Source organism: Passer domesticus, chromosome 3 (assembly GCF_036417665.1).
Source record: "Passer domesticus isolate bPasDom1 chromosome 3, bPasDom1.hap1, whole genome shotgun sequence".
NCBI classification, from domain to species: domain Eukaryota; kingdom Metazoa; phylum Chordata; class Aves; order Passeriformes; family Passeridae; genus Passer; species Passer domesticus.
The window spans coordinates 20,214,673-20,358,851 of record NC_087476.1 but is presented as its reverse complement, the minus strand read 5'-3'; the positions used below and the strand labels follow the sequence as shown (position 1 = coordinate 20,358,851).

Below are 144,179 nucleotides of genomic sequence, written 5' to 3'. Positions count from 1 at the left end.
TAGTAAAAAAATAACCAGTGGACTGGTTAGAGAAAGTGAAGGTCTTCCTTTTCCTACACAGCAAACAGGAACAGCTGCTTGGCTTGAAATGTTTCCCTAAATATGAATAATGGCTCTGCATGAAGGGGTCAAAGTATGAAATAATCATCAGCATAGCACAGCCAAACTTTTGGCAGTGAATTATCCAAATCCCATTTAAACACATTTTCAGATCTGATCTTCCTTTTGTAGCAATAGTGAGCAGGGTGAAGCCAAGGGGAAAGAGAGCAGGATTTAATAGAAAAATCATGGAACTGTGGTTACAAGAACTCAGCTCAAAACATAATTTACTATAATATACTTTTCTTTGATGCTGAAGAAGTATCTTGTGAAAAACAATGGAAATAGCTGAAGGTGCTTCATGCACATAAATAACAATTTGTAACAATCAAAATAGTGAAAAAAAGAATTTTTGTATTGAAATTTGATCTACTTTTTGCAAGGTTTCTAAAGTGAGCAGAATTTCACTGGTATAAGAACTTCACCTGCAGTAACTCTTATCTTCATGTATTGCTGTTACGTGGTTTGGAGTTTTAACATAGTAGGAAGTTGAGGCCAACCCTGAACTTACTTGTTACCAGATTTATGTGTTAAAACCACAGGCTTTTAGATGTATGAGAGTTGAAGCACTTCCTCAAATTAGGTCATTGGGCCACAAATTTTGTGGAATTCACTAATCTTTGCTATGTCCATTTTGCAGTGCCCATCCAAAAGAATTCAAGGTTTCATTTATTTTACTTATATGTATATATACACACACACACAAACCCAGTGTTTTTATTTGGGCATTCACAATTAGCACACACTTGAAGGCACAGGACTTAGTCTTTAATTGGACCAGTTTGAAAATTATGCAAAATTAAATGTCAGCATTGGCTTTGATTCTCCAAGACTGGATTCTGAAAGTTTCCATTCTTCTTCTCTCAGAGTTTCTTTGACATTGGTAATAGATAATGATCAATTAGGAAGTATTTACTAGGAAAAAGGAGAGATTTTTCTTTAAATTTTATTCTCTTTGGGAACATGAAAATTACACTGAGGTCAATTCAGAAAAGAAATCCTAAGGCTTCTAATCTCTCTCAGGAAATGCAACCCTGCTGAATTACTACCTCTCATATAACTTCTGCATTTGCCTAGCGTGCACAGATTTACAGGTATTGTCCTCTGCCCAATTTCAATGCTCAGTAAAGCAGAGAAGGGATCTGGTTTTAATCCAGCATAAATCCCTGGTTATTTTTATGGGGCTATCTCAGGCAGGACACAGGGGGCAAATATAACTACAGCACGTGTCAGGACTGTGGAATGAAGAGACCCTCAGAGGGGCTCAGAGCTATTTTGAACACTTTGGGATTGCTTTTTCTGTCATTGTAGCATTGGCAAACTCTCGGTTTTGCTTTGACTCCTGGACTAAAATGTTTGATTTGTACTTGGCTTCAAGTTAATAAATATTTGGGATCTGACTCTTGAAGTAAAAGAAAAGTTAAAACTGTCTACCCTATAGGGACAAAAAGGATGGATGTTTCTCAGGAAAACACATGGGGGTTGTTCCAGCTGAATTCCCTCTATCAGAGTTTACCTCTCTTTGCTTTGCTAATGCACCAGGGCTTTGCCTTTCTGCAGGGAGGCCAGTGGGTGCAAGAGGACCCTGCTTTAGTGCCAGGGTCTTCCAAAGCACAGGAAGTGATTTGAGAGGAATGGGGGAGAAGGAAGGATTATGAGGATTACCATGATTTCAGCATCCTGGTTTTCTCTTATGGAAAAGCTGGAGGCAGAAAGGACAGAGGGAGTAGCTGGTTTGTTTTTGTTCTTGTATTTTTATTTTTTTTTTAAGCTTTTTCTACAATGTCAAATATGTCTCCTATTTGGCCTCAGGGTGTGAGGAATGAGCCGCTACTCTTTGACAGTAGAGGGTGTCAAACTGCTATAGTCAGAGTTGTGTTTGCACACAAGGGGAATACTCTGTGGAGAGACAAAAAATTGTGCTGAATCCAAAATTTTAATGTTGAAGATATGTCCCATCTTCCTGCAGGGATAGGGAATTAATGTGTATAAGGTGACACAGCCTTTTAGCCTTTGTTTTCATGTAGCTTAAACCCAGAACAGACTATTCAATGGGAGAGTATATTATGACTCATTGAATATATAAATATACACAAATATATATATAGAGAGAGAGAAAAATGGAGAGAGCTCTATGAATAAGAAAGCATATTTCCATTCTCATAGCCTCTGAGGAACCAAAAATGAAATAAGAAAAAAAATAAGAAAAGGAAATGTAGCCCCCACAGATATATGCAGTCCCTGCACTGTCAAGGAGCTGATCACAATGCTCAGATGTTGAAAGGCTTTATTGTGGGTGAGATAAGATTGTATCTTGCCTTGATCATCTCATGTCTGAGATGACAATATGAACATTCTCTGAAATAATGCCTTCTAAACTAGTCTTCCAAACTGTAGGTATTCTTGTATTACCTTGCACCTAACTGAATTAAAATGCATTTTGTGGAGCTTGAAATACTTGACTCTATAGTTTCAATTCCTATACACCAGAAATTTATTCATAGTATTTACTACCTTGCCACTTTGTTTTAATTTGCAAACACACCAGCAGTGATTTTATGTCATCTCAGTCATGTGAACAACTTTAAATAAAGAACTGATAACCTGTTAGCAACTGTCTGACTATTGGACACCTCTTCATCAACAGTTAATTTTCTGGGATCTGCCACTGCAGACAAAACTGTCTTTTTTTTTACATGATGTGTGTTCTGTAATGCAAACATTTTGGTTAAAGAAGTATGTTGCAGTACAAAATGTGTAAAAATAGTGTTCTGTAGAAGAAAATGATATTGCCAAAATTAATTGTTTTCTGCATAACAACCTGCTGTACCAAAAAAAATAGATGAGACTCTTTCACTGGATTTGTCTTCTGTGAATCCATGTTGGCTGTCCTGAGTTATATTTTCAGGTTTAATTGTTTACTGATAGAATGCAAAGAGATTAATTTCATTATATTGCCTGCAGTGGCAATACTCCATTCTTTGAATATCTTCATTTTTTCAGATTTTCTCAAATTGGGCTTCAAAGTCTCAGAGATTTTCCTGAAGATGCTGGGAGAAGCAAAGGGAATGATTTCCATAAGCTTCCAAAACTCAACTGCACAAGACCCTGAGCAACCTGATTTAACTTTGGAGTTGACTTGCTTGAGCAGAGGGTGGGTCCAGGTGACCTCCAGAGGTCCACTCTAACCTAGATTTTCCTATAAATCTGTTTTCTATTTTATATCCCAAATGTGGGTAAATTAATATCCCCCCAAGAGAGGGGATCAAGGAAATAATCATATAGCTGTGTCATATTGCAAGAATTTACTCAGATTATCTTAAATCTATAATCCATTAATTTTTGAGTGATTAACCTGGCATATTGAGAATTTTCATGTATTTTTTTGTACAAGGTGTTTCTTGACTGTTCTGAGTAATGAGTATTATGATGCTGGTGTGGAAGATGTCAGAGGGAGAAGAAAAGCGCACAATGCTGACATCAATAAGAACTTTCATTGTTTGATCAGTTGGTGGAGCGAAAAAGGTTTCTAAGAACCTTTTGCTCAAAATTAGTATGTAATTTTATGTCATGACACTTGACAGGGAGGCAGTGCACTTAACACCTCTCCTTTGTTAGAAAGGGAAAGTGTAATAAACTGAGGGCAGCTTGAATAGCTAAGTTCCTCTCAGCTGGAGGAATACATAAGTACACAAAATCCATCAACAAAACACAGCACAGCTTGTTGCAGAACATCAGTGCTACAGGAATGCCATCACCTTGGAGTACTGAAGTAGAGAGGTGGTGATCTTGCCTTATCTCCTCTACATTTTCCCTCAGGATTTAATTCAGAATTTCAATTTTATATTAACTGCAATGAATCAGTTTCTCTGCAGCTGTATCTGAAAAAGTACAGTGCCTTTTATTTTTAGATGCATTAAAATCAATTTCTTGTGATTAGTGCTTCTCATTTTCTGAACTTCCTGCTTTCTGAGCAAATGGCAATTAGTTTGCTAAGAATACCCAAGTGTTAGAGAGTAAAGTTCAGAAAGCTCTGATGTAAAGTTCTGCTTCCATTCATCTATAGCCTTTTTTTTTTAAATCCTTATTTCAAGATTGACTCCAGTCATGCACCTGTTTGACTCAGGCTGGAGAATCTGACACAGCATTAACCTTTGAAACACTGTTTTTTAAACAAAAAGGGAATGAGTAGGATTTTGCATGCTCTGTAGGAACCTTCCAGCCACAAGTGACTCCTACAGCAGAAACCTCCTGTATCCCACTGAAATCTTCCCCATGAAGCTATAAGGGGGAGCAGTTTCATTTGGTGCACATTGAAATGCCTGGTTTACTTTTCTAAGCTAACCTATGTATGAATTTTAGCACAACTCTATTTAAAGGAATCACAGAATCCTATGTACCGAGTTGGAAGAAACCTAAGGAATCACCAAAGGCCTACTCTTAGTTATTGACTGATCAGTTTAATCTTTCCTGCACTTGTTTACATGTGACCCATAAAACGGTGTGCCAGAGGCACTTCAAGTCACTGTTGATGGCACTGGATGCACCCCTTGGGCTCCAGAAGCTGATGATGCGCTGGTGGGTGTGTGGATACCAGCCCAATCAATGGGCTCTAAGATGCAAGTCAACCCTTTGCAAGGTTGGTAATCATGCAGTGAGTTGTCAAAATAGGGTTTCTGTGCTTAAAAATATGTTGAGGGCAGAAGGTTATCCTGATAGGTCTGAGATTTATCCTAATCACAGAGTCCCTCACTGCTCCCTTGACCACTTTGTCTCCTTAGCCAGGGAATTTTCTGAGTCATCCTGTTTTCAAGGCAAGATCAGCTTGCAAGGCAGAACCTTTCCCTTTCACCCAGGAAGATGTCTGCATGCATATTCATTTTAATGTTAGTCATCACCTTACTTTTTTAATGTAATCAAATTCATTTTTCATTGTTTTACCTGACTAGGTTTTTAATAGCTCTTGCAAAATGATGTCTAGATTTGCTATCTATGTTCTCTCCAAATATCTGTGTTAACAATGGACAGATTGTACCAGGTAACAATAATGTTACTACAGTTACAAGCCATTTCTATCTCCTCTTCCCTACCAGAGCAAAAACTTTACAAAATATGGTTCCTGTTTCCCCAATTGAAAACACTGAAAAAGTGTGTTTCTTCCTAGTTATCTTTGCTGCCAAAATGAATTCTCAGCTTGAAAACTGCAGCCTCAACAGTGCTGCCTCTCCCATAGTCTTTGTGCCTGCTCATCTGAGTACCATCAAATCCTTCATCACTGTACCCCTGACACTGTTCTGCCCTGAAATGCTGGTCTGGCTTCCAGACTCCACAGACCTCATTTGTGTCATCCCAGGACTTGCTCTACAGTGTTAAGCTTTCAGATGTGATTGATATTCAGAACAGAGCTTGGGTTGGGAGCCAAACTAGCACTTAGGCAGCTTTCAGATACCTAAATTGCAAGATGTAAATCACAAATCTCCCTTCCTTTCTCATCCTTCCCCTCTACTCAAAACCCCCTGTTCCTGAAGACACCCAAGATGACCCTGCAGCCTCCAGAGGACTCATTACTCTTCTTCAGTTCTGCAAATGCTCTGAACTGTCCCATCTCTGCAGCTCTGTGTCTATCTTTGGACCATTCTCCCATCTCCCATGAGAGAATATCCCAGGCAGATATTCTCCTATATAATTTCTTTGGCAGGCTTCACACCAAGAGAGTTAGGCATCTAGGCAGATACTTGGATGAAGAGGAGAGGTGATGTGTCCTCTTATTATTATAATTTGGTGGCTCAGAAATTTTTCAGTCATAACCTCACTTTCTGTTGCATTTTATTACCTGGGTGCTTCCCTCAAAGAGGGGACTATTAATGTTTTCCAGCACCTGAAATGGCTCACATCAGCACCCACAACTTCCCAAGGGCTATGTCCTAACCACAGCCCTAGGTTAGGAAGACTTCTGCTAGCTCTCTCCTGTGGAATTTGTGCCCCTCACTGGAAAGAGAAAAAAAACATCTTCAGCTCTGTTTTTCACTCCATAACCAGACACTTAGGGAACTCCCTCTGGAGGTCAGAGATGTGGGTTTGACCCTGATTATTTGCCCTCCACTCCAAGCAAAAAAGGGAGGCCAGAGGTTGAAACTTTTATTCATTGGCCATGGTTAAAACCATTAAACTACTAAATAAATATGGAGACCAATACTTTCCAGACTGCTGGACAGTCCCCAGACTCTGTATCAGTGAGAGAACCAATCCATGTTCCCTTCAGGGATAAGATATCACACCACCCAACTTGCTGTCACCTACCTACTTCCCCAAATCTACGCCTTCACCCCAATTTCAGCATTGACAATTTCTGCTTTGTTTCAACTGATGTGATTTAGGGAGTAGAAAGGATGAATGGCTTTTATTTCACATTAAACTGCCATTTCACAAAGGGATATGGCTGGATTCCATTTCCATTATCTAGTTTGACCATTATCTGACATTTCAGATGGAACTGATTCATTGAAATTGTATTACCTCAGCACTCAGTGGTTACTCACTGCCTTCAATAGGAAATTGTTCAGATAATCCATTCGGGCATCATTTAAAAGGGATATGTAGAGTACTCCTGCAAGTAAGGCAAGCAGCACTGGATCAGCATGGCTAATGGCACAAAATGGGAGGCAATGTCTGGTTACAAAGGGTTGAAAAAGTGACAATTTATTTGAGAGGATTATCAGAAACATGCTGCAGTGTTCTTGAAACTAATCCTATTGATTCCCCTTTCTTTTGATCTGTAGTGTTTTTTCTATGTCAGGCAAGCTGGAGTGTGCTTCAGGTTCAGTTCCTTCTTATTACTTTATTTATCTGTATTCTACAGAGTCCCACACAGAGCAGTTAATCTTTTATTTATCTGGAGCATATTTTATATGTATTATCCCATAACAGCCTTTTCTACCACTGCAATAGTGAAAGTTCTATCAGCAGTACCATTATGAACAGACGAGTCTCATTTTTAAAAATGTAGTTGCAAAATTATGGTTTCAGTTCAGACTTTATACTGAACATAGCCATCAGAGGGCAATTGTTTTTTCTTAACAGTATTTTTATGAAGATATTTGAGAAAGGACAAAACTAAAATCTGAGGAATTACAGAAGTAGTGTTGCAAAAGAGGCTTTTCTACAGTAAGATAAAAACTGAAAAGAAGGATCTATGAATACCAAAATTGGGAACCAGCAGAAATGGGTCAGAGCATCTTCATGCCTAGTCAGTGAAGAATGCTATTGAGCTAACTGAGAGCATCTAAATGCAACCTTGCACTTAGGAGATCCTTAAAATCACATTTTAGTCCTTTTCTATTTTCAGACTCTGTAATGAAGGTGTAATCTGCACATCCTAAAAGCTTAATATTAATGGACATACTTGCACAGGGAGTGTGTAAGTTGGGAAAGCCTTGCTAAAACACATAAGCTCACATTCATCTTTTCAGATTAAGCTTTAGAGTGTTTGTGTAAGTTTTATTGTTTGGCTATTCAAATTTAAAACAGACCTAATCTTCTTATGTTCATTGTAGAAATTAAAAATTTGGTCACTGATGCTAATCACAAGTCTGTAAAATCAACATGTAGTTTGTGTGAGATTTTTGTCAATATCCTCTCTTTGGTATTAGTAATATTAGGTTTTTCAAACACCATTTGAAATCCTTTATGCAACCACTCACCATCTTTGGGCCATTTTGAATCAGATCTTACCAAGCGAGAAATATTGCCATGGGCTGACCAAAACTATTAACACTGGAAAAAATGGTCCATGGTATGCAGGAGCATCATAACGGTTCCTTTTTGGCCTTAAAATTTAAAGAAAAGTACAGTCAAAGAGTGTCTAGGGAAATATAAGTAGTAAAACTCTGTATTGATCTGCAGTAAGAAAAGAGAAGACAAAACCTTTACTTTTCAAAATTGCAAATTGGTGAATTTTGCCAATTACTGTTAATTTACCAATTCCTTCATCTGAAAGTGTCTCTCAGAAGAAAAATCACGGTTTTACAAGGAATAATTACAGAGGTTTATGATTATAAATATTAAACCTGAATATTTATGAAACAGAATCATTTATTTTTTATCAGTTAGTAAAATTAAAGTACTAAAAGTATTGAAATTTAGGCTCTTATTGTAAATAGAAAAGTTGCTCCTGGTTTCGTTGGTTTTCCCAACTTCTCATTGAAATTGCTGTGATAACATGTCTCAAGATGTGTGCATTGCAAATGCTGCAACTACAACAGCACTGAAGAGTAAATGTTCTCCAGAGCAATGTTCAGCTACTGGGGGAGGCACTGAAAAGAATTCAGACTCACTGAAGGTCAGCTGCACTGAAGTGGAGGGTGCAGTGAGGAGGACTGCAGCTCGCTGGTGCTGGCTGCCCCCAGAGGGGCTGCCAGTGGCCAAGGGCTGCAGGGCTTTCCTTTTCAGCACAAAGTGACCTTAACTATCTTTCCAGCACTTGCCCTGTCTCACTTGAAGTGAGAGCAAAAAGTTCTGCAGTGGGAGAGTCTTTGGGGAGCAAAAGGTGGAGAAACTCTGCCAGGCAGGACATCTGGGGCAGGTGGCAGGCAGGGCCTGGGAAGGACAGATGTGAGCAGTACCTGGGAAGCTGTGGTCTGAGGGAATTCAGGTATTGGGTGTTGTTGGGCTAGGAGCTTGGGATTTGGCATGAAGTTAGAGGTTTCTGGCACAGTAGTGGAGGGAGCAAGGATAAAAGATTTTAAGAGATCACTATGAGAAAAGGTACTCCTAACAAGGAATACTGGTGGTAACCAAAGGTATAAACCACTGAAGCATTTCTTTCCCTTGCCCCTAGCTCCCATCCTCTTTTTTCTGTTCTCTGGCATATAGAAATCACATTTTTGAAAATTTAAATACATTTGGAATAGGGGATGAACTGATCCTTATCTTTGGAAATATTTTGATGATATTTGTCTTAATTGACTCTTTGACATAATAGGTTCTTACTGGCCTACAGTAAGAAAGATCAGGTTTTGGAGTAAGGATAAGAAGAAATGCTTTTTGCAACTGTCAGGAGAAGTCTGAAAACCAGTGGATTTTGTACTGTTCAATATGTTCAGAATCATCCTAGAATAACAGCATTGTTAGAAAGGTGAAGTTTTGCAGTGGATAAGAAATTATCTAGTGGGTTCAAAATTAAAATTGAATGCAGAATGCTGCTGAAGGAGTTCAGAATACTGAATGGCAAAATCACAGATTAACTTCAGTGTCATTAAATGCAAAGGAATTCACATGGGAAGAAGTATTCACAACAGTACATGCATAGTGATAGATGCTAAATGAGCTGCTGCTCAGAAAATGAATTGGAGCTGTTGTGGCTTGTTCTCCTGAGACATCAGCCCAGTCCTTAGCTTTGGTTGCAAAGACACAAGTGCTTACTTGGCTCTATTAGAAAAGAATGAAACAAAGAATTTCATAATGTCACTCCTCAGCTTGGAATTCTTTATGCATTTCTTGTCATGCCTTCTCAGGAAGCGTATTGCAGAGCTGGGCTCATCCACCTCCTAGATGACCTTCACCATTCATTTGTTCTGGACATAATAAATGTTCAAATACTTGGGAAGCCATTGCTTCCCTTGTGCAAAAGAAATTATCTCCTCCATCACTGTCTATTGGAGAAGAGGAAGCCACCCCACTTTGCCTCTTCCCTGCAAAGCTCAGGAATGTTTGTGTTAAGTCAAACTCACAGAGTGAAGCAGGTAAATCTAGAGGTGAAAAGTACAGTTTGTTTAGATGTGCTGGTTAGGTGAAGCAGCAATGACCTTGAAATTAGTTCTTCTACAACTTGTTTTTTGCTCTGGTTAAAGGTGGTATTTTTTTACCCTTTGGGGTCATCAAATTTTTAGCAATGAGAGAGTTTTATTATCATGAAAGCATGAATCTCTTGTGCTGAGCCTGGCAGATGACTTGAAGCTGGCTACCATGATAACAGCATCTGAATTCCTTTTAAGTGATTACAAGACAATGCAGGTCTGAGGTCTTGGTAGCCCAGTACTATCAGGGAAGAGGGATCTCTTCTCTTCACACCACCCCAGACCCAGCACATTCCTCCCTCCTCTGAATGTAAGATAGGCACCCCCTCCCCACAAAACTCATCAAAACCAAGGTGAGAGGGACAGTTTCTGATGGATCCAGGAGTTTCTTAAAGAAAATAATTGACATAGGAACATCTGCATTGGAAGCAATCCACATGAAAGTGACAATATATTTTTCTATCTTTCAGCCTTAATTTTAAGTTTAGTAGTCACCTATAAAATGTGATTGTGAGCAAGTTGTAAATTCTTTGTCATCTAATTATTTGCTGCATTCAGTCTTCCATCACATGAATTCAGGGGATTGCACGTGATCAGTGTGAATGTTCTACCTATAAGGTTATAAAGACTTGAGCTGTTTTCCTCTGGAGATTTTTATGGGAACTGAGCAAGTCTTAGGATGCCTCACCCCATGAAATGTGCTAATGGGAAACTAAAAGGTGCTAGCAGCTTCCCAAAGCCAAAAAATAAAAAGTCAATCATTCTTGGCAATGCTCCAAGGCAATTCCTTTTGAATTAATCTGTGCCATCTTCAATCTCATTAGGAATTAGGGACTCACAGATTCTTGTCAACATTAATATCACAAAGGGAAAAGTAGCCTCTCCGCAAAAAGCTGAAGAAATTACTGCAAAAGAAATATTTGAGACCAAATTCTGCACCTAGTTACTCTTTGGTAAGTTTATTACAGATGCATGCTGATGAATGATATGTGGAAAATGGCTCATCTTGGTTAAATATCAGTGGCCTGATTTTCAAGGCTGTGCAGTGGTTTTCAGCTACAGGCATTTAATACTTCTGCAAAGGAATGCCCCAGTTCTCCATAGTATCTTTTCATTTGGAGTTGTATATCTTATGTCATACATTTTCCCTCCAAATTCTCTTTTCCTTTGAAGTTTGTTATATAGAAAAATAAAGCCGCTTAATTAAATTTTTATTATGATGTAGACCTTTGCATGATGAATTTGGGACTGAAAGACAAATCTAATCTGTCAGTGTAGCAATCAGGTGTAAAAGCACTACATTGCTGTGTCTTTGATCCCAGATCATCTGCAGTCTCACAGTGGCATGGCTGACTTTGCCTATAAAAAGGCACTTTAGATTTGAGGATTTGCAGTCCAGCCTTAGGTTCAGTGCCTCATATGCTGTGAAGCTGCAGCACTGGCAGGGCCAGGTGGTGAAAAAGAGGAAAGGTAACAGTTGTAAGGCATAAGGTGTGGGGGCTTGGTTGGGTTTTGATAATTTTTTTAAATTATGAGCTATATATAACACTCTAATTTTTGCACAGTGTTTTAAAGTGATGATTTAGTAAGGCCTTAGTAATGTGGATGTCAAATTGAAAAGAAAAGCAGCCACTATAGATAGAAGCAAACTGCAGTTAAGATCAATTTCCTTTGGATTTAAATATTTTTCTATTTAAATATAGAGATGGTTTCAAGTTATTATGAGATTTGTAGTGAAATGTGAAAACATTTTAAATTTACATTTATTTGACATCATTAAATTGCAGAATCATAATTACTAGACTTGCAAGGGACTGGAGGAGATCATTTAGTCTATCCACCTCTCCCCATGGATATTTCTGTCAAGCCATCTCTAATCATGCAGGCTTCACAAACCTCCACACAATCAGTCCTTCACTACTGTGATGATTAAGAAAAGAAATCCTAATGGTAAATGTAATTTTTTTCTTGCTACTTCTCCAGCACATTATATAGTCATAAACTCACATAATGGTTTGTGTTGGAAGGACTTTAAAGACCATCCAGCTCTAACCCCTCTGCCATGGTTGCTCAAAGCCCCGTCCAACCTGGCCTGGCGCACATCAAGGGATGGGGCATGCATAACTACTCTGGGCAACCTAACTCAAGTGCCTCACCACCCTCACAGTAAAAAAAATTCTCTCCAATATTTAGTCTAAACCCGCCCTCATTCATTTTGAAGCCATTCATTACATGCCCTTGTGAAATGTCCCTCTCCAGCTCTCTTGTACCCCTTCTCCAGTACCCTTTGATACTGGAAGGTGCTCTAAGGCCTTCCCAGAGTCTTTTCTTTTCCAGGCTGAACAACCCCAAGTATCTCAGCCTCTCTGCACAGGAGAGGTGCTCCAGCCCTGTGATCAACTTTGAGAACCTCCTCTGGTCTTTCTCTAACAGGTCTGCATTGTTCTTACATCTTCTGTGTTGGGGACCCCAGAGCTGGATGCAGTGCTCCAGGTGGGGTCTCACAAGAGCAGAGCAGAGGGACAGAATCACCTCCTTTGACATAATGATGACACTTCTTTACAAAAATTTTTTGCATCTTCTTATCTCACGTAGTCTTTTTTTGTTCCCCACAGGGCAGAGGTTTCCATAATTTTCATTATTCTCATTGCTTTTCTCACAACCATCTCCATGGAAGGCATATCTTCAAGTGCAACAGTCAAAATTCTAGATGGGGCCTTAATGTACATTGGATTCTTTGGAGGTGAATCTTTTGTTCAAACGGGAGTTTGCTTCTCCTGCTAAAGCAAGGCACCACTGTTTCAGCCTGTGAGCTGCTGAAGACCCTGTTCTGCTTTTTCTGGACTGCCGCTCATTGCCCCATTTGTAGAGCTGGTTATTTCTGCCTCAGTTGAGGACCTGAAATTTGTCTTCAGGATTTAAGCAAACACTTTTCAGATGGTACAGGTCCCCAGGGTTGGATGCTTAGTTCACAGGTAGCATTATTCCCAAAGCCAAAGAAATTTGGAAATTACTTTTTGAAAAATGCTCATTGAATCTGTTGGTGAAGGGCAGAAGGGAAGCAATGCCAAAATGTGTAACAAGACAGAGTTGTGCTTCTTTCTTTATCCAGCTGAAGTGTCAAAATTCCTCCCTGAAATACTACTCATGTCCAACAGTACCTTCTTGTCCTTGGTGGGTTTTCACACACACCACAGCACAAGGTATGTGGTATTTCACCTCACTCTGAGCATGCTTTATGTGAAGTGTTTACTTTGAGGCAAGGTAGGAAACAATGTCTGTGCTGAAATAAGGCAACATGAGCAGTACTTTGGCTTGTATGGGCAACCACTGTAAGCACCCTCTGCCATGGCTGCTTTTGTTAGCATGATGGGAAATGAGATACCACAGGAACTCCAAAAGTCAGAGGCAGAAATGACACAGGGTTTTCTGTGAGCAAACAGCCAGAAAACCAGTCTGTTGGCTGTATATGTAAGAGCTGTAATTTCCCTCATTTTGTGCTCATTTACCTTATCATTTTCACTTACCTTACATAGACTATGATAATTTTATATTGGTGTTCAAGATAATGAAAAGTAGCTGACTTCATAGCTGTGCTCATGTGATTATTCTTTTTTGTAGGTACTAAAAAACATAAAGTTGCCTATGTGAGACAAGGTTTTCTGTTCTAATTACACCCTATTAAAATAGCCCTTAATTTTGTAGATTATTTTTTTCAATTTATGCTTCCTTTCATTAAATAACTATACAATAACTGACTGCATACATTTTTAATCAGGATATTATGTATGTTTTTAAATGCCACAACTCTTCTGCATTGCTCTCTATTTTTTCATTGTACTGACTATTTAAAATATGAAACACAATATTTTTAATGTATGACCAGGAAAATTTCTGGGACAAAATACTTGAATCATTTCATCCTGAATTATGTGCAGGTGATCAACAGGACAGAATGGAAGAGCAAGGTGTGAACTTGTTCAGTGTTTCAAAATAAACACAGGTTTTTTTAGTAAGTAGAAGACTGAGGAGCTCTGGAGAGGAGAAGAAACCCTCCAGCTGCCTTCAGGTGTCTCTGACTACCTGTTGCCAGAGAACTGGATGTAACCATGCCAGAGTGACAACTGCAAATACCTGGTAATCTTCTCAAACCACTCTCCAGGAGCTGGCAACAATCAAGTTGGCGAGTGCATCTCAGGCTTCTCACATAATCCCATTTTTAAACTGTGTACACACAAATAATTCCCAGTTATCTCCCTCATTAACATAAATGTGTGTGTTGTTTGTTGGACACATGTAAGAGAATTTCACTTCTCTGCTCTGGAGCCTTTCATGCCTGTCCAAACTCAGAACTCAGGTCTTTTCATGTCTCCTGGGAATATATAGATGTTGAAATCAGTGCAGCCCAACCCACACACTCCCCTGCATGTGCATTCCACCATCTTCTCCCTTAGTGAACAGGAGCTCAGCTTCCCTATTGATCAGACCTATAACACCAGTTTTCTTCCACTGCTTTGGATCCATATATTCATGCCAAGCTTGTCCCTGAATTCTTTTGACTCTGCATCTGTTAGTGTAGATCTTTTCTGTCCATCCAGCCAGACAAGTTTTTCATTCAGGTTCCCAGTGTCTCTCAGTAACTGCAACGTTGTCATCTCTGATGCATTAGTGACATGTTTCCATAGCCTTCCTCACTCAGACAAAAATTATAGTCTTAATCATCTGTTCTTTGTATTTTAAATACTTTCATTCTCCTGTTATGCCAGAAGAGCCCACCATACCAGGACTCTCTAGAAATACCCTCAGACTTTCCCAGATGCTCATTAGACACCTCCTGAGTGTTGCCCCAGGGACAAGCCAGTGTTACCAGCAGCAGAACCTGCAGCTGTGGGGCTAATACCTTGAAGGCTTCAAAGCTGATTGGGTGAAACTGGCATTTTGTTCTCTCTTTATAGAGCACTTAGAGCAGCTGGGTCCACTTTTGTGGTTGAGTTCTTAGTTCTATTACAGCACAAAAAAATCACTACTTTTATTAATTGCAGTGTCTAAAGGTAATGATGGCACAAGAGCTGTAGACCAGAGCCATGCTTTGTGTATACTCTTGCACTAGTGATGTTTACAGTAAATCCACACCTTTGGAAGTGACTAGCTTTGACTTCCTATGGTTCACCTCATGCCTGCTTCTTCCCAGACATCTACTGTATTGTTTTATTTCCATTTGATGCACAAATAATACAAGAACTATATTAAATTGCTCTGATTTTTGCCTACCTAGACTTAAACTTGTCAGAGAATAAGTAAAAGTGTTGCTTCAGGAGTGCTAAATAAGCACAAGCAATAATAAATAAATAAGCAATAGCTGAACTACCAGTGAAGGAATAAGGAAGGCAATTTAAAAGGGAGCCAGACTTGTGCCATTCCAGTAGACTGAACAGGTCACTGACAGTCAAGGCAGTAACAGTTCAGGTATGATTTAATGTATTCTGCAGAAAGTTCCCAGATTTCCTAACCTTGAAAACAAATCTTGAGACACAGATGTTTTTCTGGCAGAGAAGGCAGTGCTGGTGTAGCAGCAACAGCAACACCTACCTGGATTTACTGGTGGAGCATGTTTCTGGTTTACAGCCTCTCTTCTGTAAGCACAAATCCTATGAGACCTTTTTGTTGTTGCTTTTTTTTCTTACTTTAAACGTAGTTTGTTCTCACTTTCATTTTTATATTGAACTTTTTTTCAATTTGGGAGGGTTTTAAAAGTTTGCAAGTATTTTTCATTTTTATAAGGAAAAAGCTAGTTGACAAACACAGTCCATGCCAAAAAAAGATCACTGCTTTTAGGGCTGTTTAGGGAGTCCAAGGAAATACTAGACATCAATGTGTAGATGATACCAGTTCTTTATATAGAACAGTTTATAGTATTGCACTCTAAAGACAGATGATCAAAAATATGACTTGTCACATCTACCTTTGAAAATCTTCCCCACAGGCCTTCTGTTTGGCAAAAGCAGCATCTTAGCTGAAGCTCTTGCTATGAGGGGCAGTGCTCTGCTTTCTTGTAGGCCCTCTTTAGGTACTGGTAGATGCTCCAAGGTGTCCCTGGAGCCTTTCCTTCTCCAGGCTGAACAAGCCCAACTCCCCCAGCCAGTCTTACAGGGAATGCTGTATGATAGTGGTGGTATCATCAGGCAGCCATGGCACTGGAGAGGCTGTGTTGATCTCACCTGGACTGCTTTCAGAAGGTAAGAACAGACCAGCTCCCACAGTCACCACCCAAAGAAACAGACCAAGCTCAGACTAGATTTAAAACTGAGCGCAGCTGCTGGGCTGGTGGTCTTGGCTGCTGCTGCACCCTGTGCCCAGCCCCAGGGACTCTTACAGGACCAAGTGCCTTGGAGAAAGTAAAGAAGGGCATGAAGTATAGGCAAATTTCTGTGGAAAAGTAATTTCATACAAGAAAGAGAAACAGAGGATTTTTCAGAAGAACTAAAGGAGCATGAGTTTTTCCTGTTAGTGGAGAAGCTGCTGGATGGGCCCTAAGTCACCTCCAAAGGGGACACCAGCCACCTGGAAGGTCTGATGGAGCTCGGGAGCACACCTAGCACTAGTGCCTGAGCAGTTCATTATGCTCCAAGTTTCATAATTTTCAGTATGGAATAATTTCACCACTGAAATTGAAAGACTGAATGCATAAAGATATTTTTGAAAGCCATAATTTTCTAGCTAGCAGAAATGCACCATGTCTCTAGCATGAGGACATGCCTGCTGTAAAATGTCTTGGTTTATATTTAAACCAGCCCTGGTGTTCAGTGACATCTAGGGACTGCCTTCGAGAATTGCATTGCCTGGGAACGATATCATGTGTCTCCTTCACACTGCAGCCAGGAGTTTGAACCCTGAACCACCACTTCCAGCTGCGGTGGCCATTGCTGAAGTCTGCAGACAGACATTTCCATCTTCACAATGACTGAGCCACAATCATGCCATAATCATGACCTGTGGAAACAGATCAGTATGTCTGCTCTAGCCATGCTGTTCAATGTTTCACTGAACATATCAACAACTTGATATGTTCAGTGAAACATTCTGAGCTACTTAAATATTGCAGGTTTTCATCTGAATATAAAGTTTGTGCTCACCCCTCCACAAGGCACCATGACCAGGGGGAGATTTGTTTATTTAATACAAAGTAAATATAGGGGGTGCAGGTAGTGTGTTCTTGGTCACACTTTAAAGTATCTAAGTTATGAACTGTTACAGTATTATTGGTTAAGAAACAAGATTCCTGTTGATTTTTTTTTCCTATTTAACAACTGTAAGTAAATAAACATCAGTTACTTCATAAGCAGCATTCCTCTTCTTTCAATACCACTTTTTAGAGTCAGGAAAGCAGCATTCAATTCAATTTACTTTTCCAGCTCCTGCTTTTGGTATTTCTAGGCATTAGCCATGTGGGAAGCAACTGCTGACTTGGAGGAACAGGGTGCCATCTGTGCTTGGCATGGGAGTGCAGGAGCATTGGGGCATGGGCACCACAGTTCTGGGGCTGTCAGTGCCTTCCTGAACCCGGCTGCTGAGGGGGACAACAGGAACAGGGCACAGGATGTTCCAAACTAAAGCAACTCCACTGAAAATTCCTCTATTTCTTCCACCAAACCTGTTTCAGATTACAGAAATGAATACAAAAACAGGCAGATACCAAACGAGTCACACTATTCTGCACAAAAAATACTCTGGAGGTTTAGTTCTCATGACAGGATTCATTCAAACTCAGGATCACTTTGTACAGCTGGGCTGTAAAGGCAAACAAGTCCCTGCTTTTTGGACTGGACAGCATCATGAGCCATAGTGGAATCATGGGGCTTCACACTGCTCTGCAATTGTGTTGCCAGCACCTGCAAGCCCTGGTAGCTGTACCCAAGGCTGTTCCAGCTAGGAAGTTTGCTAGATAAATAAAGAGAAGGGCACAATAGGACCTGATAGTCTAAGGTCCCAGATCAGGCTCTGTGTAAAGCACTGGACCTGTTGTGGCTATTCCCCTTCTCGATTTATTGAGGAATGTCAGAGTATTCCAGTGGTATTCCAGAGTATTCCATCTCAGCTATCTCAGCTGTGGAAGAGCCTCCTCCAGAACGTGGCTTGGATGTGTTGTGCATGGCCTTTCCTCTGGTTGTCAAAGGAGCTCAGCTGAGATGAAGTGTAAGCTGGTACTTTTGTCTCCAAAAACACGGTGGTGATCTTTGACCTACATTTGTGGTAGTGGTGAGCTCTGACCTGCATTTCAACCTCAGCTCTGCTGACACTTCATGTCTCAGTGAGACATTATGCACTGAGGAGTAGTGGAGTGTGACATGCTTACTTGTTGATTTGCTTTATTTTTAAACCCAGATGCGTTTTTTTGAATATTGTCTGTAACATTACGCTGCTGGGAGAGATTCCAGTGCCTTTCATTCCTTGAGGTTTTTGGATCTGTGATTACTCTGCTGATTGCTGGAAAGCATTTACTGCACATGCTTATGACAAGGGAGCCATTTGTGCTATTACAAACATATTGCTAATGAAATAACCCTGTTGTGGTTTGAATTTCATGTTACACATCTTCACAGGGATAGCCCTGGTCTGAGTGCACGGCAGGCACAAATGGCATTGCTGCCCACCCCTGAGCAGTGCTTACACCACAGGTCCACGTGTTGTCACCCCTTTTGTTGTCCTCCTGCTCCACTGAGAGAGTGGCTCTCACAGCAGCCCACGTTCCACACAGTCCTGGCTCCTGCACCTCCTGAGTGAAGCAGTGTTTTCCTGATCGACCTTGGATGGGAGGGAAGGGCGTGAGGCTGCAGACACCAGTCCATGTGCCCTTGTCCTGCTGTTTGGTGGTCACTCAAGGTTCCAGCTCTTCACCTTTCTGCCATTTGTTTCATATAGGCTTTTCTCATGTTAATTACTAGACTACTTATTTGCTTATGAATAGGACAAATTATGTTTCTCCCTGGAGAAATCAAGTGCTCTCAATCTGTGGTTCCTTCAGAGAGAAACCTGTGCCCAGGCTCGACAGAAATAATTGCCTTTGCCCCAGCGTAATGACAAAGAGAGAGGAAATCTCTGTGGCCCAGCAGTTGAGTGAATCCATCTTCCCTTCCTAACAGCTGGATTAGAGGATTTGTGCTCTCAGGCTCTGCAATAGTTTCCATCTCTCAGAGAATACAAATAATTGCTAAGAACAAACCATGCTATCACAGTTGTCATATATTTCTTGGTTGAGTTATCAGCAATAACTTATCTGTTATCCAGGGTTTATTGTTTTGGCACCTTTGGGAGTCATACATGAAGCACAATGAATATAAATCACATTGCATTTTGACAGTATCTTAAGATTTATGGAGAAACTAAAGAGAAAACAGAATCATTTTGTATGTGGAAAAGATGGGAAAATTGTTGATTCAAAATGCGGTTAGAATGGTCTCAGTCTGGTAAGACAATGAGAGATAAGTTTACCTTCAGATCCATGGAATAATGACAGTCAGCTGAAAGTAGTAAAGAATTTTTAAGCAGCTTCACTGAGGTCAGTGGGGGGCAGGGATGGAAGCATTTTTTTACCTCCAAAGTCATGGGTAGACTCACAAAGAATGCTTTTGAAAATCCTGCCCATAATTTGTACTCTTCATAACAAGTTAACAGTCACAAGGATGTCTTTTCTGTTTGATTTTTGAGGCAAAATGTTTGGCAACATAATAGCAGGAACAGATAAAATACTGGGAAGACTTATTAGAAGCACAAACCTCTGTTCGACCCAGGGAACCTGAAGTTGTAACACCACTGACAGTTTCCATGAAAAATACTTGATCTCTAGTCTCTCTTGTACAGATTCTTTATTCCCTCCTAGGTTCTGTAATATGCCACTAACCATTAAGGTGATTCTCAGAGCATGGAAGTGAGTGACCTAAGCTTCTAACTTTATTCAGCCCATCTGAGTTCTAGGCAAGTCTTTCACCTTCAAGTCAGATGGGAAATGCGTTGTGGCAGAAGGTTCTACTTCTGTCCCAACAGAAAAAGAACAAGTTGGCTGTCAGTCATGCCCCTGGCTGCTCTCTCAGCTCCAGATGCTGGTCTCAGGAAAACCCTCTCTGATGGCAGCACAAATCTGCACCCTCAGGAAGACACATCTTGTTCTTACCTTGTTCTCCAGTAAGATGTCACCTAGAATACCAGGTTGATGCATTCTGATGAATTAAAATTTGATTCCCACTGAAAAAATGCCATTGTGATAAAGCCTAGTTTGAAACAAATTGAATTGCCATGAGTTGGATTAATGCCTGGTTTGATCAAAAGTGCTCTTTAAAAAATGAAAATATTTCAGTCTCAAAATTCGTAATTTTATTAGGCCAGCCATAAACTTTCATTAACCTAAATTTTAGAGGTCAGCCACTAAACCAAGTTATTAATTATGCATGTAGACGTAATTCCTAATTTCTAAAATAGTGGCAAAACAATTAGAGTTTAACGTGAAAAGCAAAATGAAAGGAGATTGACTAGGAAATTACTAGAAAAACAAAATCAGTAGAAACAAATGTGTTAAAGAGGTGATTATCACAGAAAAACACAGTGAAGAATGACAGGTCTCAAAAAGTTTTAAACATATACACTTTTATTTTCTGTCCTCTTCAAGAATGTTGATGATCAGCAATAGAAAAAGTAGCATGAGGGATTTCTGACTGAGCACACAGGAAACACAGGCAGTACCAAGTAGAGGACATGAAGCCTCAGTACAACAACTTGCTCAGAGGTTTTTGTGCTGTGTGAAACAAGTCGTGCAGAAACACAAGGTAAATGTTCCTTCAAGAAGAGATGGTGGCTGATGGTTCATTTAGTGCACTATGCAACCAGCCCTTTGATCATCATTAACAGAAGGCCTGCAAGGACAGATCTGAACATCAAATATCACTTTGCCTACTCAGTGGTAGTTCTGTGTACTAGATTATTCCCATTATTTTCAGTATTTTATAATCTTAAGGTGTTATAGGAACTAAGATCTAGGCTTCCTTTTTCATGAAGGATGGGACCAGATGAACTTTCAAGGTCTTTTCCATCCTGGGCTGTTCTGTGATTCTACTCTTCTGTGAAAATATTTTTTTTTCCTTATATTTTAAGAGGTTCAGTTTATAGGTACTATAATGAAATATGAAATAATAAATAATGACATTCTTCCAAAAAGATGTAAAGATACTGGCTGTGTGTCTGCACAGGTGAAACAAATGTAGCATATGGGATCAATAACCTTTCTTTGTGTCTGAGGTAGAAAAAGAAAATGTGAAGCTAAGAAAGGTCAAGAACTGACTCAGAAAGGCTGAGAACAGAACAACAGCTCTAAACAGAGTTTAATTTAATTTTTTTTAATGAATGAGACAATTTGAAAAAAAAAGGAGTAGAGTGGTAAAGGATTTAGAAGATGACAGAAATCATTAGTCCTAGTGGAATAAAAAAAAAAGACATTTGTGGAAGAGAAAGCTTAAAATGAAGTTTTTCTATCATCTATAAAGCAAGTGGAATGCTGAATTTTAAAGTTCAGTTTTTAAAGGGGAACAGGGTTCAAAGCTCAAACTTTATGAAAAGTGTTCTCCCAGTGCTAACCTAATCTTTATGTATTGCAGTGAGGATGTGTTCACCTTAGTGAATGCAGCTTGGTTAGTTGTGTCCTGAGAGCACCACTCTCTACTTGATGCCTGGGTGCAGCACAGTACATTTGGAAGAGGACCAGTGAACTCTCTATCTTCTCCTTAGCTCTGTTGGCAGGGGACACTTACTGTGATGGCTGCAGAGTGGTGTTGACTGATTTCAGCACTTAACAGGCATCATTTTGCATCTCAAAATACAGCATATTTTCCTACAGGTTTTGTCCTCATGTCTCCAGTCTGCTAGGGCTCTAACAATACACAAAAAAACACTGGAAACAAACAAGAAAACAAAAAAATCTCCGATCAACCAACCAAAAAAACAAATTATAATAAGATATTTAGTGTTTTGTCTTAAAGACAATAAATGCAAATATATTCAGATAGAGTCACCAAGTTCTGGTCCTTCTCAGGCACAATGAAATGGGATTTCTATGTATGAGACTTTAGCTTCTGGCACAGTTACATGAACACTGTGAGAGTTTTCTGGCTTGCTTTACAGCTTGAAATGTGGGTACATGACCTTCTCCTCATAAATAACTTACATTTTTAGCAGCAGCAGAAGCCTGAGTGAGAAACTTGCTCTCAGAGGCTGCCACCCTGATCTGGTGGTCACTAAAGCTCTGCAAGGTGTTTCACCTGTGGTACAGTGGGGTAAAAACTGCTCCTTGCCTTGTGCTGACCTTCTGAAAAACATTTTTTCTGTTTGGATCCATCTGTTAGTCTTGTCTGGTGGAATCCATTGTGCACCATCTCTACCAAAGCCAAAGGCATCAATGTCTGAAGAGTGTCTGTGTTAAATACCTCTCACAGTCAGCCCTTACATCTTAAACTAAGGTCACTACATATTTCACCCCACACATGGAGATGTAGCTCCAGCTCTGTGTGCTCCCTTTTCCTCTGCCCCTCACTGCACAAATTGCTCAGGCACACGTGGGAAAGCTGCCCTGGCTGGCAGCCACCACTGTTACCCTGCATTGTCTCTGCAGCCCCAGTGCTGGAGGGTTGGCTGCAGGTGAGCATCTCCAGCCATTCAATCCCTCCTGAGCTTCACCCAAGTCACTGCAGCCTCAGGCACCTGGGAGAAAAAGAAATGGATGTCAGCCTTTGGCAGGTGTGGTCAGGACCATCAGCATCTCACTGCACCATTGAGGCATTTCAAAGAGGACACAGAAGGAACTTGGTTCTATCCTGGCACATTTGGCTTGTTGTTAGAGAATAAAATAATTTGTCATTAAAAACAAACTTTAATCTATTTTTTTTTTCTTTTTAAGAGGAAAAGTGTATTTGTAACCCTTTTTATCAACAGTGTTAGCTACAATGACTTCATGGTCATTTGTTAAACTCAGTGTAACCTGTGCATCCCATAGAGGCTGGACCCTGTTTAAATGACCAAATCTTTCTTCTTTTCCACTACACAGCCCTAAAAAGGATCTATGCAAAATTTGAGAGAAATAGAAACCAAGATATATTAGAAAATGAAAAACTTTTCTTGTATTTTAAAAATAAGTTTCTCAGAGGGCAAAAAACTCAACCAAACTTAAGCAGCATGTTTTCAGGGTGAGCTCTGCACTTCTGACACAAACCTATGCCTGCACTAAAGAGACTTTTCAGTCTTTTTCACACATTTACTTACATCAAACTGTGGTCTCAAATAATTCTTCTTAATTTTAAGGTATCAACTGAGTTAAGAACCTAATGACTTGAGGTGCTGTGAGACCACTAAAACTGTTCTCTAGATATGTTAATTTCCTTGTGAGGCCATGGAGGGGTCTTGGATGCCTCAGACACAAGCACAGGCAAAGCTGGAGAACTTTGGTTCAGTGTTGAAGCTTCCTTGGAGGAAGGGACAGGGGTTGAATGTTTTTGCTCTTCTTCAGTAAAGTTTTCCTTTGAGACTCCTGATTAACTCAGTCATTGATAGAGAGTGTTTTCCTTCTTTTGCTGATTGGTGCAATCAATTTCATGTGGCCCTGGAGGAACACCCAATACATAAATATTTGTTTTCCTTCATTACCTCTCTAAAAACCGGACTTCTTATATCTGCTGGAAAGGGGAGAAGGTGGGGGAAATTCAAGTGTATGCAGTATTCTAAAGATTTGTTATGTTCCTGGTTACTTGACTCTCTTCCGATTAAAAAAAAGGCTACAATTTTATGTTGAATGTGGTGCATACCAGCCTGAAAACTTGTAACCTTTATTCAGGCTATGAATCAGATTGTGAAAGCTGACGTTCACATAACTAAACATTTCCAAGACAAATGCCATCCATGGCTGCTGCCTGCCTCAGCTTGCTGTGCTGGAGGTGATATTCATAGCACTCAGCTCAGGAGGGGCTTGGAGAAAAGATACTCCCCAGCAGCTGAGGAATAGCAATAAGAGTATTTCATGGCATGAAATGTAGTGTTGGAGCCTCAGCCCTCTAAAGGATGGAATTGTGGGGAAGTTTTGTAATATTGGGTTCACTACCTTCTTTCCCTGTGGCCTGCATTTCCTTTCCAGTTATAGAAATTACCCAAGAATGGAATAGCAGTGGAGCATTACCATAGCTTTCCTTCTGCTATGGGGAGGTTGGGGTCTCCTTGCCCATAGTCTCATGTTCTGGGGGCAGTGTAAGCTGTGCCCCAGGAGCTGTCAGCAAAGCCTCACCAGAAATATCTGGAATTCAGGCATGTGATCCAAGATTGCAAATGCAGTCCTGATGCTTTGGTGCTTGTTTGTGTCCATTGTTCCTGCGCACTCCCAGATGCTGGGACACTCGTTGGTCACATTCCTTATTCTTGTTGAGGGGGCAGGATGCAAGTACTTGGGGTGCGGTTGGCTGCCTGAACTATGCTTTAAACAGAGGTCTTTTGAGTTAGAGCTAGGTAAATAAACTGGCTGAGGCTGCTAAAATGTCCTTTAAATATTTGTTTACTTACTGCATTCCAGTGGTGTGGTTTACACACTATCACATCTACTTTTGTCAGTACAGGAAGAAAAGAAAACCATTCTTCGCTGCACTTAGAGTCTGGAAGCCAAGTATCTGTCTGGAACCATCTTGAGTGGCCGATTTATAGACATCCAGAAATACACATTTATAAAGAAGAGGCAGAAAGCCCCAACACCACACATTAAAGTGGGGATTCCTGCAGTACCTCAAAAAGCATAAACACAACACAAACCAAATCATCTAGAAGATGTTAATAGTAAGTTTTTTATCTCTTCTCTTAGAAGTAAGAGAAGAGATAAAAGTTTTCCTTGACTAAAAATGAGTAAGGAAGATCCCTTATCTTACTGGGTATCAAGTTTACCTGTTTGGACACTATTTTCATGATATTTATATTAGGGTTTGCATATCCTTCCAAGTACAACTATTTTTCTCCCCAAAGTGCATTCTTTTGGCAGCCAGCTCACACAACTTCATGAGATAGTGTATGTGAACATAAATTCACCTCTTAAAATGAAGTGGCTCATCATCTTTCAATGGGAACTTATGGTAGAAAGCAGTAAGAACTGACCTATGGATATGAACATTATTGACTACAAGATGGCAGACAGTCTTAAATAATTCACCACAGTTCAGCCAGAGGCATCAGATGATCCGAGAACACTGAGAGAACTGGCATACGGAGCTAGAAGTCTGGTAGGAATCATTATAAATACACCCATCACATTGACTGTGGTAGCTTTTGACTAGAGAATAATAAACTTCCGAGCTATATTTAATGAAAGAAAAACATAAGTCAGGCATCTACTGATCCATTTGTTAGTGTTCATGATTTATGAACAATTTTGAAGAAAAACATAAGTAGAGATGTGGAAGAAATGCAACCATACTTACCAAATATGGATTCTGCAAGGCTTATCTGGCAACTTTTGTGCTAAGCTATTCCTGGGTAAGGGGGATGAACCAGAGCCAAACCAGTCAGACTTGTCTAAAGCACACTTTGGTCGTGTCCTACATGAGAACTGAACTGGGAGGTAGAAGATGGTGAAAATGGAAAGCAATCATCAGGAAATACTTCATCAGGAAAAAATGAGGTGTTGATTCTAGCGGGTGTCCATGGAGCGGAAAAGCATTTTTTTCTTTTACAAAGGTTGTTATGAGATGGGGCTGATTTAATGTTTTAGTTGATAAGACTTCCCACACAAAATTGGTACTCACAAAAGTTGCTAAAAACAGCAGGGAGTAGAGGTAGAATTGTTTTCAGAAGTAACATGCTATAAGGATTAGGCACTGGGAGGTCCCCAGGGTTCTGATGGTAAAGTATATGACTTTGAAAAGTCCAAATGCATGTTTTCTTTCTTGACAAACTGTGCTTAAAAATGTAGTTTTGCTGAATGAGCTTGAGTTCTGTTATACATTTATCTGCTGTTCTGCTTTCCTTCTTCAGCACTGAATTTTTCTCATTCTCAGTTTCTGAGTGTTTTGAAGTGATTCTCATGACAATCACTGGACAGGAAGACAAATCCCCCCCCAAAAAATGTCAAGAAATAAGAGGACAAGCTCTTGTATTTCAAGATGGCAGCAAAACAAGGTAACTGGCTCACTGACTCTTCCTTTGCTTTTTGGCAGGATTTTGCAAACTGTTTTTAATATTTAAGGAAGATTCATTCTGGAAAAGGTAGCTCCTACACAGTGTTTCAGACAGCTTGACAGGATAATGCATTTCCACTGATGCATTGCAAAAAAACCCCTCAGCATGTATCCCTAGCAGAGTTTTTGCAGGGTAAGGGCGCCAGTGAGCTCTGCTGCACACTTTCAGCTTGCACATAGGCTTAGCAGCAGCTTGTGCTTCATGGGAGCTTGGGGGGAGTGTTGCCACATCGTCCAGCTCTCATGTAACACAATTCCTGGACCACACTTGTGGGAAAACCAGTTTTTGGGGGTACCCACAGGCAGTCAGGAGGATTACACTAATCAGTGCCAGTGCAGGGGACAAGATCTGAGTCTGTTATTGAGGAACGTGCCCAGGAAGAATCGAGGGGGTGTGTTTCCTGATGGGGATTTTTTTAAGGGCAACTCGCCAAGCATTTCAGCAGCTAATTATATTGGGAGTTTATTTTTTGAAGTGTTTATAAGTGATCCAAAAAGAGGGAGGTTTGATTCTTCCACTTGACATGTGCCAAATATAATTGGAATGATCACACACTGGTCAGTCTGTGAACAAATTGGATTTGCAATTTTGGCAATCACCCGGCTTTTGAAAAGCACTCTGGAAATCAAGATGGTTTGTTTCATGTAATGCTGACAGTTTGTGGACAAAAAAAAAAGGGATAGAAAAATAAGCACTTTCTTGCTAAACAAATAAGATAGATCTAGGATGAAATTTGAATCTTTTGAAGTTGATGGCAAAATTCCCATTGGCCACAATTTCACCCCAAATCTTTCAGCAGTGAACCTAGTAGTTCCTAGATCTGCAAAAAGAAAAAAAAAAAAAAGAAAAGCAAGAAAAGCTATGGAAAGTAATCTGGTAAGTTACCTTGTCTTATTGCAATGATTACCTACTGTGCATGCTCAAACTGACATTGTTCTTCTATAAAACCCCCCAGTACAGAAATCAGGAATTGAGGGAAGTCAATATTTTCTTTAGGTCAATAGCATAATGGCAAGGGAAATGTCTAAAAGTGCTTAAAACAAGGGCTGAGGACTTTTTCTGTTCTATCTTCAATATTCTTAGCCATCTGATCCCTTAAATTTATCAGACTGTCATTCTGAAAATCTGGTTTAAGGTCATTTTTTTCTAGCAATTTCCTTACTTTGACTCCTTGTACACTCTCCTAAATCATCTTTGTCATTCCTATTTAAAGTGGAGATTGCTATTTAAAAAACTAAGAGGAGAAATGAGGAAATAAGAAATAATTTCTTGTTTTGATATTACATCATTACATACATTGCACTTAGTTATAATTGTAATTAATATATTAAAAAAGTTTATTATTTTAAATTTGATGATTCTTAAACTATATTAATTAGCAATTAAAAACTACAAGACTAAAAACTGGGGGGGGGGGATTAAACTATTTACTTTGTCCCCTAATTCAGCAGACACCTAATTCCCCATTAAGTGTAAACTTTTATTGAAGCCCAATGTGACTTCAACATCTTATATGTATTTCTCAATAAAAAATTGAATATATCTATAAATCTTCCACCTATAGAGCATCAGACTGTGAATTTTAGATTGCCACTGCCCCTATCAAGTAATAATTACTCTAGTTTTTTCTACTATCAGCGCAGCTCTTTTGGCTTTAGTGGCATAAAAATAAATTGCTTTTGTTACTTCTCTCTGTGTTGGATTATTTTCTAATTCAGACTTTCAGTTTCAGTGATTATAAGGGGTTTTTTCAATGTGAAAGTGGATTAAAATTGTTTTCAAAACAGTTTATTAGCCCAACTGGCTAAGCAGGACCTCCATCTATCAAAAGCCAAGTTAGCTGTTGCTCGGTTGCTGCCACTGACAAAGTTTAGCTTATCTGAGAGCAAGAATCCCACTGAAATGGACTGAGCCACCAGAGCTCTGCATTTTTGAATGTCAGCCAAACTATGCTCAAAATGTACTTCTTTCATGAATACTCTCCCTACTGTATATTATTTCCTCAGTAAATTTTATTCCATAATATGAAGTACAGATGCTCACTCAATGACCAGATAAACATAAAAATGTAGAAGCAGATTAAAATCTGTGGAACTCATACTAATGTTAGCATTTGAACATTACATGAACTTGCAGAAAGGACCACCAGGTCATGTAAATAAATTACTTATATTGAATTTCTGTAGTTATAGAATCACCTGAGATGTCAAGATTCCCTGTGCTTCTTTGCAAAAAACCTGGGTAGCTCGGTGCAGCCCCTCTATCACAGTAGTGATGTGCACACAAATATCTAAGAACAAAAGTATCAATGAGCATCTTTGTCCCTTTCTTGCCTGTGTGCTGGATTTTGTATTGAGCTAAAAAGTGTATTTTTCTTTGATTCTGCTGAGCTGATGCCCAAAATCAAGGGGGAAAACAAACATTCCAGGACAGTGAATGTGAAGAAATAGGTGTTTTTACTTGCTTCTGGTGGATTTCAGAAATCACATGCACTGGGGATAGGTGTGCAGAAGCCAAAAGAAGAACTGCTCCACTGAGTTTGGCATGGTCCATTGCTGCTCACTGCTGAATGCTTCTGACTGCTGCTGCTGCCCTTCCTGCTGCAGACTCACCCTGCTCTGCACTGGGGGTGGCTCTTAACAATCCACAGGAGGAGAAGCTCTGCTATCAAAAATTACAAACAGCTTTGTCTGTGACAGCATTTTTCTTGAGAGGCCTTTCAAGTTTTAACCATATTTCTGGCTTCACAGAACACCACAGGTTTCTATGTAACCCTTGTGTGGGGGGCCATTGCCACTGCCAATATTTGTGCTGTGCCAATTCTAGGCTTTTGGCTTTATGGGAAGAGCATAAGGAGAAATAAAAGGATGTTTCATATAATTTGGAACTCAAAAGAACAACAGTCATCTATTCCATTAATCCTTAGTTTATGGGAGCAAATGGATTATTCAGTTCTTCTGCCATCTTCCTCCAAAGTTGCTAAAGCTGACTCCAAAAATAAAATGAGGCTGACGCATGAACCACAAGACTTTTCAATTAAATAATTGGTGGTACCAGTCTTCTGATACAAACATTTTTTCACCCTCTATTCTACAGCTTCTTCCCAAGGTCATGCCTTCCCTTAATTTGTCTAACCTCTCATTTTCTCACATGATCCAGTGTTGTCTGGCAGTGCTACTGAAGCAAACTGATGGGACCATGTTAAGTTGTTAGATATTATCAACCCTCTTTTTTTTTTATCTGGAATCACAAGATCTTCTTCCAAGAGTGATCTTTCCCTTACTCCTTTCTGCGTGTCTGACTTGGATTTTGACTCTTCCTGCTCTATGTGCATGAGAAACTATCTGGGCAGTAATGTCTTTCATGTCTCACAAACACTTGCAAAGAAGCCTTGCTCAGCTTCTCATACTGCCCCAAGGACATTCATTTCATTTGAGACATACAAAGTTTTAGGGAAAAAAACCCCAAACATAAGAGGATGGTAAACACAGATACTCTTGAGCTAGTACAGAGCCTATTGATATTCTTGCTGATATCAATGGTTTCTTTTAATCTGTGATTTTCTTGGGGCTGTGGCTGCTGTAACCCTGTGGCTGTTGACACATTAGCCAGTAGCTCTGTAATTCAAATGCCCTTTACTTTATCCTAAACTCTTCAAATATATTCAATGAGGCAGCTAATTTCTTAAAAGAGGAATGTCCCTAGGCTTATAGGCTCAGTATAAAGCTCTGTAAAGTTAATTCCTATTGATTTCAAGAGCAATTGGATCAAACCTTTTTAGCATATAAGGTATTTTAATATAGGTTCCTTTTTGAGTTGTTTTCATTTTAGTGTTTACTAAAGGACAGCAATAGAAAAGCAGCAAAAATGAGATCTTTTTTTATTGCCTTTTCTTTTTCTTGCCTTTTTTTTTTCCTGTTGGCAATGGGAACCTTCGATTCTGTATTTATCATTCATGTGATACTTTTTTCCACAGATGTTTCAAATTAGATAGGCTAGGATATCTGTGTGTTCTCATCAGCAAACAGGCAGCACCCAAACTTGCCAAACGAGAAAGTGCATTTGCTTGGCCTGGTCTCCTGTTGGCTGTGGACCTAGCAAGCACAAACTGTGTCCATTTTTAATGCCTCTAAGAGAGACCTATTTGCTGTCTGTTTGCTTTAGTGTAAGTCAGGCAGGTGCTTAGGCAACAGTGCCTTTCTGAAAAAAAATGGCATGAGGGCAACAGAACCTTGCACAGAGTTCTGCTGATGTGAGGGAGAGCTGCTGCTTTTACCACTCTTCCCCCCACCATGTTCCCACAGTAAGGATGCTTATTTTAACCTTTTTTTCCCCCCTTTCCCACGTTCCTACTGTTTTTTTGATAACATACGTATAATTGTGAAAATATAAAGGGGTCAAAGGTTTGCTTTTGGAGTGGTAGTGCCCAGGACAGCTGGGGTTCATCCAAGACAGCAAGTCTTTAGGATACAGCTTCAATTATTGTGTGGGCACATACCCATATTACAAATAATTTGCTTTGACTTTCTTTAACACCATGGAGACCACAGGGAGCTCATCTTGTCACCGTGCTGTCCTCTAAGTAGGGCTCCAGCCCAATCCCACTGTTCATAAGCAGTGAGCTGAGCAGGCTGCCAGGATATCAACACAGAGAATCTAACACGAGTGGTTTAGAAATAGGCTTCCTTCTCTCAAACGTGCCCATGTGCAATTCCTTCCATGTACTAGTCCTTGCAGTGTTTTGAACACAGGGTGTTCCTCACCTTGCACGTGGGGAAAAGTAAGTGGCAAGGCTGGCTCAGCCAGAAAATTGCATCCAGCAAGTGGCAGACTGGGGAGCTGGATGGACACAAATGCCCAGCTTCTTTTCTCTGTTGCTTTGCCATTTTCCCAGCCTGGCAGCCTGGTCCTTGATAGCTTATGTTTGCAAAAATGTGAGATCAAAACTTCATCTTCCTTTTTAATGAGATGGTGATTGATTCCATGTCATAGCTCTCATGTGAAAGATGCATAAAACATCTGAACTTGGGAGCATAAAAGACAAGGTTTTCAGACTTTGAGACCAAACTTACCTCTGCCTAGAGAAGGCATCATTTTAGTTTGGGTTACTTACATTTCTGCATTGACCTTAGAAAATCACTTTATTCTTATTAATAGGGAGAATTTTTCGCTGCCGGTTCACTCCTTGGCCTCCTGAGTACACAAATCTGGAAGTTTGTTATGGGAACACAATATACTTTTACAATAGAAAGCAACATTGTTTGGTTTTGTTTGGTTTTGTTTGGTTTTGGTGTTTTGGGGTAACACTGGTTATACCAGTGTTATACAGAATTATACCCAGGCACCCAAATTAAATCAGGCCTACATCATATCTGTACCCTGAGTTATATTTGGCAATGTACAAATATGTTAAAAGTCATGGGAAGTGAACAGACCTTGAAAAATATGGACCCTCCAAATGTTGATATCATTGCTGTAAACTTTTTCATTGCTCTGGTATTTGGAGTACTCTCCACTGTTTAATTTGAGCTATTAACATTCCAAATGAAAGTAGCAAGAACTCCACCATAAGTTTATCTTTCTTTGACTAATCTTAACATGCACCCAAGTCTCTGTCTGGCTTTCCAAGAACCACATGGTACGGTTATATTTCAGAAGTGTTATCTGTGCTGTCTGCTGTGGCCATTTTACTGACACTGCCTAAGTGGCTCCCCTGGAAGCACTTACCTCTCTCCAGTGACTATGTAGGGAGTTTGCTCTTCTAATTTTTCTCTTCTGAATCAGAGCAAAATTAGATCTTACAGTAGACTAAACCAAACTATGCCTATAAGTCCACCAGTGTCAAGTTATAGTTTTGATCCCTTAAATTTTATTCATGCAAGTAAATCAGCAATGCTATTTGTGGAGTGGAAGAGTAGCAAAGCTGTTATTTAAGGTCACAAGACCAGGGCTTCAGAACTTCTATGGTTTTTGCTCCACTCAGCCTTAAAATTCCCATGCTCGGCCCCCTCCCTCCATTGCTGTATTTAGCCAATTTGTAAGTAATATTCCCAGCACAATATAATCCTGAACTTCAAAGAAGGCTTTTTTCTTTCTTTTCCTTTTTTTTTTTTTTTTTTTACAGCTGTAGTAAAACCACAGTTATGAAAATAAATGTCAGCTAATAATATAATGATGATGGAAAGGGCAAGACACAATATAATCCAATGAAAGAGGTTCACTCTGGCATCACTTCTTCACCAAAGACCACATATGGATACACACACGTGCAGAGGCACTCACTGAACCTCTACACAGAATCCACCCCTAGCTTACCCAGTCCCTCCACTTTATTACAGACTGATACAGTAAAGCCTTTTGGCATTAATCTAAAAAACTGCAACAAGTATTTATAAAAAGGTACTGAAGAACAGGATTTGAAGGAATCTTCTTTCTCTGCAACCACAGTTCCAGGTGGCTTCCATGTGTTTTCCTTTAACATTCAAATCTGACATGTCAGTGCATTTTCTTTACTACAGACGATTACTAGGCTGATATATTGTTAGTGTCAGAAAAAATAATGCCAGGTGAAGAAAAAAGGGAAGTACTGTGATTATAGAGCACCCATTTACAGCTTACAGTATCTCTGATGCACAATTATTGTTCAGGGATTTCTATCCCTTTTTATTTCAATAGCTAAGTTTGTTTTCTGTAAATGTCCATGAAATGAACAAACACAAACCTAAGGGAAATATGTATGAAAATTACAGATACACTGCAGGGTGAAAAACTATGGGGAAGAGGAGATGAAAAGTCTCAGGGGGCTGGAACACCTGAAAAATACCTGAGGAAAAAAAAAATTGTCAATCTAAACAGTTCCTATTTCAAAGGCTCTTAAAAATGGGCAATTCTTGTGCAAGAGAGTGTTTTGTGGAAAATTCCATTCTGTTGAAAAAATTACTTTTGGCAAAAACAAAATCCACAGCTGTGATTTAAAGAAGCAGAGGATACCACATATCAAGAAGAACAACATTCCCCTTTCAGCACCCAGAAACTGGGACATTGGTCTCCATACACTTCTCAATATTATGCAAGGACAGTCCCTTGCTGTCATCTTTTCATTATGTAGGCCTGCACAGGGTATGTGAGAGCTGTTTGTCTGGGGTGTTGCTCAATAAAATGTCATATGTGGAAAGTTTTGCACCTCCTGAAGCATGTGTGGGATGAAGACATCTCTAGCTCAGGTACTCAGTGTCTGCTGGCCTCACCTGCTGAACTAAAAAACTGTTTAAAATATACCATAATTTCAAATTAACTTAATTCTGACCCAAAAGAAAAATATGTAATATTCCCATAATATTTTCTGTTTATATAATTTATTGATCTCAGAGGGAGTTGGTCATTAAATTCTTCTTAGCAGTAGAAAGTAGAAGGATGCTCACAGTATTTTACACAGCAAATTGAAAGGTTCTGTAGTGAGAAAAAGATAAAGACAACTACAGACAACTTTACAGAGTTAGGTATAAGTACTAGCTTTTAAAGGGAAGATGCCTTTTTTCAGCAGGCCAGCCATGTTACACAGGTGGTTCCCCAAAATACGAACACAAGGCTCAAGAGGACTGCACAAAAGGCCCTGGGGAAGGCTGAAGTGAATACTTGGAGGCTGCTTGAGAGGACATGGGGAGTGCACTGAGAGAAAGGAGAAAGAAAAAAGAAAAACTGGAGCCAGGCAATCTGACAAGCACACAGACAACACTACAGACAGACTTTGCAGGACATACAAACAGAGAATAAAGCTTTAGGTAGGAGAGGGGAATAAATATTTATTGATTTTTTAACCATTCACTGCATGTGTGTCTGATAAGGGACTTGAAGAAAGTCAATTTTGCATGACTGCTCATAGGTTCTTAGATGAATGGATATTTTTTCTGTGTAAATACATCTGAATTTATCTTGCCAAGTCATCTGGAAGCAACAAAGTGCAACCATGGGATTCAGTTCATTAATTCATATTAAAATGTGATTATATTCTTTGCTAGAAAAGGGTGAGGATTCAGATTCACCATGGAACCCTGGTTGCTTTCAAAAGCTTTCATTTATCACACATTATTTCCTTAGATTTTTAGGTTTCAAGTAACACTCCAGAGGAAGAATTCCCTTTTCTTTCCTTCTTCCAAAAATGTAATGTATATTGAGAAGTCAAGGCACCAGGAGGGATTAACCACGTTGTTCATGCTTTCTGTTGATTCTACTTATTGCACCGTGTAAACAAGTAAAAATAAGGGTCTCAAAGAATGATTCTGTCATGGAAGGTAGGATCCATATTCAGTTTCCCATGCACAAAGAAAATACTTTATTTTTTTAAACTTTAAAAATAAGAAAAGATCTTGGTTGTTCAGTAAAGATTGAAGTTCTCTAGTTTTTGAGCAGTGCACAGCACCATTACAGAAGGCAGGCAGGGACCCCTGATTAACTGTTTCCAGGAGGAAGTGGAAAAATGGTCTTGAGAAGAACAAGGACATATTCCTGTCTTCCAGGAAATCAGTTGGAAAAATCTTCAACAATTTTGGAAATAAATTCTGCTGTGTTGCACAGTCCAAAATCACTTTCCATTGAAGGCAGTGGCAATGCTCCTGTGGATGCCAGTGGCTATTGGATAAAGGTGTGACTGTTGATACAGAAGATAGTACTACATGATTAATTTTGTGCTAAGATGTCAGACCAGACTTGTTAAGATGTTTTAATTGCTCAGCTGCCATTGGACTAGGGGCAGACAATGCAGTAACACTCTTCTGAAATATCTGCATCAGATTAGTTGGCTTAAAGCTATTCTATAAATCTTGGTGATCAACTAATACTTTCAATCATTTAAACTGATCACATTTCTATGTTTAATTGAAGCAGTAGCCTCTAACATACAATGATTTTTTCCTCCAAGGTTACATGTTTGTCATCTATTAACATCTGTGATTTTTGGTTTAGCTTTTGCTACCTGCAGAAAACTTTGAAAAAAACCCATGCAGAATCTATGGAAATTATGCATTTATTTAGACATTTCAGAAATTCAAGGCTTATTACTCTGCTGACTCCATTAACCTTTACTTACCTCACAGACTACACAGTTCAGACACCTATTCTGGTTTTCAAGGCTTATAAGATACTTTCACTAAAATCCAGAAAGGAACTCTCCATCTATCTTGGAGGTGCATGACTTGCTTTAAAAGCAGCCTGGGATTTGCAAGGGAAGAATGACTTTTTTATCTCTGTGACAGAAATCCCAGCTGACAGCCCTGTTTACGCTACAGAAAATAATGACTGCTGACAGTCTCAAGGACCACCCGGTGGGTTATTTACATTTGAAACATTTGAAATCAACTCTGTTTAGATAATGTTTCAGTTTTGAATCTGGCTTGCCTGCACATGTTGCTTGTAGGCTTTATTAAAGCTAGTACATCTCACTGGAACTGTAATCAATAATCTTACAGTTTCATACTGCCAGCCAGGATCTATTAATGTAGAACTGCTGAGTTACATGTTAAACAATTTGTTCATTTGGATTTTGGAGGCCAGTTAAGAGCAAACTCTTCACGTTTAAGAAAACTGGCATTTTTAAAATGTAAAAGAATTAGTCCTTTTAGTCTCACATCATCCTCAGGAGAAGCATATAAATATAATTTTTTAAATATTATAACATGTAAAAATAAAAATATTCCAGCTTACCTGGGTTTCTTAGGCTTGGACTGTACACTGTTTTTAGATATCATCAACAAATTATATTAAATTAAGATAATCCATTTAACAATATATGATTTAAACAGGTTTAATAAATAACAACTTTTCATGAGATGTGTATTTTCTTCAGTTCAGGAAGTTCTCTTTCCAGATCTTTGTTTTGCCAAGAATATTTCAAAACTGATCAAAGAAGAATAACTTGAAGGGTGTTAAATTAATCCAGTTCTCTGAATACAAAGTTAGATAGATACATGTTTTTAACCAGCATTTGTCTTAGTACCTAAAAAGGCAATGATGAAATAAGCAGATAGCTTCAGTGTGCCAAGTTATCAGATAAGATTAATATCCCATATTAATTCATATTAACAAAATAGATATGAACTTATATTGCTGTTAATTATATCTTTCCCTTAGATTTTTCATTCCTCATTCCCAATAGCAGTGATCCATAGCTTCAGTTCACATTCCAGTTTGCAAACATTGGCTAATAGGATATGAAATTGTGTGTCCTTCCTTAATTTAGCAGGTCATGGAGAAAAAAATCATACTTATTTTTAAAATGCAAGTATAAAGGATTGATAAACAGAGTTCATCCTGAGGGATTCATTACAAAATGACATTAGGATGGCAGTCTCACGAAACAAGTTAATCTTGTGTGCTGCAGCCTGCAGAAAGCACTCTAGAAGGCACTTCATGCAACCTACCTCTTTTAACTGACTGCTTTGGAAAAACAGACATCCATCCTGGGAGGACTCCTAAATATTTATGAACAGGTACCTGGAAATCAATGGCACAAACCTAGGTGTATGTTAAAAAAAAAAAAAATTGCTCTTTGAATGATGTATTGGTTGGTGCTGAATATGCTTTCCTTCTACTTCAAGGTCAAGGTCAAGATCCTGCGCCTGGATCAGGGGAATTCCAAGAACAAGAACAGGTTGGGCAAAGAATGGCTTGAGAGAAGCCACAGGGAAGAGGGCTGGGTATTGGATAAAAAGCTCAATGTGACCAAGCAACGTCACTTGCAGCCCAGGGAGACAAAGGCATCCTGGGTTGCATCAAAAGCAGCATGGCAGCAATTTTTGAGAGGTGGTTCTACCCCTTTACTCAGCTCTTGTGAGACCCCAGCTGGAGTCTGTGCCCAGCTCTGGGGCCGCAATATATGAAAGACATGGACCTGCTGGAGTAGTCCAAAGGAGGGCCAATAGAATGATCAGGGCTGGAGAATCTCTTCTAGAAAGACAGGCTTTGACAGAGCTGGGGTTGTTCAGCCTGGAGAAGAGCTTTTTACAGGACATGCGGTGATAGAATGAAGGAGAATGGCCTTAAGCTGAAGGAGAGTAGGTTTAAATTAGGTATTTGCAATAAATTCTTCACTGTAAGGGTGGTGAGGCACTGGAACAGGTTGCCCAGAGGAGTTTGGCTGCCCCATCCCTGGAAGTGTTCAAAGACAGATTGGGTGGAACTTTGAGCAACCTGGTCTAGTGGACAGTGTCCCTGCCTATGGCAGGGCTTTGGAACAAGATGATCTTCAAGGTCCCTTCCAACCCAAGCCATTCTACGATTCCACTTTTGTTTTTTAGCATTTATCATTCCACTTTTGTTTTATAGCATTTATAGTGTGCAATGAATGCTGTGCTATAGAAGGGTACCTCTGCCTATCAGAAGGCAAAGCCCTGCTAAGAGAGGAAATTCTTTGTGTCATGACATACTCTAATTTAAGCTAAGGTAATGTTCCAAACCTTAAGAAGGTAAAACGAGGGGGTAGCTGTAGAATTTTACTTTTTATATAGTGGAATTTTTTTTTTTTTTTTTTTTATTCAATCAAAAGAGCAATTGTGACTAAAAATCTTGAAAAAGAAACTCTGTTTCCTTTGGCTGCCATAATCATGACCAGACTCTAAGGGATGTATAGGAAAAGATGAAAAGATGCTGCTACTCTGAACAGGAAACTGCTTGCTCAGGGCTGCTTCAGAGCTTAGGTTGTAACAGGCTTTAAATATGTGAGATGACTTTTTTAAGGACAGAAGTAACTGATCAGATGAACACATAGATGGTACATAGCAAAAAACCCTTAGCATGGACTGATGCAAAGCAAATATCTTTTCTGGTAAGAATGTGAGCTACTGAAAACCTACTTAAAGAGAGTACTGCTTGGGAGAGTGGTGGCCACAGAGAAAACACTGATTGGATTGTTTTCAGAGGCTTAGAAATACATCAATGATCTCTTTTTTACACTGTAATTTGATCAGCAGTATGGCTCCTAGTAAAGCCAGGAGAGTAATGTCGAATTTCAGTAAATATAGCACCATTTCACATTTAGTATACCTCAAGCTACCAAAAGAATCCCACTGATTTAAAATCAGCTGGAACAGGCACAAGTATTTTCAGCATTCCCAGAAGGAAATAAGGGGTTAGTCTGAAAAGCATGAAATCAGATATGCAGAAGGAGTGATCCAAAACACATCAAATACAATCTTCAGCTGCAAAATCATAAAACAGCTTGTCCTTGTTCACATTTGTAAGAATCTGATGGCTGACATGAAACCAATTACAATAAGAGATTGATGTTTTGAATTTCTGGCTTAACTGTGGCCTTAATTTTGACATCAGACATGACAGAAGGAAATTGGGAGAATTAAAATACAAGACACACTGAAGGGAATACAAGGCTGAGAGCAAGTAATAGCCTGAGACAGGTTTTAGAAGGTAACAGGCAGATCCAGTTTCTGCAAAAAATGAGAGCCACAGAATGTTTGAGACAAATTAGACCCAGTATTTTAACAGACATCACCTCTGCTTCAAAATAGTTCATTTTGACCCAAATTTCTTCGGTTGATAAAATCTTACAGAATGGCACTTATTTAAGTGACTTGATACTTTAGTAATCAAAAATGTCTCCCAACCAGCTGGAACTGTCAATGTGTGACAATACTTTTGCATCCAGGTGCTTTATTTGTTTCCGTCAGGAGCATCTTCTAAATTTATTGTGAGGCATAAACTCACATTTAGTTGGCATGAAATGAGAATCTAAAAATATTTAAAACTCTTGGAGAAAATTATTTGATTAGCATTTGCATTTGGAAAATCAAATTAAAATGTCTAAAAGCAGAAAATGCACTGCAATATTGTGAAAACAGAATGTTGAGAAACTCAGAAGTCTCATAATGTTTGTTGTGAGACCATATATCTGGTTTGACAGAACAACAATTTTCATTTACAGGAATGATGTGAGAATTCAGGTTGCTAAAACCAGATAACTAGCCCTTTTTTTGTCCTCCCAAACTATCTGTGTGGTACTGTGGTTAGCACTACTCAGATGCTTAGAGGGAGGCCACAGTAAGGTTAGGTTTAATTGCCTTGGACAATGTCAAACACAGTCCTCAGGCATTCAGCAGGTCAGATAGTAATTGCTCACACAAAGCACCGGAATAGCACAAGACTGGAGAAGGATACACAGGTGGAAAAGAAGGAAGGAGAAGGAACTCTTTGCTTCAGAACATCTTAAACCATAAAATTACTTTACCTATGATTAATGCTTTTATGAATGGAATAAATTGTTTTCGGGTAGTCCATGGAAACACTTCATATAGGCAGAATACCCTTCATGCTCATGTTACCACTGCAGACAGACAAAGCAGCTCCTCAGGCTCCAGCGAGGCAGAGCTTCCCTGTGACATTCGGCTCCCCAGGCCCTGCCCAGGCAGCCTTCTGTGCTTGTAAGAGACCCTCCTGTGTAAAAGAAATTCTGGAGCCCAAGGCTAGAAATGGGCATATGAGCATGTTAGGAGTATTTGCCTCTTTCAGCATATCAAAAGGAATGTGAACCTTCTCAGGTAAAAGGCTCAAGAACCACTGGAGAGAACTCCAAAGTGGTGCTACCCATAAGCTTTATAAAGGCAGTTGCAAAGGCTCATCTACAGACAGCAGAATTCCTCTGCAGTCTGCAATTATCAGAATTTTTATTTTTACTGTCAAAAACCAGATACAGGTAAAGAATTACTGAATGGAAAGCAGATATAGAATATGTGGATATCCATCTAGCACAAGGATCACCATGCATTAGTTTATACACTCCTGACATTTAAGAAACTATTTGCACTTAGTATTAGATGAAATTAACTAAAAATCTTTTCCAAAGAATGAAGCTTACAATTTCTTTTTATTTATTTTTCTTACATTAGTTATGGCATGGGAAAAGCCCAAGAGGTTTTCTTTGTAGTATTTCTAATTCAATTAAGAGCAAGAACCAATTAAAAAGTCAAATGGTTTCCCATGAACCTTTAGACTGAAGTGTTGGATAAATTTAGATTCCCAATGAAAACTAATTTGATTTCAAAAATGTTCTGGCCAAGTATTTCAGAAATGGAAGCTTATAGGTAGGATGCTGTGTCTGTTTTAAGGTAATACAGAAGAAAGATGTAACTTTCAAAAGTTCTCTGCATCTAAGTACCCTCAATAAATCAACATGAAAAGGTGATGTTTGCTCCCTTCATATCAGACAATTCTTTTAAAGATAAATTGTAAACATGAACAACTTTTTTGTCTTTCTTATGAGCCTAGGCATGGGCTATGTATAGAATTGACAGAAATGTATGCAGAATGGATTTAAGTCTCTAAAACTCGATTTGATCTGTAAAAATCTGGCTTCAAAATTTAACACAGCTCCAAAATAACCACCCTGTGAGAGTGTGTGTGTGGGTGTGGGTATGGGTGGGTGTGCATACAGAAGGAGTGAAACAGAACACTTAATCAAGAAAGACCAGCCTGAGAAGTTTTTGTGAAAGGTTCAGTAAACAGGAGTGTTTGGCCTGATATGAGAAGGGAGATTGGGATTACATGTTTACTTGTTACAGAAGACCTGGAGATATTAGCCATGATGGAACTTTACACCTGCACATAACAGAAATATTTTTTGGTCTGCAATGGACTCCAAGAAAAAACCCACAACAAATGGAGGTGAAAATTTTTCCAATTATACCTATTACCAAAGAAACTTTTAAAATAATGAGTTAAAGATAAAATATTACTAAAGGAACAGATTTATTTTTTTTAATGTATCATAAGACTGAACACTGTCTATGGTTTTGGCAACATATTTCAAGTACCACAAACAAACATACAGGGATAAAATTATGTAAGCTGCCAAAGATACGTTAGGGATCACAGAATCACAGACTGGGTCAGGTTGGAAGGAATCACAGTGAGTGCTCTGTTCAGCCTGGTAAACAGCAGACTGAGGGGAGACCCCATTGCAGTCTATGACTTCCTCATGAGGGGAAGAGAAGGGGCACACCCTGATCTCTTCTCTGTGATCACCAGTGACAGGACCCAAGGGAATAACCTGAAGTTGTGTCACAGGAGGTTTAGGTTGGATATCAAGAAAAGTTTCTTCACCCAAAGGGTGTTTGGACACTGGAACAGGCTCCCCAGAGAAGTGTTCACAGAACCAAGCCTGACAGAGCTCAAGAAGCTTGAACAGAGTTTGAACAGTGCTCTTGGGCACTCTTGGGGATGGTGTTGTGCAGGGAAAGCAGTTGTACACAACGATCTTTGTGGGTCCCTTCCAGCTAAACTGATTCTGTGATCTGGCCCAAGTTCCCTACTCCAGCAGGGTCATCCTAGAGCATGCTACACAGAATTCCACAGCCTCTCTGGGCAGTCTGATCCAGTGTGCAGTCACCCCCACAGTAAAGAAGTTCTTCCTGGTGTTCAGGTGGAACTTCCTCTGCATCAGTTTCTGCCTCTTGTCCTATTGCAGGAACCACTGACCAGAGCCTGGAAACATCCTCTGACACCCTCCTCAGGTACTGACAGACATTGATGAGGTCCCCTCTCACTCTCCTCTTCTGGAGGCTGAACACGCCCAGCTCCCTCAGCCTTTCCTCACAAGAGAGTTGTTCCAGTCCCTAAATCATCTCTGTAGCCCTCCATTGGACCCATTCCAGGTGCTCCATGTCTCTCTTGTCCTGAGGAGCCCAGAACTGGACACAGCACTCCAGATGTGCCTCACCAGGGCTGAGCAGAAGGACAGGATCACCTCCTGTGACCTGCTGGCAAAGCTCTTCCCAAGGCACCCCAGGATACCTTTGGCCTTCTTGGCCACAGAGACACACTGCTGGTTTGTGAGCAGCTTGTTGTCCTCCAGGTCCTTCTCCATGGAGCAGCTTCCCAGCAGATCAGACCCCAGCCTGTGCTGGTGCATGGGGTTGTTCCTCCCCAGGTACAGGACCCTGCGCTTGCATTTGTTGAATTTCAGTTCTCTCCAACCCATCAAGGTCCTTCTGAAGGGCTGCACAGCCCTCTGGGGTTCCAGCCACTCCTCACAAGTTTGTGTTGTCAGTGATTTTGCTGAGGATGCATCTGCCCCTTCATCCAAGTCAGTAACAAATAAGTTTTGGTAAATAAAAAATTCTGAGCTCAGTATTGAAGCTTGGGGGACACCACTAGTGACAGACCTCCAACTATACCCCATGCCACTCTTTACAACCCTTTGGAATCTGCTGTTTAGCCAGTTCTCAATAAACTGAAAAAGATTTTCAAAACAATTTTTTAAATTTCTGAAACCATAAATACTATTTTAGATTTTTACTATTTAATTAAAGTGGATACATTCATTAAAATGGATGTGGAAGAAAGATCTTTTGACAATAGTTGCACACAGTTCTTGTGCTGAACACAAAGCACATAGATCTAACTATGACCCTTCAGGAATCACCTTGCTCAAAATAAAGCCCATGAGCACTGACAGGAGACTGAGCTGCCATATATAAATAAAATCACAAAACAAATATGGAAATACCTGTATTGTATGTATAGAAATTACTGTTGTCTGATTAACTGTTTCAACAATAAAAATAGTTGTTTTAATCCTGAAGGTAACTGCTTATAAAACTATTTATTGAACCTGCTCCACACACAGCAGAAGTCCTTCCCCTGTAATCTGTACCTTTTACAAAGTATCCCCTTGAGGGAATCCCGTGGCTCCAAAACTCATTTTTTCTCTTCCAATACAGATTCCCATGGATTTGGTGCTGCAGACATCTCTCTTCCCAACCCCACTAACAGCTGGATACCAGGCACCTCGTAACTCATTAAATACATTGTGCCAGAGGCATCATCTTCTTAATTGTCTTTCTTCTGGATCTGGTCAGGCATCTTGTAGCAAAGGAACACAGACATGGATTTTTATTGTTGGAAAACCCCTCTTACTAGAGCATGTGTCTCCTGGGTGACTCTGTGTATCTCTAGGTTTTTGTTCCCAGCCTACTGCAGAGAGCCTGAGATACAACCACTGTTCCTTACAGAGCTCAGTTTGCAGAAATGTGCAGACTACCTTTGCTGTAGAGTGTTTTTACTGCAAAAGCACTTTTGGAATTAGCCTAAGCCCACTGATGTGAACTGATCCAGCCTGTGTCAATGACATTTGGAATCAGGCAGTAGAGTTCTGTAGTGCTTCAAGGTCTGTTTTTGACAACCAGTGACTTTCTTTGCATTGGGGTAATTTGCTGAATCTTTTCTTTCCTATTTTACATTTAAATGAAGTAAGACACATTCCAGTCATAAGATATCCTTTCTATTTAATATTTCCCCTTCAAAATGCAGCTTGGATTTAATAATTAATCAGTGATATCCTGCAGAGTCTACAGACTATCATGAACACTGAGATTAGACAATCCTCATTTTTCCCCAAACTCAGCTAGGACAATCCAAGAAACTGAATTTACATAAACAATAGAGAGATTTTGCTGTGCAAGTTCATAAATTCTGACAGTTTCATGAAAGAAGACACTTGAGATGAGTTAAGAAGCTTTAACAACTCTACATAAAGGCAAGTACACTGGCTGAAAAAGCAGCCAGCATTCTGGAAATGACTAATGAAGTATTACAGCAAAATTCTGCTAGTGGATGCTTCAGCTTATACTGTATAACTAAAGTGCAGCAACAGGATATCATAAATGCAGGAATTATTCTTTGTGAATATGTGACACTATCTGGCTTCTGGGACTATCACACTATTATAAATCCTGTTCACTGAGTCCTGATGGTGGCTTATTTGGTATTTTCTGGCTTAAGAAGCAATAGATACAGTCTGTCAAAGATAGGTAAGCACAGAATCTGCTTTCTCAGCTGAAATTGGCAGATTCTACAACAGTCCTTCTAAAGGCATATATTGGCAGCATGTATTTCCACTGCAGCTACATGAGGTTGTACAACTCTTTCCCACTAGCTGGAAAATATTTACTAAAAAAACACATGCAAGTAGTATGGATCTATTTGGTGGTGGTATCTATTTGAGGACAGATTTCTGTCTAAATTATGAAGCAAAGCATATAAAGGATTTTCATGGGAAGGTTGTAAACGCATTTGATTATGGTTTCAGTCTCTTCTGTGTAATTTTACATTTGTTTATCAAAATGTATTTCGGCTCAGTCTGAAAGAAATCCACACACTTTTGCCAATGAGTAGAAATAAATAATGCAAAGTCTTCATCTGCACTAGGCTTAGCCTTACCATTCTGATGGGATACCTTAAAGCTAAAGATTGCCTGACAGATCAGTGGATCATAACAGAGCAACTATAACTTGGTTGCTGGAAAGATCACACATACTGAATTTCCGGTTCTCATAGAAGAAACAAGGACATTTTCAAGTGGGGAAAAGCTGATGGAGCATAATTATCATCTTGGCATTAACTCCAAATAAGAGGCAAATCCAGCAGATCCAGCACTGAGAAGGGAACTAGACTGGTTCTAAAAAATGCAAAGCCTCATTCTCACCTCTGCTCTGATTTGTCACATCAACTTTAAAGGCAGCATCTGTATCTTAAGAATTTACAAATTTACAAGTTGATTTACAAATATACACAAAGTTGCAATCTGATAATCATACTATGTCATATTATTATGACATAATAAATAATTATACATTACTATCACATCTATCCTACAGAAATATTTTCCCTATCTTATTATTATAAATATACTCTATTTACTCTGTACTTTATGTTGTTCTTTTCTTAAAGATTAAACATTCAAAACGTTTTAAATTGGAAGAAGCAGGAAGAACTGAAGCTCACTTGTGAACCAGAAATTTCTCTATCTTGTGGAGAGAGAGAGATCTGTGGAACAAGTTCCTACAGGAATCAAGGATAAGCCTATTTGTTTTCTGAGGGACTATTCATGCATTTTTCTAAACAAACTTTCAGAAGTGCTTAAATTCTTCAAAGGTGAGGGCAATACAAGGCAAGCTATCAGAGAAGCTGAACTGCTTAACTGTCACAGAGTTGTTTTCAAAAAGGTCTTTGTGTGCCTAACAATAAGAAAAGTTACAGACCAGACATAAAGTAGTTACTAAAAAAATGCAATATTTAGAGTGATTTTTAAAACCAAGTAGGAAGGTGCTTTTAACTGCCATACCTGTGGAAAAACATCTGTATTTACTAAGCAAAGAACTCAGACATGGTTTGAAGCAAATTTAAGAGCATTTATTAAGGGAAGAGACCATAAATTACAATTTAATATAAATCAACTTTTTTTCAGCATATCTAATTTTAAACTGTTTCCAATATTTCCCTCATGTAAAAAATTAATCCATATAGCAAGACATAATTGAAATTATACACAAATTGGATTACTTTTTTGGGGCAACTTGCTTAAACATAAAACTCTCATAAATTGACTATCACCTACTGTTTACCTAAAAAATAAATGTAGGGGAAAGTTATGGTCATACAAAGCATTTAATCTTTTTTTTGTTAGAATAGTATTGATCTAAAATCTCATTTTAATAAAATCTGAAAAGTTAAAATATATTTTTCAGTGTAAATATATTACTGCCTCAACATTTTATTCTGTACAAATTCAGTTGTTACTTATGGCAACATAATTGGCTGGAAAGATGCCAGTTTTTCCTCCTATTCTTCCTTCCCACCAATCAAACTGGGAATTTGTTTTAGTTGTCACTGTGATTCTGTCTCCAGCTTTGAAAGTCAAGTCACCTGGCTGTTGTCCTTCAAATGAATAAAGTGCTGTCACTTCAACTGGATCACTCTGAGAGTTATCTGAAATTAAAGAAATTAAATAAAAAGGAAATTACTAAAAGGAAATTACTACTGTCAGCACACACACTAAGTTCTTAAATAGAATATTCTTAAAGGACAGTAGAAAAAGGTGACAACAACACTAAAATAATCTATATGGGCATATAAACCACTGATGAAAAATCCCCTCCGATTCCACTATAACCTTAGGGAAGTGAAATTTGAATTCCAGCCTATCAGTGCAGCCTATTTAATAAAATAATACTCTATACAAAGTAAAGATCAGCCATTTTTCTGTATGCCTCATATGGTCAGAGGCAGTGGGAACAAAGGTGATGTGCTGAGGAAAGCACAAATGTTTCCTGAATGACTGCTATCAGAGCCACTGCTCAGGTTTGAGTTTTGGTTTGTGTTCTCTGTGAAAGCTTCTTCATAGAAACTGCAAAACTCAAAGGAGAGAATTTGACTTTTTAATCAACACTCAGGATATAGGATGGCAAAATACAAAATATCCATAGCACTTCCCTTCTTGCTAAATAGGTTTTGCAGTGCCTGGGATTTTGGTGGATTTCTAACGTTAAACAGAACACACAAAATGTGCCAGTGGAAAGAACTGATTATAGTGTGATGTAGTGGATGTGACTTGGTTTGTATAGGGGTATTTGTGACCACCTATACAAATGGCTTTTATTCTCTTTGCACCAGTCTCTTACATAACTCTCTCAGTCCTCAGCTGGGGTTGGAATCATGCCATGAGGCTTCTAAACTAATTTTAAAACTATCAAAATCTTGGATATTGTTATCCACCCTCCATTTCTGTAGAAAATTTTTAGCCAATCTTTATTATTTAGCCAATGTTTATTGCCACTGATTTTTAAATCTTAGTATCCTCAATTTAACAATAATTATGTCTTTTCTCATTTCCTTTAACTGTCTGAGCTATAGGAGGTAGTTGCTTTAGATTAATGTTGATTTAGAAAACACTTAAATCTTTCACATGAGTGAATCTAAAAGTGAAAAATGGAAGGTGTAATGGAAGATTAGTTAAGAGGAAGTAATGTTTACACAGTCAGGTAGAGAGATTTCAGGATGTATTGCTCATATGGACATGATGGCTGAAAAAATGCTCAAGCACACTAGATTAAAGGCTTTTAGAATTAGCTGCACCTTCTTGCTGTCAAAACTGTTTCAAAAAGGGAAACCCAACCTCTCACTAGTTTACACATTGCAAGCAGAGAGCTAGAAGTTGTGGTGAGAGAAGCACTGATACAACTTTTTGTTGTTGGTTTTTTTGCACTCTGTCTTCAGCAACTGATACCCACAGATTTTTCTTCTTCTGGTTGGTTTTATCATTTCAAAAGGAAGAGGAAAAATTTTTTCCCCTAAGGCTCACAAACACAAACTGTAGCCAGAGGACAGAGAAGAACAATGGACCACAAATGCATGCATAAAGAGCACAGGGTTTTTCCCCCCATATCTGTCCATATATACGTTCATTCTACAGGTGAGTGCTTTCTCTTCTTGAGCTGCACTTTTAGCAGTCACCAAAGACTAATAGAAAATTATTTGGCCATGAGCTGGGAGAGATTTGATTGCAGAGAAGTCAAATGCCATCTTTCTTGATCACAAAGTATCTCTCTTCTGATATCTATAGTCATGATCTAAAGTCATACCACACCATTTCTTTTACTGTGAAAATAAAACCAAATTTATCGAGTCCATATCTTCACCAGTTACTCCTACCAAAAAGGCAGATTACAGCTTTTATATAGATCTTTTATTGTCACATCTGAAACCCTGACAGACTGAATATTCAGCAATTACACAATTTTCCTCTAGGAATTCAAGCATTTGATGCAGTTGGCATGATATGATGTGCTCTCATGTACAGTGCAGTTTGAAGCTAGATGTTTTGATTGAGGAAATCATAGAAAAAGTATGAAATAAAACGTCAACTTTTTATTCCTAGCACTAACTGAAGAATATCAGAAAATACTGTGGCCCAGGACACTTTAGGTGCTATGGCATGGAAACAGTTATGACTCAGTTCTATATGAAAAGGAAGAAAGGGTGTATTTTACCCCTGTGCCACCTTCAAGCAGCACATATGTGTTAAGTGCATTTATATGCTACAGTGAAGGCAAAAAATTCCTATGCTTTGAGTTCTTAAACCTATGTGTTTCTATCATGTAAATGAATAATAACTCAAAGAGAATTGGAGCTACTATATATTTAAAACTGCCCAAAATATATATGGAAAAAGTAGATATTTGACAGAAAAGAAGAAAAGACTGAAAGTGCTAAGAGTGAGGTGAGAGCTTATTTTCATTACATTCAGAAAAGAGCCGTCAAGACCACTATGATATGCTAGACTCACAGCAATGGTAAGTAACTAATAGTTACCACCTCCATTGCTGAACCTGCATTAAGACTATAATTCCTCTTAAATAAACTGTTGAGTAGTCTGAAATTGGCTCTGTAAAAGTAGGAGGAAAAATGAAAGGAAACACGACACAAATTAGAGCTTGAAAAGGTGGAAAAACATCCATATGTGAGATATCAAAGGGTAGGAGTGTATTCAATGCACCACAAACATGCCTCCAAGTATTGTTTGCTCTGTCATATGAACAAAATTGTTTTATGTGTTTCTCTTCTCATTTTTTGTGCATCTTTCCAAACACAGAGAAAACTCAAAGCGCTACAGCTGAATATGAACACTCAGTTCCATGTCCTTGCCTATTAGCCACCTGCACTAATTTAAAAGCATTTTTCAGCTTTATTCCTGTCAGCTCTTTCATAGTCATTTCTACTTAGTTTTCCCTAGCAGCCTTTTCCTATACTATAGTTTTGTTTCACTTTATTTCTCATAAAGATTCCAATTCTGTAGTTTTGTAGCACAATGCAGACAGAATGCATATTTCTTGCCTGCAGAGTTCAGCATCCCATGCTTCATATTTATATGGATCATCCAAATATGATGATTTAAGGTACATATATATGATTTAAGGTACATATAATAAGGTATCTTAAATGAATGCACTGTTACAAAATCCACCACACAGTAAGGAGGATCTATTCTGTGTTCTCATTTCCCAATTTCAGTTTTACATAGAAGGGTTTTAAAAAAAATTGTTATATTCCACATGAAGTTCACTGAATGCATAGACAGAAACCACATTTGCAGCTCACACAAGATGGTGCTGCAGTGCTACATACAGCATATGATACTAAGATCATTGAGATTCATAAGTATGCATGCTGCAAGAAAAACAAACTACATTGTGGAAAATCCTTATTTGTTATTGCTATTTGAATACACACTTCCACAATTACAGTGGTCAAAACAGAAATATAAAAATTTTGGTTGAAGGCAAATTAGTACAGTAGCCAGCATATATATTCAATACTCCAGCATACACAGGTATGGCATGTGTTTGATGACAAACTTCTCTGACCACATATCCTTCCATTTTATTTATCTTTACATACCATAATGATTTGAAGATTTTGTGAAGGACCACTGCTACAGATAAAAGACTTGGTGGGGTACAAACTAGAGTGAATTTATGGCCCCTTGGGTGTGCTACATTACAGCCCCAGAGTGAATGAAAGAGCAATAACAGTATTTTTGATTATGGCACATTTATCGCATAATAAAAGCATTTGCTATGAAGTTGCTGTAGAACAGATACGTTGTCTCCTCTTCTGTGACTCAGTTAAGAGTGCCAGTTTTTGACTCTGAGGCCAGCTGGCACAGACTGGCCACAAACCCAGCAGTAAACACTGACCAGAGAGACGAGCAAACTGCCTACTGGTTCCTATACTGGAGTAACAACTAAAACACATCTTGGAATTATTTGGGAAAGTGCAAGGTGAGAATGATGCCAAGGCATTTTCTAACAACACAACCACGTAAGTAAATGAGTTGCAGTGCTTTGGCCCATGCCTTCACACTGTTGAATTTACTAATAGATATAGTAGCCACTAGTTTCACATTCCAATGTGAGCTTATAAAATATTAGTAAAGCCATAGGCTGTTTATAAGTCTGGTTTTTAGAGAAGAACAGGCATCTGTAATAATTTTGGCTTGAGCTTATGATACTTTCAAAACCCAGCTCTAAGTTGGAACACAGAATAGCTGGAACACAGTTCAGCTGTGGGCCCCAAATTTAATTTTACTGCCATAGATGCATATATCCCCCAGCCATCAGCCTGATGCTGAATAACTCGCAGAAGATGTGCTGCTTTTGGCCACGGACACAGCAATAAAACTGAAATAAGTTTCAAGTACTTGAGGTTAGTTGTGAGATTGCTAAACATCCATGTTGCAAATTTTGCTAATTGTCAGTAATTTGAGAGTAATTTGTCAGTAATTTCACTCTCTGCCCCCACAGTGGGATGTGAAAGAGAACTGGAGGGCTAAAAGTAAGAAAACTCATGAACTCATGGGTTGAGATAAGAACATCAAAATAATTTAAATAAAATAATATTTTTTATTAAAATGTAAGGAAATAGAAATTAACAAGAAGAAAGAGAAATAAAACCCAAGAAAAGCAGGCAATGCAAATGAACAGCAATTGCTCACCACTAACCAAATTATGCTCAGCCTGTTCTCAAGCATGGCCCCCTAGGCAGCTTTCCCCCAGGTTTATATACTGAGTATGACTCTGTGGCATATCCCTTTACCCAGTTGGGGTCAGCTGTCCAAGCTTTAATAGAATTCTTATTGCTTAAATGGAGATCTAGAAAACTAAGCAACCACATGGACCCCGTTTATGCAGAAGATAAAACCAACAAACAGACCAAATGATGGAAAACAACTAAGATTAGGCAGATGTAAAAATCCGTGCTTTTTATAAACAAACATATCAAGTATCAGGAAGGTTTGGTATACTAGTACACTGTTCAGAGGCATTGGAAGGATCAGGTATTGCTCATAGGTTTAGTATCAGAGATGTAACTACAAACAGTGAACTGACAAATATTTGTTCTTTACCCATTATGGGCTTTTGCTTGGAAAGGGTTAGTACTGAGTTTATAATCAGAGTTAAGGAAAGAATCCAAAGTAGGATAAAGAAAACTACATCAATCACTGGGCCCATGGAAAATCTGAGTAAAAAACGATAGTTGGTGCCATTAATAATGAGGACTTAACAGGAAATTTTAATGCCATCCTTGGAAAATAGTCTGGACAATGCCACCTGCTAAGATACCACTGTGAGTGTAAACACTGTGCGTATAGATTTATTGGTTACATTAAAATGCCTGAAGGATGTTTGCTCCAAATTATCATGTTAAAAAGGATGACTATTATCAGGCCCCAACCAAACACGTTAAAGTGAAAGACAACCATTAGCTTAATTTAACAGCTATAGATGAGCCTATGCAAAGAAGGCAAACTTATCCTAAGCTGCATTAGGCAAAGTATTGACAACAGATCAAGGGAGGTGATCTGCTTTACTCAGCACTGGTGTGGCCACACCTGGAGTTTAGCCCAGTTCTGAGCTTCTCAGTACAAAAGAAACATGGACATGCAGGAAATAATCCAGCAAAGGCCATATGGAAGCTGCCATTGGAGCATCTCTCCTCTGCAGAAAGGCTGAGAGAGCCTGGGGAAGAAAAGGCTTATCAGTGTCTGCAGAAATCTGAAGGGACAGTAAAAACAGGGTGGAGCCAGGCTCTTGCCAGTGCTGCCCAGAGACATGGGCAATGGGCACCTACTGAAAAACAGGAAGTGCTGACTGAACAGCAGGAAACACTTTTTTACCCTAAGGGTAACTGAATAGGTTTCCCAGAGAGGTGATGGAGTTTTCATTCAAAAGATATGGGCCTGATCCTGCTTGAGCAAAGGGGTTGGACCAGATGATATCTAGAGGCCTTTTTCAACCTTATCCATTCTGCAATTTGGTGAAAAAAACTTCAAAAAGACTTTTGAAATAAAGTTACCTGAAAGAATAAAAGCAGCATGAAAATTTGTAATTGTAGGGAGTTTGGACTGGAACAGCTGTAATCAAAACCCAATTTGATACTAATGGAACTCACACTGTCAGCATCATCTGATGATCAGGCCAGACAGAGCAGACTTCTTAACAGACACTGACTAGCCTGTATCCAGCTAGGCGAGTGCCAGCATGGAGCACACCTAGCAAGGACCCCCATCTCTCTGAGAATGTGACCTCCTGGCAGGGCCTTCTTGTCAACATATGAATCAGTGTTTGTAAAGAGTTGCACTGGCACAAACAAATCAGTTTAGCCTAGGACTGACAGAGCAACTCTTAGATCAGAGTTGAGTAAAATAAAGGGCTGAAGAGAAAGATTTATTGGTGGATGAGCAATATGAGAAATGAGATGAGGTAGTAAATGACAAGAGTATTATCTTACAGGTATGTCAGCATTTGCTGTGTTCCTCAACTGACAGAGCTCAATGTAAAAAACTAAACTGTAACACTGGCTCCATGCAGGACAAGTGAAGGACAGAAAAGAGAAAGAATTATCTTATGGCTTATTCCGAGTCATGTGAGTTACTGTATTACAATCAAAGCCAGCTTTAAGGGAAGAACTAAACTCATAGTAGGGAATCCAGAAAGTAATAGTTATTCAGCTTCTGCACTCACTGATTCCAGAGGTCTTCCAGTCCCTTCCTCCTTTACAATGCCTTCAATAAACCTTGAAATGAAGGGTGGATCTGACAGGGAGTGCTTTTGAGTCTGTTTGAGCTCGACAAGCCTCAAGGTTTATTGAATTTTATTTCAGGTAGGATTTGGGTAGGGTCTACAAAACCCAGAGAGATACATTTTATGCTGGATGCAGCATACCGTGCATTCGAATATGAAATGTAAGGGGTTGACAAAATAAATGACATGCAATAAATTTTGAAGGCATCAGGGTAACTAATGACAAGGATAGCTTTCTGAAGGAGTGTTAGGATTCATGATGGGAGAAACTAAAGCTCTAAATTTCTGACTTGAGAAATGCAGTATTGGGCCCTGATGATGACTAAAGGCAGGCAGAGAAATGGTTAAAGTTCAACTTTGAAGTAGGTAGGTGAACCACTAAGTTAAATCTGTGATACTAACAAGACTGAGATGAAAGCTAGATCCATCAGGGGGTGCTTTAGGTTCTGTCTGAGCTCAAAGACATACTTAACATGAGAGTCAGTGGGGGGATGTAAAAGATGGACAAAATGATAGGGCAGGAAATTAACTTTGAAGCAAGAACTGAATCTAGATGAGAGTAAAGAAATATTGAATTTGCAAAGGTCACAGAGAAGGATGTTGCAACAATTGAATCATAACAGGACAAAAGCATGGACAAAAGGAGAGACAGAAAGAAAAGGCTGCATCTTTAAAGTGGTACCCAGAGAACATCTATAAGTCTCTTTGCTCCTATAATGAAAGTGAGAACTTCTAAAGAAATTCAAGTTGAAGATCACATGAGATCTGCAGTGATCGCCAAGACGAAGTTCAAGATTCTATTTGACAATTTTTATCTTGAATTTTTAATTAATTAACAAAATAATATCTGAGTAAAGGAGAAATAGAAATAGTTCTTTGCAGAAAATATTATCTAGCAAATTAAAAGCAACAAAGAACAGCTGGCTGGGAAAACTTAGAAGAAAAATAGAGGGCTGAATAAGGAAGACTTCTCAGTAAGACACCCAAAATATAAATGTAAAGGTGATTACAGACATAGCCCAGCAATAGAATTCAGGGATCTCAAGTATTACCAAAGAAAACAGAAAATTAATATTAATCTAACAGGTTACACACAGAAGGATGGAATGCAATTTCTAATATGTGGTTGTACACAAGTCAGCAGAGACTTGGAAGTAACAGTTACATTTGTGTCAGTGAATGGCTCCTTTCCATGTTATTGAACTTGACATCTCCAAATCAGAGTCCAAGTTCCAGTGCCCAATCACATTGGTATTATTGATGCTGATAAATTTACCAAAGACTAATTTTTCAGCATAGATAGAGCCAATGGCTTGAACAGGGAGCAAGAGAAACTCTTTTAAAGAAGGTGAAGCACAGTACTGAAGAAGTCCAAAACAAGAAAAAAGATTAGATAACAGCAATATGATCAGACTTGGACTTCATAAGATGAAGGATAAGAAGATAATACTGCAAAGAGATACTGTGAGCTGGAGGGTTAAAAGGAAGCAACTAGATCAGATAGATACCTGGGACAGAGAGAGAGAGAGAGAGAGAGAGGAGATAGGACAATGAGAATCTTCTGCATCTGTGAGAGCTCTCAAGTTTAGAGAAAATATGAACTGAGAATGAGTGAAACCATCATATCTGCATCAGTATCGTCCTGAAGGATAAACAGCATGAACTGGTAAATGGGACAGACACTGGCTAGGACCTGAAGCATGGTCTAGTAATGCAAGGCCTCCATACAGGAGAGACCAGCAGCTCGTAACTAAATGAAGCACATTCTCTGAGACCTAGCTCAGAGTCTGGTATGTTGCCAGACAACAAACCACCTTTTTTGCCACTTCTCTTTTTACCCCATTAGTCATCTGGGAAGGTTATTTCACAGCTGTATTCCCCTTATTCTCCTGGTTGCTACGATAACTTTCTTAATGTCTAGCTCCAAGTAATTCAGTACTGGGATACTTTTTTTTTTCTTTTTGTTCAACATTAACCTTTGGTTGAAACCTTTCTTGACAATTATATACTTGACTTATGCTTTTATAGTCAAAACCCATTTTTTCACACCTTCAGACTGTTACACTAAAAATAAGATAGCTACCACATCTCAGGGACTCCTTACTCCACTCATTCACTCATTGAACATCTTCTCCACATCTGTTCAGATTAACCTATTTTTTCTTGCAACTGAATAAACAGAATATTATCATTAGGTAAAAGGCCTGTAGCAACTGACCTTTCACATTACCATTAAACAAAGAATTGTTTAAAAGGAAGGGTGAAGGAACGGAATGAACTGAGAACTTACTTTGTGGAGATCATGGGTTTATATATGAATGTGAAAATTGTAATTAAAAAAAAGTGTGATGAATCTGCACATGAGACTGTCAGAACAGTTTTTTTCTAATGAGGAGATAACCATGAATGAAGAAATCAGCAAATGAAAAATGGAAGGGAAAGGAGAGCAGAGAACACTGTAGGAAGACACAGAAAGGTGAAATACCAGAACAGGAGAAGTATTAGTAATGTAGCAGAGCCACTCTTGTAGCTGAAGGCTGACCTAAGAGTAAAATATGTGATAAAGCTAGACAACACAGAGTTAAGGGGTCAAATCCATCGAGAAGAATCTTAATGAAGTTACAGAAACTAACAACAAAGATGAAGAAATTAAGGGAATGTGTACATAATTTAAAGAAACTTAAATATATATATAGAGATATTTTAAAAATTAATGGATGTATTCCATATCCCGGAACTCTAAACCCAGAGTCAAATTAGAATTCAACACAATACAATACTGAATACAGATAATACTCACTAGTTTGACAATCATCAATCCAAAAAAAAGTCATTGGTTCCATAAACTGCTTTAATATTATTGTGTTTTCATAGGAGAGAAGTGTATTTGTACAACAATGGAACCTATTTTAAGGTTAAGAAAGGGAAAAAAAAAAAAAAAACCAAGCCAAAAAAAGCAGCTAGCAAACAGAAGACTAGAGGGATGAAAAGTTAAGAGGGAAGATAAAGATGTCTTTGTGATCAGTGCCTTCATCTGTTCCCTGACCATAAGAAATACTAGAACATGAAGTAAATGGTGCAGCTGTTTTAAAGAGACTAAGGAAACCACCGTAAAGCTGACCTGTCAATATTAATTTAGAAAATACTTAAAAATAGCATTAATCAGGTTGAAGTCAAAGCATTAATTATGAACCAGACCAGGGACACAGAGAGAGAAACTGGACAGCACGTTGTCTGGTCTGATGCTAATTCTGTGTTGCTCTTTTCGCCAAAGAATCAAGAAGCTGCAACTACAAAGCCTCAGTGATACAGTACCTTTTCCAAGAATGAGATAAACCCAACATCTTGGCTGCATATGATCAGTCATACTGGGGAGTATCTACCTTCATCTCAACTTGCCTCCTTGATTTTATGTTTGAAGTCTATTTCTGAACTATTATGTAGAAGACCAGCTAAGAAAGAGATTTGATTTCTTAGGTGAACTGCATCAGGGACAGTCAAAGAAACTGAAAAGGAACTGGGAAGGAGGACTGTCAGAAAAATGTAAGGCTTAGCGCTGGGTTTTTGAGAAAACCACTAATTATTCTAACATACCTGTTTTGTGAAAACCGTTCAGTCCTTTAATGCTAAGGATCTCACACCTTATCTCACTATTACATTTTGTAATTGCTTTAAAAAAATTTAAAACAGGAAAGAATACTAGTTTTAAATTCAAAATATGTGAATTATAGTAGTCTTGATCATAATAAATCTGGTAAGTCGCACTCTGAGTTGTAACAAAGAAAAAACTGAAGATACTTTTTTGATATTCTAAAACCAATCTACATCTGTAGGTAATCTGAAAGCAAAGTTGTGTCAGTATCTGAAAGAATACATGTATGCAACTAAACTTGTCTCCTTAGAAACAAAGCAATGGAAACAATTTCATTAATGTTATAACAGTCAAAATTTTCACAGAATAACTCTGAAAACACTGAAAAAGATACTCTCATATGTAAAGAAATAAAGGTCAAAAAGTATAGAATTGTACATTTATTACTACACGTACATATAAAAAATTAATCTCTTTTACAACTACTTTTTCCACTCCTTACTTCAGAAAGCAATCAAAATGATGAAAACTGCAACTGCAAATAGTATTCTGTTATTGAAATAGAAAATACATAGGTTGAAATGGGTGTGACTACCATTTTGAATATCTTCTCAAATTTAAAAACCTCTTGCATATATTTTGGAATACTTTTATGAAAAAGGACTGTCTCATTTACTTCCTGGAATGTAAACAAAGAAAGAAAAATTCTGAAGTCATGAAATATTTAAACAACACTACCTCAAAATGTCCCCTTTATGACCACATACAATGATGAGAACATGACAAAGGTAGTATCTCATTCCATATGACTTTTTGAAAACTGGCATTTTGGAGATTAAAAAATCACTAAGTATAGTTCACTGAATACCTATACTTTTTAATATTTTATGGTGGAAGAAGTTTAATGCAAATAATAATCCATTTTGATGATATCTGATTTTCAAGACTTTACCATGTGTAAGTGGTTTCTCACAAATTTAGGTAATGTCAGCTTTGGCTCAAAGTTGCAGCTCAGAGCCACAAAGGTGATGTTGAATTCACATTCACAGCTAGGATGCAGAAAAGTTAAAGTCAAATCACTGCATTATCTAAGTTACAATATCATGATAAGGAGAAATAAAACACATTACAATGTTAAGATTCTCAGGCTTTACCATTCACTATGTCTAAAGGCCTGAATAGGCCTAAAAGAGCAGCATCTTGGGAAAGTGGCAAATGATCTGTTTAAAAACTTGTGAAGGAAATGAAGTAAGGAAAGTCAGAGAAAGAATGAAAGAAAGTGCCATATGAATTACTACACAGAGAATAAGAGGTCAGTAAATTAAAAGATTTTATGGCTTTCTTCTATCATGACAAGACAAAACATAAGCCAGTGAGGAGTGGGGAAAATGGACTAAAGAAGAACCATATTGTAGTGTATTATACACTGCGACTCTGCAGAAATTAACTTTTCAACTCCTATATGGCAACAAAATATTATGCATTCTAATGGCTACTTAGAAAAAGTCTTCAAGCAACTGCCATTTAGAAAGAAAAATAGTAGCCTAACTGTATCCTAAATGCTAAAAGTCATGAAAATAATTTCAGTTCTGAATCACAGCAGTATACAGATGAGCTCTTTTCTCTACCCAATGTGCTCATTTTCCATATTCTTAGCTCTCACCTTTCAGCTTTTAGCTTAAGAAAAAAGGGTTTCAGCTTCCAGAGCAGAACAGATGTATACTTACTGACAAATTTAATTTTAGTTGTTTCCGGACAAATAATAAATCAAGTGTTTGTTCAACCCAGCCTTAAAAGTGAAATCTCAAATGTCCTATTCACATTAAACTACTAATTTCCTTAATAGCCTTTTAAATTTTGTTTTTTTAAATGTAGACTCACCTTAAAAAACCCTCTGCATACACAAAACAACAACCTCAGATCTCACTGAACAGATGTTTGGGAAGGCCTAAATATGCACAGTAGATTTGACATTTTACATCTACAGGTACTAATCTGTTATAATCAGATATATTCTGTACAGATACTTGAAGTATGTCATATGCCACCATTGATCCAAATAATCTCCAATAATGCTCATCTGATCAAAAGTCAGGAGACATGATATTCAGCAAATTACTCTCAGAACAAATAATATCTTGCTTAGCTGTTTCTTTGCCAATAATTCTGGCTTGTTTTGGGCAAGTAAACAAAATCACCTGTCTTTCTCTACTTTCTGAATAAAAGTGTCTTAAGACACTCAAGTATTTAAATTCAATATTAAAGCCTGCAAATAATCAGTTCTTCATGACTAAGAAAATGAGGGTGGACTTTTTGCATTAAGTGACCTTCACTGTCACTGGGGTAAAACTACTCTTTAAATGCCCCACAAATGCCTACTTGTGCTCAGTTAAACAAACTGGTCTGAGGAGGGGGAGAAGGCATAGGTTGCATTACTCTATTCTACATTCACTTATGGACAAAAAATTTTCCTGTACCTAGAACACCTGAAGGCTGTTTTGGTACAGCAGCTATAGATTTAAGGCAATTTCAAAATCAAAGAATGGCTTGGCTTGGAAGGGACCTGTAATCCAGATAAATGGCATCTGTAGCGCTTCCCTTGTCCACTCCATCATGGAAGTTGACTGTGTTGGTCAGGCAGGACTTGCCTCTGGTGAAGCCGTGCTGGCTGTCTCAAATCACCCCCATGACTCCCTGTACTTTAGTAGAGCTTGTAGGAGGATCTGTTCCATAACTTCCCCAGGCGCAGAGGTGAAGCTTGACATGTGTGTAGTTGGGGCCTTCCTTTCCACCCTTTCTAAAGAGGTATACAATGTTTTCCTATTTCCAGTAACCTAGAAAATGTATTCAAAGTACGTTGACAATATCACGGAAGGCCTGTATCATTCCAGGAACTACTCTCTTTAATATGTTTCAGTAATAAATGTACACCCAAGTTCTTGAAAGGAAAGAAAAACCAGATGTTAAGCCCTCTTGAACTTCCATGAGAACTGCCTCAGCAAACCCTATTTTGTGATTTAGTTGTAGTACTTGATGTTATGTATTACATTAACTGGGTACTTTGTCCAGGTTTCCAGTGTTACAAAGCCCTCCAGTTGATTTTCAGAATAATTTAATAACTACATTCTCCATTAACAAAGAAATGATGGCTGAAAAAACCTATTCAAGGCAAAGTTAGCAACAGAAGTTCAATATAAGGTACAAGACCCTCAATTTTTCAGCAAAGCCTCAACAGATAAAAAGCTCATCATCAGCTGCAAATCTGTATGCACAGAATGAAGATATTATACACACACTTTTCGAAGAGACTCACAAAACCCAGGAGAAGGCTTATGTATTTTTGACCTCCTCTATATAACCTAGAAATATGGATCATTTCAAAGCAGATTCCATATTACCAACTTCAGTTGTTACTGAACAGTGTCATGTCTAGCAAACAACACTGGTGATTGAAACAGACCTGACTATATTTAAAGTTTAAGTCACTGTGCAAATTTAGCTCATTCAGTCTGAAACGTATTTCGCTGGTTTTGAGTTTCTGGCCTACTGGGGAACATGCTGGCTCATCATCTTCATCTGCTGATGGAATGCTTTCTATCTTTGTTTCAGCACACTCAGCTTTTGCATTAAAGAAGTGCCTTTTTTGTTAAGCATCTGTGGATGTATTTGATATTTAGGATATAAAAAAACCCTACCTCCTGCTTGCAAGAGCCAATTTCATAGCAGGACTTTCGCTGATTACTTTTTGGATTTTTCTGACATTTCAAAAAACAATTAGATTTTCATTCAAAGTGAAAAGGTCAAATAAACCATATCAATGTCAAGGGCTTTATTGTGCTCAACACAACATTAATGCAAATAATGCCTGTGCTGAAATCATACTGCAAAAGCTGAGATGCAATCTTAAGCATAGTCTTCATATTCTGAAAATCAAAGTACAGTGACAAGAACTGAGCTCTGTTTTATTCAGATCAAACTGATGATTTAGCAATGACCTGGGACTCTTTTATGTTGACAAGCTTCTCCATGTTTCCTCTACACATACCGAGTTAGCATCTCAATACAGTCTCTGCATTTTTATTCTCAAATCTCTGTACAGTCAGCTTCAAAATTTCTGCCAAGGGTATTAGTGGCACATAACCTGGTTCACTTGATAGAAGTCTTAGCTTTTACAAAGGTCTGGGGAACAATTTACAGCCTCTGGAAAAAACCTAAAAAGTAGTAAATGCAACAATTCTATACAGTTTCTGCCAATTTCTTAGGGTAATGCTTTGTGAAATACTGACTGAATTTTTTTTCTTTGCATGGAGAAATACTTCTCTGCACTGGCTAAAAAAATGGTTAAAATAAAAAAATTATATGAGACAGAGTATCTCATATGGAAACATACTATATAATAATACCGTACAAGGCCTCATTTGAAGGTCTGTTCACAATCCTTATCATCAATGTTTAAAACTGGTTGAGAAAATGGACCAAGAACAAAAAGCCTGTTTTCAAGGCAAAATGAAAATGGGCTTTACAGACTAAAACAAATGAAAGATGTTACTACTACTATGCAAAGGAATCAGACAGAAAAGTAATTTTACTAGAGAACTAGAAAGCATGAGAAAAGAATAATTAATCTTGATAAGAAAAATATATAGATGAAAACGAGAAGGAGTTTCAAGTCATTGTGAAAGATTCAGAAACTGCTTTCTGTAAAGGGAAATGAGTATCTCCTGTTTTAATACAAAGTTTAGCACTTTCATGATAACATTTATATGAACACCTGCAATATATAGAAAACTCTTGTTAACTTTAGCTGCACTAAGGGACCTAGGGGCTGATGAAATTGATGCTAGGATTTCTTCTTTACTTCTTACTAATTCTCATTGTTTTTATGATCCTTCAGCAGCAGTACAGATATGATTAATTCTACCTACACCACAGGCTTCATCAACTTATAATTTCAAAAGGTATTCAATCAATGCTCCCTTCCTGTGCCAAATGGTGACTCAAGCAATTGTACTTCCACTTACAGTATCCCATGGAACAATCCTGTAAACCACAATCCTATAAACTACAGTTTAAACTGGCAGGAAAAAGGTAGATTGCCCCATTCATTACAGAACAGCTACAGCAACAGCTAGAAATGGCACAGAACCATAAACTAGAGTCTAATCTGATCAGTGCAAACTTTGCAGCCTGCAACATCCATCATCACATGGATGAAGCATCTTCGACAGCCATTATCACCCATGGTGTGCTGATATTACACTTCCCAGCTAAGCACAATCAAATTTTGCAGAATACTCATTACATCAGCCTAGTCAGTTATGAAAAATTTCTTGAAATGAAAAAGCAAACAGTACCACAATTATCAGTTGAAATTTAAGAGTGGTATTAACAGTACTCTTCATACATATGTTTTTAAGTTAAGTGAAATATTAGCTGTATAGATGCTCTTCAAAAAGAAAAAAAAACTAACAGTAATCACATCCCTTGGTTCAAGCATGAGGAAATTCAGGCTTGCAATAGGATTCAACCACTGGCTCAAATTTGTCCAATTTGTACAACATATGTGAAGGCAGATTTTTCCCTCAACAGTATCTCCAAACTTTGCTGTCTCAACATAAGATTCTGTCTCGTCCTTCTGTAGTTGCTGACAAAAGGCAGAAATGTCAGGAGTAGAGAAGACACAGTCTAAACCTTATGGCAGAGATCAATACTTGAAATTGTGGACCAGATAAAGTTTTTCCATTATATTTTTCCTTACAGAGGAATTTTCTATTTTCCTATTTTTAATCTTCTTTTGACACCTTCCTTGCTACATAGCAAAGGAGCTGCTAAAAACACAAGTATGCACCACTAAGAGAAAAAGGGGGAAGAGGGGTGCAAGTCTCACTGTGTATGAAAAAATTAACACTTCCTTTCCACGAGAGTAGAGGTCACTTCTAGCTGAGCTTTTTCAAGAAAAACAACTGGAAAAAGAGTATTTGAAGGTTACCTAATATGGCAAAAAAATTGTTAATGAGAAAGACAAACCAAATGAAATATAACCAGAGAAGTTTCAATGCAAACCCTGCCAGATCTCTCCATGAAAAGGTAAGATGTTTCCAGAAACCTTGTCTTTTTGTAGATGAGAAAAGCATTTTTACACCATTTCTAGAACAGTTATTTGTCGTAGCTTATATTAGTGTCTGGTTTATTTTTTTTTTCTTTTTTCCATGGCCTCTTATATCTTATTCAGGGACTGACAGCGTTTCCAGAAAAGGTGAATGACCTTTCTGGTTCAATCAGCAATATTCAGCTGGCTGATCTGCATGATGTAACACTGAACCAGTACAGCCAAGGTAGATGCAGGGCTCCAGGTCACTCCATGACAGAGAATATATCACATTCTGGGGAACTGTGGCATCTAATTTTACTGCTCATGGGAAAATACATTTGAAGTGGGTGCTCCATAATTTCCCAGAGAAAATAAAACCTTCCCTTAGCATTTAGTATAAAGTAGATGTTCTTGTCCCTTCTATAAGGGTGGATCTGTAAAGCATCGCCCAAAGACTTGCATTTCTTGCAACAGTGTTAGCTTTTGTCTTAAGTCAGTCAAGCACAGGGCATCTCACAGCACTCTGGAGAGAAATCCTGTATATCTATCAGTTCTTTGAGCTAGTAAAAATTTCTGTTTGACTTCAAGTACTATAAATGAAGCAGAAGCTCCCATACTCCCAAGGGCTTTTCTGGATAATAGACAGGAAAGCAATTTAAGCTTGCTTTTGTCCTACTGCTTGAACAACACAGAAGAAAATACTATCTAAAGCAGTACACAGCTTTGAAACAACATATAAAGCATATATTCCAGATGCTAAAGCATTCATCTGTATCTGTTACAATGGCTTCAGAAAAGACTTCAATCTATACTATTTAACATTTATATGCTCCTGTGAACAATATATTTTTTTAATTCTGTGTATCAGAATTATCACCCTAGTGGTGCTTTATACTTAAAAAATACATGTAGATTGCATGGAATTTTTCTGTGCTTTAGCTCTAATTTCCCAATTTTTATTCGAAGCCATTAAAAATGCCAAGAAAAAAATATTGTTACCCATGCCAGAGTGGCTGGTTCATGCTTAGCACAACAGCTCCCTGCCCACGCATGCACACATATATCAAAGACCCCAATTTCATTCTAGCATGTCTGACCTCAATCTCTCTGTGCCTTGTTGTATTTTGAGTTATCTGATTATATGCATCAAGTTATTTGTTTCAGTATGACCAGTGAAGGCCTGCATGCTGCATATTTTTCTCTCAGCTTGCCACAATATAAGCCATAAGCAGCTTGATTATCTGACTTATCACATTCATGACAGTAATAGTAAAATCCTAGTAAAAGTGAATCAGGGATAAAAATAGTCTCAAAAATAATTTCCTGGGATTTCCTGGGTTTCCTTAGTATTAAGAAAGAGCTCATAATAGCAAGAAAATTAATACTGTGAGGGACCACCAGATGGATGTTTTATTTTTCTAGTAACTAAATATAAACATGTCACAAGTCTTGACATGAAAAATACAAAAATAGACCAAGCTCAGCTAAAACTCTTAAAACAAAACAAAAACACCCATACTTTAGTTTACCAAATTAGTAAACAATGTTATGAAGGATCATGGCAGAAACATTATATGTCTCACTTTGTAATTTTTTTCTAAAACAAATACCTATTTGTCACACTGAGCTTATTGATTTTATAGTTGATAATCTGCTAAGAGTTTCTCATCAAATTATAGTATTGAAGGAACAGATTACTGCACAGCTTAATGAGGGTTCTTCCTTACTATAGTTCTACATGATCCTTCAGCAAATCTCTTCCTTTCTTGGAAAAGGAGTAATTCATAAACTGAAGAATAAAAAGTGGATTTTTTTTTTCCAGTTTCAGATACACAGCATATATCCACAACACCTAAAAGAGTATGTACACATCTGATTTTATTGTGTTTTTATAGATGATTTAATTTCCAGTTCAAAAAATGCATTTTGCTAATGCATTTTTCCCCTCACTGTGAACCACAGAGTCTTCCTCCATCCTTAAAAACAAGAGGTTCTGGACTCCTTCTCCATTCCAGGTCCATGCAGATATCAGATACAAAAAAAAATTTTATAATCTTACTTAACTAAAAGTTAAATGCTTTTGATTCAATTTTACTACAGTTCAAGTTGGCAAAGGAAACTTCAGAACGATGAAACCATTTTAATCCATCATGTTGATCCAGAACAGACAGGAAGAAACACATAAAAAAATATTGACAAGATCCTAGAAAGGCAGACTTGACATATATGCTTTTTAACAACAAAGGAAAAGCAAAAATTCAGGAATTACACTGAGAAAAAGTTAGTCTGAGATCACATATCTGATTTTGTTTGTTTGAAAACTCATTAAATATTTTTACTTTCTTGCTGTGGTGCTTAGTCTTAATTACAATAAAAATGCCCAAGTCAAAAGTCACTCATCAAGAGGAGATTTGGGCATACTTATATTTCTCTTGTAGCACAGCTGTCAGATTTTTTTGTCAGTGGGCATATCCAAACATGGAATTGCACAGTGAATATAAATAGTTGCATGTTAGATTTCCAGTTAAATCTGAGTTGTTCCAAAATAGTACTGGTTTTGTTAAACCCAGGTTAGGAAATATATATATAAAAAAATAAAGTGATTGCTTCAATACATATTTACCAAAGCAAGCCTATTTTAAAGTTGCAAGAACATAGAGTGATGCTCTCTTTCAGCACTTCGAACTAAAAATTCCATTTTTTCATTATACTGTGTTAAGAAAGCTCAGCACCACACATAAGTAGAGGTACTAATTAATGCAGAGACTGCTAGAATGGCATCCATGCTCCAGCTTTTATTCTCTTTTCTAAGTTTGATCAATATTATCCTAGAAAGTAGTAGCTTTCAATATAACAACATAAGTCAGATGTAAACTGAACTGCAGAGCAGGTATGCAAGTAAAATAAGTGAAACAGGAGGACAGGAGGTGAAATCACATGTAAAAAAAAAAAAAAAAAGTTTTTTTCCTCAGAAGAGGTCTATGAATTCTTAGTCCATATAATTATGTTGGCTTTGTTAAAGCATTTGCAACTGGCCACAAAGAAATCCATACTGTACTAACAAAGGCAAATTCACATACAGACCCTCCATTTTCCTTGACAAAATACACTTCAGGAGGCATGAAAATCTGTCTTGGAATTCTCTTGGGAAGCAGATTTTCACAGATCTACTGAACCATCTGGCATTCATAGATTACCTACAGAAACACTGAGATCATCTCTGAAATTACACAGAAGTGGGCCAGGCCTGATTCCTGGAGAACTGTAACCATGAAAAGCAGCAGCTCTGCTGCCTTTAGTTAACACAAACTGAACTTACCACCTCATGGTACCACCTAATCAAAAAGGGTTGATATTGCCTCAGTTGTTTTAAGCATAGATAAGGAACACTCAAGAAGGTTTAAATAAATAATTAAATATTAGAAAATGTAAAGAATGGAAATTAGTGCAAATTCATTAGAGCTTTTAAGAGCCCAAATCTTACTGATCTCAGTGAGCTCACAGCTTAGAATTTGGTATTTGTACTATTACTTAAAATTTGAGAGGAAAGAGAAAATTACTTTTGACAAAGAGCTTATCAATCTGTTTGGCAATCAAAAGAAAGATGAAAGAAGACCAAAAATTATTTGACTACAGCACAAGTGTCTCAAAGAGAACAAGAGGGAAACACAAAAAAGGTCCTCTGCGTACCAAAGAGCTCTTTAATATAGTGAAGAAAGCCACAACAAATACTGTCTAAAAGCTGCAGACAAATTCATGTAGGAAGGCATGAATTTTTAATAATGAAGTTGACAAATCACTCAAATCATCATTGAAGGAAGAAGGGTTTTTTTTAGCTTCTTAAAAACAGTGACAATTTTCTCATCTGCCTCCATATCCTCATCAGTTAGTTTGATATAGCACTTCTATCAGTATGCAAGAATATAAATATATGTCTATTGGGACAATAACAATCTGTTAATATTTTTCTTTATTTTCAAAGTGAAAGGTTTCTGCTGAGAAAAACCTAGTCAAAACTCATATTTTGGGGTTTTTTTTAGATTTAATGTAATCACGTTGGGGTGTGTTGATTTTACGCACAATAGTTAAAAAGTTCAATGGCTGCAGAAAATTCACTGCATTCAAAAATCCAAAGAAGAGGGCAAATATTTTCCTCAAGATAAAATTCTAAAATATTTTGTTTAGTAATTCTGGAAGGTAAGAAAGACAGTGCTTCTGAAAGCAAACTAAAAAAAGAATGCTTAAATATTCAGGCTTTACAGCCACAAACCCTATGGGTTTCTTAGGCAACTCACATGACCCCTTAAAAAACGCAGACAGCATCATTACTTTGTCCAAATTTTATTATCATAAAATACTTACATTTTTATCAAAAGAACTGCTTTTGTGTTCAGTATGAGTTTTTTGTCTTACAGTATTGTAAGAATTTAAGCTCATGGTGAGATTTGATAACAGTGAAAGCACACTGCTTGGAAGGGAGAAATTTCTTCCATTTTCATCCCCACTCCTGTCTTAAGTCTGTTTCCTGATTGTTTCAGCACCTTGGCAATTCCAAGTGATTCTTTTCCAAACATGTGAAACAGTCCTTTTCTGATAAGCTGAGCTGAAGAAAAAGTGAATAGCTGACTTCTGATTTGAACAAACTGCTTGTTATTGATTCAGTTCTCACCAACTTTTACTAGCAGATCACTACTCCTGCTGCTACTCTTCAGCTGGGAAACCACATCACTGTAACATTTTCAGAATTGTATACCATTCAGCACTGTTAGGAGGGCAGGCAGGAAGTAATCATTTAGCCACATTTTTGGTTACTTGCTGGCAAAACCCTGAGCAAAAAAAACTACAAATCATAACACTAATGAAAATTTAATATCTAGGATTAGATGTTCCAGTGTGACAAACTATGAACCTAATGTATCTAAAACAAATTGTCCTAATGAAATAAACTCCTGAGTCTACAATGTCCATGTAGTCACTAAAGAATCATGGGTTGTTTGTATTACAGATGTGGTAAAGAAGTCCAAAGAATCATCCATCCAGAAAAAGAAAAGCTAAGTTGTGGTAATAAATCTTGGAAGGGCCAGTAAGTCCTTTTAGTAGATTTTACAACAAAGAGGGGACAGGTAGAAAAATGAAATGCAAAGGCCTAATTCTAGTAAAGGAGAAGGCACGAACTTTCATGCTCATAAGCAAATCAAATTTCTTTGTTTAGTGAGTCTTCAGAAAAATGTCTACCAGTGTAGAAAATTCATACTTCACTGAATCACAATTACTGTAGCAGCTGCTAGTTTGTTGTGGTTTTTGGTTGTGGTTTGTTTTGGGGTTTTATTTCCCAGAATTGTAAAAGGTCTGTGCAATTTTTAACTGCATCTATATAAAATGTGTGGTATTCCTAAGTTTCTGGAAACATTTAAAACACTACTGAAGCTCATTTTACAACTAAATGCATTACCTTAAGCATTATTCAGTTACATGAAAACAAGCTCCTTGCATCTTAGTTCAAGTATCATGTTATCAGTTTAGAAAATAATGTTTTTCATTTATCATTCTTCTTGCATTTGAAAAAGGTTATATTACATTACTTATCTATATAATTCAAGTACACAGCAAATAATTAAAAATGTTTCATCCAAGTCTAACTCTTTCATCTAATGAGAAGAGTTAATATTTCAACCTTTCTACTACTTGTATAACTGCTGCAAAACCAAATGCTGGTAACACAATGCCAAGTTGCCCCTTCCCCCACCAAAGGCAAGTTCTTATTACTTGCAACCCAGTTAAGCTTGTTGCTCACCATCAAAACCTACCTCCACCCCAGCCATTATACAAAACACATAGAATGATAAGATTCATTCACTCTTCTATTGCTTATCTATATGTATTTTTTAAACTAGAATGATACAAAGATTTTTGAATATGTCTTTTACAGATCACTGTAGAAGAACATCTGCTGCAGCAACTACTCCTGCAATAAAGATTGACATGTATGTGCTATAGCTGCTAGGCAGCTCTGTTGAAAAAATTTGGACTATAAATAGGCAGAAACAGATCACTGACAGGAGATGTGGCCTTATTGCTCTTTCTGTTTCATCCCCCAGCATTAATACACACTTTGTGAAAGGGAACTGTGACTCTTGACTTCAACCTTAATTGCCCCCTGTGAGAAGGAAAAAAGCTTTAGCCTTTAGAAACACAGTATTTGTATGGATTCAGAAAGCATTTGAACTGTTAGCTATGGGAATATAATCTGCATCAGAAAGCCAAATATACCATGCCATCACAAAAACAAGATCCTACTGCCCCCAGCCCCTGCATTTCTAAAGAACAACTTGTATATTTCGAGAAACTGCGGACTGAGTCTGTATCTTGATTTCAAAGAATCTTGAAAGCCATTCAACAGATGGCTCTGGAATATTTTTACCTTGTCACTTGTACCCGAATAGAAGAACAGTCCCTTCAATATAGCAAATGGGTGCAAGCTTTAGAAACCTGTTCTCAGTTGGTCAGGGATTTGGTGAGACTGGGAAAGTTTAGTTTTAATGGTCAGAAGACCAGTTCTTCTCTCTTGGATGACAGCTATTGAGTACAGACCACTAGAGCCATCCTTGTTTTCCTTGTACAAGTCCTACAACACAATAATAAATCTTGATTCTCGGGAAGTCTATAATCTGCAGAAGTGACATTGACAGCTCAGCTTAAGATACTCCTATGTTGGCCCCTTCAACAGACACACATATAAAGAACATGTATGAAGAGAAGATATGAAAAAGAATGTAAAGACAAAAACACATATTTTATCTTAATTTTTAGTGAAAAGCTCTAATTACACTTTGCCTGAAATAGACTTTTCATTGGGATCTATTTATATGTAATATGGAATGCAAATACTGCGTAGTAAGATTCTCCTGTTAAGAGCTGAAAGTGCTTTAAACATAAGAGAATCAATAGTAATATCTTTAGTGTAACACAGAGTTATTTCAGTACAAAAACCTAAAGAAGCCATGTAAATTGGTGTTTATGCCAGCATAATCAGATATCATCTGTGGAAGCACTTTTAAAATTAAAACAGGAATTATAGTACATTGCATAAGGACTTGGACAGAAGCTTGTTATATCAGCTTCCTTTTTCATTTCAATTAGGTGGCAACATAATTTTACTACTTCATGTGCATTTCTCAAGCTCACAGAATAAACAAAAGAACTTGTGCTGCTCAGAAAAAGAACATCTTTGTTACAATGTAAAGCTAGGAAATAAGATTAATGTTTATGAAATATTTTCAGGAGATCCTACAAGACCTGAATCTCTTTCTAACATATGGACGATAAAGAAAAATATCAATGGCTGATATTTTTGCAGATCTTTCAAAGTACTTTTAGGACTTCTCAGATTCTGCACTGTATTTATGAAATAAGTGTAAGCTTAGTACTTACCCCCAGATGCATAATCACTGGGAAGTTCAGGATAAAGTTTGTTGGTATTCTTTTTAACTGAAAGAGAAAATAAAGTAGCTACTTATATGACATACTAACATATATTGTTATATACTGGTTCTCTGATACAAGTTCAATAGTTATTAAATTATTGCAGTTCACTAAGAACCAGTGCAGAAGAAAGAAATACAGACTTTGCCTGACATCCTTAACCAAAGAATTAAGTTAACAAGAGGAGCTGCACAGTAGTCTCACTTTGAATGAAAGCACTTTGTTAAGACAAATTGTTAAAGAGACAAAATTCTGCCTCTTCTGCTCTACTGTAAAACCTCTAATAATTAAAAGATAATGACAACCTAAAGAGAAACTATGATTTCTAGAAACCAGAAGTTTTTAGAACTTTAACCAGCAGTTTCTAGGACTGTTATTTTCACTAAAGAAGTTTCATTGTACTGTGAGGCTCCTATGTATCCAGTATCTATGAATATTTTCTTTGAATTATTACATGATTCTGTAACTCTAAAAACACTATTTCTATAGCAAATCTGTCAGAGACAAAAGGTTTGTTAATATAAAACAAAAAACCAAATCCTTTAGTCTTTATTGGTCATGGCACTACATCAAAATGCTTTCAGTGCTTGTCCAAGGAAGAGTATTTAAAATACGTTTTTATAGAGGCAGCTGCTATAGTAACTGCATAGTATTAATTAGCTTTAATGCTCTAATTTTATGAAGAGAATTAATCAGCCATTATCAAAATTTTTTTCACCTGGTGGTGTAGGTCTAACAGTGGGTTTAGGTGGCTCTGGTCTGGTTGATGGTCTAGCAGGTCGGTCATTTACCTAAAGTACACAATTTTTTTAAAAATATAGCATCATATCTGGACATAGATTGTTACTTCTGAGCCTAGAAGTATGTCAAGTTACACTGAAAAAAAATTAAAATTACTCTTTCTCCACTGAACTTGTAAGAACTCAAAAAGCATACTAAACACCAGTGACATACACATGACACTGAAGTAAATCACCATGGGTTTAACAAAGCTGAAAGTAATCCTTGTCTATCAGTAACATCAACATCTGTACGAAAATATCTTCTACAGTCCCAGTATTACATTATAATTGTGATTGTTTGAATAGAAGACACAAAAAGTAGGAAAACTAAGAGTATCCAATTTGCAATCAACTTGACTAAAAATACTTGATCAAACATTCCTAATCATCAACTCAGATTTGATAATGCGCCATTACAAAACAAGAATACACTTTGTTATTCTGGAAGATGCAAAGCAAATCCAGCAACATTCTTGCCCCCAAGAGCCTAGCAGGGAAATACTTGAACAAATGTTCCACATGCAGTAACTGACATGTGCTACGCCTTCAGTCATCCAACAGAGAAGTTAAAAATGACACATGAGCACCAGCATTGGCACTAACTAAGAACATCTTAGGAAGAGGGAAAGCCTATGTGAAGAAGAAGCACACAAACAAACCCTTCTTTGTTCCCTTACAGATTTTCCTGGATTATTTTTTTGCTCTTCATTTTCATACACTTCAGTGAAGGATGCTAGAGTTTCATAAAGATCATCTGCTTGAGCAGGGAAAGGCACGTCACCAAGCAGGATGGCACTAGCACGAATGTCCTGCCCATAAAACCTGTTACAAAAAAATAAAGATTGCACGTATTTGATTATTATTATTATTATATTTCAACTTCTAGATAAATTCACTTTGTGCAAATGCTCCCTATTTCCATCCCTAGCCTGCATTTTTCCTACATTTTTCCTCATATACTGAGAAATGACAGAACTATTTCAAAACTGTAAATTTGAAAAACTGACCACAGCCCCCATTTTTCTGCACCACTTGGGAGGAGGAGGTGGGGAAGCTGTGATTGAAGTGGAGTCCAGTAAGATGGGAGGTGTGTGGGGGAAGGGTGTTGCTTTCTAGATTTGTTCTTATTTCTCATTATGCTATTCTCTTATTTACTGAAAATAAAATAAACTAATTTCCCCTTGATGAGGTTGGAGTTTTTTTGACTGAAAAAGCAATTGGTAAGTGATCTCACTGGCTTTATCTCAACTTATGAGTTTATCATCATACTTTTTCTCCTCTCATTCTGTTGAGGAGGGGGAGCAAAAGCAAGTGGGTTGGCATGTAGTAGCTAACTAAGGTCAACCTGCCACAGATAAAAAATCCCTAAACATTTAGCATCATCTCAATACCCATTGCAAGATGTCTAAAATGAAGAAACCCTTGTCCCTCAAGAAATTCTACACTAACATAGTTTCTTTTCACAAAAACCACTTTTGCCCAAGTGAATGTGTCCTAGTTAATTCTGTCACTCTACTTTCACTGAACCTTTTAGATATTAAGAGCGCTTACTTGCGATTTGTTTCTTTCCTTTCAATTAAACAGGTTCCTTCCAGAGATACACCTGCGAACAGCCCTCGAGATTTGCAGTATGTATAGACAGCAGCAGAGCTTCTCAGGGCAACATCCCCTTCTAAGTTTCTAGAAGGAAAAGGTTTTGGTTGATATTCTTCAATACAGTTTTCTAGCATGAACAGTAATTGTCTTTTTCTTTCAATCCTTCATTTTATTTTTACCCTTTTTTCAGACAGAACCACAGAAAAACATTCCCTCATATGAATGCTCCCCATTAGGTCTCTGAGAGACTGTTCATGGTTTATGACTCAAAACAATCAAGGAGGCTTCAGGGTGATTTGCTGAGGCCAGGTTTACATCCTTTGAGGAGGTGAGTTTGGGTGTGCAGTGAGATTCACACAAGACAGAGGGGGAGGCTGCAAGCCCTGCTTCCAGGCTGATGAGGCAAATCCTGCAAGGTGGGATGGCACCATTTATCATGGCAATTGTTCTCCCTTACACAACTCCCAACCCCTCGCCCGGGGAAGGCCTGATGGGTCACAACTGACTCAATGCACTGACCAGAGAGGCAGCTGTCATGTCTGAGAAGGGATCATAAACCATCAAAGACCCCCAAAGCACCCTCAGACTGATTCCTGAGGCCTTGCACCAAAGAACTGAATGTGATGCAAAGGGATGCAATATATCAGAGCCTGTGGCAAGAGACATTGTCAAACTTCCCAACCAGGGGAGGTACCTGGGTGTTCCCAACCAGCCTGAACATATCCATTGAATAGGCATCCATTGAAATCTAAGCTTTGTGGAACCCCCACCACTGAGAAGACCAGAAGAAGAGATCAACAGGGATCCACAGAGAGGTGATATTTTCCACTCAGTCTGTCTTTCTGCCACTTTTTCTCTCTTCTCTTCTTCTTTTTCTGTTTTTTTCCCTCTCTCTCCCCCACTCACATTTACTGTTAAATAAAATCCATACTATTGACTTCAGCATATGGTCTCACTTGCATCTTATTTGGGCAAAGGCATCTCTGTAATAATTATAATAACTGGATCTTAACAACCTCCTCTAAAAACTATTAAGCCACACTAATCACATTTTAAAATGATCTGATTATGTTTGGACTGGTGACTGAAAGTCTATTCAATATTTCCAAATCCTCCTAGACTTTATGGTCAACACAAACACTTCAAGTAAGGCCTTACTGAACCTCAACAGATTTGGAAGATTACAGTATTTGTCCTTCACAGGATCACCTAAATATTTTAGGTTTAACGACAGTCATCTCAAAATGGATCAACATCATTGAATTGAAAGAAGGTTGCTCTGGACTTTGTCCAGCCAGTTTTTGAAGAATTCTAAGGATAGAATTCTACAGACACTCTGAGCAACACAATTTTACTAATGTCAAATATTTTTTTCTCATATCCACTCAGAACCTTCTTTGTTTCAATATATGACTACTACCTCTCATTCTCTTGCCATGCACCCCCGTAAAGAACTGGTGTCTGTCTTCTTGGTGATGCCCTGTTAGGAATTCAGCCTCAGAAGGTGTTCTCTCATCCAGGTTCAATAAGCTGAGCTCCCCCAGCCTCATTATTCACATACTGCATTTTTCTGGCCATTTAGGTAGTGGCTCACTGCACACACTCAGGTTTACAAACAACTTTCTGCAGGGGTAAAACTCAATGCAATATTTTAGGCACAGTCTACAAAATGTCAGGTAAAGGGGAACAATCACTTCCCGTATCTACTGGTTACAGTCCTGTTGATGCAGCCCCCTACACTGTTCACTGCCTTTTCTGTCAGGAATCAACTGCTGGCTTAGCCTCACTGCCCACCAGGATCCCAGCACCTTCTCTGTAGGGAAGCTGCTCAGCCTGATAGGGGGCTCATCCAACTAGGAGTGCAGAACTTTGCACTTGTTCTTGTTTGATTTCATGGGGTTTCATGCTGGATCTTTACACTCTCTAGGTTCATTGCTCTGAAATGCATTGGCTGCAAACCCTGGTTTGGAGTCATCCACAAACTTAAAGAAGATATTTTGCAACTGCTCCTCTAGGTTACTGATAAAAATACCAAGCAGGAGAAGTCCTAGAAGAGTCTCCTGAGGAGATCTGAATTAATCTGGCTTCAGACTTCAACATAAACCATTTACCACTGCTCTTCTAATGTGATGATCTTCACCTGTTTGCTTGTCTTCCCACCCTGACACCTCTGTCCCAGCTTGGACACAGAGATGTTGCAGGACAGTGTACTGAATGGCTGTGTAGGGTAGATTATAGTCACTGCCCTTCCCTGATCCACAGATCTCTCTCTCTCTTCTGTGCAATAAGTATCATCCTTTTATTTTGTTAGAAAAGATTAAAAACCAGCAGTAAAAACTTCATCATCAAAAACAGAGTAGCCATAAGGAGGCATATATTCCATAAGCAGTGTCTGAGGTAGCTGGGCTTGGTTATCCTGGAGAAGACTTGGGGCAAACCTAACAGCAGGCTTCAAATATCTAGGGAGAGGTAATCAAGAGTATGAAGCCAGGCTCTTTATAGCAGCATATGGAGGAAGAATAAAATACTATTGACATAAATAGAAAGAAGAAATACTTTCACTAGATGTAAGGCAGGAGAGATGAACAGCAGAGCAGGTTGCCCAGAGAACCAAGCAGTCTCCCTCATGGGGGATTTTCAACTGGAAAAAGGTTGGGAAAAAAAAAAAATTGAGCAACCTGATCTGAAGTCATAACAGACCTTGGTTTGAGCAGGAGGTTGGAGTGGCAGTCTTGTAAAGCTCATTTCCAAGTAAAATTATTCAGTGATTATTTCACCTCATCCTTTAAAATAAACAAGCTTAACCACTTAAAGGTTTAAAAGCAACTATTTGGTAAAGTTTTCATTTACTGTTAGGCAGATCTGTGGTGAAAGAAAGCACAGACCCATATGTTACTAAAAATCATAGTTCTATCATGCACAGAAGCACCTGTGCTCTTCATTGAGCCTAGCCAAACAGTCTCAAAAGGAAAACAAATCTCAGAACACTTTCCTTCTACCAGTAAATTACTTAATCAGAAAAGAAGATAAAAAGAAAAAAAAAAAGTGATTGGCAAGAACAATATGGCCCAGTCAGCACACAGGTTGCCCAGGCTGTTCTGTAACATATAAAAAAAATGCCACATCAATGTGGCTTTTAAAAATTAACTTTCATATATGCCTTATTAGGAAAATATATTACCCACCTCCCCAGAGGTCCAATTGCCACAGTAAGATTTCCTCCAAGTGTAAGATTTCCTCCTTTGGCAAAAGCTTCTACTGCTCTTTCATGATTCAGTATTATCACTAAGTCTGAGACCTAAAAAATATCAAATAAAAGTACCACACTTTTTAAGAAGAAAGAACAGGAGATGATCTTCCTTTCTTGTACAGGATTTTTTTGAAACAGCTTTCATGACAAAGTTGATTCTTTTTCTGCAAGGTATTTTGAATGAAAAATCCTTTCAACTACTTTTTTAATCAAATTTGATTGATTTTTTTCAAAGTGCTGATATGGTCAGTGTGTGATAAACAAAAGCTATAAGAGAAACTCTATGTTGAGTCAAAATTCCTAATTGACATTTTCTTATTTTCCATGTCTTACACAATTATGAAGGCACATTTTCAGATGTGAATTCATTTGATCATTCAATAACTAAACTAAAGAAGGCAAGACAGAACTTACTAAACAAAAATTCCTGTCCAAAGAATAAAAAGCAAAAAGGATACAGGTCCTATTGATAAAACTTTATTTTCATGACAGCAGTTTTATATATCTCTGTGCATGTATATGAATTATTAATTAACTTTTTAAGACTTGAATATGAGATGTAGTCAGTTGCTTCAAGAACCTATTAAACCTAATAATTGAAGAGGTAGCAATATACCCAAGGACTACTGCACCTGATCTTTCATCTGATGGACTTGACTGAAAGCCAGGTTCAGAAAAAAACTTTTGACTTACCCCAAATTCCAAACAGTGACAGCAGGGAATACAAGAGGAAATACCAGATTATTTGCAAAACAAGGCTGGCCAAGAAGTATCACACACAGCATAAGAGAGGTCTTTGTTATTAGCCCCCTGGTAACCTCCACCCCATCCCAAACAAAAGATGGCTACAGGAGCAGTCTGTGAATCATCCAGGGATGGAGGGAGAACATCTGTTAGGATACTGCTTCCTCCTCTTACCCATTAAGAGGATGAATCCATTGTTAAAGAAAAGCAAATCCATAGTGAGAAAGCCTTCAAGGAAAGCATTTATATAAATTTTAAAACTGGTCCTTAATTTGAAGTACCAAGTCACTGTGACTTCTGAAGTGTGATCTCCTTTTTTCAAAAAACATCCATAAGTATCACCACAACTATGTCAACTATAATCTCTCCTACAGGAATAAATTTCACCCAGTTTCGAAAACATCTAAGTGTATATAGGACTAGAAGAATGCTGAAATGGGACTCTAGGCTCCTAAGTCACTCAGGTACTTCTGAGTAACATATATTTTCTAGAAGAAATAAAAAAGATTGTGTTATAATAACGTCAGCAAGGAAACAGCATTTTGTAAGCTAACTAAAATTTCAATAGAATGGCACAGTATTACTCAGAGAAAAACTCCTCTCATAAGTAGCTTCTGTATTGCAATTATTTGATTCAGTATCAATAGGAAATGTCTACATTATCTAAAATATCAGGTGGGGATATTAAAAGAAAATTTTTCATAGATTAATTAAAACACATGAAGAGGCTTAAAAAGAAAGAAAAAAACAAACAAACCCCACAACAAAACAAACTCTGGGGCTCAGTGAACACTTTGTAATGCATTCAGATCCTGTAGTCATGAAAACCAATGAAAATCCCTTACAAAAATTAATGATTTTGTATTCACATCATCATTTAAAAAGTGCATGCAATAATGCCTGAGATCACACAGTGAACAATGAGGAGAGAATGAAATATTGATCTATTGCTCTGTATGTGAGTGCTGGCTGACTGGCTGCCAGGACAGGGTGGCTGGCTAGCTGTAGATGTACTGGGGGCTGGCATGGATCACCCAGGTCATCCACACATGGATTCTCCTGAAGAGCAAATGGCCATTGCAAGAGATCTTGTTGGCAGTGTATTGTTACTCTGATTTTCTTTGGGAATCAGCAGAACAAAAGCTAAGCAAAGAGAAGGATGAGTCTGCAAGCTAGTGTGGGGAAGCAGAGAAAAGATGAAAACATCTAAGTGTGAAGGAGCTGTGAGGAAGAAGAAATGGGAAGCAGAGGCAGAGCGCTGTTAGGGCTCAGCTCACCAGGGTTTCTCTGAATGTGAGGGGAGTCCTTTACTTAAGCATTTCTGCTGGATGGAACTGACTCCTTTTCTGTAGTATTCCTTCAGGAGAGGTATCACTGGTTCTTTCAGACTGAAGGGTCATGTCAGTAACCACAAGTGTGAGTGGGAAATGTGTGAAATACAGTAACATTAAGGGGACTCCATTTACTTCAGTTCTTTACACTGATTCTTGCCAGATGGAGTCCCTGTACCCTTTAGCAAAGCATTTGACACACTATTAAGTATAGGATGCTTTTTCAATTAACTTCAATTGTCTTATATGGGGACACTGACAGGAAGCTCTCTGTAAGTGAAAAATTCAGTCTGCTAGAAGTGAGAAATCAAGGAAATTAGTGTCATGTCAATTTTTTTCATCTAAATGTCTTCTAACAATTTGACTGATGGAATCAAAACCCCTCTTTTGTATGTCTTGCATAAATGGATTTCATAATAATATTTTTGTACATAGAAATAGATTCTACTATCTCACTAACATTTAGATCTTTGCAAATGTATTTTAATTTCTTGCAAAAAAAGTTACCAACAAGTATTTCAAATACAAAACCATACCTCAATTCCAATTTCAAATCCACCACCAAGACCAGCAATTCCTATTGCAGAGGGAGCAGACCAGGCTGTTGTGCAAAACAAGATAAATTTATGGAATTTTAACCATATATTACAAGTACTCACTTCATTATTACAGTTAAAAATGCTAACAAATTCTCTATTTAAAACTATGTTCAAAACCACTACAATAGAATCATAATGCTTTATCCTACAGGAAAGGATTTAAGAAATACAAACCCTTACAATCTAAACAATTCCTTGTTAAAAATTATTTATCATATACTTCTTCATAATCAGATATAATAAATTTTTCTAATGAATTTTATACTATGTACTTTTATATTTCATTATTTTCCACAAAGATACTGAAAGATTTACACTTGGTCAAACAAAGGTACAAAGATTTGAAAACAGCTTTCACACCAAACACTGTCACACCTGTCACCTACTTGCCTGACTCATCACACATCTCCTGTTTTATGCTGTGAAAAGAAGAATGAAAAAATATATTTTTATCTTTTTAAATTAACTTCTCATGAAGTACAAAAGGAAAATACCCACTTACTTCCATTAGGAAGACGAGCTAATACAATTCCACTTCCACCTCGAGCGGTCACCAAAAATCCAGCTTTGATAACAGACAAAACTGCAAGGCCTTTGGCTTTAGCTATTACATGAGCTGAAACAGCAAAATCATTTATTCAAAATAGAGAGAAGTTCTAAGAGAAGGGTAAAACAAAACTCAATATTTAACAAATATGAACACAAAAGTCAAATAATCAAATCAAAAGCTGAAAGAAAACTGCAAAAAAGTTGAACTAATAATGACACCCACCACAATGAACAGCAAACCCAGCTGCAGGTCACATAGCCTGTGACAATCTCTACACTGTCACAACTGCTCCGCCTGTCCTGATTAGCTTGCACAGAATTAGTTTGTTTAGTGCCACACACTTTGTGTGTGAGTACCCTTGGCAAGACAAACAGAAAACAGGCAGTGAATAGCTAACAACCATGTCTCCACAAATTTTTGGAGGAGTCCAAATTTAAATCACACCAACACAGAGCAGCCTAACAAGCTTGTATCATTAGACAGTGTTAGTGGCAAATACCAATATGTCATCATCCTGCAAATCTTAATGCAGACCTTCCAGAACATAAAAGTTAAGGATTTAAAACCACAACCAGCAATACCAGGTGGAGGAAGACACTAGGAGAAACACAGAGTAACAACTGCAAAAATAAGGAGGACAGCAGCAAATAAGAGTGCTGAACCAAAAGGAAAATCACCCTGATTTTTTTGCTTCAACTTATTTTCACCTAGCTAATTCCAATCAAAACAGATATTCAAGAGCTAGAGCTCCTAGACCAGGTTCTCTCTTAAGATCATACACACGTTCTTAAGAACATACACAAATGTTCTTAAAAACATTTACAGGGTTGAGCATGACACAGTCCATCCATCCCGGGGGAAACCTTCCAGTGCTGGTACCTTGTAGCAGTAAGCATTCAAAAGATCTCTCCCAGTAAGTAAACACTGCCAAGAATATAGCAAACTGAAACCCTTCACTTCCAAAATATTTTCAAAGAAGTTATGGCACCCAAAATTTTCATTAATCTCTAAGTCGTGGTCAGTGGAAACAGAGGGAATTGGTAAAGACAGCATGACTACAACACAGGGAGTGCTGATGGTTTTAGCTGAAACAAAGCATTTTATTTACTCACGTGGTATGATTTTATCTGGTCCATTTCTGGAAGTTATTTCTGTAAATTCTCGTAATATTTTAGCTGCCTTTTTAGCTTCTGACTTCAGGTTGGAAGGTATAGGGTTGTTCACTGTAAAACATGAAATAAATAAATTATGGTCAATTTAGGATATCTCATATGAAAAAAACCAGTATCATTTGTATGGGAAAAGTAGTTCTTTACAAATAAAGAGTAAATCAAATCTAACAGAACATGTGAATATAAGAAGTCATTTCTGCATCAGTTCCACATTTTGTTTCTGACAATTTCAACTGAAGACTCCACTTAATAAAACACACAAGCCTGATTCTTTTATGTAATCTCTTTCTCTTTCACATGTTCAGAATCCACACTAGTCACAGCAAGGGTGTTTGAGACACATCCTTTGCTGTTCCTGTCACCATTTATTTATAGATTTACTGCACACAAATTTGTCTAAAGCCTTTTCAATCTGCTGATACTCTGCTATTGGAATTCCTGCAGCAGCAGTTTACCTCCTACTTAAAGAAATACATGCTCTATTTTAAATCAATCTGCTAGTTACAGTGAATGCCTGCTAGTTCAAGTATTACAAGTTCTGGTGAATACCTAATGCATTCAACTTACCTATCACCTTCATGCTTTTACACATGGTCAAAGCCCCCAGCCTTCTCCACTCTTTCAGGAGTCTCAACCTTAGTCTCTCCTCAGGTAGTTGCTCCACCCCTGATCATTCTAACTGCTGTTCTCTATATCACTGTCAACTCTGCTGTCCTTCAAACAGCAGAACAGGCAACTGCTGACTCAAGAACCCTAAAAGTTTCATACCTCTTCAGGACACTTCTCTTACAGAGCTAAACATGTGGCATGTTCTGAAAGTGAACAAAATTCAGTTCCAGACCAAGAAATTTCCTTTGGAGATCTACCTCCTGTTGAAGGTCTTACCAGTATTTTCTTTCCAATGTGATCTAACATAAGCCCCTCATGTATTTCAACTGAGGAAAAAGCACAGATTAGAGATAAATTATGTGTACTTTATAAAGCTGCAGAGTACTGTAGCAAACACACAAAATCTTGAAATCTACCCTCCAAACGGACAAGACCATAAAGTCTACAGAAGTGTGTTTATTCCATTTTGATCTACTAGATCTGTTGTCACTAGTCAATGACTACACAGAATCAAGTATTATAAATTACTAATATTCTGCAGCATGATAAATACCATTATATGTAGGAATAGTAATGTTTCACCTGTCGATACGCAAAAAGAAGCCTTAGTGCAGTTAAAGAGATAATAGTTAGTCTTGATTGTTATATCTACTAAAATCCCTCAGTTACCTAAATTATTCTTGTTTTCCTGTCTGAAGATAACACTATTTCCAAATCTAGCAGAACCAAACCATACAACTAACACATAAATATATTGCAGAAGAAAGATGCATCTAGTCTCACATCACATCTCTGAAAAAATTAGCACCAGCATTCCCATAAAATTCTACTGTTCCTAAATTCACAAACATCTAAAAAATACTGTGCTTAGAGAAACAACATTCAGTCAAAAGTGGATTTTTTTAATTGGCATTCCCTGAACATTCATTCACCTCTTCACTCTGGACAACATTCCCACCTAAAACCAAGAAAGTGAGGACTAAATACATTTTAAGGCTACATCAATGAAGCTTAGAGAGCAATTCAGCTCAGACCTAGTGAAGAGCATAGCAGCATAGCCAGGATTCTGTCCCAGCTCCCTTGGCTAGACTATGATACACCTCCATTTTTCAAAGAGAATATTCCTCTGGTATGTTCTCCAGGCAAAAAGGAAGATTCCAAGAACAAGAGAGATTTTGAAAGCTGAATGTCTGGATTAGCTCCCCAGAGGCAGCTTGAAGGAACAATTTGTTTTGGTGAAAATGTAGCAGGTACAACCTTGGAGAGTTTGAAGTTACATCAGCCATCAGAAGGCTGTGCAGAAATATCAGCCCCTCTGGGAACAAAAGGAAATGTATAGAATGTGACAGACTCTAAACCATACTGCAGTTATCAGAGTAGAAATATTAATTCTATCTCCTAATAATCCCTTCTCTTTTCAGAAAATTAAGACAATAGTCAAGACCCTAAGTGTGAGGGGATAGGAGAAGGTGAAGCTCTAAGGGCTCAGGATATTCTGAAAAGTTCTTGGCATGTTAATTTTCTCTGACTGTTACAGTACTAAAATTGTCAAACTGCTTCAGGAGTTTTGAACATGCATTTCTTCTGGGTTGGAAGGCTATGTAGCCAGGCTGGAACCTGGCTACATAGCAAGGAGAGGCCAGTGTAGCTCAAATAAAACATGACTCACAATTGCTTTTGGTAGTTTAACAAACTGGGGTGATGCAAGTGTCTCCTTTATTTCTGTTGTTTGTACTTCACACTGCATTTTCAAGGTCAGAGGGCAAACATGATCAGCATGTTGTAAGAGAAAAATAAGATTTCTGCTTCTGTATGAAGGCAGTTCCAGAAAGCAACACCATTGTGCTCAAGAAGGCACAAAGAATAAACCTAGCATATTATAATTTGTAACTAATAATTAACATTGTAATACACAGTGCATGTTCATTTGCAAAATCAGGTGACCACTTATATATGTAGGTTTTCACTTAAGATACTTTGCAAGTCTTGAGTTTGGGAAGGGTTACCTATCCAGTCTACCCAGAACACACATTTCATGGTACTTAATTTTTCACATGGCTCAGTAAGATTAGACTGTGGTAAAATGGACATTTATGTGCCTGACCATGCAGGACTTCTAGCAAAGTGATCAAGATAATGAAAAGAAGACCTGTACACTGGAGATAAAAAATACTGGTGAGTTAAAAAACATTACTGATCAAAAGTAAGCATTATCCAGCTCCTAAATGAGAGAAATAAAATAAACTTCTGTGCTCTTCTCAAACTCTTCTTCCTTGTTTACCCATGCATTCCTTCCCGCCCTTTGCTTCTCTTTGGCTAATCTCAGAATTTGGAAAAACATCTCCAATTATTCTTCCTACTACTAGAAAAGAAAAAAAAAAGCAGCTCATATTTCATACAGATTAGAAGAGAAATTCCTTAGCAAAATCCATTGAGAAAATTAGGTGTTTTCAGACCTGAAAGTCTGCAAACAGGAATAATAGAGTCGGAAAAAACATAAAACCAGAATACAGTTTTGTAAGCATTTTCAGATTTCAGATTCAGAATTGCTTCAGAAAGATTTGATAGCTATCAGAAAACACTATGTGCATGCCACTGTGCACATAGGAGGTACTATTTAATTGAAGACAATTTGAAGCTGAACTTGAGGAGTCAGCAAAAGTAACAGTTACTACCTCACTGTTCCTTCACCTCTCTGAGCAACCTGCTCTTGTCAAGTGTTCCTGCTTATTGCAGGAAGGGTTGGATTAGATGCCCTTTTTCATTTCAGCTCCAAACCATTCTATGACTTTCCTGCACTATGATTCCAAAAACTGTATTTTAAAATACAAATTTTGCACAGAAAAATAGCATTAGTTAAGCAAATTAAAAACTAGATATTTCCACGCCAACCTTTCTAAAAGGGTTTTTTGGGGCTTATCCCCATTTTTTTTGATTTGTTTTGTTTTTTGATTGGTTTTGTTTGATTTTTTGGGTGTTTGTTTTTGGGGGTTTTTTTGTGCCACATGGTATGGGGTACCTTTATCACCAGGGAATGGAGAAACTGGAGAGACATTCATCCAGCTGTACTCTACAACAGCAAGCACAGGAAAGCTTAACTTCCAATCCTCAAAAGATCAGAAACTTCATTTTCTCCCTGTATCACTTATTTCCTACATCATTATTTCTTCTGCATTCCTTGGGTAGCTATTTCTTCTGCATTCTTTAGGTAGTCACAGGAATTCACTCCATTATCCCTTACTTTTTCCCTTCCTGTCACAGACTAAAGTAATGCAGGATTATTTTTCTGACTAAGACAAGCAGGTGGATTTGACAACAGCATTCTGCCAGTTACTTTGCATGTGGCCAGACTTGTGCACTTTCAGAAGCTATGAAATGGGTGATATTTCTACAGCACAAGAGAAGTACAGAAGGAGGAAAAAAGGGAAGAAAAAAATAAAGTGGTTGAACATGCTACCAACTGAAGAGTTTAAAGCTATACCTTGTAGAGAAAGGTGGCAAGTAAGATTTAAACTTAGACAGTAGCAAGTATGAAAATTAAAGTGACATTAACTGGCAAGCAAAAATTGCACAGAGAGGATTTAACAACAGGCAGGATGAATAAGCCACCTGATTAAGCACTTGCATGCTGCAAACCAACACAGTTACTCAAAGTGGTAACCATATGATTCCTTCCCCAGTGGCTCACTTTGAGTTCCTTTATTTACTTCCATAATGTTATCTAGATACTAAAGATCTGGCAGGATGCCTATAGGAGCCTTGAGGAACAGATGACCTGTTTAAAAAAAAAACAAAAAAAACCAACAAACCCAAACAAATCCACACCCTGACCTCAATTATGTATAATATGATGCCTGATAATGCCTGGCTGGACTCCCATTTTGGTGAATGCTAGAACCACAGCAGAAGAAATATAGTTTTTATCACTGAGGAAAGGGGGAAGCTTGGCTCTCCCTCTTGGGCTATGCCACACTCAGGATTTTGTCAACAGAGTTCAGGATTATGTAAGGACAGAGTCAACAATCAACACTAACAAGGCAGTTTAATGATTTGATATAAAGTGTATATACAGTATGGCTGAGGCCTGACTCTTAACATTTAATTTTAGATCAATTTCATAAAACTTTGTCCAAAGGCAAAATAAAAAAACCCTAGTACATAAAAAAATAGCACAAATATGTCAGACAATTCAAAACTATTCACTTTAAAAAAAAAGGACACAGAGGTTTGCACTGTGGTGCAGAGGTGGCATCTGTCCCAAAATACAACAGAAATAAAAAAAATATTAGAGTGAAGGCAGAGGAGTAAATTCTTACTTCTATTTATTTTAATCACTCTGTAAACAGACCAAATTGTAAGTGGGATTTCTGCGAGCTCACAAATTATTCCAGCTTCTGTTCATCTATCAACTTATCCTCTTCTCCCTCAAGCTTGCCTTAGGATTTAGTTTGTAAAATTAGTTCCTTAGAAATTCATTTAATATCACAAGTCTATTGAAAAAATCATATAGACACATCTGCTTTTTAACAAAAATACTGTATGAAATATTCAGACATAAGCAGAATTTCCGTGTTCCGTTTACCCCATCAATAGCATACGCAATAACCCTGTAGCACTGTCTTCACTATTAGCTTTTAAGTATGCATATCTAATTGTCTGTTTGGTATTCAAGCACTGCTCAGGAAAGAGGCAACCAGGAGCAATAAGACAATAATATCTATCAGGAGGATACACTGACTGATGGATTTGGAATGCCGTGACCAGCGAATGCTCAGCTGGGAGCAAGCTTCATTTGCACTCCTGCTTGTTGTTGAAAGGAGAAGATATTGAGCATATGTGAGTCAGCAACACAAACCCCATGGGGGAATATCACACCAAAATTGATTAACTGCTTAATTTGTAAGCTGATGAGGCAAGTGCGTCAGCCTCTAATTTACATTCTGACTAACAGTAATAATTTTCTGGCTGAACATTTGGTGAAATTATCTGAGCAAGGTGCATTAAAGAATAAATAAAGCCTTTTTACTTAAAAGCTATAACTAATTCTGATACAATCAAAATTATGCTGAATATGAACAGATGAAATAAAGCCTAGTGGCATTACGAGAACCCAAACATCCAAGGTACAGTTTCAAAGAACAGATGACAAAGGGGAGACAAAGATTCACATGCAGATTTCACACATATGTTGCCCATGTATGTTTGAGCTTTGAAGTATTTGGTGAAAAGTGGTTTTGTGGGGTTTTTTGGCTACAAAAAGAAGAAAAACAATGACAAATACCTCTATGAGCGCCATTCAGTGTTTGCTTTCACCTCACTAAAAAATACAGAAATAGCACAAGAATACATTAAGGCATAGCTGATTTGCAAATACCCATGGTTACATCAGGAACATCAATGCTAAAAGGCTTATAGGAACAGAGAACATTCAAAATCATGTACATTCATAAACATGAAAATTCGCATAGTCAAGACAAGTTAAAGAACAACATTTTAATGGGAAGGAGAAACCTGAAAAACAAGACTGTGCAGCACTGGAAAAGGGCCTAAACAAGAAATTTCAATTTGGCACTACAATTAAAGAGATTAATGCAATTTTGGTTCCACAAATGTGTAACAACATGATACTGTGGTAGCCACCTCCAGCCTTGGGATTCATCTGGTACTTGGAATTCCTCAAACAGCATGCCAGATGTGCTTCGTAAGCATTTGCCCAGCCCAAGAAAATGTGATGCAATACAGAGATGTGCATGATGAGCGGCAGCCTCTGCTAAACATGCCTCTGTGAGTCTCTCTCCATTTATGATCTCCAACACCTGAAGCCAGTGATTGAAAGCAAAGAATCCAGGTTAATGAAATATCAAGAAAAGATCTGTAGAGTTTAAGGAAATTTAAGTAGTTTAAGTAGCAGAATAAGTTGAAAAGGAACCTACAGGAAAAGGCTGTTAAAAAATAAAGGTAATAATGACCCTCTTTAGTTGAAATCCAGCAGACTACTATTGTCAGAGCCTGAGCTCCTTACTCCTGGTTTGGTACCAACAACAACAAGCAGATACTGTTTCCTCCAGATTCCAAGGACCATGAACAAGGAAAGGCTCAGAATGTACACTTTGAACATCCACTTATGGTATAGGCAAGGAGTCTATGGAAGCAGTAGCAGGGAATGGGAAAGCATTACTGACACAATGGGCAAGGTTGTACAATTCTGACATACACATCTGGAGAACACCAAGGGAGACAGGAGTGTAAGGCAATGGAAGCAGTGCTGAAAAGTAAAAAACAGGGTCTCTACAGTGAAGTTTTGCACTATGCTCATATATTTCTATGATGATCTTTATCACTTGGTTTCCTGAAGTTTTACCAGCTTACATGCTTCACTGCTCATCAACAACACTGGTGTGAGAAATCATTGATCTGTCAGTGATCTGTCAGACAGTACGAGTTATGGCACGGTGCAAGTACTACAGGAAGCACTGGCCTTGCAGAGTGTCAGGTGAGCTGCACTGGAAGACTCTAATGTGTGCTTTCACAACCCTAATGGTTTTTATACTGTAAATAAATGTAACTACACTTTCCTCCTTCCCCACCCTGGATTACAAATTGTTTACTCGATGGCATTGCATTAAGCTGGCACTGGTAGTGGTGAGAGAGGCAGAACAAACCTGAAAGGTCTGCAGAACGTGCAGCTGACAGCATACAGAAATCAAGGAGTTGGAAGTGTTTTAAGGTTTACCTAAGACAGATAGAAATATATTCTGTCCAAACACTCTGGTGAGCGGAAGTAAAAGAAGTGCTTAAAAATAAAGCTGAAAATGAAAAAAAAACCACAACCCACTCGTACCCATGCTAAAACCAGCCTGTTTTTCCTTGTTTTACCTGCAATACCCTGCTAAAGTTAGCTGCTGACGACAGCCTGTGCCCAGGAAAAACCTCATGAGCATACTGAAGTTACAACTAAATTCAGCCTTCAAGAACTCAAATATGCAAAAGGAATGACACCTAACAGAAGATAGCACCTTCTCTAAAAGGAAAACAGCCCAACAAGTCTATATTTCAAAGAGAAGAATCTCACAGACACTGCTATCAATATAGAAAGCTGAGATATTTACAGTATTTTGAAGAACTTTTTGATGGAGTATAACATTATAATTAGAAATTATAATAATATTTGTGATTATATTTCCATAATTATATTTCCACAATTACATCTATTTATACATTTAAATCACAGCAATTTGTGTGGAGGGAGGAATAAAAATGCCATTAATACTTCCGAAAACCTTTACGTAAACTTGCATTACATCTGTATGTGGTTACTGCAAGACAGCTAAGCCAGACAAGAAGAAGTAACACAGTCATCTGGGTTTGGATTTTGGCATGCAAACACACAGTATGAAATCAACCCAAAATACAAAGAATCACAAGTCTTTACTGGGAAAATAACCATTTCAAACACAGGAGGCCTTTCACTGATAGAAATGAAGCAATGGAGACAGATGAGCAGATTTCCTTTTTTTCTCATCTCTAGAAGACTGTAGATTTGAGTTTCTGGGGTTTTGTGTATGTGTGTTCTAGGAAGTTTTTTAAAAATATATTACTATGAGTTACGAAAATTAAAATACTCAGTTGTAAGTCTAAACCTGGAGAGGCAAGCTGCCTCACCCAGCCTGCATGGGCACTATGCACCATTAGCTAGTACTCTCAGAGGAGCAACTCTTCACAGCCTTTATGGGAGAGTCACTGAATGGTTTCTGTTGGAAGGGACCTGAAAGATCATACAGCCCCCTGTAACAGGCAAGGACACCTTCTCCTAGACCAGGCTGCTCGAAGTCCCACCCAATGTGGCCATGAACGAGGCATCCACAACTCCTCTGGGCAACCTGTTCCCAGTGCCTCACCACCCTCACAGTAAGGAATGTATTCCTAACGTCTAATCTTCCCTCTTTTCATTTAAAATTGCTACGCCTTCCTTGTTCAGTCACCATCTGTCTGTGTAAAAAGACCTTTTAGGCATCACCTCTCTCCCTGGAGGTGTCCTTCAAGCTGAACAAACCCAGCTTTCTCAGCCTGGCTCTACAGGAGAGGGGCTTCATCTCTTTGATCATCTCTGTTGCCCTTCTCTGAATTTGCTCCAACAGGTCCACATTTGCCTCGTGCTAAGAACTCCAGAGCTGGAAGCAGCACTGTACGGGGGGTCTCATGAGAGCAGAGTAGAGGGGGAGAATCCCGTCCCTTGCCCTGCTGCCCATGCTGCTTTGGATGCAGCCCAGGGTGCAGCCGGGTTTTCTGGACTGCAGGGGCACACTGCCACATTGCCAACTCATGTCCAGCATTGGTCTGCCATAACCTCCAAGTCCTTCTCAGCAGTGCTGCTCTCAGTGAGTTCCTCTCCCAGCCTGTTCCAATGCTTGACAATCCCTGTATCTGGGATTGCCTTGACCCAGGTGCAGCACCTTGTACTTGGACTTGTTGAACTTCATGATGCTCTCATGTACCACTTCTCCAGCTTGTCAAGGTCCCTCTTGATGGCATCCTGTCCTTCTGCTGTATCAATGGCACTGCTCAGCTTTGTGTCATCAGCAAAAACTTGCTGAGGATAAACACTGAATGTATGTTTAAGGCTTTCTGCCATGACTTTTTTAAAGCAGTAAGTAAACTTCAAGGTCAAGTTTTTAGGCTGTTGTCCTCTAAGCACAGGTATTTTGTAAACTCAGGCTTACAGAGATATAAATTGAGATGTTAGATGATGACCTTTTGGAAAGCAAAGCAAAATTCATTTGAAATGCAATAATTATATAAAAATAACACATCCAAAATAAGCTTAGTCTTTGCACAGGCTACCTGATATAAATTATATGGTATGAAATGTGATAAAAGTAATAATCCTTGTGAGCTGTATCAGTGTCACTATTGTCATGTATAGTGTCCAAAAGCATAAAAGATTTTTGGTCAGCTCTAGTGTTTACAACCTGCCTTTTCAAATCTTGCAAGAAATTATGTATGCACTTCTAGATCATGGGAGCTCAATATTTTTCACATGAAATATTCATTTTTTTAATAGTAAAATAATCCTACAACACGTAAAAAACCCATACCCCATTTCATCATAGCATAATTTTTATAACTTTTCTTCAGTGAGAGGAAAGAACTTCATTAATTCAAACACAAAGTTGATCACTTTGTAACTTTATGTGGTATGAGACCTCAGTCTCATATTGAATTAACTGTTTCCTTGAGAAAAGTCAAGGAAAAAAAGCCCTGTAACATTCTCCTGCCTTATCAAAAGCATTTGATGAGTTGGGTTCCCAGCAGTTTTTGTACTGAAGTCAGCTTGGAGAAAATGCTAATTAGGGATGTAGAATTTCCTCTCATCTCCTATTCTGATGAAAGCTGAAATATATGAGGGTAAAATGAGAGTGACAAAGCTGAAAAATGTACTTTACAGAAAAATGTGTTTCTCTTGTAGATGCAAGATGTTTCAACTAGGTGATGTTCCTTATTTCTAAGGAACTGCGGCATGTGAAGAGAGTTGAGACCTGCCTGAGGCACAGAGGATTTGTTCCAAAAGTGACTTTAGACATCTGTCCAGCTGCATAGGAGGCAGAGCAGTGGAATACCTGTAGCTAAAAGTCTTCAAAAATACTTGCAACTTTTAGCAATTGCAATACTAAAATCCCAAGCCCACAGTTCTACAACCAAGTTGTAGCCTTTGCACTGGAAGAAAGGATAAACACAAGTGGCATTTCCATTTGTGCAAAAAGAATCATAAAACATCATTTTCAAGAATACAGACGACAGTGATGTGCTCCAAATCATGCACAAAAGGCAGAGTTGTGCTGGGGGTTGTCTGAGACTCATGTGTGAACTCTAGCAAGAATTTGTACTACAAGAATTGCAGGCTTTGGCTCAAAACATGCCACCACACCTATCCAGCCCACACCCATGCCCCAGGATGCTGTCCACTTGAAACCCTTTAGCAAGTCTTTCATATACATTTATCATAATATGTTGGATGTGTAAACAATTGGCACCAAAGAGGTCCTACCCAACAAGTAAGATAAGCAGCATGACTGAAGCTAAGTCAGAGCTACAAATTCAGTTCCACCTTGTGTCATCTTAATACAGGAGTTGGTATGATATGTGAAATTTAGACAGTGGGGTAAGGGGAAAATCCCAAAGGAAATCTTAATTTTGACTTGTTAACTGTATTTCAATAATTAAGAATAAACTTCAGGGCAACCCAAGCATATTAACATTATTACCCTTTGCAAATGAAAGTTCTAACTAAAACAAGGCTGTTTTTGTACAAAAATCCCAAACAAACATCTTGTTTATCTTCTCACCAAGGCCAGAAGTACAGAGAGAATAAAAATGTAATATGAAACCCAGATGTGCAGTACACATAGCCCTCTATGCTACCATGAAAAAATATTAACTGCCTAAACAAAATACAGATTCTGCTTACTTCCCAATGACAATACTTAACACTTCTGTCAAGAAAACTGTTACCATCATTCTGATTGTCATTTCCACACTTCACAGATGTCCCAATTCACTATGTGTGTGAATCAAATCTAAGAAGTCACCAATTCCCACAACTAATTAATTCCTACAATTAAACACACAAGAAATATTTATTCAAGCTAAAACAAATAAACTTTTAAAAAGTGAAGATACTTGATATTCATTAATCAAGAATTAGAAGAACTCTAGTTTTTCCTAAGTTCTTAAATTATCTTCTTCACAAGAGCGTTTCTCCTTCACTAAGTCATACAAGTTATCCTTCATAACAGCCCTGCATTAGAGGCTCTTTTACAACAATGCAAGAACTGCTTCAAAAGCCCCCAAAACATGGACAGCTTATTACACCAGAAAGAGTAATTTTTAATGGTGAGAAACCATGGACAACACTGAATTCTGCCACAGTCCATTTCAAAGGCATGAAGTAGCCATTAGCTGAAGAAGACAAAAATTGTGTCTCTCTTCCACTGCTGCAGGCTGAAAATGAGAGAATCATTTAGGCTGGAAAACACCTCTGAGGTCATCAAGTCCAACCTCTGACCAAACACCACTGTGTCAGCTAGACCACAGCCATAAGTGTCACGTCCAGTTTTTCCCTGAACACCTTCAGGGATGGTGACTCCACCACCTCCTTGGGCAGCCTGTTCCAATGCTTGACAATCCCTTCAATTAACACTGGAATAACACTTAAGGATCCTCCCCAGTTCCCTCCCAAAGACAGGGAAACATGAAAGACTTGGCCTCAAAATTACAGCTAGGCATGTGCCTACATGTGACATGCAAGCTACAAACAGGGGGTTTTATAGGAACTCCAGGACGGCCTTTCAAAGCACTCGCTTCTACACAGAGCCTCACCCTGCCCAACCCACAAACACAGGAACGGGGCTGGAGGGGGAAATCCGCTTCCAGTGTCGACACCACAAAGGTTGCATGTGACAGAAAGCAGGACTGAAGGCACTCTGCCTGCTCAGCTACAGTATGGCAGAGCCACACGTGAGAATGCCACAAGTGACTCAGCCCACCCTCCTTTGCCAAGGCCACGTCTGACAAGTGGGAAGAGCCCTGGCCCCGGTCTGGTTCCACCTCACACCCCAGCACCTGAGAGCTGGCCCGACAACAGCGGGATGCTGCAGGCACCGGGGACAAAAACCACGCTGTTGATTACCAATCCCTTCCACTGCAAAGTCAAACAACTAGAACATTTTTAAAAAGTGGCTGTACAACCGTATTTACAAAAGAAGCAGCGTATGCAGGATAGCATTTCAAGCTGCACAAAAGGAAATGTGCAGTTTGCTCCATTCCGCAGCAAACGTTATATAAGCTCTTCAGCTTTCATTTGCAAGTCACAGATCTGACACAAAATTAAGAATCTGGCATTTTTTATTTAACCTTCAAACTGCTGCATTTTGACCAGAAGACCAGCCAAGCAAGTCTTTAAAAAGCAGCAGAGGAATCCAGTCCTGGCCACACCCTGCCGTGCTGGGGCTGCGTCTCCTGGTGTTACAAAACCCAGCCAGGTACACAGATCCAGCGTACGAGATAGCCCAGCAGAAAAAATTGAAATAAATACGTACAAAAGTTTAAAAATTTATATACTTTAAAAAAATAAATAAAATGTAAAAATAGATGTGCATATACATATGTCTTACAATGCATAGTAGGTAAATATAACCTGTCTATATTACACAGAAATAAAATGCAACTGAATAAACCAAAAACCAGACACTGGAGCTGCCCTGGAAAGCGAAGCGCCCCTGTGCTCAATTTCCCCAGCAGCCTGGCGAGGCCAAAGCCGCATTCGACGCTTCTTAGATTTTAACGTGGAAGACGCAGCACATGCCGCGACCCCGGCTGACGAGGGGCTGCGGTGTGCCAGCGCAGCCCGGCCCGCCCGCACGAGCCTTCGCTCCGCCCGCGGGGTGCGGGGGCGGCTGCGAGCCCGCCGCGGCTGCTGCGCTGCGGAGCCCACCGGGCCCGGGACCCTCGCTCCTGCCCCCGCGGGATACTCACTCCTGCCCGGGCCGGGGCTGCCCCGCTCCCCCTCGCTTCCTCTCCTCCTGCCGCCGCCGCCGCCGCAGCCTCACTGGGCGGCGCACGGGCGGCCCCGCCGAGCCGCGCACCTGCCGCAGGTGAGGCGGGCGGGGCAGGGGCGATTGCGAAGCGCCCGCTCCCCTTCCCGGCAGCGGCCCCTCGGCGGCACCGGCGCTGCCCGGTTCTGTTCCGTCCCGTCCCTCCCTTCCCGCTGTCCCGGGCACGTTCCATACTTCGCTCCTTTTTCCCCCCCTCAAAACAGGCAAGTCCCACAGGCGCCTATACAGCCGGTGCCGTAAAGTGAGGCGCGGGCGGTGCGACAGCCGCGAGGTCCTCTGGGCGAAGATGGCGGCGGGGGAAGGGAAGTCGGTGCTGTTCGTGTGCCTGGGTGAGCGGGCCGGGCGCGGCCGCCCCCGCCCCGCCCCGCCGCTCCTCGGCCCGGGGCACCGGCGGGGGGGCGGCAGCGCGGTGAGGCGAGGGTCGGGAGCGGGGGGAGTGCGGCACCCGCCGCGGTTTGCCGTGTCGGGGAGGGCCGGAGCAGGGCCAGGAAGGGAGGCAGCAGGCGGAGTACACCGGCGCCCGTTGTGCGATAGGAACCACGAGGAAGGGCTGAGCTTTTGAGGGCGGCAGAGCACCCGCACAGGCTGCCCGGGGTGTCCGGGAGTCTCCCCCTAGAGATGTTCCAAAGGCAGCCGGACGCGTTCCTGGGTAACCCGCTCTAGGTGACCCTGCCCCGACAGCGGCATTGGACTCGATAATGAATGTCCAGAGGTGCCTTCCAGCCCTAACAGATCTGTGATTCTGTGAAAACAGTAGGAAGTAGTGAAGGAAGTGAAATGCAGCCTTGGAACAGCTTTCTGAGATGGGTTGTGCAGCGTTTGGCTTCTGGAACAGCGGGAAGGGAACAGGGAGCCTGCCCCCAGGCTTGCTGTTGGGAGCAGCTGGTGTGGGAAAGGGAAAGAAAACCACAACAAGAACCACTGAAGTTAATGTAAGAACTGCCCTAAAGAGAGGGAAAGAAGGGTAGGACTTTAAGTAAAAAAAAAAATAACTTGGTGGGGGTTAATCTGTTATGGTCTAATAATGAAATTATTGATCTGGTATGAGAATGAGTGAAAAGAATAAGACTTTTTTGAAAGTTTACCAAAAGTAATAGAAAACTTTCTTTAACTGATATATTATATGGTTAAGTTGTAAATCTATTCATGCAAAGTCCCAGAAAACAGAAGTGTAGATGGGATCAGAAATCACCTGAAGGCTTTTCTGGAGTTTAGGAAAATCAGTTACTGGCAAACAAGACAATGACAAGCAGCAAATAGCTAACCTGACTGCACAGATTACAGAGCCGTGCCCCATTTTGTACTTGCCTTCTCTAAACTTCTGCTTTCCTCAGGCACGAGAAGCTGGATGGCTCTGTGCTCTGTCTGGGAGGGCTGTTAGCATGATCTCATCCCTAGCCCATACAGTGTTACCTCTGAACCCCTGGCTGTTTGCCAGGTTTGTTGCAAAACCGTTAGTTCATGTTTGGGCTTCTCCCTATCTGCTTTTTTTGTTGTTGTAATAGGAGACATGCAGATTAGTTGAATAGCAAAATAAGAGTTTAGTTTTCTGAAATATGTTCTGATGTTTACCTTTGAGTAAAATCAACCCCGAATAATAATCCAGGGAAAACATCCTTATGTGAGGGATTATCAGTTGTTGTGTGTTTAGAAGCTAGTGATCTATACAGATGTTTTTGTATTAAAAAATCTTAATTAATAAGAATTCTCCTTCCCAAACATGATGTTCTAAAGACAGTGGTAATTGCCATCCCTGTGTGCTGAAGGGTGAGCCAGTGGGGAAGGAGACTGGGCTGGCTAAACAGGGAGTTCTGGCTGGAACTGAAGGAAGAAAGGAGAGATTGTGACCTTTGGAAGAAGGGGCAGGCAACTCAGGAGGGCTGAAGGATGTCATGAAGTTACACGGGGAGAAAAATTAGATGGTCAAAACCCAGCTACAACTTAAAGTGTTTACTGCCATAAAAGAAAATATTTCTATAAATACATCAGCAGCAAAAGGAGGGCTAAGTAGAATCTCCATCTTTATTGGATGGAGGAGGAAACAGTAACAAAGGATGAGGAAAAGGCTGAGGTGTTTAATGCCTTCTTTGCCTCAGTCTTGAGCACTCACACCAGTTTGTCTCTGTGTACCAGCTCCCTGAGCTGGAAAACGGGCATGGGGAGTAGTGTCACAGATTGACAGACTAGAGCACAGATTCACTAAGGTTGGGAAAGACTTCCACGATCATCAAGTTCAACCTTTGGCCAAACACCAATCTGTCAACTAAAGCAAGTTGGTTCTTGAGCACTTCAGGGACAAAGACTCCCTCACCCTGCTGGGCAGCTCCTTTCAATTCTTAACCACCCTTTCAGTGAAAAATTCCCTCCTGCTGTCCAACCTGAACCTCCCCTGGTGCAGCTTGAGTCTGTTTCCTCTTCTGAAGCCTGGGAGCAGACCAACTCCTGCCTGTGCACAGGCTCCTTGCAGGTATTGTAGAGAGCAGTAAGGTCTCCCTGAGCCTCCTTTGCTCCAGCTGAAACAGCCCTACCTCCCTCAGCTGCTTCTCACAGGACTTGTGTTCCAGGCCCTTCACCAGCCTTGCTGCCCTCTCTGAACACACTGCAGCACCTCAGTGTCTTGTAGTGAGGGGCCAGAGCTGAAGGTAAGGTTTGGGGTGTGGCCTCACCAGTACAGGGGGACAACCACTGGTCAGTCTCTGGTCCTGCTGGCCACACTATTGCTGATGCAGGCCAGGATGTCACTGGCCTGCTTGGCCACGTGGGCACGCTGCTGTCAGCTCGGTGTCAGCCAGCACCTCCAGGTCCTTTTGTGCCAGGCTGCTTTCCAGCCATGTTTCCTGCACTGGGGGAGCTGCTGGAAGTGCTCACTGAGCCACTCTCAATCATTTACTGTCAGTCCTGGTCAGCTGGGGAGGCTGTGCTTGGCTGGGGGTTGGCAAATGTGACACTCATCTACAGGAAGGTTTGAAAGAATGACTTGGGAAATGCAGGCCTGCCAGCCTGATGCTGGTGCCACAGAAGGTCATAGAGGAATGATCATGAGTGCCATCATGTGGCACAGGACAACCAGGCCATCAGGCCCAACCAGGATGGGTTTAGGAAAGGCTTGAACGACCTGATCTTCTGTGACCAGGTGACCTGCCTGTGGATGAGAAAAAGAGGCAGGTTGTCTACCTGGACTTCACTGTGACCTTTAACACCATTTTCCACAGCATTCTCCTGGAAAAACTGGCTGCTTAGGGCTTGGATGAGAGCACTGTTTCCTGGGTAAAACACTGGATGTGTGGGCCCAGAGGAGTGGTGAATGGATTTACACCCAGCTGACAGCTGGTCATGAGTAGTGGTTCCCCAGGGCTCAGTGCTGGGATCAGTCCTGTTTAATATCTTAATCAGCAATCTGCACAAGGGGATTGAGGGCTGCTGTAGTCAGTTCACTACAACGCCAGGCTGGGTGGGAGTGCTGATTTGCTGCAGAGTAGAAGGGCTCTGCAGAATGAGCTTTGCAGGCTGGGTCAAATCCAAGCATACAAGGTTCAACCAGACCCAGTGCTGGCTCCTGCCCTTGGCTCACAGCACCCCCTGCAGTGCTGCAGGCTGAGGGCAGAGTGGCTGGAAAGCTGCACTGTGGAAAAGGAGCTGGGTGTGCTCATTGACTACAGCTGAACATGAGTCAGAGTGTGCCCAGGTGGCCAAGAAGGCCAGTGGCATCCTGGCCCAAATCAGCAATAGTGTGGCCAGCAGGAGCAGGGCAGGGACTGTCCCCCTGTACTCAGCACTGGTGAGGCTGCATTGCAAGAGCTGTGTCCAGTTCTGAGCCCCTCAGTCAAGGCATTGAAGTGCTGGAGTGTGTCCAGAGAAGGGCAGCAAAGCTGGTGAAGGCTCTGGAGCACAAGGCTTGAAGGGCAGCTATGGGAGCTGGGGTTGTTTAGCCTCGAGAGAAGTAGGTTTAGGAGAGACCTTACCACTCTCTACAACTCCTGAAGTAAGTTAACAGAGACAAGATGAAAAGGCCCTGAGTTGCACCAGGGAAGGTTTAAATTGGGTATTAGGGAAAATTTCATCACAAAGGGGTTGTCAAGCATTGGAAGGGGCTGCCCAGAGAAGTAGTTGAGGCTCCATGTGTATTTAGCAGACATGGTGCTTAAGAACATGAGGTAGTGGGGGACTTGGCAGTGCTGGGTTAAGTCAGGTGTGATCTTCAGGGTCTTTTCAAACCTAAGCTATTCTGTGATTTTGTGAAAAAATTCATATGCGTGGTTGTGTAAGCTCACAGTGGTGATTTGCACTATAACAAAGTTCTAATGCAAGAGCTCTTTTTAGTGTAACATATTAGTTTATATTAATTAATTATTAGGCCTGAGGAAAGGGTACACAAGTACCAGTGTTAATAGGATGGATTGTCTTAAACAAATGTTGTAAATAGCTTTTAAATTTCCTCTTCTGTGTTGCTGGGTTATGAAAAAAACCCTTATTGATATGTGGTGTGAAAAGCTAAATGACATGATAAGCACTTTTTTTTTCCCCTCAGTGAAATACACTCTTCTCGGTTAAATTTTGTAGGCAACTTGTTTCTTGTTCCTGCTTTAAGATTCCTTTTTTTTTTGGTTGTTTTTCAGGAGTGATACTTTTTTCCTCCTAAATTTTACTAGGACTAATAGCTGAAATTATTGCTGAAAAGAGTACTAAGCAGATTTCTAGAACTGCATTTAACTGTAGTGTTGGTTAATGCAGTACATTAATTCTGAAGTTTGCCACATCTAGTCAGAAAGGACACTTCTTCATGAAAAACTACATTTTCTTTCTACATTGTTTTGAAAGAAACCTATTATTTAAATATGTATTAATTGTGTTCCTTGTTTGTAATGAAATAAGCAGATAGTAATTACACAACAAAATACAATCTAGTTAATGTGCATAACTACATTAATGATAAGGGTTTGTCATTACTGAGAAATGATTGAAATACCCAGCAACATATGTAATTACAGCATATGAAAAGGCACCAGAAGATTTTTTTTTTCATTTAAGCAAAGAAAGAATTAAAAGTGGAGGTGAATCAAAATGCACTTTGCTCATTTTACACTTACATAGCTCATGTAATTAATAGTTGAGCTCCAGAAATGGGCTTAATATGTTGCTGTGTTACATAAGTTTTCCTCTTTTTCTCTGATGATTTCTCTGCTATAACACAACAAGCTGACTGGGCGTCTTAGACCAGGCACTGGCTTTCTGATCTCCTCCAGAGATGGAGGAGCAGTTGTAACATGGGTGTACTGTTGAGCAAAGTGGGTTTGGTGAGATCTTCAGATGATTAATGCTTGTTGTGAATCACTGAGTATGAGTATTGTCCCCGGGCATCTAGACTGCATAAAATCATTTTTGGAATGGCAACTAACTTAGTGGGTATGAGGACATTAGAGGACAGTTACAGAGAGATTTGAGTTTCCTGGTTCACGTGTCACAATTCATTGTATGCCTTTAGATACTAGGTTTTGTGGGACAAAATGCCATTTATAGCTGCAGAATGGGAAAGCAATAGGTTGGGTAAGACATTGAAGAAGTCATGAAAAACAGTTACTGTAATGAGGATTCTTGGCAGGTTGACAAAAAGAAATGTCTTTTTTTAATAAAGAGAATGTTAGACAAATGTAAGGAAAATTACCTTTCTGCTACGCATATTGGCAATATAGCTGTAGGAATACAGTGTCTTATTTAATCTGTGTTTCAAAATGATGCAGAAGTATTAGAGAGTTGAAAGCATGGTTGTAAAAGTAATCTTGGAATTGAAAAACAAGATCTGTACTTAAAATATGTTAAGGGTCTGGTTCTTGTAACTAGGTGCTTATGTGTTGAAAACTTAATATTTTCCTGATGAACCTTTAGGTTTATTAGAAAAGCATGATGTACCAGCAGTTGATTAATTCAGGATAATTATTCTCGCTGCAAGCAAAGTTTTTCTAGACACACACACATACATGCACATGAATGCAAAAACCAGGGAATCTAAACTAAAATCTGTGCCTTGAATGGTTCCTTACAAACGTAATTGAATGCTGAATGTGACAAGATGGAAAGAACTAGGACTTGTGATGAAGTTGTGACAGGAATTTGTGTACAGAACATAATAAAGTGACCAGTCAGTTTTAAACACTCGTGAAGGAAAACTGATGAATGGTGCAAATGATGGGAGGCATTATTCCAGTCACTTGGATGAAGTGACCATTCATGGAAACATAAGTAGAATACAGGTTTTTGTATGTGAGAGGATGAAAACTAGTAAAACTTTTGTTACTAACAGCAGACAGCAAAAGAAAGAAAAGCATTTGTTTGCATTTGGGGAAGCTCTGAAAGAAGTAGGGAGCTGAATAAGGAGCAATTGAGATACAAAACCACTTGAGAGACTAAGTGATTGGCTCAACATACTCAGAGATGGGCAGTGGAACTGAGCATGAAATGGATTCAAGTTCACTCTCCTGCCAGTAGAAGCAGAGCTTCCATTTCTGTCTGGGAATGGGTCAAATATTAGTGCAGAGATGGGAGTAGGAACTCAAAAAATTAGGTGTTGGCTTAGGTCACTGTCACTGGAAGACTTGTGCTTAGAAAATGAATGTGAAAACATGACTTCTTAAAAGTGATTGACAAATGGTTCCAGTACTGATTCTGTGATTGAAATATCTTCTCCTTGAATCATTGTATTTGGAGATGTATATAGGATTAATTTCAGTAGGTGGACTCTAGCCACCTTGGGCACTAGTTTTCTATGACTGCAAATGTCACTACAATTTAAAGAACTTGATATGCAAAAAAATAAAGGGAGAAGGTGGAGATTTTGAGAACTTTAATATTACTGCCTTCTACGTAAAGCCAGCATGATCAGATCAGTTGGAAATACAAAAAGAAGAAGGGAACACTAGAGGAGGATAGGTAGTGAAAATAACATGTAGATAACATTTAAGGAAAAGAATGATTCAAGTCCAAGGAGGAAGATAATTGCCCTATGATTCTTTTTGTGAAATTTCCCCATTCTCCAAATACATCTGTCAGTCCATAACTTAGGAAATACTGTACATCTGTGGGGATGCACAGCCTGGAAAGATCAATGTGGGATGTAAAACTGTATCTGAAATGGATAGAAATCAGGGAGGAAAGTGACTGGAAAACAAGGATTAAGTTTGCATATGTTAGTGGGATAAGATAGAGCTTTACATCAATCTTGAGATAAGTGATAACAGTTGCGAGGAGTAGCATGGGTAAAAGTTGTTTAAGATGAAAATAATATTGCAGAGTATGTAAGGAAAAGAGCTTCTGTTAAGTCAGTTCTGTGATTCTATCCACAGTTCCCAAGAATAGATTTAAATTCTGCTTGGAGTTCTCTAACAGTGTTAATACCTCTGCTAATATCAGGAGTGTGTCATCAGGGAAGACGTGAATTTTTAAGTCACAAACTGGGTTAAGTGTTGGTTTCAAAAATTATACAAGTGAAGTTTCTAGGTACTGCTAGAAGTGGCAGTTAATATGTTTAATCAAGGGTGATCATGGTGCTGTTCATTGTGGCATTTTATATGAATCATTAAAGATTATATTTATGGCATTTATTTTAAGAAGTGAGCAAGCTGTAGAAAAGTGAAAATTTGGAACAAGTTCAATCCATGTGAGCAGAAGGCTAAACAAATGGAAAAAGCCATGAGGGCTTTATTTGAAAACCACCATTTTGAAATTTTGGGAGCTAGTTAATGAATTGCTAGGTCCAAGAATATTAATCATTGTTTTTTACTGAAATGTTGAGTGTGGTAATGAAGGCTACAGTTCATGGACAGTTGTGTGGGATCATTCATACAGAGAAAAAATTTTGTTAAGGAAGAAATGGATGGCCTCCACAGCTGGTGTAATGGAAGCAGAATGTAATAGTTTAGAAAAAGGACTTAAAGGTCACCTGTTTGAAGTAACAAAGAGAGGGAATGGAGAAATTAGGAGTAGAGGGTTATAATCATAAATTTGATACTCGTGAATGAGTCAAAGGTGATTGTAGAAGTTCTCAGGTTATTTTCAAAAACACTAAGTTCTATTACAGACTTTTTTTAAAATTTAAAAAACAAATGGGGACAAACTTTTCCTGTAGTGTAATCTGTTGTTTTGTTTGTCAGTATTCAAGAAAAGTAAATTGAAATTAGAAGAAGTGCAGATCTGACTTAACTGGAGTGATTAGATAAGGTCAGTTAATTTCATGAAGAGATTGAGAGCTTGGTTTGTTTAGTTTAGCACAGCTATGCTTGGCAAGGGTTTTGTATCTGTTGATGGAAAGACAGACTGATGTTAACCAAGATCAGATGAGCAGAGACTTCCAGGAATAAATACTAAGTTGAAACTGGAAGGTCTTATGCTACCACAGGAAATTAGTATCTGGAATAGCCTTTTAAGATAGATGATGCTTTTTTAAAATGAAGCTTGATGTGTTTGTAAGAGGAGTGATGCTGTATAGGCTTGCAGTATCAAAGAATTGAGTTCATTGATCTGAAGGTTAGTTTCTGCCTTCTGCTGTATGTTACCATGTTTTTATGTTTTGGAATTGTACTGTTTAATGCTTAACTCACTCAGAAACTGAGATTTTTTTTTTTTTTTTACTTTATTACCATATTTTAAGCATTTACATAATTAATAGTACTAACTTATTTTCTCACTTAACCACATAGGGAGCCCCAACATTTTCCTGTTTTATTTTTCTTCCAAGACTGATTTAATTTCTGTGCATGAAATAAACTAATTCAAACAATGGAATTAGTATGTTTACTCCTGGAAGATCTGCTGACATCAGAACTCACTTATGTTTTGGCAAGATCAGTTTTTCAGTGGTTAGGCTGTTCCTTTTGCCATTTAGTTGATTTGATGTTCTTTAAATCTTTGATAGTTAATTTGTGTTGCTTCAGACCTTTACTTCCTTCTTTGTGATTTTTATAGTAGATGTGTGACAGCAAGTTATTAAATGCCCAGGTCATAGAAGCTTCTCTCTAGCATTGAAGTATCTACCTTGGTGTTCTGTTTAAAAATGAGATTAAGTGCCTCATGTGAAAATTTCTTTTGGCTGGTGGAAATTTAGCTTTGTTCATTAGCATATTTTTCTTTTTACAGTTTGAGATTTGGAAAGAATTTAATCAGTAGTATGAGAGTGGTTAAGTTAAGGTTACAGAGATGAGTTTTGCCATTTCTGGTATTTTATACTGATCTGCTCAGAAGTCAGAGATGAGCAAAGTTACACGTTATGTTTGATGGAAGCAGAAGATTTGTGTGTATGAGTTACTGCAATCTGCATGACAAATCAAATATGAATATCCATCTAGTTACTGAAAATTTCTGAATGATGAAAAGGTAGAAAGAGCTAAAGTAATAGTGGAAAAAGCCTTTTCTTTTTGTTGAGACACTTTATTTTTTTCAAATATTAATTTCTGCATGCATTTTTAAGAGGTCTGCCATAGATTGTTACAGTTTCAGAACAAATGTGCTATGGATCCATTATTTGTAGTTTTTAATGGAGCTGTAACTCATTGTTGAAATAGGTTCTTTTTGAAAATAAGGTCAGATCAAGTGGCTAGGGCAATTGGAGGCAATTGGAAGGGAAGATTGTTTATGTATTTAAATAAATATTTTAACTGTTTGTTAGCTGATTGACAGCATTTAAGCTTTGCCACGTGTTAGGTTTTGTTCCTAATCCTCTGTATTTTGGGCAAAAAAAGTTCTGATTTTTTTTCCTGTGATGTTTTTAGAGCTTGTGTACTTGAATTAAATTTTTGGGGTTAGAATTGGTTTCTGGATGCTGCTCTTGATGAGGGCTCAGTTTGACCTGTAGTGATTTGACTTCAGTTAACAAGAGTGTTTTTACTACAGGTTGTTCTGCCATTTCACTACATTTTCACAGTGGTGGTGGCTGTGTTTTGGACTTGTACAAGAGACTGGTGGATAGTACAGAATCCTAGAATGATTTGGGTGGGAGGGGACCATCAGCTAGGTCATCTCACCTGGTTGCAATGTCTTGCCATAAGCTGAGACATCCTCCACTGGACCAGGTTGCTCAAAGCCCCATCCAGCCTGGTCTTGAACATTTCCCGGGATGCAGCACCACAGTTTCTCTGGGCAACCTGTTCCAATGTCTCACCACCCTTACTGTAAAAAAAAAAAAAAAAATTCTTGTTTATTCTTGTTCTCCATTTCTGTTTAAAATGTCCTTTGTACTATCACAGCCCCCTTTATATATACAAAGGTTGCTGTTAAGATCTGCTCTTCCCAGTCCTTTTCTTCTTCAGACTGCACATCCTCAGTTCTCATTCAGAGGTGCTCAGCCCTCAGATCATCTTTGTGGCCCTCCTTTGGACCCACTCCAGGAGCTCCATGTCTTTCTTGTGCTGGGTGCCCAGAGCTGGATGCATTAGTCCAGGTGGGCTCTCATGAGAGCTGAGTAGAGGGGCAGAATCCCCTCCCTCAACCTGCTGGCCATGCTGCTTGTGATACAGCCACGGATAAGATTGGCTTTCTGGGCTGCAGGAGCACTCTGCAGGCTCATATCCAACTTTTCACCCACCAGTGTCCCCAAGTCCTCCACAAGGCTCATCTCAACCCCTTTGTGCCACAGTCTGTACTGACACTGGAGATTTCCTCAACTCTAGCACTGGACTCAGGGTTCTCATATATTCAGTTTGCATTCTATCTGAGTAAATAAAAATATTTAATCTAATCTGGGCTGAAAAATCCACACAATTACTTTTTTTTTGTTTTCAGTAGTCTGAAATTCACTTGAATCTCTTGTTTCCATAGGAAACATCTGTCGCTCTCCTATAGCTGAAGCAGTTTTCAGAAAACTTGTAACTGATGAGAAGCTTGAAAATAAGGTAAGCTATTGATTTCTGTTCCAAGAAATAACTGTCTCATAGCCAGTCAGAATATAAGCAGTGAGGAAAGAAACATAAAAATATGAATTTGTTTTTCTGTAGTGGAGGATAGACAGTGCAGCGACATCTGCCTATGAAATAGGAAGCCCTCCTGACTATCGAGGACAGAATTGCATGAAGAAGCATGGCATTACCATGAATCATATTGCCAGGCAGGTACTGTACCTTAATTTTCTTTAAATGTGTATATGTATTTGTTTTGTTGTTACAGTGGAGGACAGACAGTGCCGCTGTTTCAGACTGGAACGTGGGGCGCTTCCCAGATTCAAGGGCTTTAAGTTGTCTAAGAAATCATGGCATTGAGACAACACATAAAGCACGACAGGTAGAAGAGAGTATATTTTCTTCCTTATTCATACCCATGCCCTAACCATTGCAATCACAGAAGTCATTTGACCAATGCATGGTTAAGCATCAAGTAGTAAGCAAATACTCTGCAGTTTTTTAAAGGACTCCAGAGTGGCTTAATTCTTCTAGTTGAGCTTAATGAGTTTTTTGTTATTAAGGTTCATTGGAAGTATAACTGGAAAGCATTGAACCAGTTTCTGCATTATAGAAAACTCCTGTCTCCAGATGTTTAGTATTCTGAGCATTTAAAAATGCTTTTTAAAAATGGACTTACTCTAGTAATCTGTGATGCATCCTTCAGCAAGGAATTTTATATTTATTTAGCAGGTCCAAAAAAACAGTGGAATACCTTGTTATCCCTGGCAAAAAGCTTCTGCGCTTGCATGTAGATCTTTTAAAAATATCTGGAGTGCTAAATTAGAATGAAAGCACTCAAACCCAAGATTAGTAGCCCAGTTGGTGGTAACTTCAGAGGAAAACATACCCTTGAAGCATTCTTAAGTCAAAGGCAGGTTTGCCACTTAGTGAAATCCTCTAAGTTTTACTTAAACTTGTATCTGTTTTCATTAACAAAAGAACATGTATTTCCATATTGAATTCCAGAGAGGTTGGATGTAAATGTGTCTGCATCTATTTAAATCATTCAGACACTCATATAAATGCACATAATTTACTTCAGTTAACTATTCTCTGGATATAAGATATTCCTTTAGGGCTTGACCTTTACTTAGTTTGAGTTTACGCTGCTAGTTTTTGTATTGACAAAAAGATCAAGTAGTCTTGTTATTATCTTACCTTTCTGTTCCCTTCAGAATTTTTCTAGACCTCACTGAGGTCATATTTACTTTCTTCACTTTTCAAAGACTACATGTTTAGATTTTTGACTTTCAAAAATAAATTCTCTCAATTAGTCAATTGCCCTCTGTTGACCTCTCCTGATGTTAATCTCTGTTTATATGAAACAGAATTAAGCACAGCACCATTTCAGATTTTTCAATAATTTGCTATTAGAATATCACTGCAAAAGTCTGTTGTGATCTTTTCCTGTTACAACATGTGGATTTACTGTTTATCAGTTCTTACAAACATCATTATTTGTGAATATGCAAGCTAAATGGTACTGAAATTATTCAGTCAGTGTTTCAGTCATCACAGTAGTGTGACATGTTTGTCTTCCTAGAACATACACCTTGGAAACTTGAGAACTGTTCTTCTAGGTATTCCTAGAGTGGTTTATGAGCAGTTAAATTAAAGCAAAGGACCAAACCAAGCTGATCCTTTGTCTTGAAGCAAATCTTTTTAGCTTCCTTCGGCAGAGAAGGAATGAAAACGTTTTAATGAAGACGTTTGCTTATACCTTCTGACAAATGAAGAGATTTTTCAGTCAGAAGACCTTAAAGTGTTACATATACAAGGAGAGAAAATGAAAGACTAACAGGATGAAAATCTGTCTAAATCATTCCAGTACATATAGTTTCTTTTGTAAAGAAAATCTTCAAATCTTGGAACTGCAGGTAACTGTTTATTTTGCACTGATGTTAACAACATAATTCCAAATTTATTTTTTTCCTAAACTTCTGTCGGATGGTCTCTGCTGATTCTCTGAACTGCAGACCTGATATGGTCTTGTGGTACTTCTGAAAAAAGAGGTATTTGACAGTGTAGAACAGGACTTTTCAGAGTGGTAGGTTAGTACAAGTGGAAGTGTATTTGCTTCACTTTTAGAGACAAACTTAAGGATAGAAATTTGTGTGACACTTGTCTCAGAACAGATTAAGGAAGATTTAATAACAAAAACTGCAGAAATGGAGAGGAGGGATTTATCTTCCATTGCCTTCGAAGTACTGTGCAATTCTTGTCTTCAGTCCTGTGGAAAATTGTGACCCACCCAGTCAAAGGCACCTTCTCTCATGTAATTTTTTGCATAATTATGATAATTATGGATTTTAGCTTTTTTTTTTTTAATTCAGTACTACAAGAATGGTTTATGTAAAAGAATATTAAATTGGTCATGTCTTACCATCATGTACAGTGATATTCTAGGTTAAAAGTGAAGTATAAAAGCAAATATATATATATATATATATATATTATATATAAAATAAAGTTGTTATCATTTTAGCTAATGGCAGGTTACTGTATGAAATTCTCTAAGCTCTTATTCTTCATGCACAAACCAGAAAGTTTTAATAATTTGCACTTTTATTCATGCTGAGGCAAAAATTGATTTTGGTATGACTCATACCATGCGTTTGCCTTAAATATGAAATTGAGATTAGAAGAAGGTTGTATTAAATACTGTTTCACAACTGGGTAAGTTTACTACCTCTCTGTGGCTTTAAGACAGAAAATGAGATTTCTCTCTGTAAATAAAGAGAAATGTTTCACTAATAATTTAATAATTCTTATATGCATTTTTTAAATGTAAAGTTATTGTTATCTCCATAGTTTCATCCAAAGTTGATTACTTGAACTCTCCAGTACACTTCTCAAAATTTATCCAAATTTTTACATCCTTCCCCAAAGTACTAGTTTTAGTAGTTTTGAGAAGTTCACTGGAGTTTGCTCAATTAAAGCTTTTTTTTTTTTCTTTAACTGACTGTGTTATTGGTTAAAAGCACAAGCCAAATGGTAACCTTGGTTTTAGGGCTGCGTTTGCAGCTGTATTGGTGCTTGTCATAGGGTAATAGCTGTCACATTGTCAAGTGTTCCTAGTTTTTTCTTCCATTTGTCTGTACAACAAAGAAATCGGTGCCCTCTTATTTTCACAGGGGCAAGTGTTCAGCTGTGTAGAGCAATCAGAAGCAGCTTGTAGAAGTCCTGATTAGATTTGCCAGGAAAACAGAGCTATTTCCACTGCAAAAATATTTTCATAGGTCAGAGGCACTGCATGAATACAGCAAATATTTTTACAGTGAAAATAAACAAGTCTGCATTAGTTTTCGTCATTAACCCTTTATTTTCACGTGCATTTCTGACCTTTCCTCTTCAATTCTCTTTGTGTGTAATGTTTCATTTATAGATTTATTCTGATGATAATTTCTGTCTGTCTTTTCTTGCTCCCTGTTATGGGAGCTTAATTGGTATCTGTTTACAGTTTGCATTTAAAAAATCTGGCTTTTTTGCCATCTAAACCTTTTTATTAATACATAAATATTTTTTACAAATTAAAACTCTGACTTACAGGATAAGTAAGTCAGAGTTTTGCCTTTCGGCTGTTTCCTTGCCTACTCAGTTCTCTAGCCCATCCTTTGTAGGGATGCCTGCCAGAAAACCTGTTCTGAACAACCTTCCCAAGTGTCTTGGTTATGATGCTTCACACAGGACTATGCACGAAAGATAGTCTTGAAGTGAACTCTGATATTAAACATTTTATTCCATTTCTTCATCCTCATTATGGACACCTGGTTCAGATACCTTATACCAGCAATGGGGGCATGGTCTGGGAAGATTTTACCCTAAAATAAGGCTTAAATGTAAACTGGAATAAAATGACAACTGACAAACATCTCCAGCCATCTTTGTAACAAGAAGATGACAGTAGTATTTAAGTCATTTGTTTTTAAGAGATTGTGATTCATACCATCATACTTCAGCTTTAAGTTTCACTTATATGTTCTTGTGCAGTGGGCAGATTTCTAGATTGGAAGTATTGCAATTGATTCCAGGTTACCTACGTTTTTGTTGTCCTATCAAAAAAGTAATTTTTCTGGTTTATTTTTAACCATTTTATTGCATGTTTCCCATAAGTGGAACTTGCTTTAGTTTTAGTAGTTTAAAAGTACTAGAAATGTTGTTTTTAATGATGTTCTAAGTTGATGCATGAAATGTAAAAGAAAAAAAAAAATAGAAAAGGTTGGTTAAATAGCTGACTTGGGTTTGGTTTTTTTTGTGGAATGCTTACAGAAATGGATAAATAATCATGGCAGAATATATTTAAAATGTAAGTTACTGTAAAATTGTATAAAGGTCCAGTTCTATTCTTTCCACCTGTATCTTTTTTTTAATAAATCATAGCTACACAATTTGAAAACGCTTTTTTTCCCCCTTTCATTAATCAAATGCAGTTTGTAGGCTAAAGCACCTATTTTTACTTCTAGATTACTAAAGAGGATTTCCAGACCTTTGATCATATACTTTGTATGGATGAGAGCAATCTAAGGTAAAGTATGAAGAAATTGAACAAATTCATATGGGTTACTTGTAGTGATGTCTCATAAGTCACTTTGAAGACAGATGCCACATTTTACTGCTTAGCTTATGTTGGGGTTTCTTTGTTTGGGTTTTTTTTTTACATGTATGTGAATGATGTGCTAATGGATGGATTCTTCACTTCTAATAAGTTTATTGAGCCAGAACTCAATGGTTTATTTGTGTGATATGTGCCACTCGAGGATGAAGGACATGGAAATTTAGTTACTTTGTGCTATATACAGCTGTATAATGCTTGTATAATTAAGAATGAGGATGTACTTACTGTCTTGATTGAAGTGATCAGTTTTTCTAATTGCATGGCAGTTAAAAGACAAACTGGGAACTTGGAAGGGATTAAATATGGTGTGGGTTTTTTACTTTTTTATATAGAAAAAGAGAGGGAACTCTGAAATCAGCAAGGTTGTTAGCTTGGGGTAGTGTTGTTTTATTGTTAGCTGTGCTCTAGCTAAGCATCCTTGAGAAAGATCTGGTTAAGTAGCTGCCTAGTGTAAAATTTTGGATATCACTAGCAAAATTTCTACTCAATTACATACATATTCAGGATTAAGGAGCTCAATTTAATAAACTACAAGTGTCAAAGTGCTTGTAAGGGCTATTGTCAAGTCAGTTTAAAAAGGCCCAAACCACCAGAACCAGCAACAAAACCTAAATAAAGACCCTATTAGTAGCACATGAAGTCTTCTAGGAGCAGCACCACTTAACTGAAATAAATATGATTTTGTTGAATGTCTTGAATAAGCTTTCTTCCACAGCCTTCATGAATGAAGGGTATGTAACACTTGGCTTGATTGTAGTGTCTCAGGCAATGACGTGACAAGGCTTCCTTCTATTTTCACTTGAATTCTTAAACAGAAATTTGAATTAACAATTTATATGGTATGAGCTCTAGAGCAAAAGAAATGTCAGAATAATAACAGGGATATTGCTGCTGCTGTGCTAAAGTTTTGACTTTAGCTTGCACTGAGTTCAATTGTTTTGCCTGGGAATGCTTATTTGTAGCTCTAGGAGGGCAAGCTGATTCCAGGTGTTGATGGAATACTTGTCATGTCAGAAAAGAAAGACTTAGGACATGTCTTTTCTTTGGTACCAGAGCCATCTGACACTCTCCTGTTCATTAAGTTGTGTGCCAAAAACCTTTAAGAAGATGGTCTGACATTTTTTTAATAACAGAAACCTAGAGAATTTATTGAAAAATGTGTAAATTCAAGCAATAGCTTGATAGAGGATCTCTGTTTTTTTTCTTCAAAACCAGTACTGTGGTCTCACTGCTATTTCTAAACTATCTGAAATTAATTTCTTTATTAGAAATAATAATTTTAATTTAATTTCTTAAAGTTGATATGGTTATGACTAAGTATTCACAAGGGATTTCTTTGCCTTTTGTAATGGTGAGTAAGTAAAATGATGATTTGCTATGGAGATGTGTAATATTAAAATAATTTAGTATGCTTTGGGAGTTCATTGTGAAGATGATAGTACTCAGCTGCCTTTAATCTGAAGATGATGAGATGTCCATTTTAAGTATGGATAACAGATTTTTGGGATAACAGATGGCCATTTTTAAGCAAAGAGGGAAAATGCCATCTCAAAACTAGAATGCTTCTCACTGATAAAACAGTGTAGAAGGGAGAGGATGTGACAGCTGGTGAAATGCTGCAGTAGATCAAAAGGAAAACAGGTGTAGCTCACCTGATTTACCATTTTCTGTTAACTGGATGTGGTAGGATTTCTCAATAGCTAGAGCATGCCAATCTAAAACAGTGGCTTTGAGCAGACAGGACAATCTTACTCATACTTTAGAAAAAATACCTGGATAATTTATTGGTTTTTGTTCAATTCAAGCTAAGGATGAGTGTTGAAAGTACTAATGATTGATTTGAGAATGAACTTGATGAACTTACTGTTAAAAAGTTTTTTTAAGCTATGGGTAAAGTGCTTGACTGCTTATTTATGCTCTGAATTCACTTTATGTCTTCCATACTCAATTAAAAAAGAGTCCACATAACAAGAAAAACAAAAACAAGGAGCAGCATAAAGTCCACAGGATGGATGGAGTCCAGACACGTTATTTTCCTGTATTGTCTAGAAATGGTCATGAACATGTCCTACTGATGCTAAAATTCTGAAGGAAAATTCAGGGGAGAATTTTATTTTTTCTTCTACAGAGATTTGAACAGGAAAAGCAACCAAGTTAAGGACTGCAAGGCCAAAATTGAGCTACTTGGAACTTACGATCCACAGAAACAGCTTATCATTGAAGATCCATACTATGTATGTGTAAGAAATTCTTTGGGTGGCTTGATTAAAAAATGTGTGTGTGTGTAGTATAATCTTCCCAGATCCCACAGTTGGCATATGATACATAGTCTGATGTTACACCAAGGGAAGTGTAAACTTTTCTTTTAATGACTTAAGAAAGCTGTGTATTACTGGGATAGGAAAGGAAAATGTTACTATGCTTATAACATTTATTTAAATTAAAATAATGCAGTGCACCTGTGTTTTCAATAGTGGGTGAAACCCTCTTTGATCAGCCTTGTTACAAAGAGGATGTGATCAGGAAAGTTAGAGACATAGCTGGTGACACATGTGGTCAAAAAAGCTGGATAATGTCAGCCAAGAGCAAACAATTAGACTAATATTCTTCAGTTTAGGAAGCATGAAGATGCAGTAGGGTTCTATAAAATCTTGATATCATTGGGAAAGCTGAATAAGACATTGCTGTTAATTACCCAGGAAGTAGAGAATATGTTGTAGTGGTAAGCACATGATATTGGTGGGAAGCAGGTTCAAAACAAAAAGGTTTGTTTTCAGCTTTTGCTTTCCACACAGTGCTTCATTAAGCTGAAATTCAACATGCCAGGTTAGTGGGAACCTAAAAAAGGAAAATACTTCAAAGGCTCAAAAGCGAGTGGAAGAAATACATGAAGGAAAGTCATGCAGGACTGTTGAATACAAAGTCACAGAGTTTGTCTCTGGAAATTCCTGAGCTGAAATGAGAGAGAAATAGGCCAAAGCTATCACCAAGTATTTGCACAGTTTGTATTTTTTCCTAATGTCTGTTGTTTGCCATTACTGACAGCAGAGAAACCAGTCTGCAATTTGTATTTGCTCTTCAGCCAGTATTGTTATTCTTACAGTCTTTTTCCTCTCTTCTTTTCTAGGGGAACGAAAAGGACTTTGAAACTGTTTACGAACAGTGTGTTAGATGCTGTAAAGCATTTTTGGAGAAGTATCATTAATGCTTCATCATATAATTTCTAAAAGAAAATAATTAGCTTCTTCTGAAATATGTAAAGTTTACTTGATTGGTGTATTTAAATTGTAAAATTATGCCTCTACATGCAGTACTTACTCAGTTTAATTTTGTATTTTAGCTGTTCTGTCATCTAATGAAAAAATATAGAAAGGTTTTAATTGGATTACATGATCAACCATTTTGTCACACATCAATGTAGTTATAAAGTATATATTTCAGTATAAATTTTTCTGTAAACTCTTCCAGTGCTTTCTCACAAGCACTGCGAAAGTAACACCTTGCTTCTTTATGTGTAATGCTAACTGAACTGAAGTCTTGTCCTCAGTGAGTTGATTTCAGTCAACTTTCAATGGTAGTCTGTGAGATAATGATGTGTAACTTCGGTGTGTCGTCCCAGTATCATTAGGCAGCCTTTGGATGGAAGCTGTTTCACATGGAGCCTGCTAGACTAAAAGATCTGCTGCCTAATAGAACTGGCTAAGTCTTCCTTTAGTCTTCTGGTCAGTTCCTAGCACACTGACACAAGCACATGCAACACAGCATTTACTTTGAGGAGAAAACATACCAGCTTTAAAGCTGAAATGGGAAATCACATTTTATATCTCACAGTAGTAAAATACTCAAGTCCATGCAATACAGTGGATGAGAAATTTGCCTGTAATCCCAGTTCCTACATGAGGGTCAGACAGTATTTCCAGATTTACTCAGGAGGATGTACAGCCTGTCAAAAGTGTTCTTTGAGAGTATAGTTCAGTGTAAAGACAGTTTATCTGTAATACAATACTAAGTTAGCAGAAGGCCAGTAAGTAGACAGTTCTGCTCTTGGACAAAATTTGAATGCTTTGTAAAAGTCTATGCCTGCTTTTCTGAACATCACCCTTTCTGTCTGCCTTAGATATGAAAATGTACTGAGATCAGTAATACAAGTGATACCATGATGATGTTCCTGTTTTGAATATTCTCAGCATTGGTATGAACTACCATTACCACATTATCTGTAAAACTGGATCTATAAAATTTGTTTTCTTATTTAGCCTTGTTTTTGTCTCTTGCTGCCTTCCAAACTTGTAGTCTCTGTACTTGTCACCTGCTCAACCTTCTGGGAGAGAGATGGATTTCAACAGAAGATCATGTTATTCTTGGGGAGGTTGGAATCCTGGTGTCACTCTGTTTGTTGCAGACTTCACAATGGAGATGAAGTTTCTTGGGGCTTTTGCTGTAGAATAGATGTGTTTGTGTTAATGAGGTTTCTGTTTTGTGCTAAAATTTCAGTCACACATAAAACTTCAGAACTTGCTTAGAAAAGGCAGATGCTAGAAGGAATACTTAAATACAGAAATCAGAATCTTTGTCCATTATTGCATTAACATCAGTTTTGACTTCTAAAAACAAGCTAGGAATTGCAAGCTAATAGTTGTTTCACGTATCAGGGACAAAGTTATACACTATTTCAGATCAAATTAAGTATGTCTGGAAAAATTATTTTAGATTTCATTATTAATGTTTTGACAAAGTAAATGGGGGAAAATGATGGGCAGTTAGGGACAAAACATCCTAAATGTGGTTTGATGCACTAACCTCAAAGATGGAAGTATTTAGGCATAATCTAGTGTTATTCCCTGCCAGAATGACCATTTCAAATATTCCAGTGAAAGTAAAATAACTCATAAAATTGAGAACATGATGGTTTGTGCTTTCCCATTCATGGCTATGTAGGAATTCAGCCTATAGCTTGCAGCATATTAAAGCTAAGATTGAAAGGTCTTAAATCTTTATCTTTGAGCTGCTGGGGTAACGAAGGAAATAAGAGGATATGGTTGTTTACCTTCACTGGGCCTAGGAATCTTCCTGTAAAGTGATACTAAGTCGAAACTCGTGTTAAATTCAGTTCACATTTTAAAAGTTTCAGCCTTGAGACAGACTTTTAGCAAGCAATCTAGTGACTTAATAATTCATCACCTCTACTAGGAAGAATAAGCTGGTTGATTTATTTTTATAATTAGTAGGTTTTTTTAATGGAAGAGGGGAAGGAGCACTATGGCCTTTTATACAAATTTGTAAAAGCCCAGAATACAGAACAGGAAGGATAGAATTGTACAGAACAATTATTTGGGTTCAAAGAGAAACAGTTGAAACAGGATTAAGACAGAAATCATGTATCATACAGATGACTAAGCGCTCACACATCCAAAATACCACTCATGAAAAATGTAATTTTGAATGAAAAAATAAGAACTGACTCCTGTTTCTCCCTCCCTGCCCCCACAGCTTGTTAAAAGTGGTAAAGTTAAGACTAAAAAAAAATAAATTGCTATAGTGTAGTATAGGTGTATTTTCTGTCAGATCATGATGACTTCTGATAAATATAGAGAAAACTTCTAGGGGATTAATTTATTTATATTAATTTATTAAGTAACTAATAAGTTGCTATTTCCCTTTTACAAGGAGATTTTCTAGAAGGTTTTTGTTTAGCCAGATTTTGGGTATCCTATTAGAAAAAAAAAGCTTCACAATATTTTAAACTCCCATGTGTTAGCCTGTGGTCTGGTCAGTGGAACCACAGCGAAGCACAGAGTTCCACCCACGTTTACTGCAGATGAGCAGCTTTAGTGAATCCCATAGAAGCTGATTCCTTTAACAACCATATTTTCTGCAGGCATGTATTGCATCCACTGAGACATGGAACTTAGCATTTAGTCATCACTGAAAGCAAATAAAAATATGTACTTCTCCCCTGCTAAATACAGCCACATTCCAGGATGGGATTTTGTCTTCTGCCATTTCTTCTGAAGAGTTGGATGCTGAAGGCTCTGAAGTGTCAGTTCCCAGAATCTCAGCTCCTATCATTCTCAGGGTGGGGAGGGTCATGTTTGGTTTTGGTCTTACATTTTGTGCTTCAAACTGAGGATAAAATGGAAACTATAAATGCAAGTATTAAGATAAAAGTGGTTCATTTTAATAGGTTGGCCCTGGCTGGATACCAGGCACCCACCAGAGCCTTTCTCTTGCTCCCCTCTGCAACTGGACAGGGGACAGAAAATAAAATGAAGGGATCATGGGTTGAGAGAAGAACTGGGAGAAGTCACTCACCAAATAGTGTCATGGGCAACACAGACTGAAGCTGGAGATTTTTACTGAAATTATTGCTAACAAATTCAGAGCAGGGTGATGAGAAGTAACATGAGACCTTAAAAATACCTTTCCCCAACTCCTTCCAGCTCTTCCTCCTCCCCCAGCAATGCAGGAAGATGAGAATGGGGGTTATGATCAGTCAATCCCAGTTTGTTTCTGCTGCTGCTTGGGGAGAGGAGTCCTTCCCCTACTCCGCTGGAAATAGTTCTCTATGAACTTCTCCAATGTGGGTCCATCCCACAGGCATCAGTTCCCCCCAAACTGCTGCACTGTGGATCACTCCTGCACAGAGAGCAGTCCCTCAGGCACAGGCTGCTCCAGCCTGGGTCCCCCACAGGGTCACAAGTCCCACTGCAAACCTGCTCCAGCATGGGCTCCTCTCCACAGGTCTGCAGGTCCCTGCCAGGAGCCTGCTCCAGCACGGGCCTCCCACAGGTCACAGCCTCCTCCAGGCATCCCCCTGCTCCAGTGTGGGTCTCCTCCATGGGCTGCAGGTGGATCTCTGCATCCCTGTGGATCCCCATGGGCTGCAGGGGCACAGCTGCCTCACCATGGGCTGCCCCACGGGCTGCAGGGGAATCTCAGCTCTGGTGCCTGGAGCACCTCCTGCCCCTCCTTCTGCACTGACCCTGGTGTCTGCAGGGCTGTTCCTCTCAGGTTCTCACCCTGCTCTTCTCTGGCTGCAATTACAACTGAGCAGTAACTTTTCCCTTCTTAACTGTGTTATCCCATAGGTGTTACCATTTCTAATTGGCCCAGCACATCCATCCTGGAGTTCTCTGGCATTGGCTCTGCTGGACATGGAGGAAGCTTCTGGCAGCTGCTCCCAGAGGCCATTCCTGTAGCCCCTCCACTACCAAAACCTAACCATGCAAACCCAATACATGGATTTATAGGTTGCACATAAAATTTTTCTTCCTGTTTGAGTCATTTTACTGTGACAACTGGATTTAATATCTGATTTTATAAATAAAGGGAAATGTATGTCAAAGTTTTTGGAGTAACAATAACTCCTTAAAAATTCTACAAGACTAAAATGATTTCCTGGATATTTTCTGATTAGATTGCCTTGCAATATCATGAACAGACTGCACATTATTAAAAAACAAACAAAAAGCCCCTCCCCAAACCAAAGCCAAAACCCAAAAAAAAAAAACCCTCAGAACATCTGTTAGTCTTAAAAAAGATTCCATTTTATAAAACTGTAGAGAATTTGAGCAGCCTTGTAGTCTGGCCATTCTGTGGGCTTGAAACACACAGACCTATGCATCCTCATAAATCCAGGATGCCCAGGTTACTGAACTCTGAAGTGAGTACACCTTTCCTTCTTACACAAGAGAACTCTGTGGAAAGAAATTTAAGTGTGGATAAATGATAGTAGCTGCCAGAAGGTAGTTTGTTTACCTGGATTCAGTGACCAGAAAGCAAACTGAGAACAACTTAATACCAAACACTTTATTACTTATGCTTGTTATTTACAATATTTACATATTGCACGTTCGCTGGAATGTTTTATACATTTATTATATAAAGTAAATTAATGGCAGCTTGTGTTTGTGTACAAAATCCATGCTCCACTGTCCCAAAAAGTATGTCTACTTGGAATAACATTCCTGTTTGTCATGCAGTTTGTACGCCAGGGTACAATGTGACCCCAATGCAAGTCTGTTTTAACCAAACTTTTAAAAAATTGCATAAGCATGAAGGATATCAAGTGACCACAACTACTGTGGAGCAGATCTTTAGTAGTTCTAGATATACAAACAAACATTCCTTAAAACTGTAGAATTAAGCAACAGAACATGAATTTTCTTGGTGAAATATTTGTGTTTACATAATTTTTGGCAGCATTACACATCAATTGTAGTGTGTTTTTAAGTATGGAGCATTAAGTACTACTGGCAGTTATGCTACTGTAAAGAATGTCAATCTGCAAACTGTCAATGACATACAAAATGCATGTTAAAAGAATTATGGGAAGTAGTCTGTCAATCTGCAAAAATAAATCTCTTGTTCACAATGGAATTCGCTAAAAGGTAGTAAGTTCTGTTTCCCTGTTGGTTTCCAAGGCACTTCTCTTGGTTCTTGGTGTTCCTTGTCATGGTAATAACATCTGGTGGATTAAAAGAAAGAAGAAATTGCCTTTCATCATTTTTATACTCACATTCATGTGTTTGAGAATGTATTTATCATTGCGAAAATAGTAAATAAAACTGGAAAATTCAGTAATAACTTTGGAAAGATCAGCAGTGAATTTTAGATTTACCTCAGTTCATATCAGCCTGACTGTAATATTAATGCTTTCTTAATCAAGGCTAAAAATCTGGAAAGCATAATTTTTTCTGATGGTTCATTTTTGATAGACACGAGGGAAATCCAGTTCTACCTATCAAAAATGTGCTCACAGTTAATCCGTTCCAGTGACTGCATCTGTGAAGTCAAGAAGTGAATAAACCTCAGGAATAGCATTAACAGATTGCAAAATGCTGTCTAAATGCCTTGGTGTCAGGAGCTGTTCATGGCGTGTCCAGTTTGATGGATCTAGGAAGGATTTGATGTTTCATTGGGCCCTTTTGTGAAGAAATCTGGATTCATATAAACAAGAAACAAATAGAAGTAACTTTTTAAGAGCTGGTTGTATAACTATAGCCCCTAGAACATGCCAACACTGAGCCACCACAAACTAAGCAGGAGCTGCAGTGGTTCAATTTGCTGCCTGAAGTCTTCCAGAAGAGTGTCTTGGAATGAAATCACAATCATGCCTATGACACTGATATTTAAAATCACCAATACAAAATTACAGGTTTCCACATTGCTTACGTATGTATTTTGTCTCTATTCTAGAAATATGATTCAAAAGTTGAGCAGCGAAGGTTTTCACAACCTTACTACCCTCACACCTTTAAAGCTTGTAAGAAAATGTAGTGTAACTGCACATACACATATCTAGAAGTCCATCCTCTTCTAGACAGGTGAGCACTGAATGTTGCAAGTCTGTCCACCCAGTTTCAAGTGTTTCTATGCCTGTTCTTGTTCTTATTTAGAAATAAAAAATGTACAATGTTTCTTCAGTCAGCAGGAACTACACAGCTGAAAGACTCTTACATGCAAACAGACCCAGATGAAGCTTTGGTGTCTTACAGCCATCATGGGGGAGATAAAAAACAGTGATAATCTGATACTAGAATTCTGATGACGATATTTTTCATAGTTAAAACTTTCATATTGTCTGTCTGAACATAGGTAACTGTCTTCCCCATGATCAGTGTGAGTTCTCTGATAATCTGAGCTTCTCTACATTTTCTACTGCTTAAGTATAATTTGTAATGGAATCATTTGTATGCGAAGTCAGTTGGACTTGACATAATCCATTGCAAATCAAGCTATTGGTGCATACAGAAATACTTGTTAGTAGTATTTAAACATTTAGTTTTGCAATTTTTGAAAGCTATTTAGGAAATGTAATAATGTTATAGAAAATCTTAATGTAATCTAGGGTTTTTTTCTGGCTTTGCAGATAGGACAATTACTTCTATTTTTTTTTTTATATCCTTCCTTAGAGGGGGAAACTGATATAAATTTTCCATGTCTTGCATTTTCATCTAGCTTATTTTCTGTATGTATGCTCCTACTGCACCCTATTTAGGCTATGATGTTAAAAAGTGATGTTTAGAAGAAATTAACATGCCTTTGGTTTGATCAGTGTGTGATACAATCTACAAGTTAAACACTGAAAATGCAATAAAAACTTTTTTCATTACTAATGGGAATATGCAGCTCACTGGGGGTGAAAAACAGTGGTTAGGATGCTCATTTGTCATCTCAACTACACCTCCCTTAGTATGGGTAACTTGACAGTTTTATATCAGCTAACACAGTTTTCTAAACCCCTGGCATTTTCAGAAACCCTTCAAGAGAGCCCAGGTTTTTAGCATCGAGAAATCTATTCTACTGCTTAATTTTTTTTTTTTATTTCATAGTCTGTTATATGCATCAGTCTAGGAATATTAGGCTGGAACTTAGCTGAAGGATGATGGATAGTCTTAGTGGAGGTCCTGAATGCAATTTGACTACAGCCTCTGTTGAGAACACAGGTGACTATACAACTCCCCAGCCAATTGTGCTAAGTTCTAAAAGCACAAATGAAAGCTAGTGTAAAGGTATATTACAGCTTTCCAAATTTGATTCTGGTTATTACCTGTGCATGATGATAAACTCTGTAAGAAAAAGCTAATCTATATGATAAGAATTTAGTGGTTTAAATATCAATATAAACTTTAAAACACTGTCCCAGTAGGTTTTTGTAGCAGAATGTCTTCATACTTATATATAAAAAATTCTTTTCCCAAGTGTGCACACCCAGGTAGAATTCTGCTGTAATGTGATCACAGAGATCCATGCACTGAAGATTATGAAGCTCTGAATGTTCCATCTGATACTAGCCACACACATCTCAGCAAGCAAAACTGTGAGCTGCCTTTTAATAAACCTGGATGATGCACACTGGCTGCCTTTTTAACTCAAAGCAGTAGTTCTGAGAAAAGTCTTAAATTAGTTTACTTGGGAACCAATTCCTGGCATCATGAAGAGGTGATTGAACATGCCCTGAGCAGCTGTATAAAACAGATCAAGCTATATTTTCTAGAAAAAAACAGGCCTTCACTGAATGATACACAGTCCTCTCATCTTAATTTCACCTTCACTTTTATGGAATTCAAGTGTCTGACATTTCAATGCACTCCATGTTACTCTGAGAAAGCAGCAATCTAAGGGAGAATGCAATTAAGGGCTGTTGTTTCCATTATTACAAAATATTTGAAGCAAAATTCAAGTGCCCAAATATATTGGTTTAAGAAAAATTTGAAAAATTTGATACATAATATGGTGTATAGTAATGGGATATTTAGTGGAGTATTTTAAGTTTCCAACTTTATCTTATATTTTCAGCATTTGTCCCATACATTACTAATATGGCCAATACATCTTGAGGAGTTTACACAGATTTTTCGGAGTTCCAAAGGAAATTTCAGTTTTAAGCTTATCACAAATTTTGCAGCGAGTATTTGACCTGTATGTACAAATATTAATTATTTGCATCTGCATCTTAAGGGAGCAAGCAACTGGTAGATTTCTTTAATACACTTTTTATAATATATAAACCTCATTTTCTCTGTGTAGCCTGAGACTCCAACTACTTGCACCAGTCTTGTATTTATTAGTGTAAATGTATGTCATTAGTTTTACTTTATTTGAAATAACTGTAGATGCTTTAAAAGTTTTTAAAACCCCATTAATATTTGTCAGTACAGAAATTAGACGAAATCTTCAAAACAGAAGTATGTAATAAGATGTGATAATGCAGCCCTTAGTCCCTGAACTTCTCTTCATAGTGCAAGGAGTTTTCAAAGTAAGTTATGAGAACAGTGTTGGTCTCTAGCAAACACATATAGAACAGGTAAAGGAAAAGGGATGGAGCACCAACAGCAGCACCTGAAGCTTTCAAACAGAAGCAGTAAAATCTGTATGACTGTAGCCAAAGTGGCTGTGATCAAAGGTGTCAAAGGGGTTTTCAGATTCACCACTGTCTGTCACCAGAACTGCTCATGATCTGAATTATGAACTTTATTTAGGTGAAGATTTCAGGAACTGTGTTCCTGGCATCTCTTACCTACTAAAGATATGGACAACCTAACAGTTGTGGGATGTATCTGCATGGAGTGGAGCAAACCAAGCATGCAACATGGGAACTATTAGGAAAGCTGACAGAAGAAGGAGGCTGAAGAACAGAACAAAACAAAGAAGCATCAAGGACAGGACTCTAGCATAGCTGCGCTGACCATGAGAAGGGGTTACAGAATAAAATTAATTAGAGATGGTGCTGGTGGCAGCCAAGGAATACAGCCTGGGAGGCTGACTGGAAAAAAAAAGAGGACTACTGGGAGATGTGATAATACAAATCTGCTGCTCTGGCTTCACTCATGCGATCTCAACAAGTTGAAGGGCTGTTACTGGGTCCCTGCTTTGCTTATGTCTGTAGGACAGGCAGAAAGGGAACACACACTGTTAAAAAAGGAGAAGATGGAGCTCAGTTACACATGCATAGGATACATGAGAAAAAGTTGAGGCTCCACAAGACATGTTGCACCATAAACACACAAGTGCCCACGTAGGTATGTGTTGTCACAGTAACATGTCTAACTCCTGTTTTCACATATTATTTCCTTCTTTGATCTTAGCTCTGAGTTTCAATGTCTTGTGTGTTTTAAAGCTCTGCTAGTCCAAAAGGCACTGAAAGTACAAATAAAAATAAATTTTTATTTTTCCTTCTCTCCAATTTAATCTCTAAACACGGATAGATGTCCACAGATCTGAAAAATCCAACAAAACTACTAGTTTACCAAAGTAATAGTCCAACTATAGCCCAACCCACTTATAAATGTGCAATGAAACAAAAATCACATACTGAACAAAACAGGAAACCTAATTTGTTTCACACAAATTGAACTGGTGCAGTGGAAAAGCCTTGAGGAGAAAAGAGGCTTAATCTTACAGACACCTGTGCATCTCCAGATGCATGTGGTAGAGGACAGTCTTTCCTTTCTGCTAGGTGAGGCTGCTTAAAGAGTCTATCACCACTGATTTGTGTCTGTGTGAATAAAAGAAGTGGACAGTTGTTGCTGACATTGAAATATGTTGAGCAAAGGTTGTTTGAGAAAAGATATTTTTAAATAGACTCCCAGCTTGAGATGTGAACTACTTTAGTTGCTATTCCTTCATATTATAATTTCATGTTTACATGGCAGGTTGTTAAGATACAGATAAAATTTTCTAAAGAAAGGGAGGGAATAATTTCATACTCTGATATATCTGCTTATTAGTATTGATAATAATATTATTCACCTATTTGCAAAGTTAAATTAATGGCTTGTAGAAACTTTCTTGAAATTGAACAGCTCCATCAGGTTTTCCTGCAGTCATGTTTCCTTTAGATTAAATAATCCTAATTTCTGTAACTGTTCTTGTACACTGAGTTTTCTAAGCCTTTGGTCATCCACGTTGCTCTTTCTTGGACTCATACAAGAAGAACCTGTATGTCTTCAAGTGTAGTGCCCTTAATTAAATACAGTATTCCAGTAACAGTAATTGTGTCAGGAGTTTCATGAACAATTATTCTACTTATATATTCCAGTATTGTTTGACTTTCTTCAAGTGTAACACTGCTGACTTGCTCAGTTTGCAGTCCACAACAACCTCTGTTTTCAACAGCACTATCTAACTATTCACCAATTTCCATGTATTTCTGCAGCTGAATAATCCTACAGGACTTCATAATTCTGCTCGTTATCTGTTATCCTGGTTTTAGACTATTTGGCTTATTTTCCAAGATTGTTTTTAATTTCAAGCTTGTACTGTGTCATGGTTGCTTGTCCTATAATACTGAAATACATGAATACAGTATTCCACCACCCAAGTTATTAATGAAAATACTGAACAATATACTGAACAATATCAAACCCATAATGAAGCTGTGTGACATTGGTCAGTACATTTTTCCAGATTTGACAATGAAGCACTAACAACTTACTTATATATCTTTTTCCAGTCATTTTTACATTTATCTTGATCCTATTTCCCCAGCTTTCTTGTGAGAGTGAAGTGCAAAACAGTGTCAATGCTTAAAATAAAATAAAATAAAATGCTTAATATTTATTACTTTTCTCACAGATTCCTTCCACAAGATGTGTAATTTGCCACAGAGTTAAAGCATCTTGGTTTGACAGCATTTGTTACTGACAAATCTACATGATTAATATTTATCCCTTTGTCCAAGATCACATTTTGTCTCAGGTAAAGGTTGAGGACAGAATGTAAATTAGTCCTTCACGTTACAGCTCTCTACAGATGGTTTGAGAGCAATTTTTGGTTTGGTTGATTGGCTTTTGTTTTTATTTTGGTGCATGATGAAATTTCCCAAGTATTTGTGGGAAATAGAGGCCCATCTAGGCAAAGAAGGAAAGAATTAACCTCTAGACATGAGAGGTGTACACAAGGAAATCCCAAAAAATCCAAATAGCTGGAAGATAGTTTATCAATGCTACTATCAATACCTTTTAACTGAATTACTGTAAAAGCACCTGTGACCTATCTGCATTTACACAGCTTTGATGTGTACAGCTATGTATATATTAACTCATACTACTGAGTACAGCACAGATCTACAGCTGCACACATAAAAGGGTGGCTGCTGCTGCCAATACAGGCAATTGTGTACTGAGTAAACTCTTGAAAAATAAGCCACAGCTGCTGTGTTTTTCTGCAAGAACAAATTCACTATCTGCTAACTGTATGCTGCTATAAATAATTCACAGATGATGCACATGGACATTTATGTAATGACTTCCAGTAGGGGGTACCCTTTCCTTAATGCCAAAATTTGCCAGATTAAGCCAGTTACTTCAAGTCCTCGGGAAGGGGAATACCTTATCTAAAGGACAGTTGTTATTATACTCCCATGAATTTTCATGTATGAAACACAACATTTGCTGCTTTGCTATGCAGTGGAATGTCGTTTCTGCTAAGAAAAGGCTTACCTTTATCCCTCCATGCACATAGGGCTTACTGCCAATCGAGTAAGAAGCCTGGCACATCTTTTATAGTCTGTATGAAAAAAAAGCATGACTAGATTACCAAAGTAATCAAATTTGCCTTTAAAAATCAAAATTGTTTTCAGTGTGCAAATTAGTGTCACAGCAAGTTCAATGAATACCTTCGTTTGCAACAGAATAAAAATCAACTCCTTTGACTTAAAAGAGGAATGTGTAAAAATTGGGTAAGAACTAAAAGCCATGTCTAATGGCACGTCTAACTATGCAACTGACTTCTGCACATGTTCTATCTGTAAACAAACAGCATGAAAGTGCTTGGAGGCTCTCCAAGTGTATGTATGTAAGTATAAAAATTTATACATCTGTGCCTGTGCTTCCGTGCAGGATCTAAACATGTGACTCTAGTATTTCCATAGAAATACAGAGAAAGAATAAATAGTGCTCATCCACCTTTGAAATCCAGCCTTCAATGAGCAAGTCTGTCAACTTATTATTAAGTAATGCCACTCTCCAATAGATTTTCTTCCTGGGAACATTGTTAAATTAGACAAATAACATCTTCTATGCATACAAATCTTAAGTCCAGCCCAAGTGGATGACCACATCATAAACATTCATAGGAGTATGAAATTCCATCTTAATACTAGAAATGTTTTTTTCCACAGAAGTCCTATTGCTAGTCATTCATATTTTAGGTGCCTTCAACTTTTTGATGCTTTCACAGTAAGACACAGAACCAATGCAAAGCTACAGAAATTACTCAAAAGGGTTTTGTTTTTCATTTGCATGAAAAACTGAAAGCAAATATTGTAAAAGTTGGTTATGGACACACAGAAAAGTAAATTATTTTTCAGATACCAATGCTCCTACACTGTACAAAGTACTAGAAAGTATGCCAACACAATGCTTTTGTACTGGCTACCACCACACCTGAAGCATCACAGACACTTTTAGTTTCTTTGCTGTTTGGCCTTCAGATCTCTACACAGAAGGAACAGTATAAATTGAAGTCAGGATATTATCAAAAAGTAACATTGTTCTGTGCATGAAGAATTAAAGCAGGCTGTTTGTCTCATTTTCCTAGAAGAAAGTTCCTTTAAAGAGATGCTAGTCATCCAACCCAGTAGTTGATGTTCACTTCTGTTAGGCATTATTTTATTGATGAGTAACTACATCTAATGTTTTCTGGAGATTAAATGTTAACAATCCCAACTCACAACATATTTATGGTATAATTGCCACTCATACAGATGATTCTCCATTATCCAGACATTATGTTGGTGGATATGTCACCTGTGAGGAGGAAGAGGCTAATTTAGAGCCTTTAAGGCCAACTAGTTTTTAGCTTCACAGCTTGGAGTACTCATTAGTGCTGAGCCAAATGACATTTGTGTTGTGATCCTTCTGAAAAAGGCAATATGACCATTGCTTGTTCAGAACAGACAAGTTATGAACAACTTACATCTCCACCCATCAAAACAGAGGGTTATCTGGTTACCTGTCATCTAGAAATCCTTCCAAGGACTTCCTGAACTGAAGCCTTACAAATAGAGAAAACGTGCACAATTCTTACCAAATATGCCTTTAAAATGCACTGAGCTGAAATATTTATTAATACTAGAAACTTGGAATCTGTAACTCTTGTTTCTATTCCCAGCTCTGTTACTGACCCAACTGGTTGACCTCAGACAAGTAAAATAAAGTGTGCTTCCATTCTGAAAAGGCTGTACTAAAATAGCATCTGCTTACTCAACAGGTCCACCTCAGTATGAATCTGGAATCACCATCTACTGACTGATAAATGTCAGTGTTTGATTTTTATTTAATTCTCTGTGCTGCCAACAGTGATGAGGTATCACAAGTGGCTTTTGCTTACTTGTGTCCATCAGCACTTTTTTTCTAAGCTAACAAGTTACACTTTTATAATTCACTGAAGACAAGTGTTGCAAAGATTCATTGTCAACGTTACTGGTAGACTGGTAGCTGAATAGTCAAAATAGAAAATGTCTATAGAATGTGTCCTGCATAAATAATCAATGAAAAGTAAAATAACCCCACCTGGATTTGTGATCCTGTCTTGAATTTACAGCACTAAAAATTAAATATGACATATTTGTGAGAGGAAAAGCAAACACATGGTTTGGAACCCATGAGGCAAATACATCAGTACCTAAGGATGCAGTGTTTACAGCCATTCTACACAGTGTATTTGCAATGAGAAAGTTTTATTTCCATTTTCCTCTCTGTAATGCTGATGCTGTTCTAGCAAAGCTGTAGAGAATACTTAGAATTCATTCCCTGCAAAGAAAAATATGGACTGCTCTAAAAGACACTGACATTGTATCACTACTGATACTTGATAGGACTAATAAATTTTAGAGTTTCCTCTCATTTTAGGGAAGTGCCTGCTTTTGTTACTTACATGCTGGGATGGTACAATCCCTCGTATTGTGATAAAGCCGATGAAAGTGTTTGCTACATTTTGGACTAAAGTACAGTGGACCTGAAAGATAAAGAAAAAAATAAGTTATGAATCAGCACAGCTCACAAGTAGAGCAGTGTAGCTTATGGTACGTATGTGAAATACGAATACCAATGCAAGATTAAAACATACCTGTTAAATGCTTCAAGAACTTGTCTTTCATCCTCAGATCTCTGGGAACTATTTCTGTGGGACAGAGAAAAGAACAGTGTTACTCTGCTGCACTGGACTTCATACTGCTTGCCATGCATGGTGTGAAGACAGTATCTGTCCAGCAACATCACCAAGTATGTCTTGACAGGTGCATGGAGGGCAAAAGTCCTTTGCATAACAGTAGGCCAAATTGCAAACAGTCACTTTACATAGGGAGACCTTGTAAAATGCTCTGTGAAAGACAGTACTGATTGAACAATATCTCTTGGGTGAGAAATCATTAATGACAATGGTTATTAATGAAGAGTGAGATTTTAGCTCTCTATGAACTACGTTACCAAGTTTAACTAGATTTGAATTCTTTCATATTACATGAGTGATAGAGACTCAATGATATATTCCAGTCTGGGGTTGTCTCCTAATTCTCTTATGCAAATGTAACCACTATTCTGTCCCAGGTATGTCTGTAGAAGCACTGCTCTTCTGTAATCATGAAACTGGATTGATCTACTTACAGGAATCTTCCCTCCCTCCCCCAGCAGTAAATAAAATTCACAGGAAATTATTCCAAGCAAATTGCTCTCTTCTGGCTCCCTATGTTTGTGGTTTACCGCCTTGTGTTTTGTGTTCAGCAGATGGCAAAATGAAACTAGTTTACTGAAATCCATTTTAGCCCTAACCCCTGCTTGTGACTTCCTGATTTACAGCTATCTTTGATTGCTTTCCGTTACAAACTCTATGCTGATGGCTTAGTGCTGATTGTGTATGATACACTATATGGTGCTTTATTTACTTAACCATGAATGCCTGAGCAGCCTTTTTCATTCCCCTGGCACCTCTTATCAGATATAAAGCAGAGAGCATTTCCATCCAGATCCGATTCACTTGTGAATTTAGACACTTCTCGAAAGTCATTCTTCATTTACTTCTAACTTTAGTCAGTGTAAGTAAAATTGACCTTATCCTATTTGACCTAATTATGTCATGAAGAGCATTAAAAACACACATGCTTCACTCAGAAACTTCCCATGGGACAAGCTCACTAGGAAAGTGATGCCAGAACTGAAATTGAAGACGCTAACTTGTAGTTCTTTTTCAGAGTTGCAGGAAAAAACTCCATCATAATAACAGAATGAAAAATCCTGCTTTGAAATCATTAACAACTACCAACTAATCTGCTCTGAAGCAGGATTATTTATTTTGTAGATAACTGTTCTACACAAGCCAGATGTCTCGCACCAACAGGGTGACCAAACCATGTTCCAAGATGAGATTTAGAGTTGTGCACATCACAGTTCCTTGCTTAATCTGGCCTCTTTGACTCTTCAACATTTGTAAAACAAAATGTTCTCTCCTGTGTTGACCCTAAGGAGAACAGAATTGTCTTCCTCTGTGCATTCATTAATCATCCAAATAGACAAGCAACATCTTCATGACAACCACCAATAAATGCAAATTATGAGGATATTTGAGTATGAATGAGAATGACAAAAAGGTACAATGAAGCTTTAAAAGATCAATAAAGACAGAATAAATAGCATACTATCAAAATAAAAGCCAGATTGGGAAAAGTTGAGTAGATATTTTCTGGAAAACATTCAGAAAGTCACTTTCAGTTGGAGGGGTCAGATGAGCACCAGTAACGCTGCAGGGACTTGGGAGTGACAGGGAACACTGAATTAGACACGGCAGCAGGAAGAACTAAATCAAGTTTCAACTGAGTGCACAGAAGTACATCACCAAACTAAGCAGGTTAGAGAGGAGCCAATCAAACGAGCAGAAGGATGGCTGCAGGAGTGTCCCAAGCTGGTCACAGCCTGCACAGTGACAGAGGAGTACTATCTCAGTTCCCTAGTATTTCAAAGGTGCTACCTCTGGAGTACAAAAGGAACTACAAGCAGGGTGAACAACTCAGTTCAGTGACGCTGAGCTGCAGGGAAGACTTCTGTATGTAAGGTCTTTAAGGACATACTACAGTCCTGCAGGAGAATTCTTGCTAGGGTCATTTCCAAGAAACACTTAAACCAAGCATATGATAGTAAGTGGTAACCTTCCAGGAAAAAACGTTTTCATCCCTTGTTTCTTTGATCTCAGCCCATTTAAGTCTCTTCCCTTATTATTAGGTTTTGTTCAAAGCCACAGGAAGTTGGACTTTCAGTTGAGTTCATTATCCAGAGAGTAAAAGGCTCTGAGAGGTGACTGGAGGTTTTCTATTCCAAATTTGCCATCTGTGTCTGTTTCTGATACCAAAGGGAATCTGCAGGTATTTCGAGTGGTGAATTCTTAATACAAAATTAGTAACCTGATGCACTATCTCATTCACGGAGGCACTCTAGGAAAACAAAAATGGACTGTGACTTACCAACTCTCTGCTCGTCCTGGTACCCTCCGTAGTCAGCCACTTCCCTTCGATCCAAGTTATAGTCATGCTTGGAGAAGTACTGCATCCCACTGTCCTTCTCCAGGTGGTACCTTTTCAATTCCTGAATGATCTCCATGATGAGATTTAAGAGACTTTGCTTGTCCTTCAAATCTGTGGAGTCTGTTTTTTCTTTGCAGTATCCTGCTGAGAGCATTAAGAGTACAAGCCCCAGCAGCCCAGAAGACCTCAGTCCACTCATTGCAGTCCGACCTGAAGAGTGCATAAGGGGATGAAGAAGAAGGATCCGCTGCTGTGTGAGGTCTCCTGTTTCACTGGAAGAGAAAACTGGGGGTGGGTCGAAAGTGGGGAGACTCGTGGGGGTGGAATCGGAAACACTAGCGGCGGAAAGAGCGGCGACCGCTTGGCAGGTTACACAAGGCGGGGCACATCCCGCTCGGGGCTGCGGGGGCTGGCGGAGCGGGACGGGGCGGGGGGTCCGCGGGGCTCCGCCGCTGCCCCCGCGCCCCGCAGCGCCCGCCCCGCGGGCAGAGCCGCCCGGCGCCGCGGGCAGCGCGGCTCGGCCTCCGCGGCCGGCGCCGGGCCCCGCGCAGGGCGGGGGCGCAGCCCCGAGCGGGGCCAGGCTGGGGGTGCCCCGGCGGAGCAGATCCCTGGCCGGGACGGGCGTTCCGCCCCGCCTCTCCCCGCCCCGCCGCGGAGCGGAGGAGCGCGGGCGAGGGGCGACAACTTTCCCCGAAGTTTCTGCCGGAGAGCCGCGACAGCTGTCCCCGCTCTCGCTGCGGGCCTCCGCGCCCGGGCTGCGGGCAGGAGCGGCGGGACGGGACGGGAGGTGCGCGGCTGGGGGCAACCGGCCGGGGCAGGGGACAGCACCCCTTTTTCGTCCCTTTCCCCGTTCCCCTTCCCTGCAGGAGCAGCGGTCAGCATCATGCTCGGAGCCGCTCGCCTTCAGACGACTGGCCGCCCCTCACGCACGGCCGCTCCGTGCGGCGGCTCTGCGCTGCCAGCCCGGCCGCTCCCGCCGCGGGCTGTCACCGGTCCCGCCGCACGCAGCGCTTCGGCCCGGCGGGACGGGAGGGACGGGGGCGTGCGGAGGGAGACAGAGGGGAAGGAGGCTGCTGGTGCTCGCCGGCCGCTTTACCTGTGTCTCCGTCCCAGACGCCGAGGTGTCTTCCCCCCGGGAGCCGCTCCCCAGACGGCAGCAGCCCGCGAACGGCAGGGAGTCCGAGTATTCCGCGGCTGGCCCGCCCGCCCCCCTCCCGTCCCTGCGCTCCCGCCGTATCCACAAACTACTCCATCGCCGCTAGCCCCAGCGCAGCCGCTTATATAGGCTATAGGATGGACATGAGACGGCAGATAGTATCGACTTGGAAGTGGGTGGAAAACAATAAAAGTCCACTTGGCAACCTCGGGAGCGTCGCTGCTCGCACAAGCCCCCCCCTTCCCGCCCTCTCTCCCCTCCCGCCCCGGTCCCCCCGTCCCTCCCCCTGCTCGGTTCTCCCGGGCAGGGCTCAGTCACTCCTTCGCTGCTCTCCGACGTAAGGAGACGGTCCCAAGTGTGTGTGTTTGGAGTGGGAGGGGGCGGCGGCGGGAAGATGGGAACGGGGGGGTGCGCATCGCCCGACCCTTTAATTAGAACCGCGCTGAGGAGCCACTGAAATATTGATGTCCCTGGCGCGGCTCTCGTCAGCGGGTCCCCGGCCCGCGGCCGCAGCCCCGCGGGGGGCGGGCGGGGAAGCCGCCTGTTTACCGGGAACTCCGGGCCCGGCTGCGGCGGGGAAGGGGAGGTGTTGGGGCGGGGGCGAGCTGCCGGGGAAGAGGAAAGCTATTTCTGCTCCCGTGGGCCGGGAAGCCCGCGGAGAGGCGGCTGGAGTGGGTCTGGGTAGGGGGAGGGAGCGGGCGTGCCGCCTCTTTCGCCGATTCTTGGCACGGGCGGTCCCGGGTGGCGAGGCGGCTTCCTGGGCTCCCGGCGCGCCGCTGCCTGGAAGCGCTCCCAGCGGGGCCGGGAGAGGAGGAGGAAGAGGAGGACGACGAAGGCAGTGCCATCGCCGGGAGCGCCCTGTCCGCTCCCGCAGCTGCCCTCGCAGAGGTGACAGCCTGAGCGAAGGGCACTGGAAGCGCGGGGCAGTCTGCGCAGAGCGCCGAGCCCCCTCCAACGAGCGCCCTTCCAAAGAGCAGACACAGCCTGCCGCGCTCCCCACGTAGCCCCTCGGGGCGCGGCGGGGGGAGGCTGAAACCCGATCCAGCGGAACTCGGTGTTTACTCTCCTGTGTGGATGAACCTGTCCCTCGGCAGCCGCGGAGCTCCCCCCGGGCCCGGCGCGCTCCCGATCCCCGCGGGGCCGCGCGCCGCGGGAACAGCGCCCCCCGGCGGCCGCCGCCCCGCGCGCGCCCGGCGCTGCCGCCGCCCGCCGGCAGGCGGCGCTGAGCGGAGCGCGGCCCGCAGCCGTGAGGGCCGGGCGGGCCCGCGGGGGCGCGGCGGGCGCTGGTTCTCCCCCGGGGCTCTGTGCCGCCGGGCTCCACAGGTGCTTCGTCATTTTAATCGATCTGTCTTCAAAGCCAATACATGAATGGCACATGTCTCTTAACTACAAAAATCTCAGCCTGTGCTGTCACAGTGAAGGTACAAAAACGTTTAAAAAATGCACACACCACATGATGAAGAAAGAGACCCAGAGGCAAGACTGAGCAGGACTGCTTGTCAGGTTTCCAGAATCCTTCCTCCTCTTGGCTTCATGGTTTGTTTCCAGTCACCTTAAGACTTAGGGGAAAAAAGAAATTGAACACTCAGTTCCACAGTAAGAAAGAATGTCCCTTTGCATGACATAACTTGGTATGGCTGTATTTACATGTTAGTCATTCCAAATATTGACACTTTGAGGTCACAATTGGAGACAGAGAAGATGGAAAACGAGGCAGGCAGAATACAGCCTGGTGTTTTGTTCCTAAGATTACATTGCAAGTATTCCTTCACCCCAGATAATCTCTTTGGAAAAAAGGTAGATACAACTGCAGAACTGAAAGAGGATTTCAGCTAAGCACATGGATGGGTTCTCCCCTTTCTTACAGTTACAATTGCCGTGTCAGTTTTGGTCACCATTGTGTAAGGAAGGAGCAGCCCATGTTTTGAGTACAGACCAGTTCAACTCAGGAATCTTCTGCTGCATCTTTTGCTTATATTAGATGTACCCAGATCTGCCTGTTATGTCAGGCATGGAGACTAGCTGTCAAGGAACAACCAGCAAATTGTCAAATAATATGGTTTATGTAGCTGTCTTCCTTTTGAAAAGACAGTGGACATTAGCAGAAACTGCATTAATCCCTCTTAAGAGATAACTCCACTGTGACTCTGAGAATGGGATAGCTGGAACTGCCCTAAGGCACACCAAGAAGAAGTTAATGTCATAAACAATTGAATTCCAATGTTCAGGAATACTCCTTTTAAATTTACTAATATAAACATAGACTCAAAGTGCAATGAAGGCATTAGCTGAGATGTGAGGGAGATGAAGAGTTTGTTGTCTTTTTCTGCATGCAGACTCCGAGGCAAGGGTCTATTCTGATTTGTTTACATTGAATTATACAAGGATATGTAATAGCTCCCATGACTTCAATAGAACTAAATTGAAATTCCCACTGATAGGTTTAGGATGGCAATTTAATATTTTATTAAGTATATTTTCTTAGGGCTCTATCTAAGCTAGCCATCTAGATGGTAACAGCCTATATGCTACCAAGCTCCTGCTCTGCATAAATATTGTCAAAGCTACAATCCCCAAGCCTTCTATCCACCCTCAGTTTGACTCCTGAGGCTTCTAAAGTGAATAGGTGCACTGTTTGCCATGGCTGCTCACAGGTTCTTGGACTTCTTCCCTGGATGCCGGGAAGCGCCTGACTCTTGTCGACACTAAACAGCCAGGATGGTGAAGAAAGCATTCTTCCAGGAATTACAAGATGTAAATTCTAATCCCTGCAGGCAGAGATGAAAGATGAACACACCTTCCCTGCCAGGACAAAAACCTGCTTGCTTTCCTTGAAAGAAAGTGGAGAAGGACATACAAAACTCAGTCTCAAAAAGCAACATGTACCTGAGAGAGCAGATCTCTAGAGTAAATGCTGTGCAATTAGTTTTGTTTTTTTTTTTTTGGCTTGTCCTGGAGGAGTGGTTTTCATTTAAAAGTGATGGGATGTTTTTTGTCTTATTTTTACAGAACATCAAGTTAGTTAACTCTTCCACAATCAAAATCTGTGCGTAGCTTGATCTACAACTTTATTAAAAATGAGTTGTCTTTGAACTATACACTGTTATCCTCAGAATAAGGACCTTATGGAGTAAACATATACCAATGAGATCAAACACAGCATTTGGTGGATGGTTTTAAGCCAGTGTATTCTTCCCTGTTCCCTTGGTTATGAAACAAAGGCACTACATTTGGGCTTCAGGACAAATGCTAGGCAGGATTTCTAGTTTTGTTAAATAACACACATTAGTCACTGTTTTTACCAATTCCATTCTAGTATTCCATTCCAGTATACCATGCTAAGACAGAAAAGGAAAGATATCTTGACTTCCTTTACTTACATGGTGTATATAAAAACAATAAAATGTGTTCTCTTTGGTTCTGTTGTCTAAGACTGGTGAAATTTTCATGCTAAGAGCCCTACAGTTTTAAGCATGCTCTTGTTTCAGCTGATTATAACAGACATAAGGGTTCCTATCTATATTTAATAAAAGCAAGTGCATCATTTTCTGAAGTGATTGCAGAGCAGAGCTGATTGTCTAAATCAGGCTCATAACCAACACATGAACTAAGTGTAAGCTTAGAAGAAAATTCCAATGGACATTTATATGACTAGGCTAAAGAAATGCTTCTTGCATTGCTCTTCATTGACCTCAGAACCTCAAAAAATATTTTGAAATCCTTTTTTTCTCTTAAACATCACATCAACTTACAAAACTCTTGGTTTAAAATCCAGACTTTTCACTCCTCACAATAGAAAAACTATTTAATTTTCAGGTTACACATCAATCCCAGTAGAGGTTAGTATATAGGATGAGATGGGACTGGTAATTCTGCTGGGTTGAGTGGGTAGCAGTTGGTTGACATGGCAGTTCAACTCACAAAATGTTGACCACACACATGGAATCTGCATGTGTGATAGTTACTTTTAAAATCTGTATAGAAAAATGCATGCACTGCATCCAACAGATGATACTTCCCAAAATGTCTGTTCCAAGTTAATGAAAATGCAGAATGTTTTCAATATAATGTATTGTACATAAGTATAAAATAATATTTATGCACCTGGCTCAGTCATCTCTGTGAGCCTCCGAGTCTCAGAGGCAATGCCCAATGACAGCTGCTGGGGAGAATAAAGATGAGGTAGTAAGAATTCCTATAGCACTGAAATCAGCCAGATAACATATATAACCAGAAGAAGAACTTCAACAGATGTTAGGGGTATTAAAGCCAATTGAGCATTTTAAGGGCTTTCCCCACTTCCTACCTGATACAAATGCCAACAAGATTAAAATCCCATTAATCATCGCTGCAACCAAAACTGAAGAACTTTGATACAGTTCCCAAATGTTTCATCAGAACTACAGCCAGGGCCAGCTTGATGTTTGGTAGTAAGTTAAAAAAGGAAACCACAACAAAAATCTCCAACCATATTTTTGGCTAGAACTTTTTTTTCTCTGCCTGTAAATTCAAGGCTAAAGACAGCTCTGAGTTGGCAAATGCATCAGTTATTGAGCCAATTTTAAAGTTATGTTCAATCAGCTTTGCAGTGCTGCAGCAGGGCAACAGTGCTGCACCAAAACAAAGCTCTTCTGGGAATCCTACTGAACCAGCAGGAGGAAATTTAAGTCTAGAGAGCATAGTCTCACTTTTAGATGCTTTTCATGGTCTTCAGGGTACCTGCTGAAATCTCCAGAGACCATCCCTCTGAATTATTCTGTATTTAGGTTTTCAGAGATACTTTACTTTTACGCAGTTAAGATAAATGCCCCAGTGAAGCAAGTCAAACCTCTCCAACTGTAGACTACTGCCTACAGGAATACGCTAACATAGACCAGATGCCAAACTTTTAATCAGGTAAGTGAGGGTAGGAGTTAATGCCATTCTATGAGACTGCTTTCCATAGCTACTGTGCAGCTCTGGGCCTGCTACATGTGGGTTCACTGTGGACTCCTGTCCACTTAGAGTTACATAGCTGCAGCCACAGAAACTCTTTCTACATCAAACTAAGATTACAAGTAAAAGCTCTAGCTGATGTCTCATTAGCTGATAGAGTGCATTACATTTTCTGGCCTACTCCAATCTTTGTGTGCCAAAGGAAAGAGGATAGCTTTAGTGTATGTGAGAACTTAGTAATTTTAGAAGCTGTGTAACTTCGTCTTTCATCATGGCCATGGTTCTTAGCTTGAAGAGACAAGTGGATCACATGTGTTTTTTAGAGCCATGGCTGATAAATGATGACATGTTTTGATAGTGTACTCTAAATCTGAGAAATTTCTCTCACATTGTCTTTGCGCAACTTCTTAAAAAATTTATTCTGAAAAACAAATGCCATCTCAGGCAACATAAGGATATCCCATATGACTCACCATCAGCATATGAATGCTAAGCACAAACATTGAGAACTATAAAAAGCTGAGGTACTTTTTTCCTTCTGTAGGTCATCAGTAGGCAGGCACACTGCTGGTGTAGTGGGCAGTGACTATAGGCCTCATGACTATGCAGTGGAGAGCAGAATGATCATTACAGATCAGATGTAATGATTACATTACAGATCAGATGTAGAGCAGGCCTGTTGGCCAGACTGTATTCCAGAGACCTCTTGTAGGCAAGCTCACCCTTTGGTAGATCATGTGCCTACAAAAGCTGTTGAGGAAGGAAGGGGGGTTAATCAGTCCCCTTCTAGGCAGATATTTTTCAGGCCATAACAGTTCTACAGCTACTGTGCAGCACTGGGACCCCCTATACATGTTCACTGTTGATCAGAGGTTTTTTCTTCCAGAAACCAGCACTGCAGTCCCAGACTGTACACAGGCAGCCTCCTTGTGAACAGCTTCAGAATGGGATTAAGTGTCTTCACAGTAAAGGCAGAAAGTTTATTTAACAGCAACAGAAGACTATTAAGACCTGTCTCTAGATTTCAGAGTCCAGCTTATAGTTTTTTTGATTCTGCACTTGAAGTGATGCAAAGATATTAAAGTGCAAACTATGTATTCAATATACTGTATTGTACATCCACAAGCTGAGGGTTGTGAATGCTGTCTCTTCTTGTATGGAAATTTGCTGTCCTTTAGAGGAGACAGAACATCCTGGTTCAGCTCAACTGCGGGAAGCTAAGGACCTGGAATACACAGGATACATATGCAGGAATAGATATAATGCGCTCAAGAGCACTGATAAAGTCTGTGGCACTTAAGCCAGCTGGCACAGGATAGGCCACATCCATTCTGTCCATCCCTCCTGCTGGCAGCAAGAGGACAGCCTTACGCAAACCACTCATTAGGAACACTTTCTGGGCAGCCTCGCTTCCCAACAGTACACAGGGATCGATCAGGAGAGTTGTCACAGACTAACCACGTTCCAGGGACTGTCCTAACAATTTAACAGTATTGACAGCTGGGTTCCAGTGCCAAGAAACCTCCCTGGCAGTTTTCACATTTGTCTTCTGCTATAGTCACAACCTGTAGGTCCCACCTGTGTTGCAAGGGGTAGAGGCAAAAGCTTTGGGGACGCTTACTTGTCAGTTGGTAGAACTGACCTGAACATTTTTGCATCATGTCCTCAATGGGAATAAAATAAGCACCAGAATCTGGGAACTGCAGCGGGTTCAAAAAGCAGCCGCAAGACTTGAATCACTTCTAAAAAATAGTTCCATGTCTTTTGGTCAGGCAGCTGTACACAGCTTCCACTGGAGGCAGCAAAGAATAAATGCAAGTTGGGCAGAACCACAATGAACTCAACTTAGTTACACAACTTAATAAATCTTTTTTTTCTTTTCCCCTCAGTCCATTATTTTTATAAATGCAAGATCTTTTAGATCTTGTATGGCAATGGGCCAAAATTATCAATATCCTTAGTTTTAGTCCAAAGAAAAATAAAAAATTAAAAAATAAGTTTTATGACCATTACAATCTGTTCTTTCTCCTAAGATGGAAAATGACTTTGTCTCACATTACATTATTTTAAAAAGCTACAAAATACTGTATAGATTTTGCATGGCCTGTTTTTTGGTAGCAGGAGGCAGGCTAGAGAGGTGGGCTCTGTGAGAAGCTGCTGGAAACTTCCACTGTGTCCGGTAGAGCCAATCCCTGATCGTTGTGGAGATGGACATGCTGCTGGCCAAGGCTGGGCCAACTAGAGAGGTTGGTAATGCCTCTGGGATAACATAGTAAAGAAGAAAATAAAAATAAAGTCATACAGTTTTTTCTACCCAGAGAGGAGGAGATGAGAGCATGTGAGGGAAACAACACGGAGACACCAAGGTCAGTGGAGAAGGAAAGGGAGGAGGTGCTCCAGGTGCTGGAGCTGAGATTCCTCTGCAGGCCGTGGTGAGACCATGCTGAGGCAGCTGTGTCCCTGCAGCCCAAGGGGATCCACAGGGAATGCAGAGATCCACCCTCAGCCCGTGGGGGAGGTGCCCACGCTGGAGAGGATGCCTGGAGGAGGTTGTGATCCAGTGGAAAACCAGAAGAGGGAGAGGGTCCTTGGTTCCAGGCTGGAGCAGCCTGTCCTTGGAGAACTGATCCCGTGGAAAAGTGACCCACTGCAGCACTTTTAGGAGGACTGTGTGCCCAAGGGGAGAATTCATGTTGCAGAAGTTTTGAGACGACTGCTGCTCATGGAAATGGACCCACGTTAGAGAAGTTCACAGGGAACTGTCTCTCATGAGAGGGATCCCATGGTCTCACAGGGGAAGGATTCCTCACCTGGAGCAGCAGAAGAAAATCTCAGTGATGAATTGATCAAACCCCCACGCCCAGTCTTGCTGTGCTGTCGATGGGAAAGAGAGAGGGGCTGGGGGGAAAAAGGTGTTTTTGAGGGCTTATTTTACTTCTCATTATCTTCTCTGATTTTGTTAGTAATACATTCACTTTGCAACTTTTAGTCGAGCATGTTTTGCCCTTGAAGTGTTTTCTCTCTGTCCTTATCTCAGCTCCTGAACCCTTCTTTAATTTTTTTCCTCTCCTCTGCTCAGCTGTGGCTGAGGAGGGTGAGCAAGCAGCTTTCATGGGTGCCTGGTGTTGGGCCAGTGGCAAACCCTGACATACCTACTGAATGTTTTGCTATAATGACGGCTCTTTCAGCCTCTTTCCTGATGTCATCCCCTCCACAGTCCCCACCAAAATTAATCATATATTCTTTAATGGAGAAATTTTCACACATGAAAGTATAATACCATTTTGAGGCCAGTCAAAACATTTGATTCATTTGAGAGGTCATTTAGTAGTAGTACTAGTGTAGTTGTGTAGTAGTAGTAGTAGTAGTAGTAGTAGTAGTAGTAGTATTCACTTCTGGTTTTGTCTTATTCTAAGCTTAAATGTCAGGTGTGTTCCAGTTTGTCTCAGAACATTAATTCCAAATGGTTCTGAAACTGGAAATTCACTTGGATCTGATATTCATACCAAAATGAGACCAATCTTTATGGGTTGTTTTATTGTTGGTATTGCAGTGTCATATTCAAAAATCACATTATAAAAGTATTTTCAAAAATTTTCACTCTATTTAGCAACGAACAGCAACAGATACAGGTATGAGAAGATCTTGTATTGCTGAATTATTACCTATATGGTCAACATAAAATATAAAAATTGAATTGATGATTCACTGTTTTATGTAACTGATTTAACTTTTACATTGAGCTTAGTCTGAATAAGAGAAGCAGTGCATTTTTTCCCTCTTTTCTAGTTAGTATACTTATCTGAAGAAGTCTTCATCCATTTTTTAAAAAGATTTAGTAGTAAATACCACAAGAGAAGGGTTTCTGTCTTAAAATGTTAACTTCTGGTTAAGATATTACTTTTCTTATATGCAAATTTTGTACAATGCTCTTCTGATATACCAAAAAATTGTCTTTGTGATTAAAAGAATGCAGATGGATTTCTGTCACAGCCATCAGGTACTGCACATACATATCAATATTTATGACCACCTTATTTTGCAGTGTTAGTTTAGTTGAAATAGCACTTTGGTAATGTCAGTTAAGTAACAAATTGCAGGAGATGTTTCTGTTAGAGGCTGTCATAGAATGAGAATGTTCTTTGGGCAGTGTTGCCCAATGCAACTGTGAGCTTTGCAATTATTCTATTTGAAAACACAAGATTCACAATAAAGAAAAAATCTCTTGTTTCAGATGGAGCTATTTATCACCTTTTCTTTGTCCATTCCTCCCACATTAGAGGAGCAAAAGGACAATACTCAAAGGAAAAGGAGTATGACCACAGTATTAATTATTAGAAGCTAGATAAAATATAGAACTTTCATTGTCTGAAAAAGTCCAACATTTCAAAATATTTTAGTTTTGATCTGAGACAATCTCACAAACAAATAAAAAACCTTCAAAGATATTGACAGTGGAAAATAAATATTAAAATAATTTCAAGAAATCAGAATATCCTGTGATTTTTGCAAAATTAAACAGTGCACACCTCTCATTCTGAAGTGGATCATCCTTGGGAATTCTCCAGAATTAGGACTAGAACAACAAACATGTGGAACAGGATGCCTTGAAGATGTTTCCAGGTTTTTGAAAGCTTGAATATAGGTTTCCGAAGGCTACTATGCTCTTGGCTGCATAATGTTCTGCAACTCCTGACTGTGCCAAGAACCTTGAGATTGGCTGTTCCATCTCTTAAGTGCCCAGCTACCGGACTCTGAAGCCATCTGTGTAGTGCAGCCTACTAGGAAGCAGCATTTGTGATTCATCAGAGGTTGATAGAAAGTAAAATATTTCTGTAGCACTTTAAGAGAGGTGTTCCTCACATTAAATATTGCCATGTTTGAAAGCTTCTTACTAGCTCTCTTCATGTAGTAGGAAGTTCTCAGTCTGAGAAACTGAGTGAAGGAAAAAAAATTAAATGAGCATGATCCATTTAGGGTGTTTCTTAGTAGCAGAACACTAAATATTGCCACTGTTTATTTGTTTGTTTAGGGGTTTTTTTGTTGTTTTCTGTAGACAAGGTAAAACACTGTATTGAACAAACAAGTTCTTGTGTAGGCATGCAGATACATATTGAACAGAAAGGTGTAAAGAAAAATTAGAAAAAGTTCTGTGTTCTTACATTCATGAAAAAATGTATTATTTTTATTGTATTCCTCTTAATCTATATTCAGGGTGAGATGACCCTGACATCAGTGTATCCCACAAGAATGGCAAGCAGTTTTACAAGGCATACTTTGGAAAATAAACATTATTCCAATATTGATAATGTATGTGTCTGGAACAAATGCATGCTTTGATTAGTTACTCCAGATAATATGGAGAATGGGTACATTTTTGTTGCCATGAGAGTGAAATTGAATCATTCCTTCTTATCTTACCCAAAGGAATACATAGAGAATATCAAACTCAGGTGGTATTTAACTCAGTAAAAGCACATTAACCTGGATCCTAATTCTCTCAGTTGATGAAATATCCATATACTTTATGACTCCAGGAAAGATCTTAATGAAGCAAGCCCAAATAACTATTCAAACATCAGTGGATTAATCGTGGGTTAATGGAAGATTACAGAAATAAGTTACTGTGTTGCCTATTTTCACAGGTTTTCATTTTATTCAAGGCAAAAGCACCTGACTCATGTTCCAGTTTATGTAGAATGTTTCTTCTCACACTTTCTACAACCCTTTAATTAATTTTATGTTCCCTCTTTTGTGGGAATTCCATGTTTTCCCCTACAACCTTTTGTAAAGGGAAACATCAAGAGGTTATAGTATGACAGCAACAGTCTCACCACTGCTGTATCTGGATTTCCAGTTGTGTATCTCTTGCTAGTAAACTCAAGTGCAAATTCATTCAGTCATTTTGCTGCAGGATGGCATTGAGTTATGATGTTAATAGCACGTATTTAATTTCCTTAATGATACAGTATCTGTTTGGTTATCAGACTTTTGTAAACAAAAATACACTATCTAAAACATGATCTAATATATATATGTTCTTTAAATTATCAATATTATCTGAAGATATATATTATTTTAAAAAATTCATCCCATCTTGTTTGAAAAAATGTATTTTTTTAAAAAAATTTGTTGACTGAGATTAACAAGAATTCTGTCTTTTAATTCTTTATTTATTGATTCTGAAATAATTTTTGATTAATTTACTTCTGACGGGAATCAGACTAATCAATTAACACTCCATTTCCTCATCCGGAATGGATATATAATCAGTGAAATAATCAGTGTTTTCAGTCTTCTACAGTTTTATTGTCACTGTAATAAATAAATAAAATTCAAATTAGGAGGGCAGATATTTCCTTGGCAAACAATTAAGTGTTACTGGAAACATCTTATGCACCTGTAAGATGCTTATTTGGTTGTAATGTTGTCTAATATCTTTCTCAGTTGCTAGTGAATTAAGAATCTTTCCTTTATTCCTACATGACCCATGTATCTTATCTGACTTTCTTTTAAAGACAGAACAAAAGTATTAATTGAATAAATGTTCCTTTTCTGCACTATTAATAATTTAACAATCCATGTCTAGTTAAAAGGTCGTTTCATTGCTATGATTCATTTATTTTTCAGTGCATTAGAATTCCTCACTCTTAGCTGAGCTGCAGATGGATTTTTTTCTATTGTTTTTAGCTTTCCTATGGTCAAGGTGGTTTTAGTTCAGGTGGCGTTTGTGTTGCAATATTATCAACACAAAATTTGCAGAAGGGAGTCATACCTTACAATTATATAAGTAGACATCAGGGAAATCTGACTGATACTATCAACAAGCCATCTCAAAAGCCTCCTACATAAATAAAGCATCCACTGAATAAGAGCAAAAGTTGTTACACATGTAGATGTGTAGACAACAGAAAATGGAAACTGGAGTAAGCAGTAAAATTTCACAGTGAAATAAACTGGAGTAAGCAGTAAATTTTCACTCTCTACAACTCCCTGAAGGGAGTTTGTAGCCAGATGGGGGTTGGTCTCCTCTCCCAGACAACCAGCAATAGGGTGAGAGGACACAGTTTTAAGCTGTGCCAGGGGAAGTTTAGGCTAGACATTAGAAAAAAATCCTTTACAGAAAGAGTGTTTGGGCATTGGAATGGGCTGCCCAGGAAAGTGGTGGAGTCATCATCCCTGAAGGTGTTTTAAAAAAGACAGGATATGGCACTTAGTGACATGGTTTTAGTTGATATGGTGGTGTTAGGTAATACACCGGACTTGATGATCTCCAAGGTCTTTTCCACCCTTGTTAATTCTGTGATTCTGTAAAATTACCAATATAGCACTTCAGGGATCTGTGCTAAGATCGATAATTTCCAGCATTTTCATAAATGAGCCATTTCTTGGAAAATGTGACAGTGTTTACTGATATTAATGTATTCAGGAAAGGCTGACCATGAAAAAAGCAGGAAAGAGCCATGTAAGACTACATGGGCACTGCAATGGCAGGTGAAACTCAGTACAGATAGATCTGATGTTCAGCAAAATATGTGGGGGAAATAATACAGATTTTACAGAGAATGGAGATTGAATTAATTACTGTTCTGAATGTTGTCTGTGAATTAAAATTGATTGTTCTCTTAAAAATGTCATCCTGTTGCTAAAAATCAAGTAAATATTAAGAATTATTTAAAAAAGAACAGACAGACATGGTGGAAACCACTCCTTCCCTCTCCATGGAGCATGGTGCTCTGTCTGCAGCTATGTTCCCCCTCCCTACCCACTGCAAAAATATATTAGCAGTGGATGAGGCTCTGAAAAGTTTGACAGAGGTGATCAGATACTTGAAATATCTTCTATACAGGTAACAGCTAAATGCATTAGGACATGGAAATTATGATTGATGCCCTGTGGTAAAGGCTTATGAAATGATGAGTGCTATTGGTAGAGTAGTAAACAGGGAATGTTTGTGCCTCCAATGAAAGGTTTGGGGGCCTTAGATTCAAACAGGTGATAGGAGCTGGTTCTTAACCTGTGGCTATCTGCAAAACACCCTGACACAAGATGATCCAAATGGTGAGAGTTTAAATATATTCAGAAATGAAGACATTCTAGACAATGCCATTCTTGGCAATGCTGTTGTTGATATTTGATCACAGCTCACAACTCACAAGACCAGCAGGAGAGGGTATTGGATAAAGAGGAGAAGGCAAGTCTGTTCTTGCAGCATCTGGAGAAGGTTCTTGTTTTACTGTGGATTACGCTTGAAGTGGTCATTCAGGAGCCTGGAATAATGTAACCAAACACAGTTGTTTGCAAAATGGACTGGCAGCACCTTGATAACATGGCAAAGATTTTTCCATGTGAAGATACTGAGGAGTCTGCCAATGGTTTCAATGTCGTAATGAATTTGGTGAGAACTATGGTGTCGCTAAATATGCTGCAAGCTGATTTTGGTTCTAGCACATTCAGTTTCAAGGCAATCCCATATTTGATGAATAAAAGGGCAGCCTCTGGTGGGTACTGAAAGACATTTTCCACCTTGTTGGTCATTGCATCCACTTTGTCTTGGTCTTTTCTAAGTACTATTTTGCTGTTTTTGAGAATTGATTAGAGGTCTTCTTGACTTTACCATTTGGTAAAGAAAGCACTGAGAAATTATTTGTGATATCTCCTGTAGATACTTTGACACCCTTTGACAGTCCTGTGTGATTTCTGTTCACTTTCCTCTGCATGGTGAGTGAAGGATCCTTGTAGTTGTTCTTGTTCCTGGCAGTGTCATCCATGGGAGGAAGGTTATCAGTCTCAGTTATGTGTCTCTTTTTAGGCTGTCTTGGTTGACTTTGGTGCAGACTGCAGTAGACATGTGACAGTGGCAGGAGCAGCAGATTTTTTTCTGGGTTTCAAATTAAGTTTTTGATGCTTTCAGTTTATTGGAGTCCAATAGCTGAACACTGTAATTATTTTGATTCTTTTTCTGATTGAATTTTCTATCATTCTCCTTCTTCTTTTCTCTCTTCCTCTTTCAAAGTGACTCCTCAGGCGTGTCTGTGGCTTTCCTTTTCAACTCCTGCACCAGGTGGTTCCTTGGTCTCTGCTCTCTTTTAGTGTCTCTCTTTCCTGGAGGACCCAGGGACTTTTGACAGGCGATGGAGATCTATTGTCACCATAAGGTGATCACGGGGTGGGTCCTTCATTGAAAGAGCAACCAATAGACAAGGCCAGTTTTTCCATGTTGAAGTCCTGACATCTGTGGCCGCTGCCTCACATTGGGCACCAAAAAAGACCAAAACCCCATTCTTGTTAAATCCAGCTTTTACTCTGTTCAACCAAATATTTGAATTGTACAGCACTTGTCCCAGATCTTTACATTCCCAAACCCAAGTCCATTTCCAGATAAAACTGTTTGCTTAATAGTAATCCAGGGTGCCATCACAGGCATGATAATTTGAATTGTTGAAAACCAACTATATTTCTTATACGATATGATCATACTCAGAAGTAAACGTCATAGCTCCAGACCTACAGGCACATCTGGAGATCTTGAAAATCGCTCTTAAAAAAATTTAGCTGTTTCTGTTG

General features: G+C 39.0%; 3 protein-coding genes across 9 annotated transcripts; 1 reads left to right on the top strand and 2 right to left on the bottom strand.

Annotated features, from left to right (window-relative positions):
• Window positions 1-45,307: 45,307 nt before the first annotated feature.
• On the bottom strand, window positions 45,308-93,254 carry SH3YL1 (SH3 and SYLF domain containing 1). 5 transcript variants are annotated; one of them, XM_064412060.1, is made up of 10 exons: window positions 93,142-93,254; window positions 79,688-79,798; window positions 78,528-78,641; window positions 77,963-78,027; window positions 75,287-75,399; window positions 72,057-72,185; window positions 71,165-71,327; window positions 70,442-70,514; window positions 69,673-69,729; window positions 45,308-45,905 (listed from the first exon to the last, which is right to left on the bottom strand). In XM_064412060.1, coding segments are annotated over exons 1-10 (1,026 nt in total). In that variant the 5' UTR covers window positions 93,143-93,254; the 3' UTR covers window positions 45,308-45,705. The 5 variants fall into 5 exon arrangements, with proteins under 5 accessions (XP_064268130.1, XP_064268129.1, XP_064268131.1 ...); XM_064412059.1 differs by lacking the exon at window positions 93,142-93,254 and adding an exon at window positions 92,888-93,025; XM_064412061.1 differs by lacking the exon at window positions 93,142-93,254 and adding an exon at window positions 92,865-92,883.
• Window positions 93,160-112,759, top strand: ACP1 (acid phosphatase 1). Of its 2 annotated transcripts, none has more exons than XM_064412065.1 (6): window positions 93,160-93,296; window positions 103,771-103,844; window positions 104,116-104,229; window positions 108,353-108,414; window positions 110,633-110,738; window positions 111,632-112,759. In XM_064412065.1, the coding sequence occupies exons 1-6, from the start codon at window positions 93,254-93,256 to the stop codon at window positions 111,707-111,709; spliced, it is 477 nt and encodes a 158-aa protein (XP_064268135.1). In that variant the 5' UTR covers window positions 93,160-93,253; the 3' UTR covers window positions 111,710-112,759. The 2 variants fall into 2 exon arrangements, with proteins under 2 accessions (XP_064268135.1, XP_064268134.1); XM_064412064.1 differs by lacking the exon at window positions 104,116-104,229 and adding an exon at window positions 103,947-104,060 and having other exon boundaries at window positions 93,173-93,296.
• A 3,529-nt stretch (window positions 112,760-116,288) lies between these two features.
• ALKAL2 (ALK and LTK ligand 2) lies at window positions 116,289-129,906 on the bottom strand. Of its 2 annotated transcripts, none has more exons than XM_064412063.1 (6): window positions 129,618-129,906; window positions 128,462-128,806; window positions 126,079-126,132; window positions 125,887-125,967; window positions 123,450-123,516; window positions 116,289-116,971 (listed from the first exon to the last, which is right to left on the bottom strand). In XM_064412063.1, the coding sequence occupies exons 2-5, from the start codon at window positions 128,742-128,744 to the stop codon at window positions 123,452-123,454; spliced, it is 483 nt and encodes a 160-aa protein (XP_064268133.1). In that variant the 5' UTR covers window positions 128,745-128,806; window positions 129,618-129,906; the 3' UTR covers window positions 116,289-116,971; window positions 123,450-123,451. The 2 variants fall into 2 exon arrangements, with proteins under 2 accessions (XP_064268133.1, XP_064268132.1); XM_064412062.1 differs by having other exon boundaries at window positions 128,462-128,793.
• Window positions 129,907-144,179: the final 14,273 nt, after the last annotated feature.

What these genes read in the sequence shown, in the direction of transcription:
- SH3YL1 (XM_064412057.1), bottom strand. Translation starts at nt 80,339, where the DNA reads ATGTGTAAAAGCATGAAGGTGATAG. An exon ending in TAAAAGCATGAAGGTGATAG is followed by an intron (nt 79,799 to 80,314) that starts GTAAGTTGAATG and finishes CATGTTTTACAG; the next exon opens with TGAACAACCCTATACCTTCC. An exon ending in CTGTAAGGGAACAAAGAAGG is followed by an intron (nt 70,515 to 71,164) that starts GTTTGTTTGTGT and finishes TGTGTACTTTAG; the next exon opens with GTAAATGACCGACCTGCTAG.
- ALKAL2 (XM_064412063.1), bottom strand. Translation starts at nt 128,744, where the DNA reads ATGCACTCTTCAGGTCGGACTGCAATGAGTGGACTGAGGTCTTCTGGG. An exon ending in GTTCTTGAAGCATTTAACAG is followed by an intron (nt 125,968 to 126,078) that starts GTATGTTTTAAT and finishes TTTATCTTTCAG; the next exon opens with GTCCACTGTACTTTAGTCCA. An exon ending in GGATTGTACCATCCCAGCAT is followed by an intron (nt 123,517 to 125,886) that starts GTAAGTAACAAA and finishes TTTTTCATACAG; the next exon opens with ACTATAAAAGATGTGCCAGG.
- ACP1 (XM_064412065.1), top strand. Translation starts at nt 93,254, where the DNA reads ATGGCGGCGGGGGAAGGGAAGTCGGTGCTGTTCGTGTGCCTGG. An exon ending in CAACACATAAAGCACGACAG is followed by an intron (nt 104,230 to 108,352) that starts GTAGAAGAGAGT and finishes TTTTACTTCTAG; the next exon opens with ATTACTAAAGAGGATTTCCA. An exon ending in TCATTGAAGATCCATACTAT is followed by an intron (nt 110,739 to 111,631) that starts GTATGTGTAAGA and finishes CTTCTTTTCTAG; the next exon opens with GGGAACGAAAAGGACTTTGA.